At 43.3% G+C, this 122,881-nt stretch overlaps 2 protein-coding genes and 2 pseudogenes across 2 annotated transcripts; 2 read left to right on the top strand and 2 right to left on the bottom strand.

The window, feature by feature from the left end:
- Positions 1-39,282: 39,282 nt before the first annotated feature.
- On the bottom strand, positions 39,283-40,040 carry LOC132476638 (elongation factor 1-alpha 1-like; annotated as a pseudogene).
- Positions 40,041-52,937: 12,897 nt separating this feature from the next.
- On the bottom strand, positions 52,938-87,050 carry GPA33 (glycoprotein A33). The gene is made up of 7 exons (XM_060088612.1): positions 87,008-87,050; positions 78,186-78,340; positions 74,316-74,532; positions 66,964-67,116; positions 54,516-54,635; positions 53,612-53,744; positions 52,938-53,076 (listed from the first exon to the last, which is right to left on the bottom strand). The coding sequence occupies exons 1-7, from the start codon at positions 87,048-87,050 to the stop codon at positions 52,938-52,940; spliced, it is 960 nt and encodes a 319-aa protein (XP_059944595.1).
- A 3,467-nt stretch (positions 87,051-90,517) lies between these two features.
- STYXL2 (serine/threonine/tyrosine interacting like 2) lies at positions 90,518-121,378 on the top strand. The gene is made up of 5 exons (XM_060078715.1): positions 90,518-90,627; positions 107,442-107,536; positions 110,903-111,134; positions 113,228-113,445; positions 118,527-121,378. Exons 1-5 carry the CDS (start codon positions 90,518-90,520, stop codon positions 121,376-121,378), a joined length of 3,507 nt encoding a protein of 1,168 aa, XP_059934698.1.
- On the top strand, positions 95,768-98,098 carry LOC132484001 (dnaJ homolog subfamily C member 14-like; annotated as a pseudogene).
- Positions 121,379-122,881: the final 1,503 nt, after the last annotated feature.

Here is a 122,881-nt window from a genome sequence, read left to right as displayed (position 1 = left end):
TAAGACACTGATGAAAGAAATCAAAGATGACAAACAGATGGAAAGATATACTATGTTCTTGGACTGGAAGAATCAATATTGTCAAAATGACTATGCTACCCAAGTTAATCCACAGATTCAATGCAATCCCTATCAAATTACCAATGGCATTTCTCAACTAGAACAAAAAATTCTAAAATTTGTATGGAAACACAAAAGACCCTGAATAGCCACAGCAATCTTGAGAAAGAAATACAGAGCTGGAGGAATCAGGCTCTCTGACTTCAGACTATACTAAAAAGCTACAGTAATCAAGATAGTATAGTACTGGCACAAAAACAGAAAAATAGATCAATGGAACAGGATAGAAAGCCCAGAAATAAACCCACACACTTTTGCTTAATTAATCTATGACAAAGGAGGCAAGAATATACAATGGAGAAAAGACAGTCTCTTCAATAAGTGGTGCTGGGAAAACTGGACAGCTACATGTAAAGGAATGAAATTAGAACATTCTCTAATACCATACACAGAAATGAACTCAAAATGGATCAAAGACCTAAATGTAAGGCCAGACACTATAAAACTCTTAGAGGAAAACATAGGCAGAACACTCTTTCACATAAGTCACAGCAATATCTTTTTGGATCCACCTCCTAGAGTAATGAAAATAAAAACAAAAATAAACAAATAGGACCTAATTAAACTTAAAAGCTTATACACAGCAAAGGAAACCATAATCAAAACAAAAAGACAACCCACAGAATGGGAGAAAATATGTGCAAAAGAAGCAACTGACAAGGGATTAATCTCCAAAATATACAAACAGCTAATGCAGCTCTATGTAAGAAAACAAACAACCCAATCAAAAAATGGGCAGATGATCTAAATAGACATTTCTCTAAATAAGACATGATGATGGCCAAAAGGCACACGAAAAGATGTTCAACACTGCTAACCATTAGAGAAATGCAAATCAAAACTACAATGAGGTATCACCTCTCACTGGTGAGGTGGCCATCATCAAAAAGTTTACACACAATAAATGCTGGAGAGAGTGTGGAGAAAAGGGAACCCTCCTACACTGTTGGTGGGATTGTAAACTGGTATAACCACTATGGAGAAGAGTATGGAGGTTCCTTAAAATCTAAAAACAGAACTACCATATGATCCAGCAATTGCACTCCTGGGCATATATCCAGAGAAAACCATAATTCACAAAGACACATGCACCCCAGTGTCTGCTGCAGCACTATTTGCAATAGCCAAGACATGGAAGCAACCTAAATGTCCATCGACAGAGGAATGGATAAAGAAGATGTGGTACAGATACAAAATGGAATTTTACTCAGCCATGAAGAATGAAATAATGCCATTTGCAGCAACATGGATGGACCTAGAGATTACCACACTAAGTGAAGTAAGCCAGACAGAAAGACAAATATCATATGATATCACTCATATGTGGAATCTAATTTTTTAAAAGTGATACAAATGAACTTATTTACAAAACAGAGGCAGACTCACAGATATGGAAAACAAACTTATGGTTACCAAAGGGAAACGTGTGGGGGTGGGTGGGGGGGGCTGGAAATCAGGAGATTGGGATTAACATACAGACACTACTATATATAAAACAGGTAACCAACAAGGATGTACTGTATAGCACAGGGAACTCTACTCAATATTCTGTAATAACCTATATGGGAAAAGAATCTGAAAAAGAATGAATATATATGTGTGTATATATATAACTGAATCACTTTGCTGTACACCTTAAACCAACAACATTATAAATCAACTATACTCCAATAAAATTTTTAAAAATATATGAGTCCTTTATCAGATGTATCTTTTGCAAATATTTTCTCAGTCTGGCTTCTTACTCTTTTCATATTTTTTTTTTTTTTTTGCAGAGCAGAATTCTTAATTTTAATGAAGTCTGGCTTAATGATTTCTTTCATGGATTGTGCCTTTAGTATTGTATCTAAAAGGTCATCACCATACCCAAGGACATCTAGGTTTTCTCCTTTGTTATCTTTTAAGGGTTTTTACCATTTTGTGTTTTGCATTTAGATATATGCTCCATCTTGAGTTAATTTTTGTGAAAAATCTAAGGTTTGTGACTAGATTTCACTTTTTTGCTTGTGGATGTCCAGTTATTCTAGCACAATTTGCTGAAAAAAACATCTCTTCTGCATTGTGTTGCCTTTGCTCCTTTGTTGAAGATCAGTGCACTATATTTATCTGGGTCTATTTATGTGGTTCTGTTCTGTTCCACTGATCTAATTGTCTATTATTTCAATACTACACACTCTTGATTACTGTAGCTTTATAGTAAATCTTGAAGTAGGATAGTGTGTCTTCCAACTTTATTCTCCTTCAGTACTGGGTTGGCTGTTATGGGTCTTTTACTTCTCCATATATACATTAAAATCAGTTTATTGATATCTACAAAATACCTTACTGGGATTTTGATAGGAATCACTCTGAATTTATAGATCAATGTTGGTAAGAACTGACCTCTTGACAATATTGAGTCCTCCTATCTGTGAAAATGGAATATCTCTACATTAATTTAGTTCTTTGATATCTTCCATCAGAATTTTATAGTTTTCCTCATATATATCTTATACATATTTTGTTAGACTTATATCTAAGGTATTTTATTTTTAGGGGGTACTGATGGAAATAAAATTTTTAATATTTAAAGACAATTTTTTTTTTTTTGGCGGTACGCGGGCCTCTCACTGTTGTGGCCTCTCCCATTGCGGAGCACAGGCTCCAGACGCGCAGGCCCAGCGGCCATGGCTCACGGGCCCAGCCACTCCGCGCCACTCCGCGACACGCAGGATCCTCCCGGACCAGGGCACAAACGCGCGTCCCCTGGATCGGCAGGCGGACTCTCAACCACTGTGCCACCAGGGAAGCCCTAAAGACAATTTTTAAAGTAGTTTTATTTTTTTAATTTTTTACTGTATAGTTGATTTTTAAAGTAGTTTTCTTTTTTAATTTTTTACTGTATAGTTGATTTACTGTATAGTTGATTATAGTTTTAATTTTTTACTGTATAGTTTCTATGGTTAGAAACTAACTTGTGTTAGTTTCTGCTGTACAGCAAAGTGAATCAGTTATACATATATGAATATCAACTCTCTTTAAATTCTTTTCTCATATAGGTTATTGCAGAGTATTGAGTAGAGTTTCCTGTGCTATATGGTAGATCCTTATTAGTTATCTATTTTATATATAATGGTGTGTATATATCAATTCCAATCTCCCAATTTATCCCTCCCCCCTTACCCCCTGGTAACCATAAGTTTGTTTTCTACATCTTTACAGGAGTTTTAGATTCACAGCAAAATTTAGAGGAAGCTACAGAGATTTCCCATATACCCTGTGCCTCCACACATGCATAGCTTCTCCCCTGTTAGCAACATTCCCCATCAGAATGGTACATTGGTTACAATTAATGAAACTACATTGACACATCATAATCATTCAAAGTCCATAGTTTACCTGAGGGTTCACTCTTAGTGGTGTACAATCTATGTGTTTGGACATATGTAAAATGACATGATACCTTATATATCCATCGTTATAATACAGAGTATTTTCACTACCCTAAAAATTCTCTGTGCTCTGCTAATGTGTTTTTAATTTCAAATTCTGCTTGTTCATTACTGGTATATAGGAAAGTGATTGACTTTTGTATATTAGTCTTGTATCCTTCAACTTTGTTATAATTGTGAATTTATAATTAAACTCACGGGGTTTTTTCTGGTCAATTCTTTTGGATTTTCTACATAGATTATTATGTCATCTGTGAACAAAACCAATTTTATTTCTTCCTTCCTGGACTTTCTACCTTTAATTTCCTTTTCATATCTTATTGACATCAAAATATGAGGTAATAAGTAATCTTTCTGATGACATGAGTGTCAAAGGTAGAGGTTTGGGGGAGAAAGAAGATAGGTCTGAAAGAAGCAGTGAGGAACAAGGAGATGCTACCCCAACTTCTAGGCCCAGTGGCAACAGGGGAGTGAGAGAGAAAAACAGCCAGCATTTGAGAAGACTGCAGGGGAAACTGTGCTTTCAGGGGCAATCCACATTTCAGTTATAGTAAGAAGATGAAAGGAGTCTTCAGAAAAAGACATTGAAATTAAAGCAGTTTTGCTGAACCATGAATTTTAGGGGGCATGATGGAAAGGTTCAGGAATTGGAGAAGAGTGGTAGAAGGGGCAGAATAAGGGATGTCAGGAAACTTGGAGAGATCTGAGTGTGGAATTTGACCTAGGAATCTGGTGGTTCTTGTGATAACTGACATAAACAGGGCTATAAAGGGCATGAGAAAGTTGGTCCTGGTGGATTCAAAGCAGATAGTGATGCTAAGACTATCATTGTTAGCAGATCAGGATGCTAAGACTATCATTGTTAGCAGATCACAGAGTTTCTGTGACTTTTCACTCATGATGATAAGAGTAAAGGGCTATGGGAGGTATGCTCCTAGACCCAGTACACTAGATCTCTGTTGAAGGAAGGGTGGTCACTCTAAACATGTCTGCCTCATTCCTGCATGGTGGGAATTCTGAGGAAGTTGTGGAAGACCTGGGGATAGAAGATGGGCACAAAGCTTAATGCAGGTATCAAGACTGCTACCATTTGTCTGAGTCTGAGACCAGGAGCAAGGTGGAGAGTCTGAGCCTGGGCCTTTCACGTCTCAGGGGTCTGATATAGTACCAGGTTGGTGAAACCCCCTGGACACTATCAGAAACAAACGGCAATCCTTTCTTAAGAAATGTTTGTCCAGGGCCTCCCTGGTGGCGCAGTGGTTGGGAGTCCGCCTGCCGATGCAGGGGATACGGGTTCGTGCCCCGGTCCGGGAGGATCCCGCGTGCTGCGGAGCGGCTGGGCCCGTGAGCCATGGCCACTGGGCCTGCGCATCCGGAGCCTGTGCTCCGCAACGGGAGAGGCCACAACAGTGAGAGGCCCGCGTACCGCAAAAAGAAAAAAAAAAAAAAAGAAATGTTTGTCCAATTTAGTCCTCCAAGATTCCCTCAGATTAAGGTCAAGCAGTAAGCTCATTAAGCACATGAAGCCTAGGAAAAGGTGAAACATTATGACAGCAGAAACAGCAAATAATGGAATTACTCATTCAGGTACTGCAGATACTGGAATTGTTGGATATGGAATATAGAACAGCTATGCATGAAATGTTTAAAGATTCGTTCACAAAGAGAAAGCAATAATTATTTGAATGAACAGGCTTATTTGAAGAACAAAAAACAAAGGGAAGTTATAGAAGTGAAAAAATATAAATTGTTGAAGTGAAAAAAAACTCAGTGGAAGACTACAGCTGAAAAAATTAGAAATCTGGAAGATAGGTCTAAGAAATTACCTAGAATGCAGCAGAAAGAGACAATACAATGGAAAAGGAGAGAAAGGTAGGAGATTTGGAGGAAAAAGGGAGTCTAATATTTGTCTAATTAGAATTTCCATGGAAGAAAGAATAGAGAGAATAAAAGAGAGGTGGTTTTTAGAGAGATAACGGCTGAAAATTTTCAGAAATGATGAAAAACATGAATCCCCAGGATAAATTAAAAGAAAAAACTATCCTAGAGATATTGAAGGGAAATTCATGAACACCAAAATAAACTTCAAAAACAGCCAGAGAAAAATATTGCCTTCAAAAGGATAATGACAGCAAACTTCTAAAGCAGTAATGGCAATCAGAAGGTGTGAAATAATATCTTCAAAACGTTGAGAGCAAAGGAACTACAATTGTTAACCCAGTAAAACTATCTTTGAAGAAAGAGGATAAGATAAACACATTTATAGATTTAAAAAAAAAGAAAAGAAAACATCAAGAGAACTGCAATAAAGGACTTCTGAAAGAAAATGATCCTAGACAGTCTTAAGATACAAGAAGAAATGGCAAGGATATAAAATAGCAGACGTGTATGTAAACCCAAGCAAATATTGTTCATATAAAACACTGTAAGTATTATATTGTTTAATTCAGGGGGTTTATAAATGGATAGCTCTAAAATACTGGGTCTATAATAACATATAAGTCAGGGAGTATGTTGAAATTAAAGTGTTCTAAGTTCCTAGAATTGTTCACTAAAAGGTTAATATATTATTTGACACTAGATCTTATCAAATAGGTTTGGCAAAATGTCCAGGGTAACCACTGAGAGAATAGAAATAAAGTGAATAATTTCTAAATTTATAAAGAGAAAACAATTGGAATAAGGAAAAATATGATCAATAAAAAAATAAACCCACTCCCTGGGGGAAGCAGGAGAGAGGAAAAGAAAGAAAAAGCATGGAGTTGGGGGAAAGGAAAAATAATAAAAAGTAAAATGGTAGAATCAAGTGCAATATGTCAATAATTACCATAAATGTAAAAGAACTAAACTCACCAGTCAAAAGTTTGCCAAACTGGATTTTTAAAAAACCCAGTTATATGCTGTTTACAAGCTATACAGTAGAAGCAAATTGGCAGAAAAAAATGAAAAAGAATAAAAAAGTACATATGGGGCTTCCCTGGTGGCGCAGTGGTTGAGAGTCCGCCTGCCGATGCAGGGGACACGGGTTTGTGCCCCGGTCTGGGAAGATCCCATGTGCCGCGGAGCGGCTGGGCCCGTGAGCCATGGCCATTGAGCCTGCGTGTCCGGAGCCTGTGCTCCGCAACGGGAGAGGCCACGACAGTGAGAGGCCCACATACCGCAAAAAAAAAAAAAAAAAAAAAGTACATATGTACCAGAGAAATACCAACCCCCACAAAATCTGTTATTAATATCAAACAAAGGACTGTTTAGCAAAGATCATTCAGTTAGATTTTTTTATATATCCTGATTAATTCAGTAATTTTTCCTTCATTAATAGTTTCCAAAAATGCAAAATTAAAAGAAATAGAACAAAAGGAGAAATTGACAAATCTACCATCATGCTGTAAGATTTAAACATGTCTTTGGTAAGTCAAGCATACTAAAAATCAGTAAATATACAGAATATTTGAAAATTTTAGTTAAACTTGAACTAACAGACAATTTGTTAACTACATTCTTTTCAAACACACATGGAATTTTTTTCAATGGTAATGGACCAAACTGTAAAACAAGTCTCAATAAATTTCAAGGAATTGACAAGTCATGTTCTTTCTCAATTATCAGTATATATTAAAAAATTTTTTTAATCTCATACATTTGGAAGTCATAATGAAATCCAAAAACTTGTGACTAAATTGATAGTAAAAAATCTGCATAACAATTCTATTAAATACTACACATTACATTAAGAAAGAGGAAAACAAATGGCTTTAAATATATTGGAAGAAAAGAAGGGCTGAAAATTAAGCAACTAAGTAACCAACTTAAGAAGTTAGAAAAAGAACAATATACTCATGAAAAGTAGAAGGAAGGAGAAAATAAAGAGTAAACATCAATGAAATAGAAAACAAAGATACAACAGTGAGGTTCAACAAAGCCCAAGCTGGCTCTTTGAAAAGATTATTAAAATAGATGAAAAACTCTGATGAGATGAATCAAGCAAAAAAGAAGGCACAAACAATAATTAGGAATATAAAAGGAGGCATAAATCCAGACCAGCAGAGGTTAAGATGTGAAATAATACTGGAACATTTCAGACCAATAAATTTGAAAACCTAGATGAACTGGAAACAAATTCCTAGAAAAATGTAATTCGCTAAAAGTGCTTTAAGAAGACATAGAAAGCCTACACTTCCTGTAATGGGGAAATTGAAACATTAATTTAAAACATTCTTAAGAATAAAATGCCAGGGCCACACAGTTTAACAGGTGAATCCTACTAACTTTTCGAGGAATATATCATTCCAAATATATAGTCTGTGTCCAAGTTAGGTTTATTCAGGAGAGCAAAAGTGATTTAGCATTAGAAAAATCTATAAATGTCATTCATCACATTAATATGTTCAAGGGAGAAAAGCATATTATCATTAGAATAGATGGACAAAGAAGTATTTGACAAAATTCAACACCCACTCATGATAAAAACTCTAAGCAAATTAGAAATAGAATTAGAACTTCCTTAGCCTGATGAAAAGCATCTACAAAAATTCTATAGCAAGTATTATTCTCAGTGGGGAAACTTTAAAAGCTTTTCCTTTAAACTCAGGAACAAGACAAAAAAAATTTGTACTAGGTTACTTCTATTCAACATTGTACTGGAGTTTCTAGCAAGCACAATATAAGAAAGAAAATAAAAGCACAAAGTTTGGAAAGGAATAAATAAAATTGTCATTAGTCACAGGTATGATTGTCCACATAGCTCAAAGGAATCTGCAGATAAAAAGTAGAAAAAATAGGGAATTCCCTGGCTGTCCAGTGGTCAGGACTCCATGCTTTCACTGCAGTGGGCCTGGGTTCAATCCCTGGTCAGGGAACTAAGATCCCACAAGCCATGTGGTGTGGTCAAAAAAAAGAAAAAATAGAAGAGTTTAGCTGGCTATAAGGTCAATATAAAAAAATCAAATACATTTCTATATATCAGCAACAAATAATTTGAAAAACATTTTTAAAAAGACGGGAGGGGGTGGAATCAGCATGGCGGACTAGGAGGACACGGAATTCGCATCTCTGCACAACTAGGGCACCTACCAGGCACTAGTGGGGGACCACAGACACCTAAGGGGACGGGAGGAACCCCCAGAGACTACGTAGGACGTGGGGCATTGGGGGGAGTGAGTGGGGAGAAGTGGAGGTGAGATGGAACTGGCACCCCTGATGGGGGGCTAGGGGAGGGGAAGGGATCCCACACCCAAAAGGGGAAGTTGGGGGACCACTGGGAGGGCAGAGGATCAAAGGGGAGCATGGCCAGTTTTCCCCTGTCCACTTGGGCCCCCGGGAGCCTGCTGAGGTCCTGGGCCTGATCCTCTGTCCACCAAGGCCCCCTCCAGCCGCGCGGGGCCTGAGGGAGTGGGAGGGAGGGAAGGGGGAGCAAAAGTAAAGGCCGGACCTCTAGGTCGGCACCCCTGAGAGGTGGCTAGGGGAGGGGAGGAGTTCCTACATCCAGTGGGATCCACCAACGGTTTGGGGTCCAGCTGGGATGGGGGAGACCCTGGGGAGATGGTGGGGGGGCGGTGTGTGTGGAGGGATGGAATGGAAGGTGGCCAGAGCTTTCCCTGTCCACTTAGGCACCAGGGAGCCTGTTGGGCTCCCAGGCCTAATCCTCTGCCCTCAGAGCCTCCCTCCTGTGGTGCAGAGCCCAAGCCCTGCCCCTACACCCCCACCCAGCCCCCTACCTGTACACTTGGAGACCCCCTCTGAAACCCCCTCCAACTGCACTGGGCCAAAACCCCACCCACACACCCTCACCAAGGACCTTACCACCAAACTCCCAACACCACACTCCAGAGGCCCTCCTTTGGAGGTGCTGCCTGTCCCCTTCCACAGAAGGTCCTAAGCAGACGTCCCACCCCACACTTGAACGTTGCCCCGCCTAGGCCCCACCCCATGCTCAAATGTCACCACCTACCCACCTAGGTCCCATCCCACCCTAAACCCCGCCCCTGCCTAAGTTCCACCCCCACTAAACTCCGCCCCCCATAGCCAAGGCTTTTTTTTTCTTCCTCTTTTAGATTGGGGTTCTGTTTTACCTTGTTGATTCATTTATATTTTTATTTTTTCTAATGAATTGTTTTTCTAATTTTATTTTATGCTTTATACTTTGTTATTGTTCTGCTCCTTTTGGCTTGTTCCCCCCCGCTTTGTTATTTTTCTTTTTTCTGTTGTGATTTTATTTTACCTGGGTGCAGTTGTTTCAATTATATGTTTATTTTTCCTAATATATTTTTACCTTTCTAATTTTATTTTGTTTTTTATCCTTTGTTATTGTATTGCTCCTTTTTTTTTTTCTTTTTCTTTCTTTTTTTTTTTTTTTGCTGCACCACACCTTGCAGGATCTTGGTTCCCAGACTGGAGGTCAGACCCAAGCTCCTGTGGTGGGAGCTCTGAGTCCAAACTGCTGGCCTAACAGAGAACATCAGACCCCAGGGAATATTAATCAGAGTGAGGCCTCCTGGAGGTTCTTATCTCAGCACCAAGACTCTCTCTATCCAACTGCCTGCAAACTCCAGTGCTGGATGCCTCAGGCCAAACAACAAGTAAGACAGAAATACAGCACCACATATCAAAAAAACAATAATAATAAAATGACAAAAAAATATGTTACAATGAAGGAGCAAGATAAAAACTTATAAGACCAAATAAATGAAGATGAAATAGGCAACCTACCTGAAAAATAATTCAGGCTAATGATAGTAAAGATCCAAAATCTCAGAAACAGAATGGAGAAAATACAAGAAACATTTAACAAGGATCTAGAAGAACTAAAGAGAAAACAAACACTGATGAACAGCACAATAACTGAAATTAAAAATACTCTAGAAGGAATCAATAGCAGAATAACTGAGGCAGAAGAATGGATAAGTGAGCTGGAAGATAAAATGGTGGAAATAACTGGGAGGGAGCAGAATAAAGAAAAAAGAATGAAAAGAATTGAGCACAGTCTCAGAGACCTCTGGGACAACAGTAAACGTACCAACATTTGAATTATAGTGGTCCCAGAAGAAGACAAAAAAAAGGGATCAGAGAAAATATTTGAAGAGATTACAGCCAAAAACTTCCCTAACATGGGAAAGGAAATGGTCAATCAAGTCCAGGAATCGCAGAGTCCCATACAGGATAAACCCAAAGAGAAACACGCCAAGACACATATTAATCAAACTATCAGAAATTAAATACAAAGAAAAAATATTAAAAACAGCAAGGGAAAGGCAACAAATAACATACAAGGAATCTTAATAAGGTTAACAGCTGATCTTTCAGCAGAAACTCGGCAAGTCAGAAGGGAATGGCAGGACATATTTAAAGTGATGGAAGGGAAAAACCTACAACCAATATTACTCTGCCCAGCAAGGATCTCATTCAGATTTGATGGAGAAATCAAAAGCTTTACAGACAAGCAAAAGCTATGAGAATTCAGCACCACCTAACCAGATTTATAACAAATGCTAAAGGAACTTCTCTAAGTGGGAAACACAGGAGAGGAAAAAGACCCACAAAAACAAACCCAAATCAATTAAGAAAATGGTAATAGGAACATACATATCGATAATCAACTTGAATATAAATGGATTAAATGCTCACCAAAAGACACAGACTGGCTAATGGATACAAAAACAAAACGCTTATATATGCTATCTATGAGAGACCCACGTCAGACCTAGGGACACATACAGACTGAAAGTGAGGAGGTGGAAAAATATTCCATGCAAATGGATATCACAAGAAAGCTGGAGTAGCAACACTCATATCAGGTAAAATTAGACTTTAAAATAAAGACTGTTACAAGAGATAAGGAAGGACACTACATAATGATCAAGGGATCAATCCAAGAAGAAAACATAACAATTATAAATATTTATGCACCCAACATAGGAGCACCTCAGTACATAAGGCAAATGCTAACAGCCATAAAAGGAGAAGTTGACAGTAAGACAATAACAGTGGGGGACTTTAACACCCCCACTTACACCAATAGATAGATCATGCAGACAGAAAATAAATAAGGATACACAAGCTTTAAATGACACAACAGACCAGATAGACTTAATTGATATTTTTAGGACATTCCACCCGAAAGTGGAAGAATACATTTTCTTCTCAAGTGCACATGGAACGTTCTCCAGAATATATCACATTTTGGGTCACAAATCAAAGCTTGGAAAATTTAAGAAAATTGAAATCATATCAAGCATCTTTTCCAACCACAATGCTATGAAATTAGAAACCAATTACAGGAAAAAACAGTAAAAAACACAAATACATGGACGCTAAGCAGTGCATTGCTAAATAACCAAGAGATCACTGAAGAAATCAAAGAGGAAATCAAAAAATACCTAGAAACAAATGACAATGAAAACACGATGATCCAAAACCTATGGGATGCAGCAAAAGCAGTTCTTAAGAGGGAAGTTCATAGCAACTCAAGCTCACCTCAAGAAACAAGAAAAATCTCAAATAAACAATCTAACCTTACACCTAAAGCAACTAGAAAATGAAGAACAAAGAAAACCCAAAATTAGTATAAGGAAAGAAATCATAAAGATCAGAGCAGAAATACATGAAATAGAAACAAAGAAAATAATAGCAAAGGTCAATAAAATTAAAAGCTAGTTTTTTGAGAAGATAAACAAAATTGATAAACCTGTAGCCAGACTCAACAAGAAAAAAAAGGAGAGGATGCAAATCAATAAAATTAGAAATGAAAAAGGAGAGATTACAACTGACACTGCAGAGATACAAAAGATCATAAAGGGCTACAACAAGCAACCATATGCCAATAAAATGGACAACCTGAAAGGAATGGACAAATTCTTGGAAAAGTACAAGCTTCCAAGATTGAACCAGGAAGCATTAGAAAATATAAACAGACCAATCACAGGTAATGAAGTTGAAACTGTAATTAAAAAATCTTCCAACAAATAAAAGTCCAGGACCAGATGGCTTCACAGATGAATTCTATCAATAATGTAGAGAAGAGTTAACACCTATCCTTCTCAAGCTCTTCCAAAAAATTACGAGGGAGGAACACTCCCAAACTCTTTCTATAAGGCCGCCATTACCCTGATACCAAAACCAGACAAAGATATCACAAAAAAAGAAAATTATAGACCAACATCACTGATGAACATAGACGCAAAAATCCTCAACAAAATACTAACAAACAGAATACAAAACACATTAAAAGGATCATACACAATTATCAAGTGGGATTTACCCAAGGGATGCAAGGATTCTTCAATATATGCAAAACAATCAATGTGATACACCATATTAACAAATTAAAGACTAAAAACCATATGATCATCTCCATAGATGTAGAAAAAGCTTTCGACAAAATTCAACACCCATTTATGATAAAAACTCTCCAGAAAGTTGGCATAGAGGGAAATTACCTCAACATAATAAAGGCCATTTAAGACAAACCCATTCTCAATGGTGAAAAATTGAAAGCATTTCCTCTAAGATCAGGAACAAGACAAGGATGTCCACTCTCACCACTGTTATTCAACACAGTATTGGAAGTCCTAGCCACAGCAATCAGAGAAGAAAAAGAAATAAAAGGAATACAAATTGGAAAAGAAATAAAACTGTCACTTTTTGCCAATGACATGATACTATAGATAGAAAATCCTAAAGATGCCACCAGAAAACTACTAGTACTAATCAATAAATTTGGTAAGGTTGCAGGATACAAAATTAATGCACAGAAATCTCTTCCATTCCTATACACTAACAATGAAAGATCAGAAAGAGAAATTAAGGAAACAGTCCCATTTACCATCACAACAAAAAGAATAAAATACCTAGGAATAAACCTATCTAAGGAGGCAAGAGACCTGTACTCAGAAAACTATAAAACACTGATGAAAGAAATCAAAGATAACATAAACAGATGGAGAGATATACCATGCTCCTGGATTGGAAGAATCGATATTGTGAAAATGACTATATTACACAAAGCAATCTACAGGTTCAGTGCAATCCCTATCAAACTACCAATGGCATTTTTCACAGAACTGGAACAAAAAATTTCACAATTTGTATGGAAACACAAAAGACCCTGAATAGCCAAAGCAATCTTGAGAAAGAGAAACAGAGCTGGAGAAATCAGGCTCCCAGACTTCAGACTATACTACAAAGCTACAGTAATCAAGACAGTATGGTACTGTCACAAAAACAGAAATATAGATCAATAGTACAAGATAGAAAGCCCAGAAATAAACCCACGCACATATGGTCACCTTATCTTTGACAAAGGAGGCAAGAATATATAATGGAGAAAGGACAGCCTCTTCAATAAGTGGTGCTGGGAAAAAACGGACAGCTACATGTAAAAGAATGAAATTAGAACACACCCTAACACCAAACACAAAAATAAACTCAAAATCGATTAAAGACCTAAACATAAGGCTAGACACTATAATACTCTTAGAGGAAAACATAGGCAGAATACTCTATGACATAAATCACAGCAAGATCCTTTTTGACCTACTTCCTACAGTAAGGGAAATAAAAACAAAAATAAACAAATGGGACCTAGTGAAACTTGAAAGCTTTTGCACAAAAGGAAACCAAAAACAAGACAAAGACAATACTCACAATGGGAGAAAATATTTACAAACGAAGCAACTGACAAAGGATTGATCTCCAAAATATACAAGCTGCTCATGCAGCTCAATATCCCCAAAACAAGCAACCCAGTCCAAAAATGGGCAGAAGACCTAAATAGACATTTCTCCAAAGAAGACATACAGATGGCCAACAAATGCATGAAAAGATGCTCAATATCACTAATCATTAGAGAAGTGCAAATCAAAACCACAATGAGGTATCACCTTACACTGGTCAGAATGGCCATCATCAAAAAATCTACAAACAACAAATGCTGGAGAGGGTATGGAGAAAAGGGAACCCTCCTGCACTCTTGATGGGAATGTAAATTGATACAGCCACTATGGAGAACAGTATGGAGGTTCCTTAAAAAACTAAAAATAGAACTACCATATGACACAGAAATCCCACTACTGGATGACACAGAAATCCCACTACTGGGCATATACCCTGAGAAAACCATAATTCAAAAAGAGACACGAACCACAATGTTCATTGCAGCACTATTTACAATCACCAGGACATGGAAGCAACCTAAATGTCCATCAACAGATGATTGGATAAAGAAGATGTGGCACATATATACAATGGAATATTACTCAGCCATGAAAAGAAATGAAATTGAGTTATTTGTAGTGAGGTGGATGGATCTAGAATCTGTCATACAGAGTGAAGTAAGTCAGAAAGAGAAAAACAAATACTGTATGCTAACGCATATATATGGAATTTTAAAAAGCAGTACTGAGGAACCTAGTGTCAGGGCAGTAGTAAAAATGCAGACATAGAGAACAGACCTGAGGGCACAGGGGTGGGGAAGCAGAAGCTGGGATGAAGTGAGAGAGTGGCATGGACATATATACACTACCAAATGCAAAATAGATAGCTAGTGGGAAGCTGCTGCAGAGCACAGGGAGATCAGCTCAGTACTTTGTGACGACCTAGAGGGATGGGATAGGGAGGGTGGGAGGGAGGTTCAAGAGGGAGGGGATATGGGGGTATATGTATACATATAGCTGATTCACTTTGTTGTACAGCAGAAACTAACACAACATTGTAAAGCATTTATACTCCAATAAAGATGTGAAAAAAAAATAAAAAGGTGAAAAAAGACAGCATTTACAGCAGCAAAAAAATCAAAAACAAAACTGCGAGGTACCTAAGAATAAATCTGACCAAAAAACTGACCAAGACCTAGTTTTTCTATCTATAGAAAGACTCAATATTGTAAAGATTTTCATTCTTCCTGGACTGATCTGTAGATTAATGTAATTTCAGTTGAAGTCCCAACCTTGTTTTCATGGGACTTCACAAGCTAATTCTAGGAAGATAGAGGCGAAGAAAACCCTGGACACACCTATGGAAGAATAATATGGTAAGCAGGGTGGGACTTGCTCTGCTAGATCTTTGATTATAAAACTTATTATAATGATAATTAAGGTTGTGAGATACTAAAGTAAGGATAGCCAAATTAAAGAATGGTACAGAATCACAAGACCCATGCATTTACGAAACTGATATATGACCAAGATAATATTTCTGACCAATGGGACTATTTAGAAAATTGTCCAAGAACAATTGACTGATAAACTCATAAAGGGAAAAAGTTGAAATTAGAACACTTCCCCACCTTATTCATAAAAAGCAATTCCACTTGGTCTAAGAATTTAAATATGAACAGGAAATCTTTTAAATTTTAGAAGAAAATGTATAATAATATCTTTGAGGTTAAAAGGATTTTTTGAACACACAATACAGAAACAGTGGACTATAAAAGAAACTATTGTTAAATATGACCATTAATTTAAGAAATTGTGTTCATTATAAAAAAACCTGCAGAGAATGTGAAAAGACAAGCCACAACCTGGAAATTATAAGCACAGAATCAAGACAGCAATTGCCTCTGGGGAATGAGAGTGAGAAAGCAGAGGAATGCATGTGTCAAATATTACATTTAAAGGGACAATAAAGAGCCAATTTTAATAGAGGCTTTTTGGTGACTAAAGCAATAAATAGTGAAATAGCAAGTTACTTTCTCTCAAATTATGATATCTTAATCTTTAAGGCAGTTTATACTAGTTGTTATGGAACGGGCTAGAGTTAATGAGTTACCTGAGACTTTTCTTCTATTTTAGAAAATAAAGGCAGGAGAGCTCTGCATGCTATCTCAGTAAATCAGATGTCTTTATCAGCTGCTGAGCTGAAACTTTGTGTCCTTACTTAGCTTTAGGGGAAAAAAAATCCCAAAACTGTCAGTCCAGCTGCAGTTGGATGCCACCTTGAGAATTTATTCACACAGCACATTACAGTTTGAGGACTCTAAAAAGTTCATTTCTCTACTTGCGATGACAGAGAAGGATGGCAATTTAAATAAATTTGGCTTCCCAGGAGCTGAGAGGCAAGTCTGCCAGCGGAGTCTAAGGAGCATCTACCACTGGAATTTGCTAAAAATAACATATATTTTCTGTCTCCTGATGGCATACAATAGTGTTAAGCACAGCTACTTTAACACCGGAACAGATCACAATGGAGGGTGATGAGCGCTTGAAAAGGCTTTAACTAGTAACATTAGACCCTTGACTTTTACCAGATGCTATCAGGGCTCTTTGGGAACTCTTCAAGTTTTCAGGCACCTGCTTTTAACCAGAAAAAAAAACTCACTGGAGGCCAAAATGCTGCTGAACATGACTTGAACTTGGAAATGAGGGCACTCGTTCCAATTCCATTTAAGTATTCTTAAATAAAATACAAGCTACTCCTGCCTAAATTTCCACGAGCCCTGTCTTTCCAGCCCAGCCAGAACATAATCTCATCCTTGCCTCTCTTAGGAGACCAAACACTTTCCATCTTGTAGTAAAGCAGTGAATGTATATTTTGTCTCCGCAATTTGAGGACAAAAAGACATCCTTTTTAGTTATCATCACTACTATTATTTGGAATAGGTACTATATTCGCGTACAAATTCAGAAGATACAAAGGGTACATGGTAATCCCCAAGCATGAAGTGCATGACACCACTTGTGCCCCATGTAACCATGTACCCAATTCTGTTCTCCAGGGGCACCCAATATGGCCAGTTTCTTGGGTGTCCTTCCGAAATACTTTACACCTACAGAAACATACTCAACGTGCATGCATTCATATACTCTTTATCCTCACTTTCAAAAAATAGAAATGATAGCATACTGTCCCGCATCTTGTTTTTTTCCACCTGGTGCATCTGTGAACTCATTCCATATCATTCTACAGAGTTTCTTCATGCTTTTTAACAGGTGCCTGTATTTGCACATGTATGTAGCAACACACCGCTGTATGGCGTGGCTTATCCCTACTCAGGTACAATTAAGTCACTTCTTATCTTTTGCTGTCACAAAAGCTGCGTTGAACATCCTTGTATGTACATATGTAATTTTGCACATGTGCAAGTACATAAGAGTCCCTGTTTCCCCACACTCACCATATAGTATGTTCCCAAACTTTGATTTTCTCCAGTGTGATAGGGTCTAACTATGTTTAACTATGGTACTACAGCATAATTTAAATTCCATTTGTCTTAATGTGAGTGAGGCCGAGGATATTTTATATGCTTAAGAGCAATTTATATTTCCTTTTCTGCTAATTGAGCATTCCTGTCCTTTGTCCACTATGCTATTGAGTTATTCTGATTTTGAGTTTTAGAAGCCCTTTATATCTATGACCTGAGTTGCAAATATTTTATCACAGCTTATATTTTTTCATCTTTTTTGTTGTTTCTGCCATGCTGAAATTCTTATTTTTATATTGGTCATATGTATCAATCTTTTATGTTTGGAGTTTTATATTATGTTTAGAAATACCTTTGCCATATTGAGGTGAAAAATAAATGTATATACACCATACTTACTTCTCAGACTTCCAGAATTTCATTGTTTTATATTTTAATTTTTGGTCCATCTAAACTGTATCCTGGTGACAGTGTGAGATATGGATTCAGATTGTATTTCTTCCAGATGGTTAGCTGATTTCCCTGCATCATTTATTAAATAATCCATATTTCCACACTAATTTCAAAATACAGATTTTTCATAAATTCCTATGTATATGTAGGTCCAATTCCTGACTTTCTGTTTTACTCTATTCATGTGTTCTTATGCTCCATTTTATTTATTATAGCTTTACAATAAGTTTTTATATCTGGTATGGCAAAGGAAGAGTTTTATTCATTTTTAATCCAACTTCTACCCTGCATTTCATTTTTCTGCTTATTAATTCATTTATTTACTATTCAAACACCTTCTAAGTACCTGGCATTATGCCAGGTGCAGGAGAGAAAAAGATTAACAGCAGTCCTTACTCTTAGGGAATTCACAGAGAAGTGGGCATATAGATGGTACCCAATCAATGTTCAATGAATGTCAAATATCTGCAGTATTAGTGGTTAAGAGTATGGGCCCTGGGCAGATAGTCTCCATTCACATCTGGGCTCCACCACTTACTGGCCGTATGGCCTTGGGCAAATTATTTGACTCTGTGCTTCTTGTCTAAAAGTGGTGATAATAACACCTACCTTATGGAGTTGTTATGAGGATTAAAAGATTTAATGTACTTAGAAAATCCTTGGCACCACGTAAATTCTAGGTAAGACCACCTCACCCTGACCCCCCAGGGTCTTCAGGGGTCTCTGAATGCTCTGATGTCTCCCCCCCAGCCTCCTCTGTCCTGGTTGGCAGAAATGTCACCATGGCCCAAGACCCCACCACCCCCTCACGCACATGGTGGCTTTACCACCATCTGCCTTGAGACTATTGGGCGAATCTCACTGTGCTGTTTATTCCTGTTTGCATCATCCACCTTCCCCCCAAACCCTGGCCCCAAACACCAGACTCAGGTCATCCCTCTTCCCGCACAACGGACATCCCCTGCAGCTCTGTACGTTTCTTCCCTGACCCGATCTCCCAGCCCTCCCCATCTCATAAAACCCCTCCACTGGGCCCTCTGGAGCTCAAGGTCAGTGGTGGGCACACCCTCCTGTATATACCACCTCTTGTCAGAACACTCCATCCCCGTCATGCTCTGTAGTCCCCACCACTGCCAGGTGCTTCTCTCCTACCTTCCTCATACCCCGAGGCCTAGAGGTGAGATGGATGTTCCCTGTCTCCTCAGTGTTCTTTAAACACCATTTTCCCACTCTCTTCCTCCTCCTCCCTAAAAGCTAAACCCCAAGGACCTCTGGGCTTGAATGTCCCGTTGATAGATTGTCACCCCCTATCCCTCCTTGCTGCTGTCATCTACCCCACCAGAGAACTCCCACTCATTCCTTGCCAATTTCATCTCTGGGCTCACCGTCACACCTCCAATGCCACTTCTGCCATGGTTCTCTGTGATTTCAGTCTCCATGGAAATGATCTTTTCAAATCCTGATGTCTCAATTCTTTGACATCCTCTCCCCAGTGAACTTGTCCTTTATCTCTCTTCAACTACCCCCCCTCCTAGTCATACCCTAGTCCTTATCACTACCAATAACACAACCCCACCATACATTCCATTTCAAGTGTTCTGTGTTCTACTCACCACCTCACATTTTTAGCTCACACCTTCTGGCACCCCAAGTTCAGCAATTCTTCTGTTGAACATGGGACCTACAACCTGTTGATTCGGTCACCATTTCTCCCATCTCTTACCATGCTTTGTCTTCACTTTGCTTTTTACCAAAGTCCACAGTCAAGTGTTATAATCACTCCCTTGAATACATTCTCACCTCCTTCACTCATCTCTTCCTCTTTTTTTTTTTTTGGCACAGTTCAAATCTTTGCTAAACCCAATTCTGTGCCTACTCTATGTCAACACCCACCCATCTGAATATGGCAGGAGAAAGACACATAGCCATGCTGCCCAGTCTCGCTCTAAATTCATGACCCCCACCTCCAGGGGCCCTTAGTGTTGCTGTATGTCCCTAGTCCCTCACTCTCCCACTGTTTTAGATGACTATACATTTTCTTCTTTCCTTAAAACTCCAATACCCCCTTCCCATCCTCACTCCTAGCTTTATACTCTTAGAACTTCAACAAGCTCCCTCCGCCACATCTACCCAGTTACTGGCATCTGTCCCACACTTGTGTCCTCCCCACCCCAGCCTGTTTGAGTGGACGACTTGCTCATGACCCTCCTTAAGGCCAGCACCACTCCTCCAGGCTACACCTCATCCCTTCCACTCAGGGCATTGCACCTGTAATTCTCCTTTTTCCTTTGGTACCCTTAATGCTTCTCACCCTATTCAATCATACCCATTACTGTACAAACTTGATATTATTTCTCCCATTAAAAATAAAAACAATCGGGACTTCCCTGGTGGCGCAGTGGTTGAGAGTCTGCCTGCCGATGCAGGGGACACAGGTTCGTGCCCCGGTCTGGGAGGATCCCACGTGCCGCGGAGCGGCTGGGCCCGTGAGCCATGGCCACTGAGCCTGTGCGTCCGGAGCCTGTGCTCCGCAACGGGAGAGGCCACAACAGTGACAAGCCCACATACCACAAAAATAAAAAATAAAAATTAAAAAAAAAAAATAAAAACAATCCTTGTACTCCTCTCCTGCTCCATTAGTGGCTCCATTTTAGGGCAAAGCTTTTCTTCCTTGCCTCAATTCCTCTCCTCCTATTGTTTCTTGAACCCAATCAGGCATTTGTCCCTCTCAGTCAACAGTGACTTTTCCTATCAAGGTCACCAGTGACTTTCATACTGCTAAACTGAATGGTCGAAGTCTCAGCCCTCTTCCTTTTAATTAACCAGCAACATGTCTTAGACATAATTGAAACAGGTTCTTCACTTGGCTTCCAGGACACCACATTGTCTTGGTTCTCTCCTGTCTTACTGATTGCTCTTCAGTCTTAGCTGCATTATCCACCTTCCTCAAAATTTTACAGTTCCTCGAGGCTCAGCCTCCAGAAAGTATCAATCCCACTGACACCCTGATTTCAAACTTCTGGACTCCAGAACTGCGAGAAAATAATTTCTATTGTTTTAAGCCACCCAGTTTGTGGTATTTTGGATGGCAGCCCTAGGAAATTAATACATATTTCAATAAAGCTACTTAAAAACCAGCAAACAAACCTTTGACGGCTTTCCATCTCAAGTTATGAACAAGTCAAAATTCTTTCTTTAGCTACCCAGACCCTGCACTACCTCTTTGACCTTGCTTTCTACCCTCACCTTTGCTCTAGCCTCACTCTTTTCCTTGCTGGTCCGTAAGCACTGCAGGAACACTCCTGCATGGGGCCTGCGCCCTGGTTGGTCCATCTGCCTGCTATGCTCTTCCGTAGATATCTGTGTAGCTCTCTCCTCATCTCCTTTAAGTGTTCGCTCAGATGTCATCTTCCCAGTGACCTCTTCTTCAAAATAACTGTCCCCCCACATTCCCTAGCCCCCATCCAGATTTATTACCATTCACTATTGCATTTAGAAGCATTTGGCATACTTTGGGAATTCCCTGGTGGTCTAGTGGTCAGGACTCTGCCGTGCATTCACTGTCAAGGGTACAGATTTGATCTCTGACGTGGGAACTAAGATCCTGCAAGCTGCACAAGGCCAAAAAAAAAAAAAAAGGCATCTGGCATACTTTGTTTCACTAACTCAATTTTTTCATGATAGCCTTTCCCCATCACTAGAATGTAAGCGCCAAGGGAGCAGGGAATTTTTCTTCCTCTTTGTTCACTGCTGTTTTCATGTTGCCTGACACAGAGTAGATGATCAATAAATATTTGTTGAATGAACAAATGAATGAATGAGTTTACCTATTATTCCCTTTTTTCAGTCAAAATAATGGGGCCATCTTACTATTTGATACAGGGCTATTGTTTTGTGGTCTTTTGTTGTTTTTATTCTTAATTATAGAAATGTTCAAACATATAAAAGTAGAGAGAATATATAATGTAACTCCCACCCTGATTGAACAATTATTAATAAAATGTGAACAGTTTCGTTTTATCTATATCCCCACCCATTCCCCATACCTCCCAAGAGATGATTTTTTTTTTTTTTTTTTGCTGTACGCGGGCCTCTCACTGCTGTGGCCTCTCCCGTTGCGGAGCACAGGCTCCGGACACACAGGCTCCGCGGCCACGGCTCGCGGGCCCAGCCGCTCCGCGGCATGTGGGATCTTCCGGGATCAGGGCACGAACCCGTGTCCCCTGCATCGGCAGGCGGACTCTCAACCACTGCGCCACCAGGGAAGCCCCCAAGAGATGATTTTGAAGCAAATCCCAAACATCAAATCATTTTAATGTGTAAATATTTTAATATGTATTTCTGAAAGATAGTCTTTAAAAAAATATACAATATCATCACATCTAAAATTAATAATTTCATAATATCATATTATCAGTGTTCATACTTCCCCAGTTGTCTTATAAATATTTTCTCTTTTGCATTTTGTTTTTCACTTTGATAGTTTGAATTGGGATACAAACAAGTATCATACATTCTGATTTGTTGATATGGCTCTTTTATTCTATAAGTTCCCTCTTTATTTTTTTTTTGTAAATTTTTGGTTGAAAAAGCCAGCTCTGTATTTTCCCATAGTTCACTTCCCATAATTGTACTGTAGTTTCTCATAGTCTGGATTTTGCTGATTGCATGGCTGCATTCTTAAGTGTCATTTAACATGTTTCTCTGTCTCCTGTATCACCTATGAACTGGTAATTAGATTTAGACACGGCGCATTTTGATTCTCTTTTCTCAAGTCTGCTTTACTGGTGGTGTTTGTACTTCAAATAGGAGGAACAGTCTCTTGTTTTCTCTCTTTTTAAGGGGTGATGATCATTGCAGAAATCTACCAGGTTAGTAGTGTTTGAAAAATAGCAGTATTCTATCATTTCCTCCCCCATTTTTTAGCCGAAATATCTCTACAAAAAGAAGCCCCTCCACATTCACTCCACATCAACTATCTGGTTTCCCTGATCATTTAGGAAAGAGAGGGCAAATGTTTCATTTACCTATTTGCAAATTAATGATGTGAGCTGTTCCTAGCATCTTCCAGAGGTGACTGATGAGTTGTTGTGGTTATTTTAGCATCATTGTGAACAATAGATATAAGTATTTTTATGTGTTTTAACCTATTATAGTAATTATCTTTATTGTTGCTCAAATTGTGCTATCTTTGGCCAGTGAGAACTTGTTTAGATTGACTTCTGAATCCTATTAACACAATTCCAGTGGTCTATGATAACTTCCTTACTCTCTGGTATGACAAAACGGCCTAAACTTAACCTGTACCTTTCGTGCCCTAGACCTGGATTCAGCCCTTTCTCCAAAGAGCCCTGTTTTCGTTTGTGGGCAACGGTATTTATTTAAAGATGCAATCTGACCACTTGTGGTGCCTCACTGGTACTAGGTCAGTGTGCAGTAAAGAACTAGCTAACAGAACTAGGTTATCCAAACCCTGCATATTCCAAAGAAAGGTTTGGCTCTTGACTGACTCCTAGGAGATAACCTCTAAATAATCCCTTGGAATATGCTGCCTGATAAGAATATCTGTTTATTGAGGACTTTGGGACACACCAGGTATCCTGTGCTAACAATGTGACTTATGGTGGGGGCCTTGGGCCACACAATATATATCAGTTGACCTCTGGAGGACATGCCTACATAACTGACCTCTAAAGTAAAAATCCTGACATCAATGCTAGAGTAAGTTTCTGTGGTTGGCAATACTTTGTGCAAGTTGCTATACATCATTGCTGGTAAAATTAAGTTTTGTCTGTATGACTCCCTGGGAGGGGAAAACTGGAGGCTTGTCTCTGGTCTGCCCTATGTGTCTTTTTCCATTGCTGATTTTAGTCTGTATCCTTTCATTGTAATAAACTGTAATCGTGAGTATAACAACTTTGCTGAGTTCTGTGAGTTCTTTTAGAGAATCATTGAACCTGAGGTTGGTTTTGGGGACCCCTGCCTATAGTCAGGAACTGTGTCTGGGCCTCTTAAGTAGATAGAACTAGAAAATATGTATTTTTAAAATCTAAATACATCATGATTTCATGCTGATGAAGTACAGGTCTACAGGCTCTTACTTAAACTCACTAATCTTGCATTTATATCTCCTTTCAACCACACCAAAAATATCTGGTTCTTAATGATACCAAATAATCACATTTCTTTAATCCTACAATACAACAATCTGAGAACAGCAATACCAAATCTACCACCAACAATATGATTATTGAGAACAATGTAAGGCTTTGTTTTTGTTTTTGCTGTTGTTTTTGTCCTTAGGGTAAATTCCAGTGGAAATATATGATCAAATTACTGCTTTTACAGTCATTTTAAATAGTTCCTTTCTGTGCAATTATGCTATTAACTGGATACACAGATATAATCACTTATTTTTGCTTTTTTAGTGATTACATTTTATTTAATTTTTTAAAAATATGTGTGTTTCTAAAGACAAATCTTTGGGATATTCCAAAAAAGCTCCTCCCCTTTCCCCTTTGTATATAATGATTTAAAAATTTTTATTAATCTTTTATTGGTTTTTATAACGTAAGCAAATACATACATGTATATCTATATATTATCTATATATCTATCTGTAGATATATAGGTATATAAATATATTCACATCATCCCTTTCTTATAGAAATGGTAGCATACCATATGTGTTTTTCTTCACCTTGTTTTTTTTCCACTTAACAATATACCCTAAAGAAGCTTCCTACACTGTTGGTGGGAATGAAAGTTGGTGCAGCCACTATGGAAAACAATATGGAGGTTCCTCAAAAAACTAAAAATAGAGGTATCATGTGATCCAGCAATCCTACTCCTGGGCATATATCTGGACAAAACTATAATTCAAAAAGATACATTAAAAAAAAAAGATACATGAACCCTTATGTTCATAGCAGCACTATTCACAATAGCCAAGACATGGAAACAACCCAAATGTCCATTGACAGAGGAGTGGATAAAGACGACGTGGTACATATATACAATGGACTACTGCACAGCAATAAAAAAGAATGAAATAATACCATTTGCAGCAATATGGATGGACTTAGAGATTATCATACTAAGTGAAGTAAGTCAGAAAAAGAAAGACAAATACTACATGATATCACTTATTTGTGGAATCTAAAACATGACACAAATGAACCTATTTACAAAAGAGAAACAGATTCGCAGACATAGAAAGAATAGACTTGTGGTTGCCAAGGGGGAGAGAGGTGGAGGAGGGATAGACTTGGAGTTTGGGGTTAGCAGATGCAAACTATTACATATAGAATGGATGAACAACAAGGTCGGACTATATAGCACAGGGAACTATATTCAATCCCTATGATAAACCATAATGGGAAAGAATATAAAAAAAAGAATGTACACATATGTATAACTGAATCACCTTACTGTACAGCAGAAACTAACACAACATTGTAAATCAACTATATGTCAATAAAAAAAATACGTATGTTCAACAGAAAACAAAACAAAACAACAAAACGATATACCCTAGAGATCACTGCATTGTAGCATTCCCTTTTTCACTGTATTGTATTTCATTGTGCAGCTGAAGTTGTTTATTTAACTGTTTTCTTGTTGATTCAGGTTGTTGCCAGTCTTTTGTTATCACAAGTAGTGCTGTAATAGTACCTTGTTTGTACATCTCATCATATTTTTGTAGTACGTTTTCAGGATAGTATTCTAAAATCTAGATTCTTAAAATATAAATTTCCAGTGTGATTGCTGGGTCAAATGATAAATGCATATATAATTTTGCTAAATATTACCAATTTCCCCTCTATCAGGGTTATTCTGCCATTGTGCATTCCTACCAGTTATGTATTCAAGTGCTTGTTTCACCATCACCTTGCCAAAAGAGTACGTGGTCCACATTTTGGATTTTTGTTGAACTTACAGGTGGGAAATGGTATCTCAGTGTAATTTTAATTTACATTTATCTTTTGAGTGATGTTGAGCATCTTTTCACAGGTTAAGGGTAATTTTCATGCTTTTTCAGTGCATTTTCTGTTTATCTCTGATGATGTTCTTATCAGGATTTTCCTTATATTTCAGATTATTATCTTATCTTTCTGCTAACAGCCTCAAATTCTAGCAAGAACAGTATATACCAAAGAACCCTCAGGTCCTGGTGTAACTACAGTTGAAGAGTGGTATAGGGACCATGGAGAATCACAGATGACGTACAAGTACGTGGACAAAAGTACAGATATTTTCAAATATTGGTTAAGGTTTTATATTATGAGATAAGAAATCCAATATTTCTTAGGTAATTAAGTTAATTTCCTTTACTCATTAATTCAGCTGGCATTTCTTGAGCACGTGCTATGTCCAAACGCTGTTTCAGGCACTGGAGATATAATGATGAATTTATTCTCCTACCTCAGGGAGCTAATGGAGAGAATGACATTATTCTCCTGATTCGGGCTGAAAAATCACCCCTAAAGAATATATTCTTCTTTCATGTGATTTTCCTCATGTTTCCATCTGTGGTATCAAGATATTGGGGATCAGCCCCACTAGTGGATAAAAATCAGTGGTAAAATCCCTAGTTTCTGTCATAAAGATGACTTTCAGTGCTGGAAAAGGAACTTCGGCCTCATCTTGTCTCATTTGCTTCTGCTATTGAGGAAGGAAAAAAGATCCAGAGATCTTAACACTACTCAAAGTCATATGGCGTCAGGGCCCCTGGTTTTTATGTCTTACTAGGTTATTTTCACAGCATCAACCTTGTAGAGAAGTTAAAGGAGCAAAAATAATGCAAACACAACCTACCCTTTGGTCCACATCTAGTCTAGAGAATAATTCCTATTAATGGGGACCTGGGCAATATTTGGTGGTGGCATTGTTTCTGCCAGGCTGTTCCCTAGCATGTCCCATCCTTATGTGCCAAGCCATAGTGCTCTCCTGGGTCATGGAACTGGTTCAAAGGGACTGCAGGATGTTTTTAATTTCATGAGGGAGACAATGAAAGCCAGTTAGAGAAAAGTGGGAGCAGGAAGATAAAAGTAACATGCTGAGAGAGGAGGAAGGCTGCTCTGAACTGATAAACCATATAGATTTTTCCCAAAGGGAAGGAGTAAAGCTCATGACATGTATACTTGTACTTAAGCAACTAACATTTATTTAGGGGTTCTTGATCTCTCTGAAAGAGAAAGTTCTGCAATAAAGCCCAGGACTTAAATAGTTAGACTGTTTGGACTCTAGCTCTGTCACTAACCAGCTGCCTGAATCCTCCTTAAGTCACATCAACCTTCTGAGCCTCAGTTTCTTTATCTATAAACAGAGTGTGGCTGTCTGACTGAGAGTGTGGATGTGAGGATGAAAATGGGTCATGTCTTTGAATATGCTTTCTAAAATTCAATGCTTCTTCCATTCCTGAACTGGCTATTCAAGAACTTCTGATAAATCAGCTACCTTCCCCCATACCCTCAAGCACATGTATATACACTGCAAGATATTTGGATAGGGAGACTGAGTAGCTGTGATTCACTGAGGTTGATTTTTCTAGAAAGTGGCTCAATTAGCATTTCAGCATGGTCTTTGAAGCCTGCTTCTGGATCCTGGGTGAGATTAGACACTTTGAATCCACCTCACAAAGCTCCTGCTCCAAGGCAGCTGCAGTGTGTGCTGTTTTCAGAGCCATATGAAATAACTGCCCTTTGGCAGAGTGAGCCCATCTTCTCTCTAGGCAGCACAAAAGAAAGCTCAAAAGCATCTCGTTTTGATTGCCAAATGGGGGAGGAAGTGAAAGTAGCCTAAATTATGAGTCCAGGTGTCTCTCTACAGAAATACACTTCTGCCTCTCTGAGATGCTGACATCACTTTCTGCTGCATGTGTTTCTTGAGCTCTATGTTCTGACTCCCTGGGAGATCTGCATGTAGTTGGGGCATGCTGCCAGCCTGAAAGTGTGAAAGGTTCCTTAACCTGGCAGTAGACCAGGCCGACAGGTGTCTGTCAAGGCCTCTGGGAACCTGGGAAGTGAACTTTAGGTGGAAACAGAATGGCTTATCTTTCCATGGGTAGCCTTGTTTTGATTGAGGAAAAAAAAATCATAGAAGATTGTTACACTGAGTAAACAATGCTCAGTTAAGACTTTCAACTGTGGAATACTTTGTGTAGATTTAATGAGGAAAATATGAAATAGAAACATGATGGGTTTGTTTAAAATACTTGAAAGAAGAATCTATAAGGGGTTGGAGACAAACTGGCAGAGTAGAAGGAACTGAGCTCACCTCCTCTCATGAAAGCACCAAAATCACAAGTAACGGCTGAACAACCATCAACAAAAAAGATTGGAAACTACCAAAAAAGATATTCTACATCCAACACAAAGAGGAAGCCACAACAAGAAGGTAGGAGGTGTGCATTCATGATATAATCAAATCCCATACCTGCTGGGTGGGCTACCCACAAACTGGAAAATAATTATATCACAGAAATTCTCCCACAGGAGTGACAGCCACATCACGCTACCCAGCCTGGGGGTATGGCATCAGGAGGAGGAGTGCCCAGAGCATTTGGCTTTGAAAGTCAGTGAGGGGTGATCACAGGAACTCCATAGGACTGGGGGAAACAGAAATGCCACACTTGGAGGGCACACACAAAGTCTCATGTACACCAGTGTCCAGGGAAAAACCAGTGACTTCATAGGGGCCTGGGCCAGACATAACTGCTGGTCTTGGAAGGTCTCCTGGGGAGGTGGGGCATGGCTATGGGTCACTTGTGGGGACAAGGACACTGGTGGCAGTGGCACAAGGGAGTACTCATTGGTGTGAGCTCTCCTGGGGGTCACCATTTTGTCACCAAGACCCAGCCCCACCCAACAGCCTGTAGGCTCCAGTGCTGGGACACCTCAGACCAAATAACCAACAGGGCAGGAACATGGCCCCAGCCACCAGCGGACAAGCTGCCTAAAGTCTTCCTGAACCCACAGCCATCTCTAAACACACCCTGTGACACAGTCTTTTTCACCAGAGGGACAAGACGCAGTTCCACTCACCAGTGGGAAGGAACCAGTCTCTCCCACCAGGAAGCTTGCACAAGCCTCTAGAACATCCTCACCCACTGTAGACAGACACCAGAAGCAAAAGGAACTACAACCCTGCAGCCTAGAGAATGGAAACCGCAATCACAGAAAGTTAGACAAAATGAGATGGCAAAGGAATATGTTTCAGATGAAGGAACAAGACAAAACCCCAGAAAAACAACAAAGTGAAGTGCAGATAGGCAATCTACCCAAAAAAGAATTCAGAGTAATGAGAGTAAGGATGATCCAAAATCTCGGAAAAAGAATGGAGGCATAGACCAAGAAGATACAAGAAATGATTAACAAAGAGCTAGAAGATATAAAGAACAGAGGAGAGATGAGCAATAAAATAACTGAAATGAAAAACACACTAGAAGGAAATAATAACAGAATAAACGAGGCAGAAAAATGGACAAGACAGAATAGTGGAAATCATTATCATGGAACAGAATAAAAAAAAAGAATGAAAAAAAATGAGGACAGTTTAAGAGCCTCTGGGACAACATTTAATGCACCAACATGTACATTATAGGGGTCCCAGAAGGCGAAGAGAAAGAGAAAGAGCCAGAGGAAATATTTGAAGAGGTAATAGTTGAAAACTTTCCTAAAATGGTAAAGGAAACAGTCAACCAAGTCCAGCAAGTGCAGAGAATCCCAGGCAGGATAAACCCAAGGAGGAACATGCCTAGAAACATAGTAATCAAACTGACAAAAATTAAACACAAAGAAAGTATTGAAATCAACAAGGAAAACACAACAAATAACATACAAGGGAATCCCCATAAGGTTTTCAGCTGATTTTTCGGCAGAAACTCTTCAGACGAGCAGGGAGTGGCACGATATATTTAAAGTGATGAAAGGGAAAAACGTATAACCAAGAATACTCTACCCAGCAAGGCTCTCATTCAGATTTGATGGAGAAATCAAAAGCGTTACAGACAAGCAAAAGCTAAGAGAATTCAGCACCACTAAACCAGTTTTACAATGAATTCTAGAAGGAACTTCTCTAGGTGGAAAAAAAAAAAAAAAAGGCCACAACTAGAAACAAGAAAATTCCAAATGGGAAAGCTCACTGGTAAAGGTAAACATACAGTAAAGGTAGGAGAACATCCACACACAAATATGATATCAAAACTACCAATTGTGAGAAGAGGAGAGCACAAATGCAGGATCTTGGAAATGCATTTGAAATTAAAAGACCAGCAACTTAAAACAATCTTGTTTATATATAAACTACTATATCAAAACTTCAAGGTAACCAGAAACCAAAGTTCTACAGTAGATACAAACAAAAAAAAGAAAAAGGAATCCAAACACAACACTAAAGTTAGCTGTCAATTCACAAGAGAACAAAAGAGGAAGGGAAGAAAAAGACCTACAAAAACAAATTCAAAACAGTTAACAAAATGTCAACAAGAACATATATATGGAAAATTACCTTAAGTGTAGATGGATCAAATGATCCAACCAAAAGACATAGACTGGCTGAATGGATACAAAAATAAGACCCATATATATGCTGTCTACAAAAGACCCACTTCAGATCTAGGGACACATATAGACTAAAAGTGAGGGAATGGGAAAAAACTATTCCATGCAAATGGAAATCAAAATAAAGCTGGAGTAGCATTACTCATATCAGACAACATAGACTTTAAAATAAAGACTGTTACCAGAGACAAAGAAGGACACTGCATAATGATCAAGGGATCAATCCAAGAAGAAGCTATAACAATTGTAAATATATACGCACCCAACATAGGAGCACCTCAATATATAAGGCAAATACAAACAGCCATAAAAGGAGACATCAACAGTAACACAATAAGAGTGAGGGACTTCAACGCCCCACTTACATCAATGGACAGATAATCCAGACAGAAAAATCAATAAGGAAACACAGGCCTTAAATGAAACATTAGACCAGATGGATTTAACTAATATTTATAGAGCATTCCATCTAAAAGCAGCAGAATACACATTCTTCTCAAGTGCACGTGGAACATTCTCCAGGAGAGATCACATGCTGGGCCACAAAGCAAACCTCAGTAAATTTGAGAAAACTGAAATCATATCAAGCATCTTTTCCAACCACAACACTAGGAGATTAGAAATCAACTATAAGAAAAAAAAACTGTAAAAAACAAGAACATGCAGAGGCTAAACAATATGCTACTAAAGAACGATCACTGAAGAAATCAAAGAAGAAATAAAAAAATACCTAGAGGCAAATGAAAACAAAAACAGGATGATCTAAAACCTATGGGACACAGCAAAAGCTGTTCGAAGAGGGAAGTTTATAACCATACAATCTCACCTCAGGAAACAAGAAAAATCTCAAATAAACAACCTAACCTTACACCTAAAGAAAAGAAGAACAAACCAAAACCAAAGTTCGTAGAAGGAAAGGAATCATAAAAATCAGAGCAGAAATAAATGAACTAGAGATGAAGAAAACAATAGATATGACAATGAAACCAAAAGCTTGTTCTTTGAAATGATAAGCAAAATTGATGAACCTTTAGCCAGACTTATCAAGAAAAAAAGGGAGAGGGCTCAAATCAATAAAATTAGAAATGAAAAAGGAGAATTTACCACAGGCACCACAGAAATATGAAGTATAATAAATGACTACTACAACCAGTTATATGCCAATAAAATGGACAACTGAGAAGAAATGGACAAATTCTTAGAAAGATACAATCTCCCAAGACTGAACCAGGAAGAAATAGAAAATATGAACAGACCAATCACAAGTACTGAAATTGAAACTGTGATTAAAAAACTCCCACCAAGCAAAAGTTCAGGATCAGAGGGCTTCACAGCCGAATTCTATCACACATTTAGAGAAAAGTTAACACCTATTCTTCTGAAATTCTTCCAAAAACTGGCAGAGGAAGAAACACTCCCAAACTCATTCTATGAGGCCAACATCACCCTGATACCAAAACCAGAAGAAGACACCACGAAAAAGAAAATAACAGGCCAATATCACTGATGATCATACATGTAAAAACCCTCAACAAAATAGCAGCAAACTGAATCCAACAAAATATTAAAAGGATCATACACCATGTTCAAGTGGGATTTATTCCAGGGATGCAAAGATTCTTCAATATCCAGAAATCAATCAGTGTGATACACCACATTAACACCTTGAAGAATAAAAACCATATGATCATCTCAATAGATGCAGAAAAAGCTTTTGACAAAATTCAAAAAGCTTTTGACAAAATTCAACATTAATTTATGATAATAACTCTCCAGAAAGTGAGCAATTCAAGCTTTCCTTGAATTTGCTATGGGAAATTGTCTCCAAACTTCTCTCACACCTGGAAAGAGAAAAATCCCTCACCCATGAGTTTCCACACTCCCATCAGGAGCTTCTATACAGGGGTACCCCAAGTGCCAAGAGATTTCACATGCTTTTTATATGAGCTACAACAGCTGCCTTTTCAGTCAAATGTTCTCCAGGCTCTTAGTGTGAGAGTAATATATCAGACCCCATTTTCCTAAGAGAAAAACTAAAGTGTAACTAATAATTTGTTGAGTGCATACTATATGCTATGGGCACTTTTATATGCATTATCTCTAATCTAACAGAGGAAATTAAATGAAATATTTAAAAATATTCCATGAACCCACCCAAACGAAGACAGGAAAAAAGAATTGTAAGAAGAAAAACCTAAACAAAACAGAACAAATAGGAAACAAATAGCAAAAGGGTAGACTTAAAACAAATCATATCAATAATTACATTAAATGTAAATAAAACAACTTACCAATTAAGAGGGAACTACTGTCGCACTGGATTTTTTTTTAAATCCACTTTAACTACAATGGCACAGATAAGTTGAACAAAAGTACTGAAAAAAGATATACCATGAAGACAGTAAGCATGAAAGTTTTGCTATATTAATATCAGTCAACATAAACTTCAAGATAAGGAATATTACCAGAGATAAATAGGGACATTTCTCCCTGTTGATCAAAAGTCAATTCAATAGGAAAACAATTATTTTAAAAGTATGTGCCTAGTAACTGAGCTTCAAAATAAATTAAGCAAAAATGACAGAAATTAAAAAACCAATTCCTTTTACAGTAGCATAAAAACGTAAAACATTTTTAAATTTAACAAAATACTTGCAAAATCTCTACATTGAAAACTACAAGTTACAGGATACAAAATTAATGCACAGAAATCTCTGGCATTCCTATACACTAATGATGAAAAATCTGAAAGAGAAATTAAGGAAACACTCCCATTTACCACTGCAACAAAAAGAAAATACCTAGGAATAAACTACCTAGGGAGACAAAAGACCTGTATGCAAAAAACTATAAGACACTGATGAAAGAAGTTAAAGATGATACCAAGAGATGGAGAGATATACCATGTTCTTGGATTGGAAGAATCAATATTGTGAAAATGACTATACTACCCAAAGCAATCTACAGATTCAATACAATCCCTATCAAATTACCAATGGCATTTTTTATGGAATTAGAACAAAAAATCTTAACATTTGTATGGAGACACAAAAGACCCTGAATAGCCAAAGCAGTCTTGAGGGAAAAAAACGGAACTGGAGGAATCAGACTCCCTGACTTCAGACTATACTACAAAGCTACAGTAATTAAGACAATATGGTACTGGCACCAAAACAGAAACATAGATCAATGGGACAAGATAGAAAGCCCAGAGATAAACCCAGGCACCTATGGTCATCTAATCTATGACAAAGGAGGCAAGGATATACAATGGAGAAAAGACAGTCTCTTCAATAAGTGGTGCTGGGAAAACTGGACAGCTACATGTAAAAGAATGAAATTAGAACACTCCTTAACACCATACACAAAAATAAACTCAAAATGGATTCAAGACCTAAATGTAAGACCAGACACTATAAAACTCTTAGAGGAAAACATAGGAAGAAGACTCTTTGACATAAATCACAGCAAGATCTTTTTTGATCCACCTCCTAGAGTAATGGAAATTAAAAAAAAAACAAAAAAAAAACAAACGGGACCTAATGAAACTTCAAAGCTTTTGCACAGAAAAGGAAACGAAAACAAGATGAAAAGACAACCCTCAGAATGGGAGAAAATATTTGCAAATGAATCAATGGACAAAGGATTAATCTCCAAAATATATACACAGCTCATGCAGCTCAATATTAAAAAAACAAACAACCCAATCCAAAAATGGGCAGAAGACCTAAATAGACATTTCTCCAAAGAAGACATACAGATGGCCAAGAAGCACATGAAAAGCTGCTCAACATCACTAATTATTAGAGAAATGCAAATCACAACTACAATGAGGTATCACCTCACACCAGATAGAATGAGCACCATCAGAAAATCTACAAACAACAAATGCTGGAGAGGGTGTGGAGAAAAGGGAACACTGTTGCACTGTTGGTGGGAATGTTCTCCACTATGGAGAACAGTATGGAGGTTCCTTAAAAAAATAAAAATAGAATTACCATATGATCCAACAATCCCACTACTGGGCATGTACCCAGAGAAAACTATAATTCAAAAAGACACATGCACCCAATGTTAATTGCAGCACTATTTACAATAGCCAGGTTATGGAAGCAACCTAAATGCCCATCGACAGAAGAATGGATAAAGAAGATGTGGTACATATGTACAATGGAATATTACTCAGCCATAAAAAGCAACAAAATTGGGTCATTTGTTGAGATGTGGATGGATCTAGAGACTGTAATACAGAGTGAAATAAGTCCGAAAGAGAAAAACAAATATCGTATATTAACACATATATGTGGAACCTAGAAAAATGGTACAGATGAGCAGGTTTGCAGGGCAGAAGTTGAGACACAGATGTAGAGAACAAACGTATGGACACCAAGGGGGGAAAGCCACGGGGGGTGACGGTGGTGGTGTGATGAATTGGGCGATTGGGATTGACATATATACACTGATGTGTATAAAATTGATGACCAATAAGAACCTGCTGTATAAAAAAATAAATAAAATTAAATTTTAAAAAAAGTAGAAACAGGATTAAATAGAAAGTTAAGTGTTATTCTCATTTAAAGTACCATATTAAAAGAATTTTCTCGGAAAAAAAAAACTACAAAACAGTGCTGAGAGGAATTAAAAAGACCTGTATATTAGGAGAGATATACTATGCTCATACACTTGAAGACTCAATATTGTTAATATGTCAGTTCTCCCCAACTTATTGATTCAGTGCAATCCTAATCAGAGTTACAACGATTTACTTCATAAATGTAAAACTTGACTCTCCTTTAAAAGTTTATTAAAGGCAAAGGATCCAGAATAGCCAGAACAATCTTGAAGAAGAACTAAGTTAGAGGACTGATGTCAAGGCTTACTATAAACCTATAGTAATCAAGACAGTAGTATTGGCATAAAGACAAATAGATCAATAGGAAAGAACAGAGTCCAGAAATAGACCCGGACATATATGGTCAATTAATTTTTTGCAAAGGTATCAAGGCAAGGGGGAAAGAAAAGTCTTTTCAATAAATTTATTGAAAAAGTCTTTTCAGTAAATGGATAAACATTTCAACAAACTTAAACTTCAACCCCTACCTCATAACACACTCAAATATTAATATGAGATGAATCAAATATCTAAATGTGTATGCTAAGAGCATAGGTGGAGTAAAGGGAGATTGGTCACAGCCAGGGAAATTGATCAAATAAGGAAATAAATGAAAGAAAATTGGAGTCTGAATTTTCACTGCTGCAGGAGGAATATACCAATATGGAAAGGGAGAAAACTCGAATGAACCATGTGGTGTGTTGGATTAGAATTGGTGGCATTGGTGTGAACTAATGGTCTTCAGTATAGAGAGGTGAATATACAAATCAATACAGAGGTAAAGTAGAGGATAATGTGTGTGTGGAATAAATATATTTCATTCACTAGATCTTTTCACTGCTGAGAGGGCCTCCCACTGACAAATCTGGGACCATTAAATGTCAAAATAAATAATGAGAGCAATGGGTCCTAGCCCAGTGGGTAAAATAGAAATGCAAGAGTCTATAGAAACTTAATAAGTTGATGAATAAACTAAAAGTTTAATGAGAAATGGGATGTTTCCATAGTCTCTAAAAACATCTGAAGGAAACACTTTTTAATTGCAATGGGAAAACAAGTAACTTTAGAGTGGAGAAACTTTGCAGACACCACCTTCATCCTGTGATCAAAGTTAACATCATCAATAACAGGAAAACTGAAATCCTGTGCCACATAATAGGATGCAAAGAGAAGAACACAGCTTCATTTCTGTGATATGCTTGTCAAAGATGCAAGAATTTAATCACGAAGAAACATCAGACAAACCCAAACTGAGAGACATTCTACAAAATAACTGGCTTGTAGTCATCAGAAGTGTCAATATCATGAAAATCAAGGAAAGACTGAGGAATTGTTCCAGATTGAAGGAGACTAAATATACATATCTAAATGCAATGAGTAATTCTGAATTAGAGTCTTCTCCTCAAATGGATATTCCTGGGGAAACTCGTGAAACTTAAATGAGGTCTGAGGATATTGATGCTGATTTCCTGATTTTGATGGCTATACTGTAGTTAGGCAGGAGAATATCCTTACGGGAAGAAAACATATATTAAACATACATATATAGGGTGATGGGACATTGTGCAGGCAACTTATTCTCAAATGATTCAGGAAAAGTCTTTTCTTATTACTTATTTTTTTGTAAGTTTGAGATTATTTCAAGGAAAATATTGTAAGGGGAAAAAGTCTAGTGGAGAGGTGCTATAGAATCACACCACCTTCCTGTGTATGTTTGGCATATACACATGTGCCACCCTACAGCCTCCTCCAGCCAGCTACGACATGGTTGCAGGACCAGCCGTATGAGGAATCAATCTCCCATTTCCTGGAACTGGAAAGACATCGAATGGTGCTTGTTCTTTAAGCCTTCAGAATACAGTATGAGTATTTCTGAAATTCCTTTTTTTGGAACGTAGACTGGGTCACCTCTGAATGAGCTATAACTCTTTTAGAAGGCAGAATGAGTCTCTCTCCACCCCCTTAAGAAGGTGCAGGGGTGAGGCTGAGGAGGATGAACAGATCTAGTTCCTGGTAAAAATAGAATACTCCCAGTTGGTTATAGGCGAAGGCAGCTGTGTTGATTATTCTTCATTTGCACCTTCCTCCTTTCCCCCAAATCCATTCTCGTTCCCTTTCTTCTTTACTTTGTACTCCAGGAGGGCACAGCCTGATCTCTTGCCATCTAGTTTCTACTTGGGTTCTGCCAACAGGAGGTGGGCAGGATGGGAGAGTGGGAGGAGAAATGGGCCATGGTATTTCCTCCTCTGCCCACTCTCTGCACTGGTGTTGCTGCTGTGGTGGTGACGGCATCTCTCCATGATTCCCCCAACTGTTGGAAACCCTCTTCTGTGCTTCTAGCTCTTGCTGGGTTCTGGAAGGGTTCACCCCCTTCTCTCCCCTGGTCCTTTCAGGCCTTGGGGAGGTGATGGCTTTCCAGCAATAAAGAACTAGTTTCCCGCAATGAAAGACAAAACCTAAGCAATATATGATGGACTTAATAAAGAAGCGAAATATTCTGCAGAAGTGGCTACGTTTCCTTCCAAAAGTAGCTTCAAGTTAAGTAATTTTAAGAACTGATTCACTTTCCTTTATGTTAAGCTGTATGGGGAAACTGCGTACAGGGAAGGGACCATGGAGTAGATGGTATGATTGTTCAGTATCTTCAATGCTTCTCCCTGAGGAGGACATGCCCCTGCCCTATGACATGTGACTGTCTCTGGACAATGAAATGGGAGCAGAAGGGATAGTGCCTCTAACTCATCTTGTGAGTCTCTCATTTTTCTTTTTCCTTTGCCGTGAGACCAGAATTGTCCTGAGAGCTGAGTTTGTTACAGAGTCCAAGCTCATACTACTTATCGTATGACAGGCCAATAAATCAAGAGAGAAGTTGCTGGGGCAAGGAATAGTGACTTTATTCAGAAAGCCAGTGGACCAAGATGGTGGACTTGTGTGCCCAAGAACCATCTTGCCCAAATTAGCGGAGGTAGTAAAGTCAAACATTTCCTGGTTCCAGTCAGCCTCCAGAGGGGACGTATTAATTTCTTCCTCCCTGCAGTCATTCACAGGTGGGACTGTTCAGGATGTTTCCTGTGAGCTAAACAAAAGTATTTTAGCTTAACGCTCATTACCTGGGAGGCAGGGTTCCCAGAGATGGGCCATTATGTATCGTTTAAGCTTATAGGCAATATCCCTTTAGTGATCAACTTGTAATAGAATACAAAGATTCTTCCCTATTACAATTCCCCACTGTCAATATCCATCCCACAATCTTGTGGGAAAAGGGACAAAGACTGTTCCGGCTACTTCTGGAGGTGATGAATATTCCTTAGAATCTTTGGCCAGTCCTTTTTTTTCTACCACTATTTGAACCTGATGAAACCCCTTAACGCTTTGTTGTCTAATTTGTGCTTGATCTTGGGATTTTGGTTCCAGTTCCCAAGACATATACTCAATTCCTGTGCTAGTTATTTGAACAAAAGTAAACAAATTGGTTGACCCTTCTCCAGCTACAATGAAACTACCATCTACTTCAGTTGGATGGGTAGACCTGCCGGAGGCAAACACATGAACAGAGGTTGGTATAGTGTCCAAAGTTTTAACATAATTGGCAACTGCTAGGTCTTTTAAAGTATTTATAGATTCTCTCACCTGGGCAGACACCTGGAGTGGCCTACCATACAATACTTCAAAGGGGTTTAATTTAAGCCTGCTTCTGGGAGCCACTGATCTGTAGCAGGGCAACTGGCAAGGCCTTATCCCAAGTTAAATTAGTATTCATTCTCTTGGTTTTTCCTGTTGATTGCAGTCTCCAGGATGAATGTAGTTCCAATGCCTTAATCCAAATCAGGGGATAATTTCCTTAAGGAGGGTTTTAACTAATTAGAAGCTACTGATTTTAAAAACTAAAAATGTAGAACTGCCACATACAAAACAAATGGTTCACAAAACTTTCTCCTTTCCTTCGGAAGGTTTTACAATGCATTGTTATCATTAACCAGTCTTACTATAACTTAAATGGCCAATTGAGACAAACGGTTCTGACACCATTCTTCCACTGATTAAGACTGGGGTGGCAGGTATTGGGGATAACATCCATTTAGCCTTCTGAGCTTTCTGGGCAGACTTGGTGACCTTGCCAGTTCCCACTGCCCTTCTTGTCCACTGCTTTGATGACACCCACAGCAACCATCTGTCATGTCATGAACAGCAAAATGGCCCAGAGGAGGAGAGTCAGAGAAGCTCAACACACATGGGCTTACAGGAACCATGTCAACGATGGCAGTATCACCAGATTTCAGGAATATGGAGCCATCTTCCAGCTTTTTCCCAGAATGATGATCAATCCTCTCCTTCATCCCAGCAGACTTGCAAGCAATGTGAGCTGTGTGACAACCCAGCACAGGTGCGTATCCAAAACTGACTTGGCCTGGATGGTTCAAGGTAATCCCTTGAGCTGCGAAGCCAGCTGCTTCCATTGGCGGGTCATTTTTGCTGTCACCAGCTGCATTGCCACGACGAACATTTTTGACAGACACGTTCTTGACATTGAAGCCCACATTGTTCCCAGGAAGGGCTTTACTCAAAGCTTCATAGTGCATTTCAATAGACTTTACTTCAGTTGTAATGTTGACTGCAGCAAAGGTGACCACCATGCCAGATGTGAGAACAGTCTCCACTGGACCCGCATGGACAATATCAATACCACCAATTTTGTATATGTCCTGGAGGGACAGATGCAAGGAATACATTGGCTGGTATCTTGACAAGTCAGTCTATGGGAGAAGTGATCCGCTTGCCTCAAAGGATATTGCTTTAGGTTATGTGTCCTGACATCCCTTCTTAATGGGATTAGTATTGGCCATGTGTTATTTGCCTTCGCTGGGGTGCTGTGAGCACACACTTCTGGTCTTAACTTTTTGTAGACTTCAGGGGGTGGGGTGTGGGGGGAAGCTCTGTCTCCTTTCCTGGGGTTTTTAGTGTTTGCCAAATTTCTTGAGTCCTGTTCAAACTTTTGCTTTGGTTCCCCTTTTCAAAGGCCTGCCAAGATGCACTAATAAGTATTGCTCTAATTCCAGCATTCCTCCCTCACTGGGATCTCAGTTTGGTTCGTGTGTGGGTACTGCCAAGTGGGCTTCAGGTGTAGAGGATTATCCCTATAAAGGAGGGTGGTGATCTTTCCAATTAAAATATAAACCCAGCTGGCTAGTTATTTGCATTTAGCCCCCTATGTGAGATAACAGCAATTGAAATTGTCCTGCCCTGGGAGTGGCTCCTGGCCCAAACTGAGTGCCCTTTTGGTTCTTAGATGGTGATACAAGACCAATTCCCTGTGGTCCAGAAACTAACAGGGTTTTCTAATTGATCCCTAGAAGGAGGGAGAGTCCTGAGCCCCAGGGTCAGGAATTGGGGCTGGAAAAGAATGGAAGGTGGAAAAGAATGGAAGGTGGAGGAAAGGGTGGATATATTGGCATAATAGCCAGAGCAGCTGAGACACCTAGTCAGCTGGAAGGAGTTAAGGTTTGAAGCAACATATCTTCACTCTCATTCCCTTCCTTTTCTTGTTTTCCCTGATGTAAGAGCACAAGTGCTTGCACATAAAGGATTTCATCATTCTCTGCTTCTTCACAAAATAGCTATAGAGTCATTCAAAAGCCACTGTAAAGCTATAAATAGCAATTGATCATCCCTAACCATTTATGCTTCGGCATCAACCAACTGGGATTACAATGCAATTGAAAAGAAACTTGGTTACTGCTGTGACAAACAACTTAAGATAATTACTAAAATGATGACTGATAGCATCTACCAGGATACACCAGAATTTTAGGAGTTACACCAGAATTTTAGGAGTTCCATATAAAGTCCAGAATATGTACATTAATAATGTTTACCCATATGATACAGTCCAAAAAGTTTTATCACTACTTATTTGACAGTGCTTCCCAAGTAATTCAACATACTGAATAAGCCCAATTAGTTGAGTATTCCTCTCTCTGAGATGGAGAGAAAACAAATAGTTTGAGGTGTTCCAGGGATCCTTTGGAAAACTTCAAAGTTAGCTAGAGGTCAAATGAACCTCACCCAGAATTTGATTTGGGGGAAGTTTATCAAAATATCAAAAAGTTTTAACCAGTGATAATAAGATCTCAATGGCAAATACAGATCGCTTAAACAAAGAAACTCACAATTACTAAAAGCAGTTCAACATTTTAAGAAAACTGTGCCCTCTTAGGAAACCGATTCAGGTTTTGTACCACTTTACATTTAACATTCATATTCTTAATTAAGTTCAATTCTCACCTTAGCCAGTACTGACCATGTCACCTTTTTCCCTTTAACCAAAGGGATTTTCATTCCTCATACCTTCTGTGCTGAAAAACACACATCCTACATCTTTGCATACTGAAATGTTTCCCTTATGATTCTTAACCTTAAAACCTTAATCTCTAGTGAAAGCCAAGAAGCAAGTAATTGTAAACTGTTTGTCATATCAGCATTTCCTGATTGACAAACTTATGCTTTAGTCTTCCTCTCCTAAGAAGGCAAAGGTAGGTAAACTTAGACCTGGCCAGCAATTAATATTCTATCCTATTTGAAATGACCCAGATAGTCAACAAATTCTCTTCATTTAACTTAGTTTAGTTTCAAGTTACGAAAATCTGGAAACACTGTTTTATATAGACATTTTCAAAGCATAATTATTCCTACGGAGTTTACCTAAAACTCTTACCTCATTTACCTCTGTTTAATTTACTTAAAAGCTTTGTCGTATTGTTATTTTTCTTGCTGACAAACTTTGTAACAGGAATAAGGTCTTATTTGATTTCTAGTAATCCTAGGGACAATAAAAGTACTATAATTAATGTTGATGATTCTAAAGACATGTCTGTATTAATCAAAGCAACAAGATTAAGTTAACTTTAATACCAGATATTAATTCAATATTGAATATTTCCTAGATCACATGAACCTGAAATTCATTCTGGCCAGTTTCTTTTATATTATTTATATAAGCACTTAATTTCCTTTAAGCCAATTAAATAGTTCTTTTACAAGTTAGTTTCGGCAATGCCACACATCTATAACAAGTACAAACACAAACAAACAGAGACCTCATAGTTCTCATTCCAAAATTTCAGCCATGAATCAGGTACAGCAATATAAAACCCAACAGTTATAAAAGAGGTTGGATTCGAATTGCATTTCTGGCAGATGGGACAAATCAAGGTCACCTGTCTAGATGACTAAACCCTTTTTACTAATATTTATGGAAAAGACACACTTCTATTTGTAGCTTTTGGTGATTTTAAGAACCAAGTGGAAACTTTCTCTCCTTCCTGGGAATGTCCCACTCTTGGACAAGAACAGACAGCTTTTTTTTTCCTGTTCCTTTCCTCCATTTGACATCAGTAAAAGTTTTAAATATCACAGAACTGACTTGGCTGTAAATGGAGAAACAGTACCAAACAAAATGAAACAAAAAACCCAAAGGACAAACAGAAAATTCTAAATAAACCCTCAAGTTGGGTCTTGAGGGTTTTACATATACCAATGACACAGGAGACCATAAATAATATAATTAACACAGCAAGGGTAGCAGTACATGGTGCACGGGGTTCCGAGATAACCCTGCTAAACCCCTTGTAGAGATCCTAACAGATATTGTGGCCACACGTTGTTACAATAAAATATCGTCTTCCTCTCACCCATGGGTTCATAGCTGCCATCAGATCACTTATCCAAAATGTGCCTCATAGGGCTTTAGGGATAGCTGAAATCGTCCCCATTTTTAGAGACAAATTCAAGACAAAACACAAACTTCACACACAAATGCTAGCATCCAAAGAAACAAATGAACCAGTACACACATCGGGTAAAAGTCCAATAACTCCTTCCTCTCTCCAACAGGGTACCCCACTCAAGTGCAAAACAAATTGGCTTATTCCAGAGAAAAAGCCCCAAATGGAGAGGAATAAAGTTTCCAGCTGTACACACCGGAGCGACTTACCCTACTGGATAGAGCTCGTCAGCTCCCAAATGTTGATCTGTTGCTCCTACAGCCAAGCGCTGGGGTAGCCGGTGCTGCTCTGGGGAATTTTGAAGGGAAGATCCTTAAGACAAGTGGTCCTGGCAGCTGCTAGGCCCTCACCTGAACATTTCCCAACCGGGGTGGGCAGCCACGAGCAGCAAGGCTGCTGGCTGGCTGTGCCTAAACTTGTTATCAAGTCCAAGCTCAAACTGCTCGCTGCACGACAGGCCAATAAATCAAGAGAGGAGTCGTTGGGCCAAGGAATAATAATTCAGAAAGCCAGCAAGCTGAGAAGATGGTAGACTCGTCTCCCAAAGAGCCGTCTTGCCTGAGTTAGAACTCAGGCTTCATTTATACTAAAAGGGGAGGGAGTGAAGTCAAACATTTCCTGGTTCCGGTCAGCCTCCGGAGGGGAGGTGTTGATTTCTTCCTCCCTGCAGTCATTCACAGGTGGGCCTGGTCAGGATGATTCCTGTGAACTAAACAAAGGTATTTTAGCTTAATGCTCATTACCTGGGAGGCAGGGTTCCCAGAAATGAGCTCTTATGTATCATTTAAGCTTATAGGCAATATCCTTTTAGTGATTAACTTGTAATAGAATAAAAAGTTTCTTCCCTATTACAGGTTGATCTTCAGCTTGGGTCCCAGAAGGAGGAAGGTGCGGAGCAAGGCTGAGCTGACCTGAGACGGCGGACGTTACATGAGCAAGAAATAACCCTTTGTTATTTTGAACCACTGAGATTTTATGTTGTTACCGTAGCATAGCTTGGCTTAAGCTGGTTGATAACAAAAGACACTTCCCTTGTGTAATTTTTAAAAAGAGGATCTTTTTAAAGATCCTGCAATATATTGTGGACCTTTCCCTCAAGTGGCAAAGGTAGGTATATCTATAGACAGTTGACCGTTGAATAACATGGGGATAGGGGTCCAATCCCTGTGCAGTCAAATATCTGCATATAACTTTTAACTTCCTAAAAACTTAACTACTATTAGCCTACTGTTGACTGGAAGCCTTACCGATAACATAAACAGTCAACTAACACATATTTTGTATGTTGTATGTATTATATACTTTATTCTTACAATACAGTAAACTAGAGAAAAGAAAATATTATTAAGAAAATCATAAGGAAGAGAAAATACATTTACAGTATTGTACTGTATTTATTAATACCATAACTTTACATTGTCTGTTTACAAGATAAATCATCTGTCAGTACCTACATCAATATCATCTTATATGATACAAAATGCTGTAGATGTTATACGTACATGTTACTAACACCAAACATCAAAAATGAAAAGACAATGTGAAAAAGAAATTCATATTTATTTACAGGTATAATGAATCATGCTTTGATAACGAAGAAGCAGCAATATGATTGCTTTACTGTAGCTAGTGTAATGTTTACAAGTGCTTCATGGTAGCCTAACCTATACACTAGTGAATGAATCATTAAAATGACATGTACACACTGCTATATTTAAAACGGATAACCAACAAGGACCTACTGTATAGCACAGGGAACTCTGCTCAGTGTTATGTGGCAGCCTGCATGGGAGGGGAGTTTGGGGGAGAATGGGTACACGTATATGTATGACTGAGTCACTTTGCTGTGCACCTGAAATTATCACAACATTGTTAATCTGCTATACTCCAATATAAAATAAAAAGTTAAAAAAAAGATTAAAAGGAAAATATAAGTTTAATGAGAAAACAAAAAAGAAATCACAATAGAGAAATGGTAAGTAAAAAAAAAAAAAAAATGTTTATTGGGCTTCCCTGGTGTCGCAGTGGTTGAGAGTCTGCCTGCTGATACAGGGGACACGGGTTCGTGCCCCGGTCCGGGAAGATCCCACATGCCGCAGAGCGGCTGGGCCCGTGAGCCATGGCCGCTGAGCCTGCGCGTCCGGAGCCTGTGCTCCACAACGGGAGAGGCCACAACAGTGAGAGGCCCGCATACCTCAAAAAAAAAAAAAATGTTTATGGTATCCAATATTACAGTCAAATTCATAGTACAGTATTGGAAACATTGTTACATTTTTTAAAAACCCATACTTACCTGTGATGATAGGCCAGTAGGCAGTTTCTCCAATTATGAGAGAGGGAGAGGCATACTACATGATGATGTAATTGTTTGAAAACAAAGAAAACTGAAACAGTATTAATTTTATATTACTGTAAATATCACTCACCTTATGCCTATATAAGCATGAGCTATCCACTTCAGTACAAGTCTTACACATGATGTTCTACACGATGAATACTTAAGCAATGATGATGATGATGACACAAAAACTTCTCATACAGTTCTTGCTGTGCAGTTTTTAGATTTTCACACGAAGACACAAACACAACAGATAAATCTATTAACAGTAGGGCATGATGATTATTTCCTATTCATTAAGGGGAAGTGGATCATCGTAAAGGTCTTCTCATCGTCTTCACATTGAGTGGGCTGCGGGGGCAGAGGCAGAAGAGGTGGAGGAGGGAGAAGCGGAGGCTGGAGTGACAGGCACATTTGGTGTAACTTTACGGAAATACACTGTAATTTCTGTCTGACTTTTTTGCTTTTTCATTTCTCTAAAAATGTTTCTATATGGTATGCCAATCCTTTTAATTCCTTTGGTGTGAAGTCTGTTAGCTTTTGAATTTCTCCAAGATCTTAATCTTGAAAACCTTCACTCCCCAACTTTTTTTTTTTCCCATATCCACAGTTTTTTCATGACATCCCTGATAGGATCTGTTGTAAATCCTGTGAAGTCACGCACAATATCTGGACACAGTCTTCTCCAGCAGGGATTTATTGTTTCAGGCTCCATGGCTTTCATGGCTTTTTCTATAACAAAAATGGCATCTTGAATGGTGTAAACCTCCCAGACTTTCATGATGTTCTCCCTACTGGGGTTCTCTTCCATAGCATTGGCAATCATTTCCATAGAGCACTTCGATGCCTTGTGTTGAAATCATGAGGTTCTGGGTGACCAGGGGCATTGTCCAATATCCAAAGAACTTTAAAAGGCAGTCCCTTACTGGCAAGGTACTTCGTGATTTCAGGGACAAAGCATCGAAGGAACCAATCCAGAAAAAGGGTTTTTATTGTCCAGGTCTTCTTCTTGTACAGCCAAGAGACTGGCATCTGGTGTTTATATTTTCCTGTCAAGGCTGGGGGGTTAGCAGCTTTATAGATAAGGGCAGTCCTGATCATAAATCACACTACATTTGCACAAAATAGTAGAGTTAGCCTATCCCTTTCTGCTTTAAATCCTGGAGCTAGCTTTTCTTCCTTCTAATAAATGTCCTTTGTGGAATTTTTTTTTCCAGAACAGGGCACTTCCATCTGCATTAAAAACCTGTTCAGGCAGATTTCTTTTCTCCTCAGTGATTTTCTTAATGGCATCTGGGAACTCGTCTGCTGCCTCTTGGTCAGCAGAAGCTGCTTCTCCTCTTATCTTGATATTTTTTAAGCCACGCCTCTTTCTAAAATTATAAAGCATCCTTTACTGGTATTAAATTCTCCAGGTTTATATCCTTCGCTTTCCTTTTGCTTTAAGTTATCATATAATGATTTCACTTTTTGTCGAATCACATTAGAGTCTACAGGTATTGCCTTTCTGATAGCAATCCTGCACACACATAAAAGCTGCACTTTCAATACTAGATTAAAAGGTGTTTTGCAAAAAGTGCAAGGTTTTCGAGCCTGCTGGCATAGCTGCAGCAATGACTTCCTGAATTTCCTTTTCTTTTTTTACAATGGTCCTTATGATGGATTTATTATCTTGAAATGGTGGGCAACCGCAGCTGCAGACCTCAATCTATGGTACCTATCAAGCCATTTAACATTTTCTTGTAATGTCATGACTTTTCTCTGCTTCTTGGGAGCACTTCCAGCATCACTAGTGACACTTTGTATGGGTCCCGTAGTGTTATTCAAGGTCTATGGTATTGCACTAAACACGATGGAAAATACACAAGAACCTTGAGATCACTTGTTACTGTGACATGCAATTTCCTGGAGAGATAAACTGCTCACATCATGATTAGCTGATCAGCATCACACAGCATGGTGGACACTCGCTCATCACAATAGCAACAGGAGGTGGCTATGAGATTATATATGTTAGTACAGTATGTACCATAGTTAATTTTATGTCATTATGATTTAATACTGTATCTTTACACTTGTTTAAATTTCCCTCTACTGGGTATGGTTTGTGTTTGTGAGCATAAGTTTTGATAAATTTTATCTTTTTTATAATATATTTGTGTATATTTTATGATAGTGAATGATAAAATAGATTGTAGTACCTACATATATTTTATGCATTCATGATATACCTATCTTTTTCTTAATTTTTTTGATATTTCTAGGCTATGCGGTTTGTCTGCGAGTTTTTCAAATTGTTGCAGATCTCCAAAAATTTTTCCAATACACTTATTGAAAAACAACTGCATACAAGTGGACCTGTGCAATTCAAACCCATGTTGTTCAAGGTTCAACTGTACTAACAAGAAAACTCAGGTACAAAGATATGCACATAGCCTAAAACCAACACATGTGATAAAAATCAAATTTTTAAAAGAGAGACCCCCCCCCACCAGCAACACTACAGTGAGGCTGCCTGGATCATTTTTAAATTTTGATGAGTAGGTCTCTACAGAAATGAATACCCACGTTGCTTGAGGGTTTGAGGTTGATAACTATGAAACTTGGTACTAACAGCATGGACTTAACACCACTTGTATTTTCACTAAGATTGTTAATGTTTTAAAGTGATCAGGGGACTTCCCGGGTGGTCCAGTTGCTAAGATTCTGCGCTGCCAATGCAGGGCACCCAGGTTTGATCCCTGGTCAGGGAACTAAATCCCACATGCCACAATTAAGAATTTGCATGCTGCATCTAAAGATCCCGCAAGCCGCTACTAAAGATCCCGCATGCAGCAACGAAGATCCCTCATGCCTCAACGAGGATCCCTCATGCCTCAACTAAGACCCAGCACAGCCAAATAAACAAACTAATTAAATAAATAATTAATTTTAAAAAATAAACAAAATAAAAGTGATCAGGTTACAAAGCTTTATTGGTGTGCTTCTAATACTAATTTTCTTTTAAGCCCTATTATTTTTAGCTTGTGATTTGGCAGAATGCAAGGTTTTTTAGAAATGCACATATAACGTTATATCTGAAATACCTGTATTATAGTAGGTAACTGCCAAATTTAAAACAAACTAACAAAACCCCCTAACTCTGTCTCCACTCCCCCTTTTTCCCCATTCGGTCATCCTGTACATACACATGGGGTTAAGAGGAAATACAGTCAATGGGAAGGGTGTGGTCTTCAGAATCAGACAGAACTGAATCTAATCCTTACTCTGATACTGACTTGCTATGTTAACTCGGATGACATTATCTCCCTGAGTCTCAGTTTCCTCATCCATAAAATAGAGACAGTAGACAAGCTTTATCGGAAACTGGCCACAGGAGAGGTAATCTTAGTGAGAAAACTCAATAGCCAATAGCCAAGTGTCCATGAAGAGGCCTTTCCTGGGAGCTGCACTTTCCAGTAGGGACCAGGCATCACCTCTGCAGATGCCCAGGACCCTAAACCAGAACCTCCAGGAATAGGGTCAAGGCCAGAGAAGGTTTCAGAGTCCCCACAGATGACACGATTGGGTGTACACACTGTTACAGAGGGGGAGGGATCCTTGAAGACAACCAACTTCCCTTGTTATGATTCCATGCCCAGTAAGCAACTGAGGACATGGTGCCCATAGGGTGAGAATGCCTAGGTCAGGTGGACAGAAGTCCATTCTACTTGACAACGGTAAATAGCAAATTGACACTCTGTGTTTATCCCAAATGCTAAAATTCACTGTACCTCAGCTTCCTCATTTGTAATATGGGCACAATAATAGGATTTATCTCATAGAGTTGTGGTGAGGATTATGAGATGTTATATGGAAAGTGCTTGAAACAGTGGCTGGCTCAGAGCACCTGCTATCTAAGTGCTTGCTATTAGTATTGTACATCAGGCTCTGTGAGGTTGGTTAATGTGACTCTGCCTTTGAAAGCCAATGCCCTGTCAGAGTGCACAAAAGCAACTTAAGAACAAGACCCTGAACTGCAGCTAATTTACCAAGGTACATATTGCCTGGCAGGGAGCTCTCTGGGCAGCTAGAGTCCTTCTTTTGGTAATGATATGCATGCCTGACCTTGCCATATGCCTTAATATTTGAAAGTACAAGTGAGGATTGCATGAAAAACTGTCTCAAGTGCTTAACAAGTGTCTAGCAAACAATCTTCCCTCAGCCAATGGTAGTCTTGGACTCTCTTCTCAAACACCATTAAGACTCTGAACTGTCAGCTGGAAACCCTGAATTGGGAAGGAGGCTGTACTGTTGGGCTAATGTTGACTGTAAGAGAACCGACAATAATCTGATTCTCACTGAGCTTCTGGATTGAAATAAATTCAGCAGGAGAGTGTAGTGTCACCAACTGATAATGTGATTTGGACGCAAGTAAGAGAGACCTGAAATGGAGGACAGAAGGGTCAGCGCCACCCCCATTCCACTTGTGAGACTCCCCGTTTTCCTTCAAGATGCAGCCCACACATCACCTCCTCTTTGAAGCTTTCATGAACCCCTCTGGCTGAGTTACTCCAGCCTCCCACCACTGCTTTCTTGTGGCATGTTCTCCATTTCACATGATCATGTTCCCGTCTGTCACCTCCATTGGAATGTAGCTCCTCCTGAGTAGTGACGTCATAGTGACCTTTATATCCCCAGCAGCTAGCACTGTGCTTGGCACATAGTAGGTGCTCACAAAATATTTGTAGCTGAATGAATGCAGTTGGTCCCGATTTCCCTCGTTTTCTTGCCTAAGCCTGGAGCTAAGGTGGGTGAACCTTCAGAGCCCTTCCAGAGGCAGAGAGGTGAGCCAAGCCAGGATGGGGGGAGGTGGGTGCCTCCCTTCCACAGCTACCTCAAGAATATGTGTGTAGAACCTTGCACCAGGAGGGCTGGAAGGCACCCAAAGTATCTAGAGGACTAGGAGATGGCCTTGGGCAGGATACAGTGACACAAAACTTTATTCACTCAACAAACAGGTATCAAGTTTTGCGTCAACATGTGCCAGGCCATGAGTAAGATTCAGTTCCTGTTCTCATGAATCTCACAGGCTTAGGCAGACACAGACTGTGGTTATGGCAGTACCGTGGGACAGGTGCTGGGATGGGGGGAGCACAGGGCATCACGGGAAGAACATGGAGGAGAGGACCTTGAACATATGGCAGGAGAGGGTGGCAGAGTTGAGCGCCGACTGTGGGGCAAGCTGCTTGGGGAGGAGTCACCAGGTCTCTGACAGCTGGAGCGGGATGGAGGTGGCGCTGCTTCCTCCCCTCTCTCAGGAGGGGTGTTATTTGGAGTATAACTGGCAGGGGCCTCCCCAGCATCTTCCTTGAAGCATATGCACTGATTCCCAGGCACTCAGAATGTTCTTCCACACACAGACAGGCTCTGTCCCGCCCCCGGCAACCACTAGCGACACTGCCTGACCCTACTAGTGGCCACAGCCGATGAGACCCACAGGATCTGACCCTCTATTCCTCTCGCTCGACTCCGTCACCTCACCTCACCTCTCCTAGGAAGCCCAAGAGGCCCACGGTTGGTCGACATAAGCCCACGAGACATAAGCTCTACCTTGGTATGAATAAAACCCACCTTAATGGACTTGAGGACATGGGGAGGGGGAAGGGTAAGCTGTGACAAAGTGAGAGAGTGACATGTACTTATATACACTACCAAACGTAAAATAGATAGCTAGTGGGAAGCAGCCGCATAGCACAGGGAGATCAGCTCGGTGCTTTGTGACCACCTAGAGGGGTGGGATAGGGAGGGTGGGAGGGAGGGAGATGCAAGAGGGAAGAGATATGGGGACATATGTATATGTATAACTGATTCACTTTGTTATAAGGCAGAAACTAACACACCATTGTAAAGCAATTATGCTCCAATGAAGATGTTAAAATAAATAAATAAAACCCACCTTAAAAAAGAAATAAGAATCTCCACTGACCATTTTATTACTACTGACGGCATTTTTTATGAAGCAAAGAATTTAACAAAATATATAAAAAATCTATTTTAAAAAATCACAGATGGACAACAGATTTACAGAATTGTTTTTCTAATCATCCAGGAAAAAATGACAGTGTTTACTTACTAGTAAATTGCATTTGGGTGAGACCGGCCACTGGGTCACAAGACCCAAGCAGCCAGGACACTGCCTGAGCTCTTAGGAGCAGAAGAAATAATCGACCAACAGGGGAGAGGCTGTGGAAGGGGCCGCAGGACAGCCCAGCCAGCAAAGCAGAGCCGGCAGCCCAGGCAAGTCAGGAACAGATGAGGTCAGGGCATGGGTTTGGTATCAGGAAACAGAGGTGGACACGTCAGTTACTCTGGTCTTGAGAGGAATCACTATGATCTGAGAAGGCAGGACCAGCTGCAAACTAGCTCGTGTGTGTGTGCTCACATGGGTGTGTGTGCTCACATGGGTGTGTGTTCATTTAAATTATCTCCCACTTAAATCATGAAACAAGCAAGTGGGTTTGGGTGGGAGTCATCTATGTGTCCACAATCCCATCAGAGAGACCAGAGAGCGGAAGGCCCAACCTACCAAAGCGGTTTCCCCAATTAAGCGGGATTGAGCACCCGCTAGGAGGGCTGCCGGCTGCGAGCACTCCGGGGAAAGCAGAGGGAGTGAGGCCCATGTCCTGCCCCCTGGAGCTCACACTGTAACACGGGGGGAGAGACATGCTCAGACAACTGTGCCAAGTGGTCCGTGATGGGCGTGGGACAAAGTAACAAGATTGTCCCCATCTGTGTGGGAGATTAGGATGGGGTTATAGAATTTGCTGGAATCTGAGATGGGCCTGGAGGGACGGGTAGGATTTGACAGGCAGAGATGGGAGCTGCGTAGGCATTCCCAGCCAAACAGAGAAAGCAAAGCCCCATGAGGGAGTGTGCAGTGGGAGCTGGGGTGGCCCTTGCAGGGAGCATCTGGAATGTTCAGGAAAGTTGTGGGAGATGCGGCTGGAAAGAGAGCTTGAGGCCAGGCCAACGTGGGTCCAAAGCACCAAAGTTGCATAAATGAAGGGACTCCTTTACATACGCATTTATTCTTTCATTCATTCAAAAAAAATGTATTGTGCACAAAACCTCTGCCAGGAGTCGTTCCCCTGGGTGCTAGGTGCACAGGTGGAGAGGGCAACTCCAGCCCTCTGGAGGCTGGCGTCACCCCCACGGAGAAGGACAGGAGCGCCATGGGGAGATGGAGGCCGCTGCCTAGTCCAGGGTGAGGGTGGGGCCCCGAGCCGGGCACAGCAGTGGGAGGGCAGCTTCGAAGGTGAGCGCCCTTGACAAGCTCAGTCACAAGTGAGATCTCCTTGGCCAGGCCAAGCCAAGTCCTCCAGCAGCCGACATGGGGGAAGAAGCATCCCATCAATGACTGGGACCAAGGGTCAGAAAAGTGGGGCTTGGAAAGGAGAGGGGAGGCATGGAGGCAGGGGGATGACCCCCTAATGCTCCCCCTGACCCCCTCCTGCAGCAGGCCCTGGTCATCGGCCAGCCTGGTCAAGGGACTCTCGGCCGGGGTCCCTCTGGTCTCCATTCCTGTAGTCATCCTCGCCCTCCTCTTCCTGTCTTCTGGAAAGCTCTGTTAGCTGCTCTGGTGGCTCCTGGTAGCCCGCCCGATTCCTGCAGCCAGTGAGGAGAGAGGGGAAGGGTTTGCCCTCACTCACTCAGGCCTGAGGGAGCTGGGCCTAGCGCTCCCTATGCGACAGCCATCAGATCCCCCGTCCCCAACCGTCCAGCGGCAAAGGGACACTGGGCTGAAGGGCTGGGCTCAGAGCGGAAGCAGGATGGCACGGACTTGAGCTGAGGGCATTATGGGAACAGGCTGGCTCTGCGAGGGGAGCAGGGAGCGGCCTGTTATGGAGCCTCCGCACCCCCCTACCCCTGCCCTGGGCACCCACCGGAAACCCCACCCTGAGATTAGAGACTGGAGAACTACGGGCCTTGGAGTCAAGTTCCGGACTGCAGTGCCCCTTTAGGATTTGGATGAATCATTTACTCTTTTCTCAGCTATACAATGGGGGTGATGAAAGTTATTTTTTACTGTTACCAGCTGCCCCCTGGGGTGTTATGAGTGGAAGAGGCTGTGAAGAGCTGGGGTGCCTCTTCCCAATGTGCTGAGACCCTTGCCAACAGGCTGCCCCCCACCAACACTCACGGCCGCGTGACCTCCGCATCCTCAGCCTTGCCCGTCTCCCGGCAGCAGCAGCAGTAGACGATGATGCCGATGATGATGAGTGCCGCGGCCACGCCCCCCGCGATGCCCGCGTACAGGGCCACATTCATGGAGGCTGCGAGAAACAGAGCCGCACGTCCTGAGCCCCAACCCCAGTCCCCAACGCGAGCCCCCAACACGAGCCGAGGCTCCGGGTGGTGAGCACGCCGGGGATGAGGAACCACAGCAGCAGGCGTCTGGGAGGCGGGAGGCGGTCCCTCTCAGGCTCTGAGCGACCCCAGTCCTCCTCCCAGCCCAGGTGGCCGCGCTGCCTGCTTCTGGTAGCATTCCATGAAAGTCATAGCCTCGTGGGAATGGGACCAGACAAGGGGGATACTCTTCAGGACGGAAGCGTCGACAAGGTCAGATGGCCAACAGATTTGGAGCCAACAGATTTGGAGCCAACAGATTTGGAGCCAACAGATTTGGAGCCAAGAGGCTCCAAAAAAAGTCCTCGGGTGTCAGTCATGCCAGCTCCTACTCTAGTTCACCCCCAAGATCATCAGGGTATCCCACCCCAAAAGGATGGGGTCCTCTGTGGCAGCCCAGTCTAGGCACTTCCCCCTTTTGCCCCCTGAGCGACCCTAAGGGCAGGCAGGACTGAGCAGGTCTCCAGAAGCCAGTCTTAGGCACTATTTCCAAAGAACCTAGGGCACTGGACTGGCCTCCAGATGAGGGAAGCCTGGGACAGGATCATCTGGCCGTCACCTCAGCCACCCTGCCAATGGGAGACCCCAAAGAGGCTGCCCAGGTCACCTCCATGTTGGTCCCTGTCAGCTGACTCTGGACCACCAGCCAGTCACCTCTGGCATGCGTCCTCCTCCCTTCCTCCCCAGACTGCTCTTACGAGGTCTGACAGCCACAGTGATGTTGCAGGACTCCACCCCTACATCATTCCTGGAGGTGCAGATGTAGTAGCCCGACATTTCCGTGGAGATGTTCTTCAGAGAGAAGATCTGTCCTGTGACTGAGAAGGAAGAAGAGTCAGGCTAAGGAGACGGGCCACCAGAGTAGAGCGAAACGGCTAGGGAAATCCTAGGCAGATACCAGCACCGCCACTGAACGTGTCCACGCCTCATCTGGAATATGGAGACAATAGCTACCTCTAGGGCTGCAGGAAGATTAAACCAGGCAGGCTGCACAGTTCTGAAGTGCTTAGAATTCAGGCAGGCACCCTGGGTTTGAAGCCTGCTTCTGCCACTTACTAACTTTGTGACTTTGGGCAAGGAACTTAGCTTCACTGAACCTTGTTTCTTTGTTTATAAATAAAATAATAATAGTGCCTGCCTCACACAGGAACTGTGAACATAAAATGAAGTACTAACAAATACAAACTCACAACCAAATGCCTGATGTATAGTAAGTCTTCAGGAAACATAATATACATCATACATTGCGTGGAAATGCTTTCTAATTAGACCATATAATTATAACCACTTTTACAATCTTCAGAAACAGAATTCCTTAGCTTGGACTCATGTGAAAGAAGGCTTTAGAATTTCAAGAACTCTGACCTCTGGATTTCTCTGCCATGAGTGGGGTGTGTGAGTGTATGTGGTATTTGTATGGGTGTGTGTGTGAGTGTGTGTGTGTGTGGTGAGGCAGGGAGGAGGCAGGCTGTCGGTCTAGACTCTTCCTCTTCCACCACCTAAGGAAGCCCTTTAACTTCTGGGAGCCATAGTTGCCTCATCTGGAAGTGGGAGGGAAAGCACCTGATTCTCCTGAATTGAGGGCAATGGTCCAGATGTCCTCATGAGAAACTTTCCTGCTAAATCTATGATCCTATGGATTTCTCCACCTTGAAATGGAGAGCTTTATGTTTAGACAAATTTTTATGTCCTGTCCTCAAAGATGCTCCGTCATAACTGCTGTTTGGGGAGAAGAGTTAGAGACCTTTGTCCTCTAATTTGCTGCAGAGCCTGCCTACCCCACTATCAACAGGTGGTCACACTTCATCCAGAGGAGATGTTCTAAACTGAAAATAGGATCCAGCCACTGCCCTGTTCAGACATTTCAGAGGCAGCCCATCATCTTCAAGAACAAGTCCAGGCTTCTTAATATGGCCGTGACATTACAGATCTGGCCCTGGAAATCACTACAGCTTAACCTCTTGCCAGTTTGCCTGGTGTCCAATCCTCTCCCTGCCCAATTCCACTCTGTTGCAAGATTGTATCTCGGTGTGGATTTTTCTTGTCTGGATGTGCTTCCTCAAATACAATGTCCTCTGATTCTTCCAACAATCTTGTATGGTAGATGGAACAAATATTTCTATCTCCAATATCATAGTGGTAACTGGAGGCTTAGAAAAGTCAAGTGACTTGCCCAAGGTCACAAAATTAAGAGATGACAAAACAGTAACAAAAATTCCATTTTAGGTCTAGAACTCCCTGGAGAAGTTAACAACTTACTTTAAAAAAAATTATAGAAAAGAGAACAGAGAGGGTGATGAGAAGAGCATTCCAGGACCTTCCAGATCATAGATGAAGAAGAAACACAGTTCATGAGTAAATGCCCTGTTGTGGTCGCCAAAAGCACACCACAGAGGAGGACGTGGATCCAGGTGTCCTGCAGCACCATCTGCAGGAACAGGCTGTGTGATTTTAAAGGATAGCATCGTACAGAAACACATCATTTATTTTCAAGATAAGGGCTCCCTAACCAAGAAACTTTGTGAACAAAATTCCATATTTGATGGGGTGACCAACAAACCTATCTTACACTGCTGAGCCTGTGGAACTGCCAAGTACTGACTCACATTTTATGGGAATTGGTCTGAGAAGACATACCCAAAGGTGTGCTTATCCACATATCCACATCTATAGTATGAAAGAAATTGGGCTTCTGGTTGGAGACAAGATGGCAGAGTAGAAGGAACTGAGCTCAACTTCTCTCACAAAAACACCAAAATCACAACTAACTGCTGAATAACCATCAAGAAAAAAGACTGGAACCTACCAAAAAAGATATTCTACAACCAGAGACAAAGAAGAAGGCACAACAAGATGAGGTTCTCCCACAGGAGTGAGTTCTGAGCCCTACATCAGGCTTCCCAGCCTGGAGGTCTGGCATCAGGAGGAGGAGGCCCCAGAGCACTTGGCTTTGAAGGCCAGTGGGGTTTGATTGCAGGAACTCCATAGGACTGGGGGAAATAGAAATGCCACTCTTGGAGGGTGCGCACAGGTCTCACGTGAACTGGGACCCATGGAAAAAGCAGTGATTTCATAGAAGCCTGGACCAGACATACCTGTTGGTCTTGATGGGGGGGGCATCTTCTGGGAAGGTGGGGGGTGGAAATGGCTCACTGTGGGGACAAGCACTGATGGCAGAGGTACTGGGGAGTACTCATTAGTATGAGCTCTCCTGGAGGTCGCCATTTTGTCACCAAGACCCAGCCCCACACAACAGCATGTAGGCTCCAGCGCTGAGATGCCTCAGGCCAAACAACCAACAGGGCAGGCACACAGCCCCACCCATCAGCACACAGGCTTCCTAAAATCTTCCTGAGCCCACAGCAACCTCTAAACACACCCCTTGACACAGCCTTGCTCACCAGAGGGACAAGACACAGTTCCACTCACCAGTGGGCAGGAACCAGTCCCTCCCACCAGGAAGCCTGCACAAACCTCTAGAACATCCTCACCCACCAGGGGGCAGACACTGGAAGCAAAAGGAACTACAACCACGCAGCCTAGGGAATGGAAATGGCAAAGGAATATGTTTCAGAGGAAGGAACAAGATAAAACCCCAGAAGAACAACTAAGTAAAGTAGAAATAGGAGGTCTACCTGAAAAAGAACTTAGAGTAATGAGAGTGAAGACAATCCAAGATCTCAGAAAAAGAATGGAGGCACAGACCAAGAAGATAGAAGAACTGATTAACAAAGAGCTAGAAGATATACAGAACAAACAAACAGACATGAATAATGCAATAACTGAAATGAAAAATACACTAGAAGGAATTAATAACAGAATAATTGAGGCAGAGAATGGATAAGTGAGCTGGAAGACAGAATGGTGGAAATCTCTGCCATGGAACAGAATAAAGAAAAAAGAATGAAAAGAAATGAGGATACTTTAAGAGACCTCTGGGACAACATTAGAAACACCAACATTTGCATTAGAGGGGTCCCAGAAGGAGAAGAGAGAGAGAAAGGACCATAAAAACTATTTGAAGAGATAATAGCTGAAAACTACCCTAAAATGGGAAAGGAAACAGTCAACCAAGTCCAGGAAGTGCAGAGAGTCCCATACAGGATAAACCCAAGAAGGAACATGTCAAGACACATATTAATCAAACTGACAAAAATTAAAGACAAAGAGAAAATATTAAAAGCAACAAGGGAAGAGCAACAGGTAACATAGAAGGGAATCTCCATAAGGTTTTCAGCTGATTTTTTAGCCAAAACTCCGCAGGCCAGAAGGGAGTGGCATAATATATTTAAAGTGATGAAAAGGGAAAACCTACAAACTAGAATACTCTACCCAGCAAGGCTCTTGTTCAGATTTGATGGAGAAATCAAAAGCCTTACAGACAAGCAAAAGCTAAGAGAATTCAGCACCACCAAACCAGGTTTACAACAAAGCTAAAGGAACTTCTCTGGGTAGAAAAGAAAAGACCATAACTAGAACCATAACTAGAAACAAGAAAATTACAAATGGAAAAACTCACCAGTAAAGGTAAACATACATTATGGGCAGGAAATCATCCATACACAAATATGATACCAAAACCACTAATCATGAGAAGAGAAGAGTACAAATGCAGGATATTGGAAATGCATTTGAAATCAAAAGACCAGCAACTTAAAACAATCTTGTATATGTATAGTCTGCTATATCAAAACCTCATGATAGGGACTTCCCTGGTGGTCCGGTGGTTGGGACTTTGCCTTCCAATGTGGGGGGTGTGGTTTCAGTCCCTAGTGGGAGAACTGGGATCCCACATGCCTCACAGCCAAAGGGCCAAGGCATAGAATAGATGCAGTGTTGTGGCATATTCAATGAAGGCTTTAGAAATGGTCCACATCAAAAAAAAAAAATCTTTAAAAACTAAAATAACCTCCTGATAACCGCAAACTGAAAATCTACAATAGATACACACACAAAAAAGAAAAAGGAATCCAAACAGAACACTAAAGTGAGTTATCAAGAGAAGTGAACAAAAGACTAAGGAGAAAAAAAAGACCTACAAAAAAACAAATCCAAAACAATTAACAAAATGACAATGAGAACATACATATCAATAAATACCTTAAACATATATGGATTAAATGCTCCAAGCAAAAGACATAGACTGGCTGAATGGATACAACAACAAGACCCGTATATATGCTGTCTACAAAAGACACACTTCAGATCTAGAGACACATACAGACTGAAAGTGAGGGGATGGAAAAAGATATTCCATGCAAATGGAAATCAAAAGAGAGCTGGAGCAGCAATACTTATATAAAATAGACTTTAAAGTAAAGACTGTTACAAGAGACAAAGAAGGACACTACATAGTGATCAAGGGATCAATCCAAGAAGGAGCCATAACAATTGTAAATATATATCCACCCAACATAGGAGCACCTCAATACATAAGGCAAATGTTAACAGCCATAAAAGGAGAAATCAACAGTAACACAATAATAGTAGGGGACTTTAACATCATACTTACATCAATGGACAGATCATCCAGACAGAAAATCAATAACGAAACACAGGCCTCAAATGTCACATTAGACCAGATAGGCTTAATTGATATTTATAGAGTATTCCATCCAAAAGCAACAGAATACACCTTCTTCTCAAGTGCACATGGAACATTCTCCAGGATAGATCACATGCTGAGCCACAAAGACAGCCTTGGTAAGTTTAAGAAAATTGAAATCATATCAAGTATCTTTTCTGACCACAACATTACGAGATTAGAAATCAACTACAAGAAAGAAACTGTAAAAAACAAAAACACATGGAGGCTAAACAATATGCTACTAAACAGCCAAAGGATCACTGAGGAAATCAAAAATACCTAGAGACAAGTGAAAATGAAAACATGATGATTCAAAACCTATGGGACACAGCAAAAGCAGTTCTAAGAGAGAAGTTTATAGCAATACAATCTTACCTCAGGAAACAAGAAAAATCTCAGATAAACCACCTAACCTTACACCTAAAACAACTAGAGAAAGAAGAATGAAAAAAACCTAAACTTAGTAGAAGGAAAGAAATCATAAAGATCAGAGCAGAAATAAATGAAATAGAGATGAAGAAAACAATAGAAAAGAACAGTGAAACTAAAAGCTGGTTCTTTGAAAAGATAAACAAAATGGATAAACCTTTAGCCAGACGCATCAAGAAAAAAAAGGGAGAGGGCTCAAATCAATAAAATTAGAAATGAAAAAGGAGAAGTAACAAATGACACTGCAGAAATACAAAGGACCATGAGAGATTACTACAAGCAGCTATACGCCAATAAAATGGACAACCTGGAAGAAATGGGCAAATTCTTAGAAAAGCACAACCTCCTGAGACTGAACCAGGAAGAAATAGAAAATGTGAACAGACCAATCACAAGACTGAAATTGAAACTATGATTAAAACACTCTGAACAAACAAAATTCCAGTACCAGAGGGCTTCACAGGTGAATTCTATCAAACATTTAGAGAAGAGTTAACACCTATCCTTCTGAAACTCTTCAAAAAAATGGCAGAGGAAGGAATACTCCCAAACTCATTCTATGAGGCCACCATCACCCTGATACCAAAACCAGTCAAAGATACCACAGAAAAAGAAAATTACAGGCCAATATCACTGATGATCATAGGTGCAAAACTCCTCAAGAAAATACTAGCAAACCAAATCCAATAATACATTAAAAGGATCATACACCGTGATCAAGTGGGATTTATCCCAGGGATGCAAGGATTTTTCAGTATCCACAAATCAGTCAGTGTGATACACCACATTGACAAATTGAAAAATAAAAACTATATGATCATCCCAATAGACGCAGAAAAAGCTTTTGACAAAATTCAACACCGATTTACGATAAAAACTCCAGAAAGTGGGCATAGAGGAAACATACCTCAACATAATAAAGACCATGTATAATAAACCCACAGCTGACATCATACTCAATGGTGAAAAGCTGAAATCATTTCCTCTAAAATCAAGAACAAGACAAGGATGTCTGCTTTTGCCACTTTTATTTAACATAGTTTTGGAAGCCACAGTAACCAGAGAAGAAAAGGAATCCAAATTGGAAAAGAAGAAGTAAAGCTGTCACTGTTTGCAGATGACATGATACTATACATAGAGAATCCCAAAGATGCTACCAGAAAACTACTAGAGCTAATCAATGAATTTGGTAAAGTAGCAGGATACAAAATTAATGCACAGAAATCTCTGGCATTCCTATACACTAATGATGAAAGATCTGAAAATGAAATTAAGAAAACACTCCCATTTACCACTGCAACAAAAAGAATAAAATATCTAGGAATAAACCTACGTAAGGAGACAAAAGACCTGTATGCAGAAAATTATGACACTGATGAAAGAAATTAAAGATGATACAAATAGATGGAGAGATATACCATGTTCCTGGATTGGAAGAATCAACGTTGTGAAAATAACTCTACTACCCAAAGTGATCTACAGATTCAATGCAATCCCTATCAAACTACCACTGGCATTTTTCACAGAACTAGAACAAAAACTTTCACAATTTGTATGGAAATACAAAAGACCCCGAATAGCCAAAGCAATCTTGAGAACGAAAAATGGAGCTGGAGGAATCAGGCTCCCTGACTTCAGACTATACTATAAAGCTACAGTAATCAAGACAGTATGGTACTGGCACAAAGACAGACTTTTAGATCGATGGAACAGGACACAAAGCCCAGAAATAAACCCACTCATCTATGGTCAATTAATTTATGACAGAGGCAAAAATATACAATGGAGAAAAGACAATCTCTTCAATAAGTGGTTCTGGGAAAACTGGACAGCCACATGTAAAAGAATGAAATCATAACATTCTCTAACACCATACACAAAAATAAACTCAGAATGGATCAAAGACCTCCATGTAAGACCGGACACTATAAAACTCTTAGAGGAAAATGTAGGCAGAACTGTGTTTGACATAAATCACAGAGATATCTTTTTGGATCCACCTCCTAGAGTAATGAAAATAAAACCAAAAATAAACAAATGGGACCTAATTAAACTTAAAAGATTTTGCACGGCAAAGGGAACCATAAACAAAATGAAGAGACAACCCACAGGGTGGGAGAAAATATTTGCAAAAGAAGCAACCAATGTGGGATTAATCTCCAAAATATACAAATAGCTCATGCAGCTCTATGTAAAAAACAAACAACCCAATCAAAAAAATTGGCAGAAGATCTAAATAGACATTTCTCCAAAGAAGACATACAGATGGCCAAAAAGCACATGAAAAGATGCTTCATGTCACTAATTATCAAAGAAATGCAAATCATAGCTACAATGAGGTATCACCTCACTCCAGTCAGAATGGCTGGCATCAAAAAGTCTACAAACAATAAATGCTGGAGAGGGTGTGGAGAAAAGGGAACCCTCCTACACTGTTTGTGGGAATGTAAATTGGTACAGCTACTAGGGAGAACAGTATGGAGGTTCCTTAAAAAACTGAAAATAGAGCTACCATATGATCCAGCAATACCACTCCTGGGCATATATATGAAGAAAACCATACTTTGAAAAGTTACATGCACCCCAGTGTCCATTGCAGCACTATTTACAACAGCCAAGACATGGAAGCAACCTAAATGTCCATCAACAGATTAATGGATAAAGAAGATGTATTACATATATACAATGGAATATTACTCAGCCATAAAAAAGAATGAAATAATGCCATTCGTAGTAACATGGATGAACCTAGAGATTATCATACTAGGTGAAGTAAGTCAGACAAAGACAAATAGTATGTGATATCACTTATAAGTGGCATCTAAAAAAATGATACAAATGAACTTATTTACAAAACAGAAACAGACTCACAGACTTAGAAAAACTTATGGTTACCAAAGGGGAAAGGTGGCGGGGGTGGGGGTGGAGGGATAAATTAGGAGTTTGGGATTAACATATACACACTACTATACATAAAATAGATAATCAGCAAGGACCTACTGTATAGCACAGGGAACTCTACTCAATATTCTATAATAACCTAAATGGGAAAAGAATCTGAAAAAGAATAGATATATGTATATGTAAAACTTAATCACTTTGCTGTACACCTGAAACTAACACAACATTGTAAATCAACTATAATATAAAATAAAAATTTTTTAAAAGGAAAGAAAAAATTATAAAAGTACTGGATGCTCATTACAAGAATTTATTCATGTATTACATTACACTCATTACAAAAATATATACATGTTATACAAGAATTTATGACATAAAACTATTACTTCAATTCAGTCCAATGTTTATATGCTCATCACATCAGCTCAAAACAAGATGATGAGTGTCCCTGTCCTCTTGGCGTTTCCAGTATATAAGAGAAGACAGACATGAAACAATGGTGATTACAGGGTGCTTTATAGAGTTCAAAATGGAAGTGCAATTTTATCTTAATCTCACTTGAAGGGTCAGGGAAAGCCTCTATGAAGAGCAGAGAATAAAATAAAAATCATCTGTAATATCACCAGCTGTAAATAACAGCACTTTGATTTAAAGTTATTTTCTTCCAATCTTCTTCACATACACTTTCTTCAGATTCTTCCCTTGAAACCTAGCATGCTATTCTCTGGATTCTCATTTTCTATAAAATGCTACCCCTTCTATCCTAGAATTCCATACCTTGGTGCATTTTCTGGAATACTGCTTACATGTGATGTTAACATATGTTACTGAGAAAGGGGTCTACGACAAAAGCAAGTTTAGAAATCATTGAGTTAGAGCTTCTGATGTGCTAATGAGCACTGGGCATCTCCAACAGGGGGTTTCGATATTAATGGTCTCATTTTGTAAACCAATTGGATTTTTATATTTTTAAGAGGCATCTTGAAGGAACACAAGAGCATTCTGGGAAATGCTCTATGACCCTGGGCAATGTTTCAGGGGTGTATAGCTCTTATCAGAGTCCCACTATTTTAGCACGTGAAACTCAGTCTATGTGTTAAATGTACACAGCACACTGCAGACAGATAGAAGGCAGAAGACCTCAGACTCCTCCAGGACCTTCCCAATTATCAGAGCCCAGCTTGGAGCTCCTGGCCTTGCTTAGGGTGTGGGAACATGTGGCATCCTAGGCCAGAGTCAGCACTATGCTGCCCCAGTTTCTCAAAACAAACAATGGACATTAGAAGCTACTTTTGGATTAACCAGTGCACACACATTGCCACAAGACCTGCTTTGATTCTGATCTGGGGCTCTCAAGCTCCTTTTCTTTTTGGAAAGGACCCAATAGTTCCTGAAATCTGGCTACAATGAATATTTCCGCTGCAGTGGCGACACCTTGTGGTCAAGAAGGGAAATGCATAGGACAATAGGGCTCCCACATTTCCTTCTGCTCCAGCTGGGGAGAGGTTTACCTCCAGAGAAGCCCTGGTCTGCCAGAGACACTGATGTCAAATTGACAAGATTTAACTTTCCTGCCCCCCCACCCCACCCTCTGATCCCATGTTTTGTCAACAAGCTCGGCTGCCTTCAAGATCTTCCCTGGCTGCTGGGAGCAGGGCCCATGCCCACCCTTCAGAACATCCTCCCCTAAAGTGCTCCCGCCCCCCTCCCTCCTTCCTTGATATCCAGATTACTACTCCTTCAGTACATGAATCTCAGCTGACTGGGACAGCTCAGAGCCATCACATATGTGATCTCCTCTTACTCTTTTCGTAGCCTTTCGGGAAGGCAGTAAGTATAATGATAGTCCCAGGTTTTCACATGAAGATATGAAGGGTCAGAGAGGTTGTGAGTGACTTAAGCTACAAAGTGGAGAATTCGGGACTCAAAACCTTGTTTGAGGATTCCAGATTCCCTGTTCTTTTTACTGCTGGCTTGCCTCCAGGGCCCCGTGGGGCAGGGCGGAGCCAAAGGCTTTGAGAACCACTCCCACCGCACAGCACCATCCAGATGCAAGCTTGTGTTGTTATTACCATAAACCATGCTTTTCTGGGTCACTCCCAGGTCCCAATTCTGACTCTGAGTAAATCTTATCTAGAGGCAAGATAAATCTTTTCCAAAGTAACTAAGTGAATCTCCCTTTAAACTACTTTTCATGCCCTCAGGTTTCTCCTCTTTTGGATCACTGAAAACCTAAGCTTTGGTTTCTAACAGGCAGAGGAGTCTTTCCTGATGGAGGCAGGAGAGCTGTGAGTGGGGTGCCCGTTTCCTACAGGGCAGAGGCCAGCCTCCCTAGCCTGATGCACAGGCCCTGCACGATCTCTCATTGCCGCTTTTCTTACGGCGTTACCTCCCATCCTTCCCACATGTGTGGTTCCTGTGCTGTTCTCCAAGCTTGGCCTACTCATCCTTGAGGACCCAGGCCAGATAACAGCTAATAATTCTACCAGGCCCTGGTCTCAGTACTTTATACGTACTTTTATTTAATCTTCACAACATCCCTATGAAGTAAATACTAGTTTCGTGCCCTTTTTATAGATGTACAAATGAAGGCACAGAGAGGCTAAGTAACTTGCCAAGGTCACACAGCTAACAAGTGGCAGAGCCAGGATTCAAGCCCACGCCGTGCTCCTAACCAACATGATCTCCTGCCAGCTCAAGTGCCCCCACCTTGAAGAAACCTTCTTTGACCCCTTTATGCCTACTCTGGGTTCCAGCACCACTGGATACAAACTATTGCAGCATTTGCCACCTTGTAACCCTCAGCTTTGGGCCCACCTGTACACACTTTGCTGGAAGGTCAGACCAACCAGTGTCCATGGCTGACCTTCTGCGACCATTGCTGGAGTCCCTGGGCTGTTCACAGGCCAGAGGAGAGCTGCCACATGGTTTTGACACATTCAATAAAACTTGCCAACCAGAAATACGCAAACAAAACCAGAAGCTTGTTGAAATCCACAATACATCTTCTACTTTACATTGAATAGAGTGGGTTCTACTAATTCCTTTTTTAATTTTAAGAAGTTCTTGTTTTGCCCCCAAACAAATGAACAGTAGAGTGGTGAAGTTCAGCCTGGTTTGACCGGAGCCCCTGTCTGTGCATTCACCCGGCAAGGCTCACTGTCCTGTCCCATCTCCTCAGAACCGTTGTCTACATCCACTGCTCCACCTCCCACTTCCTTTCCACCCACACTGGACAGAAAGTCCTCCCAGAAGTTAATCCAACAGGACCTTCCAGACCTTGTCTTTCTTGATCTTCAGGAGTGGTGAGTGCAGCTGGCCAGGCAGCCAGTGTGCACAGGGGCCCAGGGATTCCACCGGGGTTTTCCCACATCACTTGGCTCCAAGGTAATGACAGTGGGATGTTTATACAGCTCTTTTTTTTTCCCCCTTTCTTTTTTTTTTTTTTTTTTTCAGTTTGTTTCCTGACCAAAAGGTCAAATACCAAGCTGCCCTGTACAAAACCGGTCCCCTGACAACCATAGCAGAACCTACCATTTCCTTCCCTGAGAATGTGGTCCTGTAGTTGGGTGCGACCATAAAATGGGGGTGAGTTTGGGGGATGGGGATCCCCAGGGGAGTCTGAGATGGACCTGCCTGGGTAGGGGATGGGAATAGGAAATTCCCCACCCTTAAGTGGAGCCATAGAATTAGACTTGAGGCCTTAAATGTATACTTTAGGACATAATCATAATCAACACTAAAATCCCACCTGGTGCTTTTGCATCGACTGGTTACTGATACTTGCTTACTCAAGAGATTTCAGTTATGGGGAATAAAGAAAACAAGTTAACATTTACTACATTATTATTTCTCAAAACAACCTATGAGGTAGGTGCTATTAAGAGAAAATGCTGGGCTTCCCTGGTGGCTTGGTGGTTGAGAGTCCGCCTGCCGATGCAGGGGACGCAGGTTCGTGTCCCGGTCCGGGAGGATCCCACATGCCGCGGAGCGGCTGGGCCCGTGAGCCATGGCCGCTGAGCCTGCGCGTCCGGAGCCTGTGCTCCGCAACGGGAGAGGCCACAACAGTGAGAGGCCCACGTACCGCAAAAAAAAAAAAAAAAAAAAAAAAGAGAAAATGCTGCTTAGAGAGATGGTCCAAGATATTGCAGTGCCAAATGCAGGGTGGAGGGAAAGGGGCACCCTTCGGGGTGGGGGTGGGGGCTGGCCTTCCTTGCTGACCCCGTTACCTGGTGCGACTTGACGCTCCTGGTGCAGGACGTCATAACTTTTCCAGCTGTACTGGGGGACTGGGGAGCCCTCTTTTGATTGGCAGGTCAGCTGGATGTTGTTCCCAATCACAGTCTCTCCCTCGATGCTGCAGTCTGGCTTGGAGGGCGGCACTGTGTAGGGGAGGGGCCCAAGAGAAGCCATGAATTAGTTGGCGCTTGGTGATAGCCACCCCCCACCCCAAACACACACACAAACGTACATACTGCCTTGTTTGTTCACAGGCAGAGAAATGTGGAGACCATTCTTAGCTCACAGGCCATATAAAACAGTCTGAAGCCTGGATTTGGCTGTAGTTTGCCTACCCTTGGTTTCGATGAAAGCCCCTCTCTCTGAAGCCCTTCAATGCTAACTTCTTAGGAATGTTCCCTTCAGTTAAGCATTACCGTCCTCCCGTGCTTTGCTGGTAAAATGCAATTGCCACAAGTGACTGGGTGATAGGAGAGACCCCTGGTGGCAGCAGGGTTATGTGTGGGGCGGAGAACGAGGGCCGAGGGGATGGAGGGGCCAGAAGGAGCAGACACAAGAAAAGGAAAGCCCACAGAAGGGAGGTTACGGGACTTCCCTGGTGGCGCAGTGGTTAAGAATCCGCCTGCCAACGCAGGGAACACAGGTTCAAGCCCTGGTCCGGGAAGATCCCACATGCCATGGAGCAACTAAGCCCGTGCGCCACAACTGCTGAGCCTGCGCTCTAGAGCCTGTGAGCCACAACTACTGAAGCCCACATGCCTAGAGCCCGTGTTCCACAACAAGAGAAGACACCTCAATGAGAAGCCTGCGCACCGCAACGAAGAGTAGCCCCCGCTCACCACAACTAGAGAAAGCCTATGTACAGCAACGAAGACCCAACGCAGCCAAAAATAATAAACAAATAAAATAAAATTTATTGACAAAAAGAAAGAAAGGAGGTTACCAAAACCAACTGACCACCCTCAACTAACAAGCCTAACCTGATCTCCCAGAATTCCTGAAGACCTTAAGCCAGGGTCTTTCACTCAGCACTGTTAGTTAACATACCGCTGTGTAGAGTGGTTTGTTCTACAAAACCTATTGGGCACCTACTGTATGCCTGTCATTGCTGGGCAGGGGGATGACCTAGTGAGTGAGTTTTCATGTTCAAGGAGTCCAGTGGGGGCAACAGACAAGTAATCAAGCAAGGACCAGGCAGGAGGCAAGGATGCTGAGACAGGACAGGCATGACAAGGGACACTGACCCAATCACAAAGCCAATAGTAGACATGATTGGGGGAGGGGGGCAGTCAGAGAAAGAGAGGGAAGGGCACTCCAGGCAAAGGGAGCAGCCTGTGCAAAGGCCCTGAGGCAAGAAGCATCGAGTATGCCTGGGACTTCAGGTCGTGTCCTTGAGGGTGGGAAGAGGAGGACACCCGGTAGAGAGGACTATTACTGGAATTCCCCAGTGGCAGGCTTGTCCCCTCTGCTTCTTTCTTTATGTGCCCCCTTGGATGGCTTGTTTGCCCCAGTAAATAGCGCTGCCCTTTCTACAATCTAGACTGCACAGGTGCATGGTCACTGGGCACGGAGGGTGAATTCCAATCTCTGTTTGGCCCAGAGTTGCCAGGAGAAGCTACCCAGGACACATCTCTCCCCTCTAGCGCCACAGCCCATGATATTTCCTCTCTGACACTGGCGGTGGTGGCTGGGTGTGCCCCACGTCTCCTGCTATCTTAGTGAGGGCCAGCCAGGCATGGGGTGAGCGTGGGCAACAGAGGCATTTCCTACTGCCACCCCCAATCGGACAGTCCCTAAACCTAAGGCCCCAGGTTCAAGGACAGGACTCAGGTGTCCAGGCCCAGACCCACAGGACTGAAGCAGCCTGGGAAGGGAGCGGCTGCTATCCACGGGCCACTCTCACAAGTTGCCCTCCCGTCCTCCCTGCTGACCCAGCAAGCAGGCACCTGGGGGACAGAGAAAGTGAGCATCACTTCCGAGGAGACCCAAACCAGGTCAGGGTTGCTAAGCCAAGCTTTATCTCTTGAGCTCTCCAGAGGGACAGGAATATCCCTCCCCACCAATCAAAACTGTCACCTTTGTTTCCAGGTATGCCTTTACCAGGAAGCTAAGGCTTTATTCCACAAAAAGAGAGCCGGCCACAAATATAATACCACTTTCGAAGTCTCACATTGACTCAGAGTCATGCTAAATGTGCATGACTGGTAGCCAAGCCTTTCCACAACCGGGTTCCTTTGTAATACAAGCCAAAAAGGAGAGAGAAGGGACTGGGGCAAATGAGCACCTAGAGAAACACAGAAAACCATGCTGAACATATCCGAAGACTAGCTTTCTTTTTTTTATGCCAATAGCTGCCATTTGCCAGTAGGCAGTGGTTTTTATTGTTTTGTTTTGTTTTTAATATTTATTTATTTATTTGGCTGCTCGGGGTCTCAGTTGCGGCAGGCTAGTTGCCGGCATGCAAACTTGGTTGTGGCCTGTGGGATCTAGTTCCCCGACCAGGGATCAAACCCCGGCCCTCTGCAACGGGAGCACGGAGTTTTAGCCACTGGACCACCAGGGAAGTCCCGAGACTAGCTTTCTTATACCACTATTTGCTGAGGGAAAATTATTGAAAGCAAACCCTTAATCCACTCCGAGGCGGCAGGAGAGATAATGGCAAACAAGGAATCAACCATCTCCTAAGAGACCCACCTTATGGAGGAATGTATCAGGGTCCTTTCCCAGGGCCCTTAACCTCGGCCCCCAAACTGCCTTCCCGGCTCACCTCATCCTAGGCACCCCCAGCCCTTGCTCAGCTCAGACCCCTCCCTGAAGCTCCCCTCCTCAGTCCCCCCCGTCAAGAACAGCTAGGACCTTGAATCAGACAGATCTAGTTCAGACTGCCCTTCCACCCGCTGCGGGGGTGGTGTGAGACCCGCGGGGACTCTTGTGGATCTCGGGTTCTCAGTTGGTGCGTCCCATGTCCCCAAACAGAATGCAGATACCACCTGAATACTTATAGAGGGCGGAGTGAAGAGAGGCAGCCGGGGACCCTGCGGGTTCCCAGGCCTCTCCAAAGCCTGCAACTCCTGCCGAAGACGTCAGGGGGCGCCAGAGGCCGGGGAGACGACCTATCCTGCCCGGCGGCGCCAGGTCCCCGGTACCCGGGCCAGGTGGTTTCCCCGCGGTGACCAAGAGGGCGCGCGCTCCCCCTCGGTCCGGAAGCTCCGTGTTCGCGCCAGTTTACTGTGAGGTCACGTAGCCCGAGTGGGTGGACTCACATAATTAAAGCCCTTCTGCCTAAAATTAGCCCAGCAGCAAAGCCATTCGGAGAGAAAACTTCTTAAAAAAGGGGTTTTACTGGGTTTCTTAACATATAGTACCAAATTATCTTTTTTTAAAGCAAAACATTCTTTTCACCGAGTTGCATAATCTCAGATTAAACTGTAGCCTTTGCCCTTCGAGTTAACTAATTCCTCTCTTAAAATGCAGCTGGCCCTGAGAGGGGAGGGGAAGTTGTGATATTCTCACCTGAGTGGGTTCCTGCTGCCTTCCCCGAAGCTGCCGGAAGAAAATGGGAGCTATTTAAGGGAAGTCAGAAGGAGACAGAATTTGCCCGAGAAGGACCAGGTGGGTCAAAGTGAGGGACTCAGCTGCGGGCGAATCAGGGCAAGGGGAGGGATGGGAGTGGGGTGGGTGATGGGGCAGTGCAGAATACAGAAGAGAAACAGGAGAAAATTACTCATTTTCCTGGCTGAGTAGTATCTCCCCCAGGAGCTAATGCAAATAAAATTAACCGCTATGCACGCAAAACGGTTTGATGCACCATTAATTACAATAGCTTAAACTGGAAACAGCCTGAGTGTCCAGTCCAGGGACAGAGGGACTCTGCGTCCGCTTGCTGGAGTGGCATGAAGCTTAAAGAACAGTAAGTGCTAAGACAGCAGGAAGTGTTAGGTGATGTGGAATGAAAAGAGAAAAGTGCCAGTCGTTAAGCTACAAATTCAGTTATGTACATAAATAAGCTTGTGGATAGGATCTGGAAGAAAACATGGAGAAATATAAAGCCCAGTGATATAGGTGAATGTTTTTCTTTTCTTGTTTCTTCTTCTTTTTTTAAATTAGTTTTTTAAAGAGGCAAGGGATCACCAAACACAGCTATTTGTTTATTTGTGTTTGGACTAAGGTTGTTGTAGCCAGGCAATAAGAACAGGACAGCAGAGCAGAAATAGGCTTCTTTCTAACAACCTTCTGTGCATTAGATATTTTGACATAAGGAGCCCTCCACAAATAGGTAGAATCCCCTGATTCAATGGAGCCGGTAGAAAAACACATCATGGTACTCCACCTAGTCTGGGGCAACTAAAACACAGCTGTAAAAATGCTATAAGGGCTTCCCTGGTGGCGCAGTGGTTGAGAGTCCGCCTGCTTATGCAGGGGACGCAGGTCCGTGCCCCGGTCCGGGAGGATCCCACGTGCCGTGGAGCGGCTGGGCCCGTGAGCCATGGCCGCTGAGCCTGTGCGTCCAGAGCCTGTGCTCCACAACGGGAGAGGCCACAACAGTGAGAGGCCCGTGTACCGCAAAAAAAAAAAAAAAAAAAAGCTATAAGATGATAAAATGTGGTGGTGTCAGCCTTGTCCATGAGATTAGGGGAGGATGTTCCTAAAGCTCTAAGACCATCAGAGCTCCCCATGAAAACCTTGAAATAAACATCCATGCACTCACAGGGTGGCAGGGCTTCAGTGTCCCAGACCCTAAGCTGAGACCTTCAGTGTGGAAGAGCAATTAGAGAATCTCAGTTCTCAATGAGTGATGTTTCCAAGATGGGTACGTCCTGTGGACAAATGAGGGCGACGGGCACATCCAGGGCTGGCATTGCTCTGCCCCTTCAACCTCCTTTCGCTGGCATGGGCTCAGGAAGGGGAAAACACAAATTAATGCTGTGACATGATAAAACACACTGGCAAGTCTACATCTGCCATAGAGTGAAAGAGAGTATACCGAGAAGTAAACCTAGAAGAGTTTGGGAATCATCCCGAATTGGAAGGGTTGCTGGTTGGGAATGGCAAACTTACAGGGTGGAACGGTGAAGGGCTTTGGATTTGATTTCCATCAAAGCTTGGACACCTTCTAGTGGTCAGTTAACCTCTCAAGTCTCAGTGTTCCCTTCTATGAAATATGAGTGTTAATACCCACTTTCACAGATGTATTGCAAAGGTTAAATGAGATCATATCCATAAAGCACTTAGTGAGATGCCTGGCACATAGCAGGCCCTTAATAAATGATTGTGAATTTGTGTTACCTGTAACAAGATGCAGCCCTTATTCCACTGCTGGTCCCCAAGATTTAGGGGGTCCGCACAAAGTTAAGGAGAGGTGTGAAGCTTATTGGATGTTAAATTAAAATACTGACTTGGACTGAACTGGGTTTTTTTTTCACCTAGCAAATTAACAAAATTTACAAAACTTAAAAAAATTGATAATATTCAGCACTGGCAAGAATATAGGAAAACAGACATGGTCACATAATGCTCAGGGCAGTAGTAGTTGCTTTAGGGAAAAGTAATTTGCCGGTATGGAGTAACGTTTAATGAAGGCATAGTCCTTGACCTAGAAATTCTACTTTTTAAAATTTGTATTTCCTTGATGCCTAATGATGTTAAGCAATAGAAATCCTTCTTTTAAGAATCTATCCAGGGCTTCCCTGGTGGCGCAGTGGTTGAGAGTCCGCCTGCCGATGCAGGGGACATGGGTTCGAGCCCCAGTCTGAGAGGATCCCACATGCCGCGGAGCGGCTGGGCCCGTGAGCCACAACTACTGAGCCTGCGCTTCGGGAGCCTGTGCTCCGCAACAAGAGAGGCCGCGATAGTCAGAGGCCCACGCACCGCGATGAAGAGTGGCCTCTGCTTGGCACAACTAGAGAAAGCCCTCACACAGAAACGAAGACCCAACACAGCAAAAATAAATAAATTAATTAATTAACTCCTACCCCCAACATCTTAAAAAAAAAAAGAATCTATCCAATAGAAACAAATATAATACAGTGAAAGAATATATATATGTATATATATATATATATATATATATATATATATATATATACACATATATATATATAGTCAGTATTGTTGGTACAAAAAAAAATGGAAACAGCCTGAGAATGCTCATCAGTATGGGACACTGGAATAATCATAGTACATCCATGCATGGGAATGTATTCTATTAATAGGTAGATTTGTATGCATTGATCTGGAGAAATGTGCATGAAACATTAAGAAAAAGTTACAGAATAATCTTTATAATATGATCTCTTTTTTTTAAAGAAAAGTAAAGAAACAAAAAGAAAGCGTGTGTGTGTGTGTGTGTGTTGAAAGGACATGGAGAAGAGTGTGGAAGAATACACACAAGTACTAGCCTTGGCCACCTTGTTAGTAGGAGGGTGCAAGGAGGAGATGGTTATTCTTTATTCAGGGCTTTATTGTTTGACTCACTACAATGATTCAAAAACCCAGGTAGCCACCTTCTGTAATTAAAAATAAAATCCCACTATGTAGTGTAAAGGGGAAAAAATGAAGGGAACGTGATCCATTGCTTTGGTTTAAAGTATTGCTACCTCCCATGGTGGGGGCCATTTCTTAGAGTGGACACAGGCTGGGTGCTCACTAAAGTTTTTCCAATAACTGTTTGACGTTGAGTCAGGTGTCTACTTTCTCTTGGTCTCATCTGCAAAATGAAGAGACTAAGAGTAGGTGATTGTTCAATTATTCCAAAACTATAAACTGCAATAATAAGCTATTTGTGTAGAAAGAATGTTATCATGGGACATATTTCAGAAGCAGTAGAACCTGATCAATGGTGTGTTGGAGCCGAGGGGTGGGGAGATGGTGGTGTGAAGGGCTTCTACTGATTAGCTGAATTTAGGGCTGGGAAAGATGCCTGACCTGTAAGAGAGTCATTATTTGGCCCCCAGCATCAAAGCAAGGCAGTGAGAGTCTTTACAGTAGGATCTAGGATTTCCCCTTTTCTTCTGTTTAGTAAGTTTGGCATGAAACAGAGAGGAGCTGGTGTGAGGGAAAGAGCCCTGGACAGAGCAGGGATAGGATCTCCAAGGCTGACCCCCAGGGACCTCTCCAAATCAGCCCTGACCTTGGCCCTGGGGAGCTGTCTGCCCAGACAGAAGAGTATTTGGCTCCAGGGGGAGGAGCAGCACCCCAACCCCTGAGACAGATGGGGCGAGGGGAGGAGTCTTAGCTCCTGGTCAGGCCTTGCTCCCTGGCTTTACCTTACCAGCAGGGTGTCCCGCTCCTCTCACCGCCGCCCCTCTTCCTACCACCCCAGGAAGGAGAAGGAGACACTCACCCAGCACCAAGAGGCGGACGCGTGACTTGGAGACACCATCCAGGTCCGACAGCAGTGAGACGGAGCACTCGTACGTGCCGTTGTCATCCATGGTCAACCGGTCAATGGTGATGGAGGCATCTGACTGCTCGACGTTGCTTGATACATTGGCACGGTTCTGATAAAGTTCACCGTAGATGTAGGTTTTGGTCAAAAATGTCCAGGTGAGCACCCTTTCCTGTGAGGAAGAAGAAATACCACTTGGTCTTCAGCCTAAGGCCCTGGCATGATGCTCCAGCCTGCCCTGACTACCCTCATCCACCATTCCCAGGCCCAGGTGTACTGACACACCAACCCTGCAGAACAAAGAGCTCTATACAGGGTGTCCATTTGTGGATTCCTCTTATGATGTATTTATATGTTTTTAGTGAAAATATTGAAAGCCCAGGGCAGGTAGGCAGTTCATACCAGAGGAGCACTTGTGAGTAAGTGAAGCTTTCACCTCTTGTAACCTCTGGCACCTCTTACCCATTCCATTTTAGTTCATTGTCTGTTCTCAGACATTCAGTCAACCAATATTTATTGAACACCTACTATGTGCAGGCATTGTGCTAGGTAGCCATGCTTGGCTTCCAAGCCCCCTTTATTTATTTGACTCTCGCCTTTGGAATTTGTTTACTCATTGATATACTTATCATTTATCAAACAGAACATGGTACTAGCTAAGATCACTACTTCTGAATCAGACTGCCTCAATTCAAATCCCAGTTCTGCCATTTACTAGTTCTATGACCTTGAGCAAAATGCTGACCTCTCTATGACTCCATTTCTTCATCTACAAAGTGGAGATAATGATAATAACACTTGTATCACAGGATTTTTGTGAAAGTTAAAGTAGATAATATATGCAAAGCAGATGGCATCGAGCCATGGGCTTGATGAAGCCACCTCGGGTAAATGAGTAGAGAAACGGCAAGTCCCCAAGTTACTTCATTTGGAAAGGTCCGAGAGAGGTCAGAGAGATATGAGCAAAAGCCAAGACGAGGCTACCGGAAAGCCAAGGGAGGGAGATTCCAAGATAGGAAAGTGGTTGATAGTTGGAAAAGCTAGGGAGAAATGAAATAAGATGAGGACTGAATCAGCACACTGAATTTAACAAAAGAGAAGCTGCTGGTGATTTCGGTGGAGCATTAGGGGAGGAAGGCAGACCAGGCCGGGTAGGGAAGAGAGTGTGGAGACATAGCGTCAGGTCTGACGCCTGGGCATGCTCTTTACGCAAATCAGGAAAAGGTGCTCTAGTTGTTGGACAGACACATTTTTGCCAAGCTAATGGCGGTCAGGTGCCCTGGGCTGGGTACCCAAGTGCATAATCTGCCCAACCACATGCAACAGCCCTGGTAGGGGCAGATAAGTCAGGAAGCTTGGCTGAGAAGGGGAGGAGCAACACGGTGGGAGATGAGGACCTGTCTTGGGCTGTGGACCCGTCTGTGGATGCTGGTCTTTCCCAGCTCAGTTCTTTTCTGAACTACTGGCTCTGCCAAGGACTCTTCATGCCCCAACCCTCCTCCCAATCACAGCGATCCTAAGGCTTTCCCCTCCTGGGATCTCCCCCAAGTCACCCCCCAGCCCTTGCTAGGACCTGTCACAATAATCTCCTTGAGGGCATAGGTTAAACCCCTTGCTCTGCAGCCTTGCTTGCTCTCAAGGGGATTGCCTCAAACCCTTTAGGAAGTAAGGGATCCATCAGTCAACAAAAGATCTTTAGTATTTATCTCAGCACTCAGAAGTGTGCCTGCCAGAGACCTAACATCTTGTTTGCTGAATACACGTGACAGTGAAAGAAGGGGTCTTCAGTTTCTACAAGCTAAAGGCAGCAGCTGCCCTCTCTAGGTTTTTTCCTGGGGTTCTGGAAACAGATAGGACATGTGTTCTGTCCCATCACGGTGCCTTGGGCAACAGACAATAAGGTGCCTTAGGCCAAGATTTGCTCTCCTTTCTCATCGGCCCTGCTGCTCTAGGACTTCGGTGTCCTGGGTTCCCCTTTCTTTTCTGTCAGGGAAAAAGCTAAATGCTTTCACTCTGAGTAGTTGGGGATCTAATGCCAGGCATGTGTGCATTTTAAAAGTAGAACTCACTTTAAAACTTATGAATAGGGACCTCCCTGGCAGTCCAGTGGCTAAGACTCCATGCTTCCACTGCACGGGGCATGGGTTCCATCCCACTGGGGGGAACTAAGATCCCACATGCTGCGAACGTGGTCAAAAAAAAAAAAATGAATAGCTGTTCCTCTTCTTACAGTTAAAGAAATGTGAATTTGATCAATAATGAGATACTTTTTCACTCATCAAATTGGCAAATATCAAATAGTTTAAGACTACTCTGTGTTAGAGAAATAGGTGCCTACGCTGTTGTTGGTGAACGTGAAGATTGGTCTGACATCCAATGAAAGCAATTTGACATTATTTATCCAAATTTTAAATTCACACAGCCTTTGACCCAGAAGTTCATTTTTAATAATTTATCTTATATATAAATATATATTTATAAATAATGACAATAATATTTAAAATATACCTAGAGACATATATATAAGGATGTTTATTGCAGCATTATCTGTAGCAGCAAAATATAGGGAACAAACCAAATGTCCATCATTGGTACGTATAAAGCATTCATAAAATGTGATACTTAATGCAAATATTTTTTTAAAAATGAGGGCTTCCCTGGTGGCGCAGTGGTTGAGAGTCTGCCTGCTGATGCAGGGGACGCGGGTTCGTGCCCCGGTCTGGAAAGATCCCACATGCCGTGGAGCAGCTGGGCCCATGAGCCATGGCCGCTGAGCCTGCGTGTCCGGAGCCTGTGCTCCACAACGGGAGAGGCCACATTAGTGAGAGGCCCACGTACCGCAAAAAAAAAAAAAAAAAAACAACATAAAAACGAATGAGATAGATATAAATGTACTGACATATGGAAAGAGTTCCAAGGTATATTAAGAGGAAAAAAAGCCAAGTGGAGGACAGTATGCATGTAGTTTATATAAACATACATATTCATATACATATATGTAAATATATGTCTATGTTTGTGCGTGCATGGTATACATGTGGAGAATCTATAGAAGTCCATCCCCAAATCTGGTAATAGTGGTTGCCTTTGGTGAGGGGAATAGGGGACTGGGATTCTAGGGTCAAAAGTAGATGTATTTTCATGTGTGTGAATATATACATTCACATTTTCTTGAATTGGCGTTAAGAATCATTGGAAGGATACACAAGAAGCTAAATCTTAGCCAAAAGCGATATTCACAATACTGAATGATTGTAGCAGAGATACCAATCAATCAGAATAAATGCTGCCCCCAAAGAACCAGTACCAGTGAAAATTAGCCTTGCTGGGGAGGACAGGGAGATAGAAGGATTAGGGTGTGGAAACTGGGTAGATGGGACAAGAGAGGCAGGGATAGGAATGAGACTTCTCAATGTACACTTTCATGATGTTTTAATTTTTAAGCCATGGGATTACTATCTATTCTGAAATAGAAAATAAAATCTTCCCGTAGTCCCCCAAAGAACCCAAACAGGAAAAAACTATAACAAAATTTGGCCTCAAGGGAGAGCGCTATGCTAATCAAAAGGAATGATACAGTTTAGGTCATTTGAGACTGACCAACAGAAAGATGTTTTGGGGAAGGTGACTCTTTCACACTACAGGTGGCATAATATGGCCCTCCCTGGGTCCAACATTCACTGCTCCCTCCCCACCCGTCCCAGCCTGGGCGCTAACGAGGTTTATTCAGCCTAACATTTATTGAATGGCTTTGTAGTGCTTATCCTCCAAGAGGTCATGGTCAGGTGGTACTCATGATACTCCCAACTTTTTAAAGATCCTTACCGTATGACTCCTTAGAAGCTTGTCCCATTGGATAAATCCTTCTCGGTTGACAGAGGAAGTTTGGTAGGTGCATGGAAGGGTAACGCTCTTTCCCCGAGCAGCCCGAAGAACATCCTTTGGGGTTTCCACAGAGATGGCGTGGACAGTCACCCAGACTGGAAAGAAAGTGGGAAGTAACTGACATGGGCATTCATACTCATTGTCCACCGGACCTCTGAGGGAATGGCCAGTGATGCTCATGCAGCCACAGCTAGACACGCTACTACTGAGATCTCGGCCATGGTACACCAGCTGTTCTCCTCCAGGCCCGGGGTGAAGACAAACACGTGTACCCTGGTTCACCCTGTCCCCATCCCACAGCATCTCAACAAAGATAATTGTGTTGTGTGATGGGTAAAATCCTGGCTTTGCACCTCAGCCCCACCTCTTACACACTGTGTAAACTTCTGTCAGCCTCAGATGTCATCCATAAAAAGGGACACTAGTATTCTCAGAGCTCTTGGGAGAATTAAATAAGATAATATGTATAAATGCTTTGCTTAATGCCTGGCACATAGAACGCTCTCAATAAATATTTCCCACCGTCTTTTTTGTTGTGATGATGATGATGATTTATTCATTTATTTAGCAAATATTTATGGAGTGCTTAAATATGGTAAGAAAGTTGATGAATAAGATTAAGTCAAGGTAAAGAGAGAGAGGGTTCTCCCAGGGGAATTTATTCTGTATAAGTTTATCAGAAAAAAGATGAGAAAAAGAGTGTGGCCACATCAGTATCTCTCATCCCATACATTCTTCTTACCGTGTGACTTTGACTCTCCTCCATCAAGGGGTAGGGTCTATATCCCCACCCCTTGGATCTGGGTGGACCTATGACTACAGTGTGAGTGACACCCATTTGGCAGAAGCTCTAGTAAATGGATTCCTTCCAATATAGTCTGGATACCCTTTAAACTGCTGATTTTTATGCTGTTTCCCAGGGTGGGCAATTTCGTACTCAGGCCCATCAGCAATATCCCTCCTTACTGCAGGTTGCTGTGTTGGGGATTGGGTTCCCATGGATACAACATGTCTCTCTTTCCTACCCATTTCTATGTTGTCCTTCTATGTGCAGTAGCTGTGTAATCAGCCCTCAGATCTTCCTCAGGAGGAATTGCTCTATATGTAGGTGTAGATTCGGTGTGTCTGTGGGAGGAGGTGAGCTCAGTGTCTTTCTATGCAGCCATCTTGGGTCACTCCTGTACCAGTCCATATTTAATACACAACTTCTCTATGGCCATTTCAGGAAGTAGCATAGCATTGAGTTTAAATGCACAGGCTCCAGAGCTAGAATGCATCCATTGGAATTCCAGTTCCTTTATCTACTAAATGTATAACCTTGAGCAGTTTACATAAGCTCTCTGTGCCAGGGTCCTCACTTGAAAAATGGGTTGTTTGAAGATTAAATAACATGAAACGTGTACATTGTTTAGAATGATTCCTGACCCATAATCAGTGCTCAACATATGACAGTTACATTATGTATATGTGTGTTCAATATATTCTGTCTATATATATTCATATTGAATAACTTCCACTTCTCATCCCATCGTCTTTTGTTGACATCCTTAGAAGTTAATCACAAGAAATAACCACCTACCACCACCATGGGAGAACTATCATAAGGGAATAATAATTACTAATGATTATAACTAAAGAATCGATCAATTTTAGAGACCATTACAAAAGTGAGTAAAAGTCATTTTATGTTAATTTGTGAGGGAAGAGATTGAAATGAATGGATGAGAAAGAACTCATAAAGAAAAAGAAAAAATCTTGAACAAGTATAGAACACTATTTAAATGCTATTTGTAAACCTGAGAAGGATCTTTAAAGGCTGATCTGGTGCCCTGAGACACACTTACATTTTCCATAATCCTAGATGAGAATTTATCCTATGTTTAAGACCTTCACGCCAACAGCCATCACTGGAAATCCTCCACAGCTAATTAAATCCTTCTCACTGATTCAGTCAGTATCCTCTTTTTCTGACATCACTAGCAGCAAAGACATCTGGCTTAACTTCTCAATAATTTCCCATCATGAACTCAGAGGATTCTGATGTTTGCAATCACCGACTTTCTCACCCGCAGTTCTGTAATAAACTGTAATAAACCCAGTTCCTCTCCCCTCTTTCTATAGGCTGTTTATTAGCTCTGTGGCCCTCGTTTTTCTGTTCTGTGGAATCTTTGCATCCTACTCAGTGGATGAGACAAAACTACCAGGTGGGACATCTAATCCACCATCAGAAAACTCGGAAGTGCAGACGTTTGCTTCTAGAGCCTTCCAACAACCTCCCTTTCTACTTGTTTGTACACATCTACATTGGGTATCTTCTTTCCAGTTGCCAGAACCCACCCTCTCCCCAGTAGTTGCAGCTCTCCCATCCTGCTGCTGCCGACAGCTGTGTCCCTCATGCTCCAGAGGTATTCTTTCTTTCCTGCTCCCTCCCCACTCTCCTTTTTTTCTCAAGGCTGAGTTCTTCTGATATTCACGAAGACCATCCATCTGATAAGCCCATTCACTATAAGGTGTTAAAAACAAATAGTTCAGTGATGTGTTAACCTTCCCAAGGGTATACAAATTGGAGGAGCAGATGCTTTCACTTGCAAGGAAGGAATCAAGATCTCACAGCACAAGAGGGGTTTGCTGAGGAAGAAATTTTAAGCACATACACTGTCCTAGAGAATATGCCCAAAGGCTCTCAAGCAGAGTAGATGACTGTCCTGTGGGCCAGGGGTACCACCCACGAGTACCTTCATCCTCGTACTCTCTCATGAGAGTTCATTACATACGGCAGAGTGGCCAAGAGCACAAACGCTGGAGCCAAACTGCCCAGGCTGTCATCCTCATTCTTAGTTTTCCTAGCTGTGTAACCTTGCACAACTTAATTAACTTCTCTGTGCCTCAGTTTCCTCGACTATAGAATGAGGATCCTCATATTATCGAAGTCCAGGTTGTTGTGAGGGTTGGATGACGACATATTCAGCACGCACAACCTTCATCCTGGCACATAAGCAAGCACTACGCCAGCATTCTATACTATCACATCCTTCTCCTCTGCCACACTGGGTTTCCTTCCTTTTCATATCCTCAGGGCTCAAAAAACCGCCTAACACTTAGGAGATGCTCAAATAAGTGCTCCTGGACAGCAAACTGAATGAGTCCTAGAGAAGTTAAGTTTAAAAGATGGGTAGGATTTGCAGCCAGAGAAACTTGGTTGAAGAACTTACCTTACACATTGCTAGAAAATGTCCAAAAAAATTAAAGAAAGAAGAAAAGGAGCCCAGAGAGGGGATGCCAAGTCTGCAAGTGGCCCCAGATGGAAATGGGAAAGGTCATTTAACCTCCCTAAGTGGGTGGGGTGTGAAGAGACAGCTTGAAGACTCCAGGATTGCTTGGAAATAATTAAGCCTTGTTAAGAAGATAATAAAGTGTCTCTTGAGAGCTAACCAGAAAGCAATACATCCAAGGAGAATAATGAAATGCTCGATGGACGGGCGGCTTTAGGCGGACACAGCACATTATGGGAACCCTTGGGAAACTGGCAGGAATGCCTCCACTTGGCAAAATCCATTTGCTCAGAGAAACCACATTCTTAGTTAGAGAGGAGGTGCCCGAGGCCAGAAGGGGCCCCTCGCACCCCAGGACTAGATACATGCTCTGACATTGAGAAAGCGCTGGTCTCTAGGGAAAGGGGTGCAGCTCACACACGCACGTGCATGTTGGTTTGTCCTGCCCCCCACAAGGTGGGAATGACTCCTGGAGGCTCTCAGACTGGCAGATGGGGGAAGAGGGATGGAGAGGTGGGGAGGGGGGTTAGAACTCCATGGACGTTTGAGGAACTCTTTGTTCAACATGAATCTTTAGGAATCTATGAATTCCGGTCAATTTAATGAATTTTTCCTAAGGCCCTAGTTTAGTGCAAGGCCCTGGGAAAATGATCAGAGGCATCTTCATGCCCCACCTCCTCCAGGAATCCACCTGGACCATCCCAGCCCTTACTGGCTTCGCTGAAGCGCTTCAGGGAGCATGTACCCCATGCACACGTCATTCTCATGTCAGTGTGGGTCTATGTGTGCGGGCTGTCTCTCCTCATCATATGGCAGCTCCTTCCAGCAGGGTCTGTGTCTCAGACTTGTCTTGTACCCATCGCTTGCTAGTTCCCACCCCAAGGTATGTACACAGAGCTGGGTGCTAATAAGACTTTATTGATTGAGTGGTTCATGACACAGTCCCTGCCTAGGAAGCAGTTAGCCAGCATCACTGTCAGCCAGCATCCTAATAGAGCCTAATTAAGTGTTGAGTGCAAATGATAAGGAGTTGGTGCCCTGGGCAGAGAGGGCTGCTCCAGGGACAGAATGATCTGGGAACAGAGACAAGCCCAGCAGGCAGGGAGGACATGGAGACAAAACCTGAGTGCTGGGCTTCCCTGGTGGCGCAGTGGTTGAGAGTCCGCCTGCCGATGCAGGGGACACAGGTTCGTGACCCGGTCCAGGAGGATCCCACATGCCGCGGAGCAGCTGGGCCCGTGAGCCATGGCCGCTGAGCCTGCGCATCCGGAGCCTGTGCTCCGCAACTGGAGAGGCCACAGCGGTGAGAGGCCCGCGTACCGCCAAAAAAAAAAAAAAACAAAACAAATCTGAGTGCTGCCAAGGTGGGGTAGTTTGAGGAGCAACTAAACTTTACCTCCAAGTCAAATATGTTCTCCACTGGCTGTCTCAATACTGAAATGCCCACTGCTGAGTGAAGGCGCTGAAGCCCCTGCTGAAACACAAGTGCCCTCTGGGAGGGAGGGAAGACACAGTGAAGTGACTCTCTTCCTTTAACACGTAGGGCAAATCCATTTCCTTAATTAGCCCCTCTCATCCACCCATCCCTAGAAAGGATGGGTAATGTTGATAGAAACAAATGCAATTAGGAAATTGAGGCTTGGAGAGAAGCAGGAGAGAGTAAGAAGGAAGGGAAGAGAGATAGGATAAGAGACGCTGAGAGTAAACCAGCTTTGCTGCCTGGTGAGGATCAAAAGGGTAGGTACTCATTCATTAACACCCACCCAGCAAATGGCTGCTTGGATGCCCCTGTTCCAGGGACTCTGACAGACTCTGGGCAAGCAGACAAAATGGCAAGCAGAGACAGACACAGTTCCTGCGTTCATGGTGTCTGATCCTCTGCGTCAGTCAAATGATAATAAATACATAATCACAGAGGCAAATGTAAAACCACCATGGTAACAAGTGGTACACATTCAATGACACATTCATTGAGAGGCCCGCGTAGCGCAAAAAAAAAAAAAAAAATATATATATATATATATATATATATATTCTGATTCCCCAAAATCCGATGAGTCCTGGGGTCTATTTTCTTCAACTCTGTTATGTTACTCTGCCCGGGACATCAGCAAAATTTAAGTTGTTACTGGGCAAGTTCAGATGAAGAACGGAAGTAGGGGGAAAGCCAGTACGACTTCTGGAACCCAACTTAAACTCCACTCCTCCAGGAAGCCCTCCCTAATTTCCCTGCTCTTCCTCTGGCATCCTCTCCCGAGCCATGGTGGGGAGGGCCACCCAGCTGCTTTTACATCTGACCTTCGAAGGCCTTCATTGCTCACTCGTACATAGCAATGGCTATTTCACCCCCAAACATTTCCACTTGGCAAACACATGCCCGGAGCTAGCCACCAAGCCCAGCATCCCCGGCCCCACTGCTCCAGCCCCTTCCCCTTAGTGTAAAGTATGGAGGCAAAGGTGATGAGCCCGTGGTGCCAGGCAGGGCAGCCTGGGAGGGTGGAGGGAATGGGGTGGGGGAAGAAGACACACTTTATCAGTGTGTCTGAACACAAACCCAAGAACTGGTTGAGCTGGATGAGTTCACCCAGGGGTCACATGCCTTCTCACAGGAAGAGGTGAAATGTACTGCTCCAGGCAGTTCACGGTTAAGTCCACATTTCAACCTAAGCTGGGTGCGCGTTTTGTTTTGTTTTGTTTTTTTCCCAAGCCCAAATCCCCTCTTGTTTTGTTTTGTTTTTTTCCCAAGCCCAAATCCCCTCTTTTGATTCATGCATGGGTTTTGGGTTGCAGCCAGACTACAGATGCGAGGGTGTGTACTGGGGTAGGGGAGGAGGCGGGGTGGGGGGGAGACTTCTAGGCCCTATAGAAGAGGATCAGAGGTCACTGGCCCAGCCCAGAAAGGGTGGTCATTTCCTTTCCGCCTCCTACCCTCTAGGCTTGAAGCACATCCTTCCGGTCTGAATCTGATGGCTGAGACAGGTCCCTCATGACTGCAATCATTCCAGACCCCTCACTCCTGTGGTGCCTACACAAACTATGTGCTCAGTAAAGAGCTGTTTGGATGGAGGAATGAACCAAGTATGCCCTCTAACCTGATGACGAGGGCCCCTCTGCCCCAGTTAGATGGGCCTCCTGGCAGGGCCTTTGAGTTTGACCCAACCCTTCCCCAGCACTGGGCTATTCTCCAGCCAAGAGCTCCAAGGTCGTGTTTTGAGAGATGGGGAAGGAGGTGGAGCCTGGGGGCCTAGGAGAACCACCCTGGGCTGGCAGGCCAGCTGGCCTGGGGCTTGCCTGTAGGAGCTGAAAAGTGAGCTCTAACTCAGACCCTCCTCCATTCTGCTCCCCAGGCCTTGGGGCTCCCAAGTTTCCTGGTAGAACTCTTCACCTCTTCCTGTAACCAAGCAGGATTCCATGGGGACTTCCCAAGACAGACTCCTCTCCCCATGTCCTCTGTCTGTCTCGTTTGTAGAAAAGCTTACATCTCCCACACCTCCCCTGAGTCACAAAAGTCTGGATCAAGAATCAATGCAAAGGGCTTCCCTGGTGGCATAGTGGTTGAGAGTCCGCCTGCCAATGCAGGGGACGCGGGTTCATGCCCCGGTCCGCTAAGATCCCACATGCCGCGGAGTGGCTGGGCCCGTGAGCCATGGCCGCTGAGCCTGCACGTCTGGAGCCTGTGCTCCGCAACGGGAGAGGCCACAACAGTGAGAGGCACGCGTACCGCAAAAAAAAAAAAAAAATAGAATTAATGCAAAAATAGCAGTTGGGCCAGGAGAAGTGGTAAGAATTTAAATAGTAAATCAGCCATACTGCAGCCACAGAATGTTTAGTTCTTCCCTGAAGTACCTAGATAGCAGTATCTGCTGCACATTTCCTGAGTTGTTTTACCGTTGATAAAACCCCCAGAAAATGGAAGAAGTTAAGTACTGGATGACCATGAGTATGCAGCTCCCAGACCTATTGGAGCCTGAGGATTGGTGATGTTAACCCCTGTGACACCATCCTGTTACCTCACCATCAACCAATCAGAGAAATGTGCACCAGCTGTTCACATACCCTGTGACTCCCCTCCCTCACCTTGCCTTTAAAAATGCTTCCCTGAAACCCATTGGGGAGTTTGGTTCTTTTGAGCATAAGCCACCTGTTCTCTTTGCATTGCCCTTGCGATAAAACTTTCTCTGCTCCAAACCCCGACATTTCGGTTTGTTTGGCTTCACTGTGCACGGGGCACACAAACTTGGATTCGACATGCCCCAGTTTTGCCAGGTCCCTGAAGCCCACAACAATTTCTAATTGCAAGCTGACACAGAGAAAAACAAGTACTGTATCATATCACTTACACTTACACGTGGAATCTAAAAAATACAACGAACTAGTGAATAAAACAAAAACGAAGCAGACGCATAGCCATGGAGGACAAACTAGTGGTTACCAGTGGGGAGAAGGAAGAGGGGAGGGGCAAGATTGGAGTAGGAGAAAAAAAAGGGTTATTATGGGATTCTATGAAATCATGTGTGTGAAGTTTTGCCAGTTGTAAAGCACTACAGAATTTAAAGAATCTTTCATTCAATGAGAAATAATATGTTTAGATTTAAAATGTGGCTGAATTTTAAAATAAATAAATAAATTGCAAGCTGATGAGATTCTCAGCATGTTCAAATACACTGAATTAAAGATAATCCTAAAATCCCCCCAACCCCCATCTCTCAACTTCCTTGCTCATTCTACTTCCCGTCGGTGCCCAGGACTCCAACGACAAGACCTTCACCCTAACCCTTAGCACTCTGTGGGTCCTCACACAATGACTTTGCTATTTAGCACTTGATTTGGAGTCTACCATTATATCAGCGAATGTCTGGTTTTCATTTTGTGGGGTTTCCATGGGGTTTCCCCATGTTTTGAGTTTGCAGTGACCAGAGTATCAAGAGAACTAAAGGGCTTTGGCCTTTGGAAAGGGTCGTTCTATTTCTAACTGGCTGTTTTTCGAAGGGTTTGAGTCTTCTCTTGCTCTGTAAATGATATTGGGTAAGTGGCAGCCTTTCCCTGCCTCAGTTTTCCTATATGTGATAACAGATGTTATCACTCTCACCATTGCCTCTTTCTCTGGTTTTAAGGCGATGATTAAAATCTCAGGTAGTGAACACAAATCCTGGATCCACACATCCTGGTTTTTCTGGGACAATCCTGATTTTAAATATTTTTGTCCCAATTGTCAGATCTTACGTCTGATCTGATGATCTGATTTGGGATCAGAAAATATAGTTTTGAGAGTATTATGAATTCCAGAAATGGGCTGGAATCTTATTTACTAATATGAGAATAAAAAACATTCTGATTCTGGGTGCTGGCCTGGAACCTGCTTTTTGAACGACAGACGTGTCATTCTGCCCAGCAGGAATACAACTGTGTCATTGGAGGCCCTCCCTGGTGGGGCTCTGGGAGACCCTCAGCATTCAGCCCCTGTCTCACCCACCCCTGGGCACTACTCACCTGCACAGAGCATCCACAGCACGGGCTGCGTCTTCCCCTCCATGGTCTTGCGTCTTCTCTGCCCTGAGTCCAGCCTGGCGCTGGTGGGCCCCTGACTTTAACGAGTCCGGGCTGACTGGTTAAAGCTACGACAGCCTCTGGCCCAGTCCAGACTTCAATCCCTGTGGTTTCTCCCTTCCTGTCTACCTTTGCCCAGTCTGGTCCCCATGGCCCACCCCTCGGCTGGACTGACAGGTGAGCTCACCTGTGGGACTGGACTGCTCCACCCACTTCACCAAAGGCCGCAGAAGGAACATTCTCCACCTTCTCAGTTACCTCCCCTGCCTTCTCTCCACCTAGCAGGTGGGCAAAGTCCTGAGCTTCTCACTATCACGTGGGCTTCGCCTATAAGGGACAGGAAGTTGCCGCCTCGTAATATGAAGGGAAATGATCTCAGAGGAAGGGTTTCAAAGCCAATAAAAGAAGGGTGTTAGTCACAATTGCTGAAATACTTCAAGGCATAATACGATCTGTTAATCTACTTCCCTTCCTGGTCTACCTCACCACCACGCTAGAGACACAGTCATGAGGAAGACCGGAAATCTCTACCCCCAGAGAACTATTAATCTGGTCAGGGAGGAAGATAGTATACAAGTAAACAAGATAGTCAGAAATACAGTGACCATTTTGTCTCAGTATGCTTGGAACTCTCCCAGTTTTAAAACAGAAGGTCCTATGTCCCAGGAATGTCTCCATCCCAGGCAAACTGGGATGGCTGGTCACCCTACTTAAAGAGTGCCAGTGTTATGGGGAGCGTGACCTGGGAAATGACATAGATAATGAAATTGGGGCAGTGGAAGGGGTTCCACCTTAGACCTGGGTGATCAGAACGAAATGAGTATTATGATTCTCTATTTTACAAACAGGCTTCTAAGTCTCAAAGAAGTTAAATGGATTCTCCAAGGTCACATAGCTAAGAAGTGGTTTTCTGATTTCTAGTCCACCAGGCTAGGGACCCTCTGTGAGTTCCGGGGTGGTGAGTAAGGGTTTAAAGGGTATAAAGAAGACAGAAGCCCTCTGTCCTCTCTCCTCCTATGTGGTCCCCTCTTTACCTGCCGCCTCTCTTAGGTGTGTTGGCTCTCCATCTTTCCCCCACCTCCCACCCACCTTCTTCTTCCCTATGCTGGGGGTCTGTCGTCTTAAGCCTCGTCCTGACTGATGCCACCCTTCAGTCCTCTGCCCCATTCCCATCCACTCTCCATCCCTCCCTCCTTCATCCCACCTCTTTCTCATACCACCTTTCATCTCCATGGAACCTTGAAGTCTGGAGGTGAATTGAACTCCCATGGCTACTCAGTGGTGGTCATTCTTCCATTCTTCAACAGACACTCACTGAGGCCCTATTTGACACCCAGGACAGGGGTTTGGCCATTGGTGATGCCATGTGCCTCCTCAGAGATGCCTTCCTGGACCACTCTATCCAAAGCAGCCCCCATCTCAGCTTTGCCAAGTTTCTGCACACACAACCCTGTTTTCTTTCTTCAAAGCTCTAACCACTATATGAAACTAATTTTTGCTACCCCAAAACTTTTTCCATGCCAACCCCTCTGGAATTCCTTCCCCCCACCATGTCTGCTGTTGTAATCCAACATGTGCTTTCAAGGCCAGCTCATGTATTATCTGTTCTTTCATGAAGCCTTCCCTGACTTCTTCAGCCAGGAGGGCTCTCTCCCTCCTTTGAACTCACACAGCACCCTGGATCTCTCTTGGGATACTAACTAACTACACTCTGCCTTCTGCTTGAGTTATTTTTGGTCTGTGTCTTATCCCTCCTAATAAACTGTGAGCTCATTCATTTCTTCAGCCAATTGTTATTGTGCCAAACATTGTTCCACCTAGCTGGGAAGAAGCACCATTTTAATTCCACCATGTTCCACATGTTCCACCATGTAATTGTGTGTCTTACTAACTTTGATCAAGTATAGAGCCTGATGCATAATAGATATCAGTAGATATTTGTGAATGGGTAGACAAATGGGTGAATGGATGGATGGAGGAATTGGGTCATTATAGAATGTGTGGGGTGAGGGAGTGAACTATTGGGTTCTTGGACTTTGCTTTGATCGTAATGATGGTGGGAATTGGTGGAGTGGAGTAGGGTGGGTTATGAGCACATTTGAAGTTTAAGAAGCTCATGGAAAGTTTATATCACCCGGGGCTTCCAACTGACCATCACCATGGGAGGTGAATGTGGGGCAGGGGTTGGGAAAGGGGAGCACAGCTGTCCAGTTCAGTATCCAGAGTCATCTCTGTCCAAAGAAATGGAGCCCTGGTCACGAGAAATGACTACCCTTTAGTCTCACCATGATGCTCTCCCAACATCTATCAGAGGACCCTCCCCATTCCATATATCTGGTATTTTTTTTCCCAACCCCTTCTGTGCTGACATGGGGTTAAAGTACAATTTATTGTATTCTCCTAGATCTTTGGCTTTAGATTATCTTCAGGAAGCACTTTGAATAGCAGCCCCAGGCTGGAAGGCATGGAGAGAGAGCCCAAATCAACTTTTTCTTTAGGTCTCTCTATGAAGAACGAACCTCTCCCAACTCTGCTGCTCATGTCAGCGTCCAGAAAATCAGCCAGGAAGGAAAGAGTTAAGTGGGGCCTGCTTTCGGGTCTGGGTCCTGAGCCTGCATTCCTTCCTCCCAGAGATCTGCCAGGCTGTGGGACCAGAGGTTAAATTTAGAAGCTGGCTAGGGTTTCCTGTGAACAGCTGTCCTGCCCCTCAGAGAAGGAACACTGGAGAGGGGAGGTCGGTCCCTCTCACTGATCGGAGCTTCTGGCCATTTCGTCTGGGTCCCTCAGCCCTTGGGTGGCTGCCCCTTGGTGTGGAGATACAGGCAGATCAGCGGTGAGTGTGCTTCTCCCTTCATTTTGTCCGTGAGCCCAGGACTTACAAACAAAGGGGCAGCCGCTCTGCCCTGAGTGTCAGGGACCAGCCATGTCTGGGACCAGGTCCTGGGGGATCTCATATTCCTTAATAGGCTGTGGGATGGCGCCTGAGCCAAAGGTAGTGGCTCCTGTGGCCTTGGTTAGAGACGCTGAAGAAGGCATCTTCCCGGTAAAGACAAAAGATGTGTGTGTGTATGTGTGTGTGTGTGTGTGTATGAAAGAGAGAGAGAGAGATAGGGAGAGAGAGAGGCAAATTTCTGGTTCCCCTCACTGCTTTCTTGCTGGCATCTGTGGAAGGAGCCAAGTTGTCACTTCTTAAGTCTTGCGACTCCAAGGTGGGCTGTTCACACGGCTGGGGTGTGCCTCTTGGCGTCCTGATAACAGTAGCTGGATCAAGTCTGACTGGGTTTGCCTCATGGGCGATTTCCCCACCAGACTCTTAACAGTTGGTGACTTTCCCATTCCTAGTCCCACTGAGGTGATATCACTGACACACCCTTTCCCCCAACAAAACCTCCAGAATCAGGGTTTCTAACTCTGCCCTTTTCATGCCAAACCTACAGAGGCTGACAGGCTGTCATGGCAACAAGTGGGGACCCAGAAGAGGAGCAGGTAGTCCCAAGTGAAGAGGATGAAGCCGATATGAGAGCCGTGCAGGCTCGGTACCTCCGGAGCCCCTCCCCCAGCCAGTAAGTGTGCACTTGCTGAGTTCTGCATCCCCCCAACCATGGCGGAGGTGGGCTAGGGAGCATGATGACAAGTGGGCCCCAGGGAGCCTGCAGCCACCACCTTAAATTCACTCATTCAGCAAACACTGTTGAGTACTTTTTATGTGTCATATTTTCTGGAGGAAGCAAACATGCACACAAACACACTGCAACATGGCATGGTTAAGTGCTAGGATTAGCATGCCTAGGGTCTAGTGGGGGGGTGGGGGTGAGTGGGGGGCGGGCAGGGAAAGGAACACCTGGGCTTGGAATTGTCATAGGAGGCTTCCTGGAGGAGATGATGCTGGGCTTGAACCTCAAAGGATGAGTAGGAGTCTGGCAGTTCTCCCTGGATGATAGAGCTTGAGTTCCTAAGACTGAGGTTGGAAATGGAGATGGTAGACCACAGATCATAGTTGCTTTATTTTTTCTGTTTTCTGTTTGTTTGTTTGGTTGTGTCATGTGGGTTCTTAGTTCCCCAACCAGGGATCAAACCCATGCACGGAATCTTAACCACTGGACCACCAGGGAAGGGTAGACCATAGATCATAGATAAGAGAACGCATCAGGACGGGAAGAGGACCCTAGGACATCAGATCCTAGTACTAAGATAATTTTGTATCTGTGATCAAGCTGTGTCTTTCAAACTGGGATTTATGCATGCCTGGGGGTAAGTGGCAGTGTGCCCAGGGGTAGATGACCACATGCATCTTCCTGGAGGGTCTTTTTTATTTTGTGACAAGTAATTTTAAGGTTTCTTTTACATAAAATCACTGAGGATATATGATGACGTAGAATGAAAAATTTGTGTAAAATTTTAAGAAAAATATAAGGCATCAAAGAAATGCTTAATTGCCTGCTAAAGCAGTAGTGTATGTGCCTATCCTTTTTCTTCTGCCATAAATAATAGTAGGGGATCTGACTTCTAATCTTAGCTCTGTCACTAAATTTATGTGACGAACCACTTTAATTCTTGAGTCTATGCCTCCTTACCTAGAAAAGGGGAAGCAAAGACTCAGAATATCTCAAGGTAACATTACATCAGAGTAGCTCTGATTCTGCTTGACTTTCCTTTTCCTCATGTCTCCTGGGGCCTTGCTGGCTCCTGTTTCTCAGGACTCAAACAGTCTTCCCCTTTGGAGTGAAATGGGAGCAAAGGCAGGTGCTCATCACCCAGGGGCCAAGGCACTTTGTCCAAATGGAGCTCGGGGACTTTTACTTTAAAATTGAGCCTTATGTTCTACTTAGAAAAACTGTTAGGATTGAGAGATTAAAATGTAGCCCTTCCCTCTCTACACTCCCAGACAAGGCAGAGGTAGTGTGCGGTCACTCAGGGTAGGCGATGGCTTCGTGTAGTAGTTAGGGTAATGCCAGCTGTAATAGCAAATGGACATTTCTTTCTCACTCAAATACATTTCAGAACAGGTACCTGAGCAATGATTCAGGAACTGAGGCTCCTTCTATCTTGTAGATCCTCCATTTTAAGGCCCGACTTCTAAAGTCACTGTGTTCGTCAGCACCAAGACAAAATGGGGAAGTGCACGAAGAATCTCTTGGGAGGTTTTTATGGGCCAGGCCTGAAAACGGCCATTTTGCTTCTGCTCGTATTCCATTGGCTGGACCTCAGCAAGGCCATGCTTTCTTGTAAGGGAGGACGGGAAATGAGGTCCTTGAGCCCAGGGAAAAGAAGTGGGTTTGTTAACACACAGCAGTCACAGCCCCAGTAACCCCTTTAGGCAGTTAATATTCGTGTTTCCTTTAATCCCACTCATAGAGCACACTTATTGCCTCCCCAGGGAGACAGACTCAAATCCCATTTACCAACTGCTGCAAAGTTCAAAGGCTAGGTTCTCTGGAGGGTATGCCTCCTCCCCGTCAGGGCTGAATGCAGCTCCTCTTGGTCTGACCAGGATGACTGCAAAGAAACAACAACAAAAACAAAAACAAAACTCCCATAGGATCAAAGGAGGAGTGGGAGATACGGCAGCCATCGGTCCATATAATTAATGAGGCTGTTGAGTGTCTTTGCCCCAGAAGTGGGGAGACCTCCTAGCTGTGACTTTGATGCGGCCCTTGGGGTGGAATTCCTTTGTCTGCTGTTCTCTGGGGTTTCCAGCTTCATCCCCTGAGGCTTTTTCCTTGTCTGTTATTCTCCACAGCCACATCTGAAGCGAGGTCGGAGAGGGTGTCTTCCTTGAAGGCTGTATAGCTTTTACAGACTTGTCCTGCTTATGGAAACTTGGGGGTCCAAGGGCTGTTTTAAGGTTTATACCACCCAAAGGCCTTTTTTTTTTCCAAAGGCTTTTTAAGCCTCATGGTTTCTTGGAAAATGTGATCTCTTCAAAAACGTAATTGGTTTCTCATCTACAGAGACCAGACTACTCCATGTGCCAGAAACCACACCCATAGTTCTTTCCCATAGATATAATCTTCAATCCTAATTTATTTCTTTGCTTTCTTGTCTTCATGTTTCACTCTCAGCTTAATGACAGGTATCTTGAGAGATTATCTGAAACTTTACATTTGAGAGGGAAGTTCAGGATGCATTTGTAATTTCTAGTATAATTGTTAAAAGTTATTTAGAATGTATAGCCAACCAGCTAATGAGGGGAGGATGCAATAATAAAATATATAATCAATTCAAAAGAAGTCAAGAGAGGAGAGAAAAAATAATATAGAAAAAGAATAACAAATAATAAGAAAATAGATGGATGGAAGATTTAAACCCAAATATATAAGTAATTACATTAAGCATAAATAGACTTAAATATTGCAATTAAAAGAAAAAAATTGTCAATTTTTTTACAAGCCTACACACCTTTTACAAGAGATACACCTTAAAAATAAAGATGTACAGGGCTTCCCTGGTGGCACAGTGGTTGGGAGTCTGCCTGCCGATGCAGGGGACACGGGTTCGTGCCCTGGTCTGGGAAGATCCCACATGCCACGGAGCGGCTGGGCCCGTGAGCCATGGCCGCTGAGCTTGCACGTCCGGAGCCTGTGCTCCACTACATGAGAGGCCACAACAGTGAGAGGCCTGCGTACCGCAAAAAACAAAAAACAAAAAACAAACAAACAAAAAAATAAAGATGTACAAAGGTTAACAGAGGTTAGAAAACTTATACTACACTGTTCTGGTTACTATTGCTCATAACTTCAAAACTTAGTGGCATAAAACAACCATTTTATTATGTTCACAATCTGGAACCTGGACAAGGCACAGTAGTGTGGCTTGTTTGCTTCAAGGTGTCTGGGGCCTCAGCTGGAAAGACTTGGAGACTGGGGGTGACTCAGCAGCTGGGGACTGGTGTCATAGAGGCATCCTCATATATTTGGCCTCATGTCAGGACCTCAGCTAGGCAATTGGCCTGAACACCTAACATGGTCTTTCCATATGATCTCTCCGTGTGGGCCAGTGTGGGCTTTCTCAGAGCCTGGGAGCTAAATTCCAAGAAAACAGGACAGAAGTGCATTGATTTTCATGATCCAGCCTCAGAAGTCACATGAAGGACCACAAAGGTTCAAAAGGAGGCAACATAGTCTCCACCATTCCACTGAAGGAGTATCAAGGTCACAGAGTAAAGAGAGCATGTGGGATGGGGATACATTGTGGCCAAACTTTGGAAAGTATCAGCCGCCATAATCTCAAACACTAATGGAAAGCAAGCCAGTGAAGTGATTTATCGATATAAGACAAAGAAAACTTTAGGGTAAGCATTACTGGGGACAAAGAGAGATGTTTCCGAATAACTTAAGGTTCAATTCACCTTATAATAGATATATTCATTTTAAATTTCTATGATCTGATAAAGTAGCCTCAAAATACATAAAGCAAAAAATTGACAGAACTGAAGAAAAAAATAGAATTCACAATCTTAGTCAAATGTACATTTTTAAAAACACAACCTCAGCAACTGATAAAATGAGGCAAAAACAAAATCATCAAGAATATAAGATATGTAAACAGAACAATAAACAAAATTAACCTAATTGGTATTTATAGAACATGTACCCAGCAACTGCAGGATATAGATTCTTATCATGTGTACTTGGAATTTTTACCAAAAAGATCATGCACTGGGTCATACATATATCAACAAATTTTTAATGCTTGAAATCATACAAAACATGTTTTCTGACCTTTGCAGAAGTAAGCTAGAAATCACTAAAAACAAAAATATACAATAGAAATTCCAAGAGTTTTCATCCAAGAGAGCAGGACGGAAGTGCACAGATTTTCATGACCTAGCTTTAGAAGTCACATGAAGGACCACAAAAGCTCAAAAGGAGGCAGCATAGGCTGCTCCACCACTCTACTGAAGACGTGTCAAGGTGACACTGTAAAGAGAGCAAGTTGGATGGGATATATTGAAATATATGGATAACAGAAATTCAAATTAAATACTATTTAATTTGATACTGTACTATTATTTGATACTAATACTATTTACCACAGTTCAATACTACTCCATACTCGTCAGACTGCCTAAAATGTAAAGGCCAACAAGAGCAAACATTAATGAGGATGTGAAACAGTCAGGACTCTCCTGTTCATTGATGGTAAGGAGATTAATTAAATTAGTAAATTAGTATAACCATTTGGAAAACTATTTCATAGTATCTAAACACGTGCTTGTCCTATGACCCAGCAGGCTCACTCCTGATACATATCTAACAGAAGTAAGTACATATGTGCACCAGAAGAGAAGTACTAATACTAGAATGTTTTAGCAGCTAACAGTCATTAAGAATATAGAATGTTGGGCTTCCCTGGTGGGGCAGTGGTTGAGAGTCCACCTGCCGATGCAGAGGACACGGGTTCGTGCCCCGGTCCGGGAGGATTCCACATGCCACGGAGTGGCTGGGCCCGTGAGCCATGGCCGCTGAGCCTGAGCGTCCGGAGCCTGTGCTCTGCAACGGGAGAGGCCACAACAGTGAGAGGCCCGCATACCGCAAAAAAAAAAAAAAAAAAAAAAAGAATATAGAATGTTTAGAGAGAGTGAACGGGAGGCGGAGCCGGGGGAGCTGCTCTTGTAGCCCCCCCTGGCCCTTGGCCCAGCTGCTCGAGGGGAGAGGAGTTACCGCCGCTCTTCGGCCTCAGAACTTACCATGATAGCTGTGACCTAAAATCCTCAGGAAGCCCTGGGGTCATGGCCCAGAAGCACCCCGGAGAAGGAGGGTTGTGTGGAGCCCACCACGGTGGTGGTGCCTCCCTCAGGACTTTAGGACCCTCTGTGGACCCTGAAATACTTTCATTCTCAGGACTCACGGACTCGGCTGGGCCTGCCCCTAATGGTACCCGCTGCCTCACAGCGCACTCTAGTCCTAAGTACACACAGCTCCCAAATCCAGCCCACTGGTCAGATCCAAGCCATGGCCCTCCAAGGGGTCCAGGACCCCCTAGGGATGGAGAGGACCTTGATCAGAGTGAGGCATCTTCAGAAGAGTCAGGAGTGGACCCTGGTCCACTCTCAAGAGAGAATAAGGCTGGGTACCAGGAGGATGGGAACCCTTCTTTTCTTTCCATTCCACCTGCTTGTAACTGCCAGGGAACCCCTGGAATCCCTGAAAGGCCTTACTCTGAGGGAGGAGATAGCTCTTCTAGCAACTTTTGCCACCACTGTACCTCTCCAGCTTTGGGGGAAGACGAAGAGTTGGAAGAGGAATATGATGAGGAGGAACGTCTTAAGTTTCCCAGTGATTTTCCACGTGTGCCCAGTGGAAAGAAACCTGCAGCCCGGAGACAACGGCACCACACCCCAGCCAAGGAGGATACTCGGGAGGGTGGATGCAGAGATCTCAGGTCCCCTGGTCGACATCGGCTGGGTCGGAAATGGAGTCGGGCAGATAAGCACAGAGGACTGGGATTGTGGGGGGCAGAGGAACTGTGTCACCTTGGACAGGCAGGCTTCTAGTGGCTGATTGAACTGCTGGTATTAGTGGGGAGTACATGGAAACTTGTGGCCATCTCATCTATGCATGCAGGCAGCTGAAAGGCAGTGATCTGGACCTTTTTTGGGTCTGGGTGGGAGTCTGGGCAGGGCGGCTGGGGGGTGGGGTCCAGATGATGTTCCAGTTTCTGAGCCAAGGGTTTTCTTATGGGGCAGGGCTATTCACCCGTTTTCTTAGGCTACTGGGTGCTTTGTTGCTCTTGACTCTGGCCCTTTTGTTGGGCTGTCTACAGTTGGGCTGGTGGTTTCTGGTAGGACTGAGTGACCAGTTAGGCTGGAGGGGTAAAGCCACCTGGCTCTTCTCTTGGCTGGCTTCTCCCACCTGGCAGTGGTGCCTGATTCTGCTGAGAGATAGCAGGCCGTGACAGCAGCTGGTAAGAATAGTTCAGCGGGGTTGGCTGGAGTTGCCTTGGGTCAAGCAGAGGACCCATAGGCAGGGGAATGCACCTGTAGCTAGTGGTCACTACTGCCAGCCTGAAGAGGAAGCGGCTCGACTGTTGACCATGGCTGGGGCTCCTGAGGATGAGCTAAACCCTTTTCATGTGTTGGGGGTTGAAGCCACAGCATCAGATGTTGAACTGATGGTTCATCCTGACAAAAATAATCATCCCTGGGCTGAGGAGACCGTCAAGGTTTTGCAGGCAGCTTGGGACATTGTCAGCAACCCTGAAAGATGGAAGGAATATGAGATGAAGCGAATGGCAGAGAATGAGCTGAGCCGGTCAGTGAATGAATTTCTGTCCAAGCTGCAGGATGACCTCAGAGAAGCAATGAATACTAGGATGTGCAGCCGATGCCAGGGATAGCATAGGAGGTTTGAAATGTACCGGGAACCTGAGAGTGCCAGATACTGTGCTGAGTAGTAATAGGCTGCATCTTGCTGAGGAAGGAGACTTTTGGGCAGAGTCAAGCATGTTGGGCCTCAAGATCATCTACTTTGCGCTGATGGATGGAAAGGTGTATGACATCACAGAGTGGGCTGGATGCCAGCGTGTGGGAATCTCCCCAGATGCCCGCAGAGTCCCCTATCACATCTCTTTTGGTTCACGGATGCCAGGCACCAGTGAGAGGCAGGGAGCTACTCCAGATGCCCCTCCTGCTGACCTTCAGGATTTCTTCTTTTTTTTTTTGCGGTACGCGGGCCTCTCACTGTTGTGGCCTCTCCCATTGCGGAGCACAGGCTCCGGACGTGCAGGCTCAGCGGCCATGGCTCACGGGCCCAGCCGCTCCGCGGCATGTGGGATCTTCCCGGACCGGGGCACGAACCCGCGTCCCCTGCATCAGCAGGCGGACTCTCAACCACTGCGCCACCAGGGAAGCCCCAGAATTTCCTGAGCTGGATCTTTCAAGTACCCCCAGGCCAGATGCCCAATGGGAACTTCTTTGCAGCTCCTCAGCCGGGCCCTGGGGCCACTGCAGCCTCCAAGCCCAACAGCGCAGTACCCAAGGGAGAAGCCAAACCGAAATGGTGGGAGAAAGTGACGAGGCCCTTCCAGTGCTGACACCCCTTCTCTTTCCTCAAATCAATGTCAGGGAGTCAAAAGGGCTGTGTACAGCACAAGATGGAGTTTGATTTATTTTTAAATATTTTAAAAAGGGAAAATTTTAAGCTCAGATTGTTCACTCAGTACTTACAGGAAGCTCTGGAACCACTCTCCCTCTTCTACCAGCACCCGGGAACTGAATCTTGTCTTCTGACAATACCAAAGAAATAGGGGGTGGCTAGAACAAAGAACCTAGGGCCTGGACCTGTGCTGGATGATCTCTCCCATAGTAGTGTGGAAACTGGGCATTTCCCTGGGGTCTGTTTGCCTTTGTCTTGTCTTTTGCTTCTACAGCAGATGACACTTTCCCCCCTCTTAAAAAAAAAAGAATATAGAATGTTTAAACAACATGATAAACTGTCCAATTAACAGTAGGCTAGATAAATAAGTCTGGTATATAATTTGAATACTGCCCTAGGGAATAGGCATTTTATTAAGTGCCTATCACTTCGATGTGATTGAGCTGCTCAGATTATTGGTTGGGGAGGGCAGTGAGTGAGAGCTGGCTGTGAAGGTGGAAGGCGGGTCACTGCAGGGAGGACCAATTCTGCTGGTGTCAGAGTTGCATGTAAAGTGAGCCTGCCAAAGAATGAAAGCATTTATTAATAGAGACTTTCTAACAGCATTCAGTCCTTAGCCCTTCCAGCTGCCAGTCCCCTTCCTAGACAAAAACAGGCTCAACCTGAAAGCCCCACTTACATGCTGAGCTCCCTAAAAGCATGGTCCCACATACAGATCAAATTTTCTCTGGGTTCCCAGTGACTCTTCCTGAATCCTATCCGTTTTGATGTCCTTCTCGGTTTGTGTACAGTATACTCCTTAGCAACTGGTTTTTAGAAGCTGATCCCAAATTGGCTAGCCCTTTTCAGAAATGTTTAAGGAAGGCAAACACACAGTAACACTTTATGGACTATCCCTTCCTGCAATTATCATCATAAAATCTGAGGTATAAACAGTTGCATTGACTTTTGAGTCATCATCCAATCAATCCCACTTCATTACACAGAACCAGGCTTAAGCCAGCCCAGATGATTGAGTCTACAGTATCTTTAAAAATGAAAAGATAACCCACAGGCTGGGAGACAAAAAACGCAAATCACATATCTGATAAAGAATTCGTACCCAAAATATACATTAAAAAAAAATCTCAAAACCCAATAAAAAAGAAACAACTCAGTTTAAAAATGGACAAAAGATTTGAACAGATACTTCACCAAAGAAGATACATGGAAGGCAAATAAACACAAGAAAAGATGCTCAAAAGTCTTTGTCATTAGGGAAATGCAAATGAAAACCACCTTGAGGTACCATTACATACATACTTATTAGAATATGTAAAATTAAAAAGACTGACCATATCAAACATTGGTGAGAATGTGGAGGACTTGGAATAATCCCACTGCTGGTGGGAATGTAAAATGGTACAACCATTTTATAAACGGTTAGTTTCTTTAATAGTTAAACATACAGCTCCCTGAACACACACCTCTATCTATATGATTCAGTCATTCTACTCCTAGGTATTTACCCAAAAGAAATTAAAGCCTATGTCCATACAAAGACTTGTACATGAATGTTCATAGCAGCTTTATTTGTAGTAGCCTGAAACAACCCAAATGTCCATCAACAAGTGAATGGATAAATATACTGTGGTGTATTTACTCACTGGAATACTATTCAGCAGTAAAAAGGAATGAATTATTGATTCATACAACAACATGGATGAATCTAAAAATAATTATGCTCAGTGAAAGCAGTCAGACAAAAAAGAGTACATATGATTCAATTTACAGAAAATTCTAGAAAATGCAAATGAATCTCTGTAGTGACAGAAAGCAGATCAGTGGTTGCCTAAAGAGTACAAGGCAGGGAGGGGGTAAAGGGAGGTCTCACAAAGGGACATGAGGAAACTCTGGGGGGATGATGGCTATCACAGTCTTGATTGTGGTGATGGTTTCACAGGTGGATACTTATGTCAAACCTTACCAATCTGCATATTTTAAATATGTGCTGCATGTATAACAATTATACCTCAGATAAAGCTGTGGTGTTTTTTAAAGGTACGAAAAGAGAAATAAAACTCTCTTCTAGGAGGCAGTATGGTGATGTGACGTGGGAAGAATGTAAATGGTGTAATTGAGGCCAAAATTCAGGTCAGCTCTGTTCTCCCACTTACTAGCCATGAGAGCTTACATAAGTTAGTCATAAAATTGGAATACCAGATTTACCCAGTAGTAGAAATAAAACAATATAAGATAACATATATTATTTATAATATATATTACATAAAATATATAATATACATGATTACAATATAACATATAGATAGGCATATTAGGTATTTGATAAATGGTGATCCTCTTCCCTTTACCCTCCAGAGAAAGATATTTGACCACGATTTTTTTTCGGTAACTCATCAAGAAGTTTTTATTTCACCAGAGTCCCACACACTGTAGTTAAAACATCATGTTTCTCTAAGTCTGCCCCAAGCAAATACTGTATTCTGAGCAACTGATCATTACCCGAGTCTGAACAATCTACCCTGTATTTAATAAGTGCCTGAAATTCCATCCTTCTTGTTTTATCTCTTTAGCTAAAGGCTTGAGCCTTTTTAAAATTAAATTATGCACTGAGTCAGCAAATATCCCACCAGCAGACACTCAGTGCTAGTTTCTTAGGGCTACGGTAGCAAATTAGTACAAATTGAGTGGCTTAAAAACAATAGAAATATATTCTCTTGCAGTTTTGGAGGCCAGAGTCTGAGATCCAGGTGTTGGCAGGGACGCCCTCCCTCCAAAGGCTCCAGGGAAGACTCTGTCCTTGTGTCTCAGCTTCTATTGGCTCTGGGAGTTTCTTGGCTTGTGACGGCATAACACCAACCTCTGCCTCTGTCTTCATGTGGCCATCTCTTCTCTGTTTCCTCTTGTGTCTTTTTTTTTTTTTAAACATCTTTATTGGAGTATAATTGCTTTACAATGGTGTGTTAGCTTCTGCTTTATAACAAAGTGAACCAGCCATACACATACATACGTTCCCATATCTCCTCCCTCTTGCGTCTCCCTCCCTCTTGTGTCTTTTTGAAGTGACATTTGGCACTGGATTTACAGTCTATCCACGATTATCTCTTCTCAAGGTCCTTGACTTACTTACATCTGCAAATACCCTTTTTCCAAATAAGCTTGCATTCACAGGTTCTAGGAGACATATCTTTGGCAGGGCCACCATTCAACTCACTATAACTTTAGACCCAGCCCTGGGGCAATATAACTGTATTCTTTTCCGTGGAACCAGGATAGGGCCTTGCAAAAGTCCACCCAGTGCTACAAACAGCCGTTGCCAATCAACCAGAGTTAGTCAGGGGATGAAGTGGGTTTGCTGTCCTGACAGGGAGTCTTAACATTTCCAGCGTCATCTGTAAATCTCATCCTAGGGTGAATTAAGAACCTGAGAAAGGGGTGTAGGCAGTAGATAGCGGTGTCAAGTCTTCATTTCTGCCTGACTTAGGCACTGACCTCAAACACCTTAAATTCAAGCCTAGCTGCTGTGAGTCACTCTCTCTGGAGGAACACCTGCAGCTAGAGATTCATCCATCTCCCAAGTAGGCAAATTTCCCAAGGTAATTCATGAGTTAACATTAAAGTGTAAAACCGCCTATCCAGTGGGGCAACTTAACCTCCATCAGACCTCCCCAGTAACCCAGATGAGCACAGTTTAAAGTGTCAGTGTGCTTGTGATGCAAACCAGCCTCCAGACGGGTCTCCCTCCATGATAGGAAGCCTCTGCCCACCAAGCCCTTCCATGCAGCTGGTCTGAAACCTACCTCTGCCTCTCCTCTTCCTCCTCAGCTATGACCAGTTTTCTCTTCCTCTCCAAATAAAGGATCAGACTTCTTTATCTTCTCTTTTTCTGGTGTGAAGAATGTTTTTCTGTTTTCCTTTAATTTTTTCCAAGTCAAAGATCCATTTCTTGCTCTGGCTTCAGATCTGAACTTTTCAAGCCTCTGCAGTGTTTTTAGAACACCTTGGTGATCTGGGGAGGCCACCTCTCTTGACAGCATTTTCCCTTCCACCTTCAGCAAAGATCCTTAGCTGTGCCCTGCTTGCCTTTCTTCTCACGAGGTCTGCGTGCCTGATGGTGGCAATGGAGAAGGAGATGGGGCATGTAGTGTCAGGTCTGAGTGTCCTCATTGTGTGTCTTTGGAAAATGGCTCCTCCCACACACCCTTTCTCTTTTATAGTTCTTTTTCCGTGAAAATTTTTCTGCCTTGGCTCTTTCAGGGAGCCTGCTGGAAGCAGCTTGCTAAAAATCGATTTGCTTAACTGACTTCTCTCCTTCCTTGGAGCCTGAACTTTGCCTGTGTGGTCACTTTTACTGAAGCTCAGAAACCTGTTCCTTTTTTGCAAAAGCCAAATCAAGAAAGACACCCCCTCCTGGGCCTCTGCCTCCGTTTCATTTCCAAGGGATTCACTGAAAGGAAGTGATCGGCTGTCAGGAGGGCAGGTCTTGACAACCTCGTAACTGGTTTAAAGAACTGGCTTTCAAACTTTGCCAACTGTAGTTCACAGTGGGACATACCATTTACTCAGAGCATACGTGTATAGTTATGTGTAAATTTTTAAAAGGTTTCACAAAATTATACCTGTCTTTACAATGGATGGTGCTATTATCTATTCTACTTTTTTCTTTTTTTTTTTTTTGTTGTCAGATGCTAGGCGCGACCCATTGATTTTATGATACACTAATGGGTCACAGTCTGCAATTTTGAAAAACACAGGTTTAAAGAAAGCTGCCCCCGTCTCTGCTCTTGGTTAGGAAGTCCATCAAACTCTGCTTTATTGTTTCTCTTCAATTCACCCTCAAGGCTTTTTAGCTGCTGCTTCCCGATCCTATGATGAGGTATATATCGATCCTAGAGCCTTTCTTTCCCTGACGGTCTTTTTTGAACAGCCAGTCCTTTCTGCTTTCCAATCACGGTGTGTCATCACACGCCATCTCAGGCATGCGGGTGGAAGCACAGACACGGTCATAAATCAAAACCTCTAGGGTCACTGTCTCACTGACCTTGCAAATATAAACAGGCCCACTTGTCCAGATCTTACCCTCCTGCCTCCTCTCTTTCTCTGCAATCCTGCTTCTCGGTGGAAAACAAAAGCAGCTTCTCAATGCCTCTGGGACATTGCTGTCCACTCGGGTCCTTTCAGGTCCTATCCCCACACCTTCTATATTGGACTCAGTAAACCATGTCTCTGGCAAAGCAGTCTTAGGACTATCAGGTTTACATCTGCTCCTCTCATAACGGGTTAACTTATAAAAGCGCTCAGAATTTACATCCTACCTTCAACACTGGAGGATGCTGAGCTGAGTTTACTGTTGCTCGCATTTTTGCATCAGCAGCGAAAACAAAAGCAGTGTGGGATTGCGGAGGGCATCTGATCTTAACCCACCCTCTTTTCTCAATCTTAAAACCTCCAGCTTCTCAAAAGTGTACTGGGTGATCTTCAAATGTGATTTCTCAGATTCACTGACCCAGGAGCTGGAGTTCAGTCTTTACCACCAACAAGGAGGAAGGATGTTTCCCCACCATTTTTATTTTCAGATTTTAATTTCATATTCTCCCCTATCAAACTTACAGCCTCAGAGTTTACGTATATTCAGGACAGGTTATCAGTTCCCGGTATTTGTCATGTGAAACCAAATCCACACAATCTGAAGTCGATGTTGTTGGGGAAAATGGCAGGATCAAAGGCTCGCAAAAAGACAGAACCAGGTGGGGATCCCAGGGGGCACCATCTGCTGACTTCTGGCTCGGGTCTTTCTGCACACCTGACAGGTGAGGGCTTCTGTATCTCTTTTCAGTCTGTGCCTGTAACTTCCTCCAGCAGAAACCCCTGGAGGTCTGCAGAAGAACAAAGAAAACTGACCTCTGCGAGAAGTGAGGAGCCATGCCAGCAGGAAGCCCTTATCATCCCCATAGTTACAGGAGAGTTCTTGGTTAATTACCCTTTCAGGGTTTCATTTTGATTCCCCCCCACCCGCCAGACCTCATTTTTATTATTCTTTTTTATTTATTATTATTATTTTTTGCGGTACGCGGGCCTCTCACTGTTGTGGCCTCTCCCGTTACGGAGCACAGGCTCCGGACGCACAGTCTCAGCGGCCATGGCTCACAGGCCCAGCCGCTCCACGGCATGTGGGATCCTCCCGGACCGGGGCACGAACCCGTGTCCCCTGCATCGGCAGGTGGACTCTCAACCACTGCGCCACCAGGGAAGCCCTATCTCTTCTTACTTTTTAGACATAGTGTATGTGGAGCTCCATTTGTACTCTTGCTCTGGGGTGGGCCTGTTACTATGGAGATTGGCGAAAGCTCTCTAGTTCTAGCATCCAAGGATAATATCTCACAAACCTCACCCTTCATTCACCCTCACTCCCCGGTCATGCTTTTGAAAATGCATCTTCTGGTCACAAGGAGTACTTGGGCTAGATTGGAAATGATCTGACACAACTGCTCTTGGAAATCCTCAGGAACCACCAATGATGATACAACCTTGTGCTGACCTGCATGGGCAGGTCTAGCCACGTCCTGGTTAGAGTCATAGGCTACTCCTTTTCTCTGTCAAAGACACTTCTTTTTTCATAGCCTTGTTGGCTCTGATCACATCATTTTCCCAAGGGGGAAATCTGATGTGGATGCCTACTACAAGAATTATTCTGCTAATCAATTCAACTAGACTTATCTAATTCCAAGTTAGCTCTATTCAGTTCAGCTGGACTCAGCTCAACTCAACCCAATCCATCCATCCATCCATCTATGCTTTCAACAAGTATCCTTTAAGTACTTTTCTGTCAAAGTCTATGTTGGGCCTGGGGATCCAGCTGGGGTGTCTTCCACCAACCAACTCACCTCCCCTTTCCAATCAAAATGGTATCAGTGTATTGTGTGGAGAGAAGACTGGACTCAGACAGAACTGCTCTATTTTTGCAACTTAGCCTTGCCACTTAGTTACTGCCTCGGGCAACTTTGTTAACCTCTCTGAGCCACAGTTTCCTCACCTTAGAGCAGGAATAATAATACCTACTTTGTGGGAGTTTTGTCAGGATTAAGTTTATAAAAGGCACTCAAAAATGGTATCCAGGGATTTCCCTGGCGGTCCAGTGGTTAAGACTTTGCCTTCCAATGCAGCGGATGTGGGTTCGATCTGTAGTCGGGGAGCTAAGACCCCACATGCCTTGTGGCCAAAAAACCAGAACATAAAACAGAAGTAATATTGTAACAAATTCAATAAAGACTTTTAAGATGGTCCACATAAAAAAATCTTTAAAAAAATGGTATCCTGGACTTCCCTGGTGGCACAGTGGTTAAGCATCCACCTGCCAATGCAGGGGACATGGATTTGAGCCCTGGTCCAGGAAGATCCCACATGCCGCAGAGCATCTAAGCCTGTGCACCACAACTACTGAGCCTGCGCTGTAGAGCCCGTGAGCCACAACTACTGAAGCCCGCGCGCCTAGAGCCCATGCTCTGCGACAAGAGAAGCCACCGCAATGAGAAGCCCGGGCACCACAACGAAGAGCAGCCCCCGCTCGCCGCAACTGGGGAAAGCCCGCGTGCGGCAACGAAGATCCAACGCAGCCAAAAATAAATAAAATAAATAAATTTATAAGAAAAAAATGGTATCTATACCCAACACCGTGGAAGAACACAGACCAAGGGACATCACTGGGAAATTTCTAAACGCTGCAAACCAAAGAAGATCCTACAGGTTTCCACAGAGATAAAATAGGTCAATTACAAGGGCCAGGAAACACACTGACTTCTGACTTTTAAAAGCAAAACGATAATGGACAGGTTTCTCGTTCTGGGTAAGATGGCAACCACACCCTCCACCTAGACGCTCGCATGGATTGCCCTTATAAAATCTGGACAGAAGGCTACAGCAGCTGTTTGAGGACTCTGAAAAGTACATCGTTTCAGGCAGATTGCGGAAGAAAACCAGAATCCGAACTACTACCAAATCTGCAGTGTGTGTGTCATGTTTTCCTCTGGAATACGCAACCTTGACCCAAGGCAATGCCACAATGATGGCAGCAATAGCCTGAGGTGCCTAAGAAATGAAACGTTATTCAGCAATAAGAAGGGACACATTATTGACTCCTGCAATAGAATAGGTGGCTCTTAGATGCATTTTGCTGAGTGAAATAAGCCAGATCCAAAAGACTACTGTATTATTTCATTTATTGAACCTTCTGGGAAAGGCCATACTATAGGGAAAGAAAACAGATCAGCGATTGCTAGGGGATGAGGTGCAGGGAAGTTTTGACTATAAAACGAATGGGGCATGATGGAATGTTTTGGAAAAAAATTAGTATCCATTAAGTCCTCTCGCCTTTTATTAATCCTCTCTGGACAGAAAGGAAAGACTAAGCAAAAAAAAGACCCAAAGCTCACCACGACACCTGGAAAAGAGGAGAACCCACTGGGGAGGAGGGCACCCACCACTGTAGTATGGTCCTAACCCTTGGTTTTGCCCTTGATTCACCGTGTTCCTCAAAAATCCCTTCGGACACCTTTGCTGAATTCCTTCCGGGAAATGGACATTCACCTAAATTACTCTATTGCATCCCTGGGCTTAGGCTGATCCTGGATTTCTTGCGTTCAAAATCAGGACTGTGCAGTTGAGCACATCTTTATGTTTCCCTCGGTGCTGTGTCAGCCCTTCATGATCATCAGCCCACGCCCTTTAAGCTGGGAGAAGATACGGGGCATGGAAGTAATGGTGGCAGCCTACCCAGTCCATCAGTCCAGCAGAACCCTGGTGGAAGCCCAGTTAGGGACATCCTACAGTATTGATAACAGAGGAGCAGGGACAAGAAAAGAAAAAGGAGCAGCAGTACATCCAAGGGTAGGAACACACAAAGAAAGTGAAGCCCCATCAGCGTGAGTTCTCCCCAGTCTCTTCCCTCCATAACCCAGGCTACCATGTCATGAAACATCAAGGTGACAACTCTGATCTAAAAATAAATAGGCAACTAAGCCATAGCATACCCAGCGTTCTGCCTTCTTAGGTTCCCTAAATTTAGGAGACTAAGCCATAGCATACCCAGCGTTCTGCCTTCTTAGGTTCCCTAAATTTAGGAGACTAAGCCATAGCATACCCAGTGTTCTGCCTTCTTAGGTTCCCTAAACTTAGGAAGGCATTCCTTTTATCTCATTGTTTTCCATTGTTTTCTTATCTGAAAAGATTGCCTCCCATTCAGATGCTGCCCAGAGTCATCTCACGTGAATATCCTCCTCTTTTAGGTACTCAATGGTCTCAGATGCAGAAACAGAAAGCATTTTCATGGAGCCCATTCACCTCTCCTCAGCTGTTGCAGCTAAACAGATCATCAATGAAGGTAATGCCATCAGACGCTGGATGGGAGGAGGGAGAGTACAAGGGGCATCTGGAGACTCTCGGAGGGGGGCCATTAGAAGGTGTCAATGTGCTTCTCACATGCTTCCCGTCACATTAAGAGGAGCGGATCCAAAGAAGGCAGTTCCTCCAACCCCTCCTCATCAACATTCATGGGACAGAGGTGGAAATTATTATGTCTCAGTGTGAACAGTTCTCTAGGCAACAGACTGGGAGGCAGGTCCAATCTGCCCCTAGGGCCCCTCATTCAGTTTTTCAGTTAACCTCAGGGGCCCTGCGATGGCTTATGCTAGAGATGCAGACCTGAGAGCCTAAGAAATGGCTAGGAGCATCCAGAGAGTTCTGTTCAAAGGGATGTCTAGATTTAACTCTGCATTTCCACTAGTGCTTAAAGATGGTTTTTAAACTGAAATATGAATGGGGAGGAGGTAAGGAAAGGTGGGGTGGCAAGAGATGTTAATATTTACACAAAAAAATTTAGAGCAGAAAACGTACTATATTTCATTCAAGGATACTCATTCCAGTTGGATAGATTTTTTTTTTTTCCTAATCAATTTTGGGCAAATAATCTTTCACAGTTTCGTTCCTCTCCTTTCTCCTCCCTTTGCACTTGGTGTCTCTCTCACTCCAGATGGGTGGGGTGAGATAAGGCAGTCCTGTTAATTACACAGGGCCCACCTGGCCTTTGGGCTTAATCTGGCATCCACAGCTGGTGGCCATGATCACTTCCCTAGTGATGAGAACCAAACATGCTACTCCTCCATGTAAGCCCAGGTCTTGCTTAGTCCCTAGGCCTTTTGTGTCCCCACCAGGGTCCCTGAGGACATCTGGATCTCCTGAGCAATGAGACATTTTAAAATACCTCATGAGCAGTGAGATATTTTACCAGATGTTGCTTGTTGATCTGGGAACCCTAGGAGGCCCCATCTTCTCAAGTAACTATTTTTTTCTGTTTTCTTTTATCACCCTACCTGGGGTCACTGTTACCTTGCTCCAAGTCAGGCCAAGGTGTCTTGATCCCAGTCTAGTTCTTTCTAAATTGCTCCCAGCACCACCCTAACTCTGGAAGTTCTTTTTCCCTCCTGTGTGGTTGGGAATTTCCCTAACCTTCCATCTTGCAACACCCTTGCATTGTGCTTCACTCTCTGGACAACTCTCCAGGCTTTGGCTTTTTTTTTTTTTTTTTTGCGGTACGCGGGCCTCTCACCGTTGTGGCCTCTCCCGTTGCAGAGCACAGGCTCTGGACGCGCAGGCTCAGCGGCCATGGCTCACGGGCCTAGCCACTCCGTAGCATGTGGGATCTTCCCGGACCGGGGCACGAGCCCGTGTCCCCTGCATCGGCAGGTGGACTCTCAACCACTGTGCCACCAGGGAAGCCCCAGGCTTTGGCTCTTGATAAGTAAAAGTCCAGGTTTAGGGGTTGTGAGAAAACCATGTCCTCTCTTTGAAAGCTTCACTTTCAGGTCTATGGGATGCTAGGGATGTTCAGCATTTATACTGTGACCTGAAGCTGAGCAATGCCTTTTTTTTTACCCTAAGCCTTTCTAGGCATTAAGCCTAAGTTTCATTAGTCCGAGTGGCTGAAGGATGGTGGGGGAAGAAAAAAAGAATAAATTACAGAAAAAAGGAAAATGTACAAAGTGAATACTTCAAAACATTGCCCTACTCAGTAGTGATTAGAGGGGTAAAAATGGATGTCGAAGAACCCTCCAATTTCAGGAAAGTCTACATATGCCACACATCTGACAGAGTGCAAAGGAGAAATGTCTGGGCTTTACTCTCTTTTGATGAAGCCTCAGCAAGTAGAAATAAATGGGAGGAATTGATGTGGCTGAAGTGTGGAGCAGAGACCTAGGGAAAGTAGGAGCTCCCAGTGGGGATAAGGGGCTGGGACATTTGTTTTTAAATTGGAAGGGGAAGAAATCAAAACAATAACCTGCTATATAAATAGCCGAGGAAGACATTGCTGTATATTTTAACGAGGCAGTGGGGAGGTTTTTTTTTTTTTTCCGTGTAGTAGAGGAAAGATATCTAAGTAGGGGAGGGAAAGAGAGGGGCTTTTACATTTGCCATGTAAGACCCCAGGAGAGCCAAGAGTGGTGGAGAAAATAGGAACGCTTCATCTATTTTTAAGCAAAATAGAGCACTGGGATTGCAGAGGTTTTCTTCTTCCTGCTTTTGAAACGGATATCAAAGAACATTTAGAGCTGAGACCTGTGCAGGGATGTGGGTGCACATCAGGTGTTTTAGACGAGGGTGGAGAGGAGAGGGAAGCTTTAGGGAAATGAAGTTGTCAGCCCGGGGCAGAACCCAGGGCTCCTGGATCCGCAGACTTGAGCAGCCCGGCTTACAGACACCTGCTCATTCTGTGAAGGGCGGGGCCACGTCTATTGCCAAATGTGGCTGCACTCTTCACCCACGAGGGAAAGAGGTGGTGCCAGCAAGAGGTTATGGCCAACACAGAGGACACTCCTTTCCTACCTACCTTCTTTTTCCCTCTCTCTACTCAGTATTTTTGGGCTACAAAGTGAAAGGAAAGGTTTTGCTCTCTTGTATACCTTCTTAGAGAAAGGAAAGATCTTACCTTCCTCCAAATTGGATAATTTGGGAGCAAATACATTAGGAGGAGAAGATAAAGTTTCACTCGAGAGGCAGGTGAATAGAATTTGATTTCAGAAATGCAGAAAGGCCCCGAGTGCTGTTTTGTGACTGGCATCAGAGCTCATAGGAAACTTTTGCCACCTGTCAGAGAGCTGGGAGGCTGAGGATCACAGGCGCCCACACTCTAGTGGGGGAAACAGACAATAAATTAAATAAGTCAATTAAAGGTGTATTAGAAGGTGACCTAGCATAAGTGACTGCTGAAAGTTTCACTTTTCCCAGAGTTATTTGCCTTCCATGTGTAAAGGAGTCAAACTAATAGAATGAATTATGTTACTAAAGAATGCCATGTAGTCATTTGGTAAATGCTTCTAAGCATCTAATTTGGGTGGGTCACTGTGGGATTTACAAGTATAAATTGGGCATACACCAGCTACTTAAGGACCTCGGTCTAAGAAATTATCAGCCAGCTTTAGAGAAAGATGGGAGGAAATGAGGGAAACTGATGTCCCTTCTCCCACCCCAGTACACCTATGCTGCTGACCCTGACCACAGTGTCCAGGCCAATGCAGGCTCCTCCTGGGTCCCCATTAAGTCCTTCCTGACAGATCAGATCCTGCTGGGTCTGAATGAATTCAGCCCATACGCAGAGTCCTGGCAGTGAATGGGCCAAGAGTGGGTTCTCCCAAGGAGCAGGGAAGGCCCTGGCGTTCCTCCTCTTTGATGAGAATGCTTCCTGTCCCCCTAGAACTCAAGCCGCGGGGAGTCAAAGCTGAGGCAAAGTGTCCAGGCATGCTGGAGTCTGCCGAGCAGCTGCTTGTGGAGGACCTGTACAACCGTGTCAGGGAAAAGATGGATGACACCAGCCTGTACAACACTCCCTGCATCCTGGACCTACAGCGGGCCTTGGCCCAAGACCGCCAAGAGGCTCCCTGGAATGAGGTGGACGAGGTCTGGCCCAACGTCTTTATAGCAGAGAAGTGAGTCTGATGTCTGGGGGGGATCATGATCCTTTGCACGCTGGGTAGTGCCTGAGATGAAACTCCCCCAACTTTGACCAAAGGCTCAATAGCTCCCTCTAGCAAATTGATGCTGCCTGACTACTTTCCCAGCCCTGAACTTGGAGAACGGCCCCACCCACCCACCTGCACACAGAGATCCCTAGGGAAAAATGCTGGCATGATTGCTTATCCTCCAACCTTCTGCCAGGGCTCTCTATCATAGCCTGGCCCCTCCAGGTGCCTTTTCTGGGCCTCCCTTCCTGCCCAGAGCCTTGCCAACAAACGCCTTGCTATCATCATCAGCCCGTGACATTCATAACAACCATATAATGGGACATTTGGAGCCATTGATAATATTGATTTTATATATGTTTACCAACTTATGAAAGTGTCCACAATATATTAAGAGGATAAATAGGTTATAAAACAAATATGTATAACATGATGCTAATTGAGTAATATGTATAGTATGTGTGTATGTCTGTGTGTGTATGTGCTTTTACATAGACAACAAATTGGAAACAAATGTGATGAAAAGTTTATAGTACTTCTCTCTAGGAGGTGGTTCTGTAAGTGATTTCCATTTTCTTCTTTAGGTTTCTTTTGAATTGTACAGATTTCCTACAGTAAACATGTGTTATTTTTATAATAAGAAAAAAAGTTATTTTTCAAAAGTTTATCAGTGGTTTCTAGAACAAAACCCAAAACAGCTCACTCACATCCTGCTGCTTTTGTTGTGGTCTTGCCAGTGCATAATTGGAAGCAATAGGCTGGTTTGTGAAATTCGTTGTGCTGATCTATTGGCTACTTAATAAGATCTTTTCCCAATGTAATTACCCATATATCTAGATGCAGGGGAGGGAATCTGGGGTCCCCAGGGCAGGCAGTAGGGAAAATAGCTTTGGACATTGGGTCTTGTACTCCACTGTGGTGTAATGGGTTGCCCGGGACCTGATTCCCAGAGCTGAGCACCAAGTCCTGAGTGATCCCTAATTAGCTCTGTAGACCCAGAAACATTCACATTGTGATCAACAGGGACCCTGGGCATCTCCAGATATCACCAGCTAAAGGCTTCTGCTCCTTATTGGGCAACCTGCCATCAGGGCCTCTTTAAACTAAGCTCTATTTATTCCGCTGCAGTAAAAAGAGCTCTGGGGGCTTCCCTGGTGGCGCAGTGGTTGAGAGTCCACCTGCCGATGTAGGGGACGCGGGTTCGTGCCCCGGTCCGGGAGGATCCCACATGCCGCGGAGCAGCTGGGCCCGTGAACCATGGCTGCTGAGCCTGCGCGTCCAGAGCCTGTGTTCCGCAACGGGAGAGGCCACAACAGTGAGAGGCCCGCGTACCGCAAAAAAAAAAAAAAAAAAAGAGCTCTGAACACGAAACCCTGAACCCCAGTTCTTATTCAGAGTCTTTTTCTTTGAACAAGTCATAAAAGCTATCTGATTCATTTTTACAGTCTTCAAATGGGAAATATGTACACATATAGCTGATTCACTTCATTGTACAGCAGAAACTAACACAACATTGTAAAGCAACTATACCCCAATTTTTAAAAAATGGGGGGGAATAATAATAATAATACCTATAAAACAAAAAGAATAGTTGTCCTGTCTACCTCTTAAGTTTATTATTAGGATAAAATAAACTAATGCATATGAAAGCACTTTGAAAAATATAGCATGCCATATCAATGTGAAGCACACATTTTATTATTATTTTTGCCTGCCACTTCTGTGTCTTGATCACTGTGCATCCCAAAGGCATGGAATTTTAGCTTAGAGGTCTCTGGGCCAATCAAAACTTTCCTTACACATCAGTCTTGTTCTCTTCTTTCTCCTGTCCTCCCTTGCCCAGCTCCCCATCCCTTCTCTCTCTCGCCAGAGCTAAGTCACCAGTCCCTTTTTATAACAATATTTCCAGTGAGCCCCAGACACATGGGTGAGCAGAGAAGGAGGTATTCACCCAGCTGTGGCCCTCCTGACCTGGCTGAAGCAGGCTTCCAATCTCAGTGGTAAGGCACCTTTCTAGTTCTGACTCTGGCAAAAAAATGCCCCTGCCTCTTTCCCTCCAGGAGCGTGGCTGTGAACAAGGGGAGGCTGAAGAGGCTGGGAATTACCCACATCCTGAATGCTGCTCATGGCACCGGCGTCTACACTGGGCCTGAATTCTACACTGGCCTGGAGATCCAGTACCTGGGTGTGGAGGTCGATGACTTCCCTGAGGTGAACATCTCCCAGCATTTCCGGAAGGCAGCCGAGTTCCTGGATGAAGCCCTGCTGACCTATAGAGGTGAGGGGGTCAGTCTGCTCCAGGCTGCTGGAATTCCACAGGGGAAGGAAGCACAAAAGGAATGTTATGAAAACCTCCAGGTTATCTGCTGTCTGGAGGTCATCTGTCTTAAGGTGGTTGTTGTCTCATTCTAGGACAAGGGGAAAGGAATGGACCATCATTCACCCAATAAGTAATTACTGAGGGCCCAACATGTGCCAGGTGCTATTCTAGGCATTGTGGTGAAAGACACAGATAAAGCTTCTGGCCTTTGGTACTTACATTGTAGTGAAGGCAGAAAAACTTAGAAAAGAGGAAGAAAAAGAAAAATGTCAGATACTGATCAGTGTGAGACAGAGATGAGAACTGGGATGATGTGTTGGAGTGTCTGGCTAGCTCCCTCAAGAGTGGTTGAGAAGGCCTCTCGGAGAAAGGGCCGTTTAAGCTGAGTGATAAGAAGGAACTAGCCATGGAAAAATTGGAAGAAGAACATTCCTGGCCAAGGGACGTGCCAGTGCAAAATTCCTAAGGTGGAATAAGCGTGGGGTATTCAGGAATCACAAGGCGAGTGTGGGTTAGCCTGGTAGATAAGGGTGGCAGGGGCCCATCGTGCAGGAAGTTGAGGACCAAGGTAAGGGAGTTGAAAGGCACCTGGATCTGATCTGCATTATGGAAAACTCACTCCCTGGGCTTTGAAGGCAAGACAGGTGGGAGGGGAGGGGAGAGTGGGAGTGAGGAAGGCAGTGCTGAGGCTGTCACTGTAGTCTAAGTGGGACGATAGGAGATTATCTACAGAGTTGACAGGACATCCATCTCAAGGAGGATCTCCATGAGGAGAGGCTGAAGCCCATGCAGTGAGAGCGGGTGGGAGTTCAGGATCTGGTGCCCAAAAACCCATGCTTCAGTCCAGGATTTGCTATGTTCTCTCTATACGAGGAACCGCTGTTTCCTTATCTATAGAACAGATAGATCTAATTTTCCTAAAATTGCTGTGAGGACTAAAATTGTAAAAATGCACATAAGGGCTTACTTCACACAGAACTGGGTAAATAATAAATGTTCAAAAAGTTACAACCAGGGCTTCCCTGGTGGCGCAGTGGTTGAGAGTCCGCCTGCCGATGCAGGGGACACGGGTTCGTGCCCCGGTCCGGGAAGATCCCACATGCCGCGGAGCGGCTGGGCCCGTGAGCCATGGACGCTGAGCCTGCGCGTCCAGAGCCTGTGCTCCGCAACGGGAGAGGCCACAACAGTGAGAGGCCCGCGTACCGCAAAAAAAAAAAAAAAGTTACAACCATTACTATAATGAATATTATTAACTATTCCTGGGAAGGACATTTCCTATCATCACCAATGACCACGAAGGGTAATTTTTAATGGATACATATATATATATATATACAGAGAGAGAGAAGAAAAAAAGAGGGAGAGAGAGAGACAGAGAGGGGAAATATTTTTATATATGTATACATTTTTATTAAATTATAATTTATAAATGTTATGTATATAATAATTATATATCTATATCTATATAAAATGATTTTCTCCCCTTTTCAATGCTTAAAAAAACCTACTTTTAAGAACGTATTTCTTCTGACAGAAGTGGACTTGGGCGTGTCTGCCAAGAGTCTGTGGGAGAGGGGATCTCTTCCGCTGCTTTGCCGGGTGCTGACGGCCACTTCTCGGCCGAACGAGGGAAGCCATAGACGCGGCAACCGGCCGGCGGGGCTCGCGCAGCATCCCGGGCGAGTGAGGCCGCTCGCAGAGCCGAAACGCATCCCCAGAAGCGGGAGAAGCTGCCCGGAGGGTGGCGGCGTGGCAGGGAGGCGGCGGGCTGGGCGTCCAAGAGCTGCGAGGCCGGAGCAGCAAGTGTCCTGTCGCGGGGAGAGGGAGACGGCAGCACTTCCTCCAGGGCAGGTTCTCCCCGCGACCCAAAGCGGTGCCGCAGGGCCTGCGGGCGAGCGCAGCAGCTCTGCCGGGTCGACCAGGTGGTCCCCATCACCTGCCCGGCCGGTGCGTCCTGCAGACCATCTCCTCTCCCCTTACTGCTATCAGCTGCCTTCAGGCTCACCCTCCCTAGTCTCCGCACCCCTGCGAGGCAGGGGAAGGACGGTATCCTTGTGTTGCCTTTGTGGGCACTTCCTACCCCGGGGCAGACAGTTGTCACCATCCCTGGAATTAACCTCCTGAGCCTTAGTTTCTGTGGTTTTCTCCACTCTAGGATACTTCCGAGTCAGTTCTTAACAAGGAGGAAGGCAAAACCTACCCCTGGCTCTGGGCATTTTACATAATAAACACAGTGACCCCTTGAGAAGGTATTTACATTTTGCAAATTGGGAAATCCCACTCATTAGGTTAAGTGATGGCCACCGTGAGATAATTAAGATTCCTTCGGTTGCCAGTAAGTAGAAAGCATCTGAAACTACTTAACAAGCAGCAAAGGCATTAATTACAGCAATACAAGGAGAAATTCAGAGACAGGAAGGTGGCTCCAGGATGGTCTGGAACAAGGACTGGACAGCCTCAGGACTCTTGGTTCCATCACCTCTTTCTACCTCAGAGAGCATGGCCCACCACAGGCCTGAAAATAACCGCTAACTTCCTGCCTCAATTCCCTGGGGAGAAAATTTGTCAGACTCTGGTCCTTTGTCTACCTTAAATTCTATCCACAGTGGCAAGTGGGGTGGCTTCTGGGCAAGTACTTCTCATTTTCCTGGGGTGCAGAGAGGGGGAAAGTTCTGAGGAAAAGGAGAATTATGAATTGGGAGGATACAAAACAAATGCCTACCATATAAAGGCATACTGAGAGTGTGAGAGAACTGGAACCCAGCCTTACTCAAGTCCAGGGCTGTCTCCACTAGCTGTACTCTTCAAATCTTTAAGCACATCTAGACAGACCACCCCCCCCCACCACGTCCCCCCGCCATCAGCCCTTCTGCTAATCAAGATGGCAACTGCAAATTAGAAAAAGACCACCTTCCTCAAGCCACTTTACTGCTGGAGAGTTTTCATCATAACCAAACAAATCAACTTTGACTTCAAAGTTAAAGGCGTCCTCTCGAGTTGTGTCAAGCATAAGCTATACATTAGTGTGGCCTTGTGCCTAACAGAGAAAATAAAAAAAATCCTTTCGTTGCTCTGGGTGAATTGGGTGGGGCCCCAAGTCTGACCCACCCAGCTCTCCCCTGTCCCTCAGGCTGCCCCTGACACTCTTCAGAGGAATCCCAGGTGTAAGGAACATAGCACGGAAAAGCATGGCACCCCAACCTGGCCTCCACCAGACTAAGTCTAATTGTATTTGATGCCCTTATGAGGAAGCCTAGCTGCCTATGTCCTGAAGTGTCCTGAAGTGAGCTGACCTAGTAACCACCTCCAGAAGAAGTGAATGAGACCTTGGTACTAACTGTAGTAAATTGTGACCTGGTCAGCCAGTTAAAAGGTGAGGGACAGCTGAGCCCTGAGCTGGAGCAGAGAGGGGATAAGACATTGAATCTGTAGATGCTCTTTTAGTGGCTTTGATTCTGCTTGCTTACCTCCCCCTAGTGGCTGCTGGCCCTTGGCATTAAGGCATTTCAGCATTATTGGACCTCAGGGCCCTCAAGTCTTGCCTTGGTCTCTGGCCTTCTATGTGACAAAGACATGGTCTTAACTGGTACTAAGATATAATAATAGAAGTCACCCCCATCCCATATTGTAAGATAGGACTCTTTACTGGCTTAACAAATATCCCCGAAGACTGTTGACAAATAGATTGATGACAGCCTCGAGAGAGATCTCTAGTGGTCCCAGTGTGCATGTTAAACAGTCATAGAATGAAGGCATGGTTGTCATGTTTATGAAGGATGCAAAGCAGAGGGGGAGGCTGGGGAATAACCGATCTATTGAATGGTAGAATTGAGACTTGCAAAAGCTTCTGTTAGCCTAGAAGAACAGGCTATAACGACCAAAAACATCAATAGGAATTTGTAGGGTTATCTTTATGTTTTAAGAATGCTGCAAGATAAGAGAGACGTGGCTTGATAGCAGTTTTTTTAGAAGGCTTTATAGGTTTCAATTGATAAAAAAGATAATTTTAGTTCATTGTGTGATATATCCACCCACATTGCAAGCTCAGATGGCATCAGTGAAGGCCCAGTGCCCAGAAAAAGAGTGGCGAGGGGCCCACTCTACTCTGTATGGGTCAGTCCAAACCTGAAATATCTTGCTCCGTACTGACACAATTTCCTTAGGAATAAAACTGATAAATTCAAGTTTGACCCGAAGAGAGTGGCAAGTGTAGTAATGGAACATGAAAAAATGTTTGGCTAATGATTGAAAGACCCAGAATAGGGAGGAAAAGAAAAAAGAAAAAGAAAAAGAAAAAAAAAACTCTAGTGAAGAATATGATCGTGATTTTCTTAAAGATTTTTGTATTAAAGACCTGATTCATACAGATATATTTATTATTTACCCTTGTATGTCAGAGCAGGAACACTGGGTGCCTGTTACAGAAAGTTACCCTTTGCCCTAACATGTGAAAGAATTTTCAAAAAATTAGATTGACATAAATATGGAATGAGAGGGGTGTGTGTGTGTCTGTCTGTCTGTCTATCTGTCTAAGATACTGAGCTCTCTGTCACTGGAAGCATCTGGCAGAGTCTGGATGATGGATTATCCAGCATCAAGGGTGTTGTAAAAGGAATTCTCAAGGGACTTGTGGTCCTTTCCAACACTGAGATTCTACTTCTCTGTGATTCATTCATCTTAGCCTCATTCCTTTTCTTCTCTATTCTTTTATTTTTCCTCCTTCTGATGCTCAGTCTGGTGGAGAGAAAGTGCACTCCAGTGTTTCAAAAATGGGGACAGTGGTTAGTTCCTTTTTTCCCCACCCACTCCCCACTCCCTGCTGTGTTCAGAAAATGCGGAAAATGTTTCCTCAAGCACAGGGCAGTGTCACTGCTCTGTGTGACATCTGTAATATGGGGACAATGATGCTTGTGCCTCATGGGACTTGAGCATGGATGAATATGAGATGCCAAGGAAACATTAAATCCAGCACATCAAAAGAGCTCTTAAAAAAGAATACAAGTGCCATTACATCACTATCTCTTGTGTTTTCTTCTCAGGGAAAGTCCTAGTCAGCAGTGAAATGGGCATCAGCCGCTCAGCAGTGCTGGTGGTCGCCTACCTGATGATCTTCCACAACATGGCCATCCTGGAGGCCTTGATGACTGTGCGCAAGAAGCGGGCCATCTACCCCAACGATGGCTTCCTGAAGCAGCTCCGGGAGCTCAACGAGAAGCTGATGGAGGAGAGAGAAGAGGACTTCGGCAGGGAGGGGGAAGAAGAGGAGGCAGAGGAGGGCGAGGATGCAGGGAGCACGGTTGGGGCCAGAGTGCACACCCTCACCGTGGAAGAGGAGGATGACGCCACCAGTCACCTGAGTAGCTCCTCCTTGGGGAAGGCCAGCCGAGCCTCCAAGCCCCTCACCCTCATCGATGAAGAAGAGGAGGAGAAACTCTACGAGGCATGGAAGAAGAGGCAGGGTCTCCCCACAGGCAAGGTCCCCCAGGGTGGGGACGACAGGCGCTCAGTCTTCTCCGGCCAGAGTGAGGAGGAGCCCGAGGATGAGGATGTGGAGCGAATCATCCAGGAGTGGCAGAGCCGCAATGAGAGGTACCAGGCAGAGGGGCACTGGAAGTGGAATAGGGAGGAGGAAGAGGAGGAGGAGGGTGACGACGGCTCCTTTGTGAGGAGAAGACGGAGGCACACGATGAGTGAGAGCAGCACCTCCGACAGTGTGAGCAGCCACGACATCCGGGTCCTGAAGCAGCAGCTGGAGATGAGCAGCCAGAACCGAGGCGGGAGACGCCGCTCTGACTCGGTGTCCACGGAGAGCACCTGGGACATGTGGAACCAGAGGCTGCTGGAGATTGAGAAGGAGGCTTCGCGGAGGTACCACGCCAGGAGCAAGAGAGAGGAAGTAGACGCCAGCGTGGAGGTGGGGAACGGGGCGTGGGAGGATGACGAGGAGAGTGTGTCCTCTGAGGCCAGCTCCTTCTATAACTTCTGCCACAGGAACAAGGACAAACTCACTGCCCTGGAAAGGTGGAAGATCAAGAGAATCCAATATGGATTTCACAAGAAAGACTCGGAGGCAGGAGAAGGCAGCAGTGAGCAACGTGCAGAGGAGGCCAAGGGGGAGAAGAAGAACCTCTCTGACGTCAACCTATCTGCCTACCAGGCCTGGAAGCTGAAGCACCAGAAGGTGGGCAGTGAGAACAAGGAGGAGGTGGTGGAGCTCAGCAAGGGAGAAGACTCGGCCTTGGCCAAGAAGAGGCAACGGAGGCTGGAGCTGCTGGAGAGGAGCAGGCAGACGCTGGAGGAGAGCCAGTCCATGGGAAGCTGGGAGGCAGATAGCTCGGCTGCCAGCGGGAGCATCCCCCTGTCTGCATTCTGGTCCGCAGCCCCCTCAGTCAGTGCTGGTGGGGACACAATGTCAGTGCTCAGTGCCCAAAGCCACAGCTCCCATCCCTCTCAGGCCCTAAGCAATGTAGGGGGATGCATGGCCTCTGCCCCCACCACACCTCTACCTAACCTGCCAGTGGGGCCCGGAGACACCATTTCCATTGCCAGCATTCAGAACTGGATTGTCAACGTAGTCAGCGAAACTCTCACCCAGAAGCAAAATGAAGGGCTGCTGTTGTCCCGCTCACCATCTGTTGCAAGCATGAAGGTGGCACCAGCAGCCAGCTGCCTGGGGGATGACCAAGTCTCCATGCTTAGTGGCCAGAGCAACTCCTCCCTGGGCGGCTGCCTGCTCCCTCAAAGCCAGGCAAGACCCAGCTCCGACACGCAGTCCATGCTGTCTACCCACATCACACGGAGCTCAAGAGCTGAAGGTACTGGGAGCAAAGTGAGGGGGACCAGCAAGCCTATCTGTAGCCTCTTTGCTGACAGTATTAACCTAAAGGAGCTTGGCCGCAAGGAGAAGGAGATGCAAACAGAGCTGAGGGAGAAGATGTCTGAGTACAAAATGGAGAAGCTGGCCTCCGACAACAAACGCAGCTCCCTTTTCAAGAAGAAGAAGGTCAAGGAAGATGAGGATGATGACGTGGGTGATAGGGATGAGGACACTGACAGTGCCATAGGGAGCTTCCGGTATTCTTCCCGCAGTAATTCCCAGAAACCCGAAACAGACACCTCCTCCTCCCTGGCTGTCTCTGATAGTTATGGAAGTGGCAGCAGAGCTGGCAAAGGGATGGATAGCAGTATTAATACGTGGCTCAGTGGCCTCAGGACAGAGGAAAAATCTCCTCCCCAAAGTGATTGGTCTGGAAGCTCCAGGGGGAAGTGCACAAGATCTTCCCTGCTCTGGGAGACGGAGTCTAAGTCCTCCAGTTACAAGTTCTCCAAATCCCGGTCAGAGGAGCAGGACACCTCCTCCTACCATGAGGCCAATGGCAACTCCGTAAGAAGCACTTCACGGTCCTCTGCTTCCTCCACCAGGGAGGGCAGAGAGATGCACACGTTCTCCAGGTCCATGTTCAGTGAGACCTCAAGCTCCCGAGAGGAAAGCCCGGAGCCCTACTTTTTCCGCCGGACCCCTGAGCCCTCTGAAGGGGAAGAGTCCCCAGAACCACAGCGTCCGGGTTGGGCCAGACCCAGGGACTGGGAAGATGTGGAAGAGTCATCCAAGTCAGATTTTTCTGAATTTGGAGCCAAGAGGAAATTCACCCAGAGCTTCATGAGGTCTGAAGAGGAGGGAGAGAAGGAGAGGATGGAAAAGAGAGAGGAAGGGAGGTTTGCTTCAGGGCGGCGGTCCCAGTATCGGAGAAGCACGGACAGGGAGGAGGAGGAAGAAATGGACGATGAAGCAATCATTGCTGCCTGGAGACGCCGGCAAGAAGAAACCAGGACTAAGCTGCAGAGAAGGAGGGAGGATTTAGCTGGGCAAAGTGGATCTGGGAGAGACTGAGAACACAGGGAGAGGCCATAAGGCTTAGCACAAGGCTCAGGGCATACATTGCCACAGCCCATCAAGGGACAAGGTTGTGGAGAGGATCATATGGAGGAGCAGAAGTGAAATGAGAGGTACCAGGGAGAGGGGCACTGGATGTGGTGTAGGGAGGAAGCAGCGAAGGAGGAGAAGAGACATAAATGTAAGGTCCAAATGAGGGACAAGCTGACACCATTTCTGTTGCCCAGTGTCCTCTAAGCTTTGGTGCTTCACTTATATATTTGATTTTGTTCATCACAGACTAGAAAGATGAGCTTGCAAAGGCACTATAGTTTGTTGGAGACTCCAGCTTACATCCAGGAAGGCTGTGAATACACGACATGGTTCTATATGTAGAGGTTTTATTATGAGGCCCAGGAAATCTATCCTGTGGCAAGTCTCACCTCTCCCAGCAATGCTGAGTTCTGGTTGTTTCTTTTGAATGTTTTGGAACTCCATTAAATTGATACGTTGTCAAATATTTCTTCTTCATTCTGGTCACTTTTAGCTCTTTGGATATTAGCAGAAACCCAATTTAAGAGACAGATGTGTTACCATGAGCCAGCCTCACCTTGTGCTACAAAATCTGTGTCTCCAGAAAATACCATTATCACCTTATTATAAATAATAATAACCAAGTATTTAGTTTAGGATACAGTGCAGTGGGAAGACACTAGGGGGACCCTTGAGAGTAACAGAGGGAACTCGAGAAAGAGAGAACAGTTTTTGTTGTGGTGAGAGTGGCAAGCTAAAGGTAGAGAGTCCCTCTGGAATGGCAGGAAAAAAAAGCAAATCATGAGGGAGACAAGAAAAGAAGCCCAGTACAGGGAGATGGAGATGTATCTTTATGAAATCTTGTGGTCATCCTTGCTCTTCATTCCTTGGAGGATCATTGGACAATGCAGTGGGCAGTCAACTTGATCCTTCCCTGCACTCTGGATGGGCTAAGTTGGTGAGATTTCCTTACCTTTTGTTCTCAAGGGTTTCCACCCCTCCAAACACAGGTTGAATTGCTGAAGCAAGAGGCATATTTTGGGCACCTACCTCAAACACTGATGGACTCATTTCTATAGTTCCTTTCAAGCTGCAGCATCTTGCAGGGTTCGAAAACAGGCACATGCCATGCAGGGGTCCAAGATGTCTTGCTCAGTCAAAAAATCTAATTCATGAGACAAAGTTGGAAGGGAAGGAGATTAAGGAGGAATCCACCAATGGGATGAATTGTATGTGATCACTAAAACCTTAGTTTCATGGGACGTGGAGATGATGCATCCTTTCTATGTGGATTAGTTAACATTACACATTGCAATGAGCACAAAGATACCAAGACAAAAGGAGCAGACTTGAGCTCAAACCCAGACCTGAACATTAGCTGCTGTCAAAGTAACTGAATTAATTTGCTCACCTTCCCTCTAACACTTCAGCCTGAAGTTCAGTTGCTGATGGAACTCATCTCCCCTGCACTGGCTGAGGGAGAATGAG

The sequence above is a fragment of the Mesoplodon densirostris genome, chromosome 2 (assembly GCF_025265405.1).
Source record: "Mesoplodon densirostris isolate mMesDen1 chromosome 2, mMesDen1 primary haplotype, whole genome shotgun sequence".
In the NCBI taxonomy this organism is placed as follows: domain Eukaryota; kingdom Metazoa; phylum Chordata; class Mammalia; order Artiodactyla; family Ziphiidae; genus Mesoplodon; species Mesoplodon densirostris.
The sequence above is the reverse complement of the archived record's forward strand: the minus strand, read 5'-3'. Positions and strand labels throughout refer to the sequence as shown.

Coding starts and splice junctions, on each gene's coding strand:
- STYXL2 (XM_060078715.1), top strand. CDS start 90,518: ATGGCAACAAGTGGGGACCCAGAAGAGGAGCAGGTAGTCCCAAGTGAA. Junction 107,537..110,902: donor TAAACAGATCATCAATGAAG/GTAATGCCATCA, acceptor CTGTCCCCCTAG/AACTCAAGCCGCGGGGAGTC. Junction 113,446..118,526: donor AGCCCTGCTGACCTATAGAG/GTGAGGGGGTCA, acceptor TTTTCTTCTCAG/GGAAAGTCCTAGTCAGCAGT.
- GPA33 (XM_060088612.1), bottom strand. CDS start 87,050: ATGGAGGGGAAGACGCAGCCCGTGCTGTGGATGCTCTGTGCAG. Junction 54,636..66,963: donor GGAGCGTCAAGTCGCACCAG/GTAACGGGGTCA, acceptor CTTCCTTCTCAG/TCACAGGACAGATCTTCTCT. Junction 53,077..53,611: donor GATGCGGAGGTCACGCGGCC/GTGAGTGTTGGT, acceptor CACTGGCTGCAG/GAATCGGGCGGGCTACCAGG.